The sequence below is a fragment of the Echiichthys vipera genome (genome assembly GCF_963691815.1).
Source record: "Echiichthys vipera genome assembly, chromosome: 20".
NCBI classification, from domain to species: domain Eukaryota; kingdom Metazoa; phylum Chordata; class Actinopteri; order Perciformes; family Trachinidae; genus Echiichthys; species Echiichthys vipera.
Window position 1 is genome coordinate 8,871,585 of NC_139845.1, and position 144,179 is coordinate 9,015,763.

Consider the following 144,179-nt stretch of genomic DNA (forward strand, 5'->3'; position numbering starts at 1 on the left):
ACTTAAATCTCATATGGTAAATGTGACATTCCTGACATTCTAAGGGGCATCATGGGTAAATAAAATTTCTATGTCACAATCATCAAGACTCGATTGTCTGTGATAAAGATATCTATATATCTATATATATCTATATATATCTATATATATGTTATAGTCCATTTCCAGCTATGACACTTCACTATATACAGAGTGAACCTTAGAGGTGATTTTTTTGTGCAGAACATGTGGCACTGCATACCAGATAGACTCATGCGCACAATATATAGTGTCCAATTTGATATATATATATATCAATATTGATTATTATTAAACAATAATCATCATCTGATAGAACTGAGTGAACATTTAAGGAGAGAAAAGATGGGGTCAAAGTGAACAAGGAGATGTTTTTGTCAATAAATTCATGCTTGCTGAGATTTATTTTTTCTCTTGAACTGGAATGCTAGGTAGTGTGCTATAAAATATACTTTGCTTCCTTCCCAGGATAGATTTCTAAGTACTTAAATAATCGAGGAGAAGGCAAATGATAGAACTCTACACTAATATCATAATACAAAAATAAATACGAGGTCTCCGTAGCGGAGTCTTCAATATTTCATTCCCAAAATGCTTTGTAAATCAATAAAACTCTGTGCTCATAATAAAGCAATGAGGAAAATCTTTCATGGATAAAACATCTAAATAAATAAACTAAAATCCACAAGTGTGTCCATTCCCTGTAGAATTAAAATTTCTCTTCTGCATGAATGAGTGTGCAAAGTTGTCTTAAATATGCGTGCATGTGTGTGTGTGTGTGTGTGTGTGTGTGTTGTGAATTAAAGTGTGTAATACCTGGTTGATTCCGTGCTTAACCTCTGAACTCAGCACTTGTGTTCTCCTCATCCGCGGCAACACTACTGCACACTGTACGTCCTGTAAACCTATGTTCATTTCCTGTAAACACATAACTACTTCCTTCCAACTTCCTGCACGACAGAAACCATCATTCAGAACTGCCCTTACGAACCGAAACATCTTCAAAAAACTCTGAGCCCTGAAACGAAGACTGAAGAAAGAGATATTTTGCCCCCTCTCGTACCCAAACCACCCTCTCCCCCACCTAACAAGAGTGGATGAGTGTTACACAAGTTGAACTTAAGCGTCCCCAGATGTCAGAAACCTCTCAGGCTCTTTTTTTTAGATCGGTCTCCTTCTATGAGTGGATCTGGGCGGTGCTGGCGAGCAGCTTGTGCCAGCTCACCACTCGCTTGCGTAGGTCGACTTTGTCGAGCCACACATAGGCCTCCCCAATCAGGGTCTTCTTTAAAAACTTGCCACCGTTGGACACCAGGAACAGCTGGTGTGAGAAGAACAGAAAGCAGTGTGTCATTTAGTTGTTAAGTAAAATATGTGGTTAAGAAATCCTCCTGTTGTGTGTGTTTGGGACTGGAGTAGAATTACCTGTAGAGCGTGTCCAGCTGGGTTCATACAGAAGCGGAAAGTTTCGTTAAAAGATGGCTCGCGGTCATGACGACACACTCTGGTCTTCTTCTTGATGATCCTTTTTTGGGTGGCAATGTTCACCACATAAAGCTTCACATACAGATCTGTGGACAAACACACACAAACACACACACACACACATCAGTATAAAGCTGACATAATACTGAATTTCTTACTGTGATTTTGGCCTGGGTAAAGCCATTTTATAACTGTTAATGTCTTCATTTAAAGTGCCATCCACTCTTATATGGATAATAAATATAACAGTATTGTAGTTTGACACGGTTATTCCATTTTGTGTGTTGTCTATATGCATATTTAAAGCACTGTCAAATCCAAATGTATTCTGTTACTTGTAGGTGCAACCGGCGCCCAAAGATGATTGTTCATTTTCTGGATTAACTCGAACTGTCAGTTTGATTAAAAGTAAAACCCACAGCCTGCTGGAACAAAGACCTCAAAATGCCTTCACCCCCACAACAGGTCACACCCAGGTGTGAATCCTCCAAGGCACCCAAACTGTTCATTGGCTGAATTGACCCCCAGGTGATGACATCATCCGGGCCTATATAAAGTGAAGCACACAATCTCTCGCTCCCTTTTCTACTGACCCTTTCTACTAGATCTTGCTCCCGGATCTTCCTCCCGCTCTCTCTACGCAATCACTCAACTCCAGGAGACCAGCTTCCCGCTGTCCCCTCGGCCCTGGACCTGGCCTATGGTGTGGGATCACCACAAAGGTTAACCAACCGGTTATCCTCAACTGAGCACAGCGCAGAGCGATCCGAATCCTCTTTTGCCTAAGAGCCACAATCAGACAAGAACTACCACAGAGTTTTCTTTCTTCAACCCAGCTGCTGGCATCTAGCAACGCAAAACATCTCCTATCTCATGGACTGGTAACTAATCACCAACTGGGCATTACTACATGTTATAGGACTTTATGAACGGCTAGAAACAATTGTAACTGTCATAGGAACTGAGAGATCAGGCTTCCGGCCTTGTGTAACAAAGAGAATGTTCACACCTTCTTCGAGCCCCCACCTCTTCTCTTTGTCTCTCTCTCTCTCACACACACACACACACACGCACACACACACACACATACACACAAACATACGTTTGTTGTTAGCTTTAGTTAGTTTATTGTGTTTTGTTTGTTGCATTTATTAATTTGTTAATAAATGTTTATGTTTACCATATGTCTGATTATTTAATATTACACAAAGATGAATGAGCCAGCTTCTACTAAGAAAAGAACTTCTTAAATCCTTCAACTAATTAAACTATTATATTTATCGGTGTTTAACCCTTAATTAGTAGTTTAATTTATTTTATGAGACTTTAATATTAGTTATCACTCCGTCTATGACGGTGGTGCCCCGAGGAACTCTGGTTTGACTAGAGTCATTTTTATTATTATCTTTGATAATTATTGGTGATAACTAATATTTCCTTGATTAACGGTAAGTTTATTGAGAATACTCAATCTCATAATCTGAACGTGAGTCAAGGCACTATATTTGATTGGTTCTCCGTGTGACGTTTTTAATAAATTGAAGTTATTAATTTTTAGTAATTTTTCTTTATTAATTTTCCTTATCAAATATTTCATTTGATAGTCACTATTGATCCAATTAAACCCAAAGTACCTACATACTATTATTCATCATGTTTATGGTGTTTAAAGGCTCAGTAGGCAGCTTATTTTTGGCAGTATTAGGCAAAATCTTCCATATTAACCTTGGGGAGTGAAGAGTGAAGATCAGACCTCTGCGTCTCTCCCAGGCTCTGTTTTCAGTCTGCAAAGAATCGACCCTACTCCTCTACCAGAGCTGAGGAGATGAGACCTGTGTAGACTAACAATCACCATTTTCTAGGCTTCCTGCCTACTGAGCCTACTGAACCCAAACCAAACTCTTCTTATATTGAATTATGCAAATACAGGACCTAAACCCAGGCACTAGTCTCGCATTGTCAGACCACACTACCTACCCAGGAACTAATGTTCCCCCACATTTATTATAAAAACAGTTAAACATATTAACCATGGAGAGAAGCACTAGCGACCTATTTTCAAGTGTGTATATACAGCAATGTGGAAGAGTGAATATACGTATGATTACATTTTCTTACCTACTTTAAAACAGGTTTTGGTAAAAACTAAATATTTTTTTGCTTGTGTAAAAAGTCAAGGCCCCAAAATGTAGAGAAGAAACTCTCCATTCAAGCTTTAGAAATAGACACGTATGCACATAGCCAACAATAATGTTTAATGTAAGTCTCTGCTATACATGCTGCACTTTCTACATACTGTCAATGGAAATAATCCTGTGTGCAGATCCCATCTGGAAGTGAAATCAAACAAGTGACAGGCAGCTTGGGTATAGAGATGTAAATATTTCAAGGGGAGGTGAGGTGGGAGGGAAGCTGCGCTCTAGTAAGGGAAGAGAAGTCTGATGTTGCTGTGTACACCAGATACATCTCTGTCCAGTGTTCATAGGGTTTTAATGTAATCTAAATAATGTCATATATACTATCATTTTTGACTGTAAAATAGTGATAAATTATATAATTATTATAAATTAATACAACTACAATTCAATACAGTAACTGATAACATTTTTTGGAAAAACAAAAATAAACCTTGAACAGCGGAAATTATTTTTTCACATTTGTATTAAAATTTGAGTTAACACATTTAGACTGGGAAAATTTAACAAGGAGATATCGTCTTTTACTTTCTAATATTTTGCTTCTTTTTACCAAATATCCCCTCCTCTGCTGGACCTGCACATTAACTTCTACTTAATATGCACAGCAATGACATCATCATACCTGATTAACCTCAGAGGGAGGACAGAGGACTGATACTGACTGATGTCTGTGTTCTTCATTCTTTCTAAACTCACTCAGTATTGTGGTGTCAGGAATGTGATTTATGGTACTGATATTTAAGATCAGTTTCCAGTGAGGTATTATTGAGTTTATACGGCACTAGCCAATATTTAGTTATATTTAAAATATTAAATTCTAATCATGTTCTAAATGTATACGTTTTTTAAATATTATTAAAAAAAACATTTATTTAGTGATGAATTATGATTGAAAATGAGTGTTGTGTCATGTGTAATGAGAATAACGGCTCATGGAAAATGTCCGGCCCTGGGTCATTAGCTTTACGGAAATGTGCCCTCCTTTACAATATAATGGAATAGCCCTGCAGTATATTATTGCAGACTAGTTTAAGTATAGGCCTCATGCCGCTTTCTAAGGGGACATTGGAAGGAAAACACTGTCACAACACCTGTGGCTTGCATCTAGAAAAATTGGCAGGGCTTTTATGGCATCTCAGATGCTAGTCCTTCTAAAACAGTGTGGGCTGTGTGGGCCTCCCAGCTGTCAAATATTGAAATGATGAAAATGATATGTATCACATATAATTGTCTTTGAATTCTCTGAAGAGACTTTGACAGAATTGATGAACATAAATGAAAACAATGAGTCAGAGGGTAGTAAATAAAAAAAAACTATTGATTTAATGAAAATTGAGACCTTGTAAAAGTTTTTGTTTTCTTGCTGCATGAATGTTAGCAATGGTATGGTGTGTGTATTGCTGTTTTACATTACCTGGCAGGTGGTCTGGAGACTTGAACTTGTAGGTGATGTTACGACATTGAAGAATCTCAAGGACCAGTTGCTCACCCTCTGTCTTAACCTCCTTCTTCAGAGCAATCTTTATCTCCCCCATTACCTGGGACTTGCCTGAATACACACAGATAGAATTAGCTAGACACAGTGAAATATGTACTACTCTGTTCTCTCACTCCCTCTTTGAAATGAGGCCTCTTCTGCATGTGACTGCCCTCTGCTGGACACTGGGTGTACTCTCATGATGAGTAATATCAGGCATGACATGCAGGCAATCTCATTTATTTGTTTAACTGGGTTGGCTAGAAGTTATGAGGAGATCTGCCTGTCTTCTGGTTGCCTTGGAAACTGAATAGAAATGACGGCTTTGAAAGCTGGGTCAACAAGACCGTGTGTGTGTATGTGTGTGAGTGTGTGTGTGTGCGCGCGTACGTGCATGTGTGTTTGTGTGTTTATGACCAGAAGAGAGAGCAGGTTGACACAAAAAGGCTGAGGGAACAGAGAGCCGATCACAAAGAAATGCAGGAACCATGTAAATACGAATGAATGTGTTAATGTGCTCATCCGTATTTGTATGTAATAATATGTAAGTGTATGTAAGTTTTAAATACAAAAATACCTCGTTCTAGCTCTTTAAGGTCATCTTGAAGCCTTTGCATTAATAATAATTACTTGATTCAAAACGTCACAGGCAGGAAGGAGAAATAAGGAAAAGCAGCAAGGATGATTAATGAAAAATAACCTGCAGATGAATTAGTCAATAGGTCTACATAAGATGTGAATGATGCATATACATTCCATTTTTCTGCTTATTTTCAGGTCATACTTGTATTTTGGGTTTCTTCTGGAACACGTTTACATGTGTTGATGTCACACTGTCTGTCTGAACATACAGTACCTGTATTCACCCTCTGTCTGAAAAGCTCTGTTTTAGCACTTGTCTCTTTACCCTCCTTCAACCCTCCTAAAAAAGCCCTGCTCTGATCAGCTTATCCAGGTTTACCACATCTGCGCTCTCAGCATCTCAGCTTCTCTGCACTGACAATGCAGCTGGGGAATGACTGTAAAAGCACTGTAACAGCACTGTAGCACCTCTACATCAGTATAGTTGTGACATCACTGTACAGAAGTCCCGACATTGCATTTCTCTGTGGATTGAGCGTATTTATATAGCATATCAACATGCTTTATAATAAAAATCACACTTTTTACGATATGGTAGCTTTAAAATAAATAAGAAAAGAGAAAATAGGGGACAGTACTGTATGCCTAACCTTCAGTGTCACCATGTCCCATTGATGATTTCATCACGTCTGTGCCATTTGGGATCTTTCCACTAAAGAGAGGGGTAACAATGTCAGAAATGACAAAACTCCACAACAGTTTCATGTACTGTGTTAAGTTTAACATTATATAAACATTTAAAACACCTCCAAAAGGTGAAACTGAAGTTTGTAGGATAAAAGTATTGAAGATGACTCACAGTCGGGGAACCTGGAAGATGGCACTGTCCACCTCGTTTGTCTCTCCTTCTTCGTCCAATAGGCTGTAAGCGCTGCCACTCAGGCCGCTGTCCAGTGAGGCTGCTGTGACCGGGGCATCACCTGATCTGTAGCTCGACCGAGCTGTGCAAAGATATGACCACACCCATCACGACAAAGAGACAGGAAGAAAAATTGCACCTCTGCCGGATCCAAGATTGTAAAAACTAAGGCCAAGACGCATTAGTTAAAATCTTCAGCCGGTAAAATCCATCATAATAAACTTAAAACTTAAAATTTATGTTGCCGTCAAAAGGGTTCAAAGCACAGAAGACTAATGAATAGCACACAAACACTGTGGACTCGCAAGAAGCATATGAACAAACAGTACTAAGAATCTTTCGCTCAGACAAAGACAACAGTAATAACTCACATATAAAGCTTTAACATGACACGGACAAATAAATTCAGAAAAACATCACATGTTTATGCAAAGGTAGACCAAACAAGAGGCACTTAGACCCTACTGACATTGTTAGTCATCTGCTGTATATGAGCTATTCATAATCATCTAAAATCTCAATCATAGTATTAGTTTAGTTTAAAAATCAAATTAGATTTTTAGGAAGTTTATGAACGCACTTTTTGTTACAAATTTACAAAAAAAACATATCATAGATGTTATTCTTTAAGAAATAAATGTTAAGATGTCAACATTTTATAGTCAAACTGATCAGGCAGTGAGATAGAGTATGAATGATGTGAGATGCGTGGATGTGGTGCAGAACAGAATCCATGCCGACACATCTGTTCTTTCAAGCCACTCAACACGTTTTCATTGGGGCATTGTCAAAGCTCACTAATACCAGTTCAATGAAGCAATGGGGGAGTCGTGACGCATCAGACCTGGCAGTGGCACAGAGATACATTCATTTCTTGGTATTAGTGAACTGTGTTGGAGGCCGTTAAGAAAGCGCGTCTAGCTGCATGGATCTCTGGTGATGTGGCTGAGTGCAACTTTTTCTCTGTCTTCCTGGCTCTCTTATTAGCTTGTATGACTCCCCTCTCTCTTTCTGCAGGTGTGCGTTAGTAGTATCGCAAGCTCTCTTTCACTCTCTCTTTCTCTCCTTGCTCCATCTGTGCTTCAGTCACACGACAGAGGGGAGACTCTTGGGCAAACGCTCACCTCCTGTGCTCCGCGGCCTCTCTTCTGACACGGCCTTCCTTAGAGTCAGGTGTCGACCGTCTGTTCTGCTCCCTTTGGCCGACACAATGGATGGCAGGGCAGGCAGCCAATCAGACTGGGCTCTCTGTATGGTGAGAACACCCACTACGCTGTGTCTCTGGTGCCTCAGTGAGAGGCGGCCTCTTTGGCCTGGATGTGTTTGTTTCCGCAGGTCAGGTGTCAGGGGGTCAACGCCAGGGAACAAAAGTCATAGGGTCGCAGTTTAAGATGGAAGGAGGGAGGAGCGAGATGAAGATTCAGAGAGTGGTTTATCTTCACCATGGCAACCAGCTTGACTTGTCAGTCACATGCAGCCACAGTGTGCAGTGCACATTCGCCCCTCCTGCATGTCACTAGGAGGGGTGTGCAGCATCGACTGAGGTGCATCGTGAGTCCGATAGTTGTTCAAACAAAAAAGGGGGGTTAGTGGACTTCATGCACAGCCATCTGAGTGAAGGAGCTTCAGAAAAGCTGGTCGTTGTTTGTTAACAAAAAGGAAATTAAAAAAAATAACTCGAAAAATAATTAAAACCACCAAAAGAGGTTCATGATATTTTGGGGAGGGGGTGGGATTGCAACTTTCTTCTGTTTTACTGCTTAGACCAATAAATCCAAAATATTCAACTGCTAGCTAGTGAACAGAAACCTCTTTTGGGAGCAGAAACTTTTTCCCAGTAAACTCTGCTCCATAAACTGAACTTGTAAAGTACCTCATTTGCTTTTCTTGTCATTTGGGAGAGCCGGAGATGTTGCTGTTCTCTGACAGTAATTAACAGATTTTGCTGATTTGTTACTTCAGAGTGTGTCCTACAACTCGGCTGTTTCCTTTTCAGACTCTGGGTACTGTCATACTCACCCTGAGTAAGGTTAATGGCTTTACATTTCTATTCAAAACAGCAAAACCTAACTTCAACCTAGATACATGTATACATACAGTATTTATGTTTAACTTTATATCAAAGAGAATACGATTTAGCATAAAGCCTGTTTACTTTTTTAATGTTTAAAGTAGTTAGAACTGGCCTGTGATAATTACGCCTCTTTGGGTTAATTAAAAATGGGTCAAACTTAGGAAGGTCAAAGACAGTGTGCTACAGTACAGGTGAGGTGCTGGATCTACACACTTGTGAGTACATACAGAAGAGAAGCGGTGATTGGCTGACACACTGTGAATACAACGGGGAAGAGGACCAGAGGGTGTAAAGGTTGAGGGGAAAACCAAGAATAGAAAAGGAAAACTAAAGGAATAGAAAAAAATTAACAGAAGGTAGAACATATGAGTGCGAGGAGGCCATGCTGCGTAGGCTTTTATTTGCGTCTTGGTTTACTTGGTTGGAGGCGTTGCGGTGGCTGCTGCTGTGACTGCTGTGGGGCATCGCCCGTTGCTACGGCAGTGCCTCCGCCACTTCCAGTGCCGCTGTCCTGATGGTGTTGCCGCGCGGCACTTTTGCAGGAGCGTGAAGCGCCGTGCGAGCGAGAGTGTTGGCTTTGTCCGTGGCTGTGGCTTTGGCTCTGGCCCTCGGACGGGGAAGGCTTCGATGTGCCAGGGCTACTGTGAGATTTCTCGATAGTGGGCACCTGCGTGTCTAAAACAACCAGATTCACCAAATTACCAAAAAAGATATTCCCTTAACTTTAGTGAACTTATATGTTACCTTTCGTGGGGATTAAGTAGCTGACTAGGGAGAAACTTAATTTAGCCAGCACGGTAACTGCCTTATTTAAGTCTATGATTTTCATGTTTCAGGTTGTATTATTTTCCTAAATTTGGGGATAATTCAAAGCCTTCCACGGCCATGTTGCCCTCTGTGTTAGAAGAAAGACAGAGGGAAGCTAAGGCTAGGCCTCTGGGCTGGGTGACATCATGGCAACCAAGAAAACAGACCATGAGAAAGCAAAAAGCATGAAGCTGCTATGACGAGTGTGCAAAAATGGGCATAAGAAGGTGCTGGTAGAAAGAAAAGACTGGGAGAGAAACAGGTAGACATCGAGATAGTGAGTAGAAACAGACGACAGAAGCAGTGACAGGAAGAGCGCGAAGTAAGAGAAGTGTGAAGAAGAAAGAACTCCAAGAAGAGGAAAGGGAAACAGAAATAGCAGAGGCAGCAAAGTACAGACACTTGTTAGGGGATGACAGTGATAAAGTCAAGCAGCTGAGGGAATTTCATCGTGTCCTACCCTTGGCTGGATCTGGAAAGATCCCGTGGCTTCGGCTCTTGATGACGGATGATTTTGGGGAATCCTGATTGTCATGTGTGGAGCCAGTGGTTTTAGGGGAGGAGTGCTGCGAGGAGGGTTTAGATGAACTGTGTCGGCCCTGGCCTGAGTGGGAGCGCCGGTGGTGGTCCCCCTCGCTTTGCTCCTTCAGGAGGAGCCACCGTGGAACGTTGTCTAACTGGGCTGTGTTGGACAGGTCAATAAGGACCTGAGAACAAACACATCAATTTAATGCGCAAATGCATAAAAACGTCTAGGTACAAAACTAAACTGAACGTAATGTCAAAGATGTTTACCTCTCCTAGGAAATCATTAGAGGAGCACTTGTCATAGTCCCACACGCTCACCTCCAGGGTCTTCTTTCTCAGCTGACACACATACACACAGATATAAGTTAATGTATCTTCATAGTGACTAACTATCTTATTTAAGTGCATAATAAAATGGCAAATTAAACCTTAAAGAAAAAACATATGATCAGGGCTTAAAGTGGGAGCAGAAATTCAGCAGCTTAAAAGATGCGGACAACAGAAGTCCACATATTTGCTATGATTAATATGGGTTCAATTAAACTAAAATGGGATCTAAAATGATATAATTAAATCCCAACGGCATATCCATCTGCTCTACTAAAACCAATGGCCACTATGCTAGTCAGCATGCCAGCAGAGAAAAGGCAATATCATCATTTAGAAGAAGAAGAATTACTTTATTTTTATCCCACACTCTTATTATGATACATGTTACAAACACAGGCCCGAAATACACACATGCACAACCAGGACCTATACATGCAATTAAGGAGAGATGTTAGAGCGCGGGGGCTGCCAGTGACCAGCGCCCCGAGGAATTGGGGGTTCAGTGCCTTGCTCAACAGCACCTCGGCAGTGCCCAGGAGATGAACCTGCACCTCTCCAGCTACCAGTCCATGCTCCACACAGGGACTTGAACCAGCGACACTACGGTTCCCAGCCAAGTCACCTATGGACTGAGCTACTGCCGCCCCCAAAAGCCACTCCTTCGAGCCGGATTTGAACCAGCGACCTAAGGATGCCTGATGTAACCACTACAGTCCTCCGCTCTACCAACTGAGCTATCGAAGGGCATAGAATGTCTCTTGTTTGTGCGTTACATGCATTGATTATTGTAGGGTTCTAGAAAGTACACTACCCAAAATCAGCATCTTTCTGTCACGTTTTTAATACATATTATTTGAATAACACTGTCAAACATTTAAGATAATATGACCCGGGTCTGCGACTCTGAATGTGTGCAGCTATTCCTGTGAGAAATGTGATGACATACTTGCTCCAGGTGGATGTTTTTATAGATGACAGTCTGGTTCCACTCAGGGTTGAGACTCTTGCCTGCGTGTTTGGACCTCCTCTTGTTTTCAGCACTGGGGGAACACATCACAACAAGATACTCTTGCTCACAAACATGCAAAAGCCCTGCAGGATAGTGGGCCACCACAATGCAGTGAGCACAATATATTTGGCACAATAATGTAGACAGTAGAAGGGAGAGAATGAATGTGATGCACATTGTTTGGACGGTAACAATGTATGGGCCTACGTGCATGGACGGCAGGGTGCAATGTCAGGGTGTGCTGCAAAAAAGTCCATTTGGATGTCTATCAAATCAATTAATCTTGTAAATTTTTGATGCCTTAAAACAAGTGAAAACGTATGCCAGTTTGGAAAAAGAGGTTGACTTATTTGGGATAAAATTCTTGTTTTGGTACTTGCCAATCACTCACTCCTGTAAATAAAAGTGTCGATGGCTGAATACAAAAAGAAAAAAAAAACCCTTAGAGGTCCCATATTCACATATTTACTTAGGTTCTTAGTTGTATTTTGGGTTTTGTACTACAACGTAGCATGTTTACATGCTTTTATTTTCAAAAACCAAATTATTTTTCTTTTACTGTCTGTCTGAATATACATGTAACCGCTCCATTTAACTGCTCCTGTCTGCAACCGCTCTGTTTTAGGCCCCCCTCCTGAAAAATCCCAGTCTGCTCTGATTGGACAGCGACTCTTAGTCTTCCACATCTGCGCTTTCTGCATCTCTGAACTGTCATTGCAGTCGGGGGATGACTGTAACTGCACTGTAGCAGCACTTTCTACCTAAACAGTATATAGTATAGCTGTGATGACTTGTTTAAAGGCACGGTTTCTGAATAAGGACTGTGTGCCTGTGTGGATTGAGTGATTGTGATTTCCCAGTATTTACGTGTCGTCTCAACCTACTTTTTAACCAAAAAAAGATCGTATCTCACTTTTTACAATATGGTACCTTAAAAGAAGTCAACTTGAATAAGAGACAATTGCATAATCTGACTTCCTGACTAATTATTTCACCTGTTTTGAGGAAAGAACATTTTACATCATCACAGACTTACTAGAATAGAATAAATTACTTGGATGGATGTTTTTTGCAGTGTGTAGGGTTTCATTTGAGCTTGTAGGATATGAGTAAGTCTGTAAGAGTTAGTTTGGTAAAGACAAGGACAATCTACTGTATATTGGAAAATGATGGGATGGATAAGGACTGCAGAGCAAAATAATGGGAGTGTGTTTTGAATGTGGCGAGGCATCAAGGGTACAGTACGATGTCAGGGCAGGATGTAGGACATTACTGAGGGAATTTAATCACAAAACAGTGACAAACTAAAGGGTGTCAGGTTCAAGGTTAGGATTTCAAATTATAATGGTTAAGAACAAAAACAGACCATCTACCAGGAACACACAACACTTAGCTGGGAAAACAATTGTCAGTTAAGGGGAAAGTAAGTTTGTTAATGTTGAAGAGATGGGAAGATGTTAATATTTAGGGTTTCAACTCCTTGAAATTGTAATACTAAGCATCATGAGAATATGGGGGCCGGGGAAAATGCACAATTTAAGAGAGTTAGTGGAACTGAACAAACGGATTTGTATCAACAAGCTTCCGATCATTTAGAAAACAATTTGGACGTTTGTTACCTTCATCAAACTGACAACCAAAACAGAACCAAAGTACCAAAGTGGTCAAGTCACATACCTGGCGTTCTGGACAACCATGACCTGACTGAGAGGGTCCAGCATGCATTAAATATAGAGAACAACATACAGAAACAATAGTCAGAGGGAGGGTGGGGGGTCAAAGAGTGTCTGTGGACTGTGAGTGTGTATGTGGGAAGGGGAAATCACTGTAGATTTACGTTTAGTGTGCAATTTCTTAAGTGTGTGTTTAGGAAAGGGGCACGAGTGGTGGACTGTGGTGTGCAGCAGCAGCGGTGGCTTGAATTTGTGCTTTAGTGTCTCATGAACTGTGTTGAGAGGGCTTTCAGGTCATGTAACGCATCCATTGGCAACCGTAGTGGAGATCTGCTGCCCATGGAACAGCTGTGAACAGCTGATTGCATTTATAAACCTTTGTCTCTTGAATAGAGTCCTTGGCATTAGGACTGGTGCCGCATCTGTTGTATGTAAATCCAAAATCAAACTTAAGATGTGTAACATGATTTTTTTAGCTAGCAAATGATGAGAGTTGAAAGTGGTATTCTTCAAAATGGGAAAACCATAAGGATTATCAATTTATCTTGGCTGAAACCCTAGAAGTTATAGTGTGACAACCCAGATTTGGACACAAATGTACAGTCATTTATCAAAACTTTTCACTTTCAAAGTCAGCTGGAGTTATGTTCCTGCAGAGATACATGTAAACATCTTTGCAAAACTATGCAGATAAGGATATTATGGGTAACTGTGATACGTTTGTCCATGGCAGTGGGAGGTGTCAAGAAATGCATCCCCTCTCTGTAATGGACAATCTGTGCACCACCACCAAGTGGTTTATTTTGAATCTATTTCTATACTGCCACCTAAGGTATGCCCTCTTTATAATGCACAGATGATGCCCTACCTTCAAGTGGTTTATTTTATATATACAGTACTTCAGATCATAACTTATAACCTTGGTGACTATGTACAAGTTACTTTGTTGCTAGGAAAATTCCTATTGGGATAAGTATTTGATCATGTTGACAGGTAAGGAAGACACCTATGCAAATATGTCTGAAAGAGACCCATGTACATTCACTTCCATGCAGCCTTGAGAAGCATAATTCCAGCTTTATATGTAAATATACATTACTTTTTACCAAATTCTGTCTTTCCTGGTTGCTTTGTATTCAACTTTATAACCACACGTTTTACTACAGCCGCTCCACACGGTTGCCAGGAGACCTGTGATGCAACTGAAAAGCCTCTGTATGGATTGCAGTTGGTGCTCTGATAGCTATGAGCATGTCCATGTGTACACACATGTAGCATATACACAAGTATTTGCACACACGTGCTGAAGTGTGCATGTTTCCGTAACCACTTTCAGAAGGATTTCTGCAGGGCTTGTGGGTGCCACTTTCCCAATCCATACGCATAACCCTAACCCTGTCTGAAACCCACAGTGGTGTTTGCATCTTCATGTGTCAAACTGAAGGCCTGTGAGAGTGGCGGCTGCAAATCCCACAGCCATGTAGTAGTGCTTTTATCTGAAACGATCCTGGAATAAAAACTATCTCTCAAGGGACCTCATGGATAAGGTGGGAGAGTCAATTACATTACTGTGTAATCACAGTGAGAAAGACAGGCCTGGCCTTATGAGAGTGTGTGGATCCCATTACAAGTAAATATGAGAGCTATTGATTTTGACTGCACTCACACCTACAGTAGAACGCCCGTCAACAACATAAACACAAACAATTTCAGAACTTTAATATAATCTTTATGTCTTTCTGATTCAGCAGTGATAAGGGGCTGCTGATATATCCCATAAAAAGGAGTTCATATCACGCTACTGGAGCTACATTATAAAACATTTCATCTGATGGACCTGATGTGCAGTGTATAGGAATGGAATTGATACCAAAGAAAGGGCATGTTCTGCACACTGAAAGATGTCATGGTAAGCCAAAATCAATTGTAAATCGATTTTAAAATGAATGGAAATAAGGTTTGAGCTTAACCTTTGTAGCCTGGATGTCAATGGGTATAACGCTCAAATTCATTTTATAACAGTGCAAAAGAATAAAACTATGAGAACAGTCACATCTTACACACTTCTATCTCTCTCAATCTTTTAACCAAATTTGAACAGTTAGGACATTTTTCTCATTTTTGAATCATTTATCCTAAATTGACATCCTTCCTGAACTACTTAAGGTGTGCTTGCGGGTTCCCAACCCTTGACTCACCCTCTCCCTGGAAGGAGATACACTTTAACAAACGGGTCAGAATAGCCATTGTTGTCACCCGGGGCAAGGTTTCTGGCCTGCAGGACATGAACGATTAAGTTGCCAAGCTGCTTGTCGTAGTGGATTTGAAGCTGCAAAAAGAAGCACATTAAATTGTAACAGTGATTTTGAAATGCTGAAATAGATAGTCCATTTAACAGTGATCACACCCTCTATTCTTGTATTTAAACTTTTATTACAGAGCTAAATCTTATGTTACACAGACCTGTATCTCTCCTGAGACGGGATGGGACTGGGTCTTCATTCCCTCTGCAGTCTGTAAGAAATAAAGCAACATCATGAGATACGGCAAGCAAAAATCTGTAGGTGGATACGATGCGTTTTCTGTGGGTGTACTGTACATACTGTGCATGTACTCTTTGTACTGTACTGAAGTGCTTGAGGCTGAACAAGTTCAATTCTTGAAATTGATGCCGGTGTTTTAATATTCTTTTTATATAAGTTACAGGGTTTTGTTTTACTGAAAAAAAAGAAGAGCTGTGGTGAATTTTAATAAACTAAGTGTAAATTTAATATGTTTATCAAAATTTTATGTTCAAGCAGGGAAGACTGGATAATATAAATATGCCTCTAGAAATGCTCTTTAAAACTGATAATACCTGCCAAAAGCAACCTGGGAAGTTAACAATGTTGTAAAAACCAAAATAAAAACTGCAGTTATATGAAGCAGAAAGCCATTTGTCCAGCAGTTTATAATGACAGTACACTTTAGGGATGTACTTTGATGTGTGACCAACGTATTCTTTAAGATTAAAAAGTAAATCTATTGTAAGCTTCATATGACAAACAAACGCTCCCAAGGCTAACCTTGCTGCTGTGGCGTTTCTTGCTGATGGAGGGGGAGCCCGGCTGACCAGGGCTGGAGGTCGCTGAGGTGGTGGGGGGCAAGCCGGAGGAAGAGGTGGAGGTGGGAGCCTGCTGCTGGGACACCTTTTGCAGCTCAGCCGCCAGCTGTTTGGGGTCAACACCTGGAGACCTGGGAGGTCTATCACCTAGAGGGGTTCACACCAGACATACAAGAAAGAGTGCGACAGAAATCATGAAAAGAACGTCTTCAAGTTAGGTTTAAAGGCAGTGTGAGAGCTATTTTGAGAACAATCTAATGATCCCACTGTGATGCAGTCAGAAATACCAAGTAAGCCACAAGTAATGCATGGCTGAGAAAAGAGAGAATTGTAGATGAAAGCGATATGACAAGAGAGTCTAAGAACTGTGAGAGACAAAGTTAATTGGGAAACACTGAGAAGACGGGGACAGTGGTGGGGAAAAGTGAGAAGCAGCAATTGCATGTTGGGGTTGAAGTTAAAGAAATGCTTTAGCTCACCTTTGCTGTGCTCATGGAAATCCAGATGCTCAGAACCATCAGACTCAGCCAGCATGTTGAGATCACTGAGGGACAGGGATATAATGTCAAACGGTATACTTTTGGAAATTTAAGCTCAAGCAGAAAGGAGAAGAAAGAGAAGAAGGAAAATGAAAACTGAAGAACCATAGACACCGTAAACAAATAAAAATAAAATTGGACTGATTACTGACTCATAACTCATGACTTACTTTGAAGGGGGCATATTCTGCTCATTTTCAGGTCCATACTTTTTAATACTATTTTAGGTTTCTGCTATTACATGTTTATATGCTTTCATGTTAAACAATATTAATAATTTTAAAGCACTCTGTTTTAGCGCCTGTCTCTTTAAGACCATCTCGTGAAATTTGTTTTTGCTCGTGTTTCCAGATCTTCCGCATCTGCTCTCTCTGCATCTCTGCACCGTGTTTGCATCCGAGCTATAACTGTAATGGCACTGTAGCAGCACTTTATACCTATATCATAGTTGTGACATCACAACTGTACAAAATCCAGGTGACTCACAGGTTTTTATAGCATATCGACATGCTTTATAATCAAAAGAGACATGGGAATCTAACTTTTTACAGTATATGAGCTTTAAAATATTGTATGGGAAATCCGGTTATATTTTAAAGGTGGATATTTCATAGAATTCAATGTGTAATTTGGACAGAAATTGATCTTTTTGAAGTCGTGACCATGTCTGGAAAAAAGAAAAAGAGTACTAGAGGGGAAAATCAGGGAAATGAAGAGGCAGCAAATTTAAAAGGAGAAATTATTGGAATAAGAAGATGATGGATCAAAGTGACAATTCAAAAATGAGGTAGAAAATGAAGAAATAACGTGAGTGTGGCATACTTAAAATAGAATACGGTAAAGAAGGATAGTAAGTGACAAAGGGTATACTCACAGTCTGACACACACTTCTGCTTCATTGCATTGCTGCCCGACGAGCCCTTGTACCTCTTCATAGGTTTTCCCCGTCAGAGGAAGACCATTCCACTCCAGGACTTGCATTCCTATACACAATTACACATTTACACACAGCCAAACACAAGAACACACAAGAAAACAATTAAAAAATATATATTGTCTGTAAATATAATGTTAAAACTCTCTCATACTGTCAGTCTGACTGTCTGAAAATTAGGGACCAGATCACGGTCTAACATCAATCCTTTGATAAAATTCACAGAAAGAAGAGCTTTCATTCTTGCTCTCAAACAACGTGTGCATCGAACTCCGAGCCAAAACTGGAGAGACAAAAGCTGTTGGCCCAGACTGCAGCTGTGTGACAAAGCTGCCCGTGGAGAACTCGAGCACAGAACTGGGTTAAAATTAACTTGGAAATGGCCTCATGTTATTTCAGGCATAAAACTATAATTTGCAAGACAACACTCCAAAAACGAAGAAATACTACCTGGAAAAACACCAAATCCAGCATCGACAAATGTTTCACAGTGGAAACTGAGCATTTATTTCTATTTCATGCAGCAGTGAAAGCTCATATAAATCCACACAGCATAGCAAACCCACTGCATCCACCAAAAACACACCCTGCACACTGGCAGGACTTACACGGTTTGAAACAGCTCATCAAGAGGGTCCGCTTGCGACGATACTCTGGAGCTGCATGTGTGAGTGACCGTAATATTATTGATCCAATTGTTCACACTATATGGCTTGCGTGTGTGTTGCAGTTTGCACCTTCGAAGAATCTTGAATTCCAGTAATCAGACAAACAAACTTGCATTTGTACACTCTGTGACACTAAGCCTTTATGCCTGTTGAATCTAACAACATTCCTTCGTATTCACACCAACGAGGACGAGACGCCGTGTTCCCACTGGCAGAACCAAAGTATTTTGCAGCCATTCTGCTCAGTGTTAATGACAGGGTTACAGCTGTTATCATGGTTGAGTTGTCCTTGTGGTTAACGACACCTCAAATGCATCTTCACTCTTGGATCGAAACAATCATCAACAGCTCTTTGCCATTGACTCCTTTCTGTACATAGAGTGGTAATGCATGAGACTTGTATAGAAAGGTCTGGGTAATGATGGCTGGGAGAGAGAAAGATTACAGTATTAGGTATAAGGATTATAGTAAAAAGAAGGGCAGGGATACATCTAAAACACTACTGAGCATAATGTTTCCTTAAGGTATGAATTTATTGGTAGGAAGCAGTTGAAAGAAACATTATGAAACGATAACATAGTACAGTATGTACAGTGTTAGGGAAATTACCCAGCTTGCTGAATCATTCGCCCTTGGACTTTTCAGATCCTTAAAATAATAAAATGAAGCAGTAAAATAGAAAACTAAGGCTCTTGCTTCATGACAAAGAAAATACACAACATTCTGTTGTTACTATACAGAAGAAAGACGGCTGTGGGTATTGATTGTATTTCAAATTCAACCTTGACCAAGTGATTAATCCTCACTTAGTAATATAAAGCTAAAATCTTCTTTTTGTTTTCTGTCTGTTTTAGACACACTAGCAGTGTGACTCTGGGGATGGCAATGTTGAACAGGTGTGGATTGCTGTGAAATCGCTACATATTGCTGTGAAAGTTGCTCCAGCTATTCAGGGCCCTAGAGAACAAATTTGGGGATCCTCAGATTGTTCATCTAGCACCATTATCATGTCAAAATTTGAATTTGCAGTACCTGCAAAACTAACAAAACTCCTGTCAGCCTCAGCTAAATTATAATTGTGTTTAGTGCTAATTAGCAAATGGCAAATGTTAATGTGCCAACATGCTCAACTCAGGGGATGAACATGGTGAACAATACACCTGCTAAACATCTGCATGTTAGCACTGTCATTGTGAGCACTTCAGTATGTGGATTTAGCTCAAGGTGCAGCCTGCTGTGCTTAATTAGCGCCTCACAGAGTTGCTAGCATTAGGGATCTGGTAATTCCCACTAAGAAGAGAGAAAAACACAGAAGAGAAACGGCAAAAATGACTTTACAAAGGAAACGGAAGGAGACACAAACAAGAACAGAACGTGCTAAAAGATTTACCCACACTCAAACACACACATCCACAGAGCGTAGACTGGTGGATAGCACACTACACAGGTCCAACAGAGTTTATCTCTCTCCCTCTCTCACCATCCATAGATCACCAATATGGCAGCTTCAAAAAGGACCTGAGCACAGCTTTACCAAATGTCCGAAAACCTTCAATGTAGCTTAAAACTGAGATTAAGGGGGACTATGAGCAAACAGATGGACTGGGAGGATGAGAATGTTAACAGCTCCTTGACTCCCCCATGTGAAATCAAGACCACCTCATAAACCTGTTCCTGTTATTACTGTATGCCTATACTGACTGCTTCCTGTCTTTATGCTAAGCTAAGCTAAGCTAACTGGCTGTAGATTCATATTTAGCCACCATATACACAGCAGAGAGGCATTCTTATCTCTCTTTAAGCAAAAAAGAATATTCCCCCCTAAAAACTACATCTTCAGAATATCATTTGATGTAGTTTCTTTTTACCTATGAAGTTGATTGTTTTGCACGTATAGAAGTTTAAACTGGAGTTTACCTTCAAGAATCTTTCCTGTTTGTTCTGCAGCTCCACCAGGTAGGACTTTGGCAACATAGGCTCCAATGTCTCCATTACTACCTGGGACCTCCTTCCCTCCAACCACACGGATACCCAGACCATTTCCTATTTAGGACCAAAAACAAAGACTGGTGAGAAGCAGTATTAATTAGGCCATAGTGTAATTGGCTTTTAAGTTTCAGTTTCAGTAAAACCAATTTGCCCATTTGTTTGTGATGTTGATGCTTTAGTAGATTTTTTCACCCCACAGTCAAAAATTTTCATTTGTTTTGCCATAGTCATTAAAACAAAGGATGCGCATGTGAGTAAATTCACCAACTCACATGCAGCATTGTTTATTTTCTTAAAATATGGAACACATTTTGCAACAACAACATACATGCCAACCCCTTTGCTGATTATCCACAGATCACATATACTGTAAATTTTTCACACATAAAATGCTTTCATCTACACAGAAGCAGACCCTCCTTCATTTTACAGTATTTCACATTGTTATGGACGCCAGAACAAAATGACTCAGTTCATCACTGGGTCCTCATAAACAAAATGCTTCCTTTGTGAGCTGTCTGTTAATTGCACAAGATAATCCTGAGTGTGAGGGATACGCCATTTTGAGCGTGGCAATGACTGATGAGCGTGGAAAAGAGCCAAATCAAAAGGGAATCCAGGAAATGAAATGTCTTCTTGCTTTGAGCCTGAAGGAATGGTGTGATGGAACGAAACGGCAGGGGAAGTAATTTGCTAGTTTCTCGAGATCTGGCATGAATATCAAGTAAATAGAATGCATGAAGCACATGCTCTGTACACCTAATGGGATGATATGATACTATCTTTATTCTTTTTTAAATAAGTGTGAATTTTTGTTATAATCATTCAAATTCAATAAAGGGAAAACAATGTGTATGCCGTAAACGGTGTATATTCGATGGAGTCAGTAAGCAATGGGGTCAATAAAAACTGATGTATGCATCACAGTCAATAACACATTAGCTTGCAATGCATGCCTCTTGCATAATATTGCATAGTTTGCATAATGTTATTGAATTAAATGTAGAAAAGTGTGTTACTTTACCTGAGACACTGCGGTCTTTGGGATCCCTCTGCAGTTTGACCCTGAGGTGAGGGAAGGGGTAGTATGGGCCTTTTCCCTGTGACCCATACACAATGGTGAGATGTTAAGTATGTACAAGGTAAATGAGAACAGTTAAGTATAGAAGTAGAAATATATGTATACTGCAGCGTAGATATATATGGAGGATTTAAATGCCTTGCATTAACGTGACAGTACATACAACGTATAGACACCCAGTTGATATTATGTGGGTCCATGCATTTCAATACCATTTGGACTTGGTGTGTATAGTTCATATGAGAACTTTACTACAGTGTCTGCAGTATGTGTGTGTTTTTTCCTGTTTCACCTGTCTTTTCTCTTGCCCGTTCTCTAACCGCCCGTCTCTAGGTTTCTCAAACCAGTCCGTCTCCTCTCGTCTAAGGTGGTAGGCTTCAGGAATAAAAACAAGCACCACTTCAGAACCAATCTGAGAATTTGGACATTGTCATCCAATTATATGGGATGGGCTTCTTCAGTTCATATAAAGGTAATTACATGCCATCAAGCAAAATTAATTTCAAGAAAAGTCTATACTAATTAGAGATTGGAAGAAAAGAAAAAGAAGAAAACAAGGGCCAGAGAAAGTTAATTTTCAACTCCTTGTGAAATGGGGAATGTCAAGCAACACATTTAGGGTAAGGTAAAATAAGCAGAAAGAATGTAGTTTAAGAGTGAATAAAACAGTATAAGTACAGTATGTATAGTTGCAATATAAACCTATAGTGCAGTAATATTTTATGAATATAAATGTTGGGTATGTAAATATTTTTGAATTATTCATTACTCCAATTGTTAGAAAAGTGAACGTGTTTCTAATATTTGTTTGAAGAATTGTAAATTAAAGTGGTATTCATTTTCCATTTTACAAGTGTATTTAGCCTGCCCAACATTTGGTCATCATTTCATGGTGATGTGCATTTGACTTGTGGTGTAGGTTAATATGTTAATAGCTAATGGATAACTAGAGAACTGAACTAATACTCTACCATTGGTTGCATCGTCTCTGTTCAAAGCCATCAGGGAATCACTTAGGGCTGGAATCAAGGCAAATGGGTTTACATTGCAAAATGATGGGATCCATATGAATTTATTCACAAAATGTTATTCTGTATTCAAGACAACTCAGAACTAGGATTTTTAAATGTTCAAACCAGAAAGATAAACAATGGTACCTCTATAAGAAGCTGAACTAAAACTGTCACATGTTGCATCCCTTTCCATGAAAACCCTGTCTGCAGCTTGTAAGTTGCGTGGGACTCCATAAAATATACAAATTATTGCGATAAAAATGGTTGACACCATGACTGGAAGAGAATCATCTGCAATGTATTGCTTTTATTATTGAGCAGTAAACTGTTACTGTTACTGAGTTACCCCAAATGTTATATCCTTGCCTGAAAAAAACCCTTTCCTTTCCTTCCATTTTTTTAAAACTATGTCTTAGAGATGACAGCTCAGAAAACAGTATGCTTTCAGTAAATAAAATAAATAAATAATGAAACAGAATGTTTGCTCAGCAAATGTTAATTTAAACAGTATTCTTGTGTGGTTGTCTTTTTTTTATCAGATTGTTTCCTGTTTAAAATAAAAACATATTTAAAAAGCAGTGAAACCTTTAGAAAATAAAATAGAGAAACTGGACAGAAAGGTAAATAGGCATAAATGTATTCCATGCGACATAAAACCCCTATGTATCAAACACATACAAGCAAATATTCACGACAAGACATGCAAGTCAAAGTTATATTTATTACATACATATGTATAAGTGTGTTGAAAAATATCAATAATGCTTTAAATTATAATAATGTTATTTTCTAGGAAGGTCATAATATTATTTGATCTTGCCTTTAGTTTGATATCATAATTGAACCCACAAATATATTAATAAACATATGATGGGATAAACCAAAATTATCCACTATCCACATTACACATCAACTATTGGAGAATCCAAAAATATAATTCATGTACTATTAGATATGCTATTACAATATGTGCTGTTTTGAAGCATAACTGTAAAAGAACTGGTTCATCCGACAGAATTATGTATCAATATGTATGTCTGCTAGTGGGGGAGGCACTTCATCAGTGTATAATTTGCACTACATTTTCTACAAAATAATAAAAATTCAGACTTCCACAAGTGATTAGTTGCTTTTTGAAGAAGGAAACCTTGCACATAGTGTGTAAGAGAAAGTTAGACTGTACAGTGGCATGCAGTTAACTACTATGGGAAAATGGAATGCAGACACAGCGCATGCATAAGATACATTCAAGCACATTATAAGACATCGAGCAAAATGCACGAAGGCATGCATGCACACCAGATCCCAGCTGATTGAACAAAGTACTGACACCAAAAAACAAACAGAAGATACATTCACCAAGTTAAGGTTAATACAGCTAAATAGTATACACACAAATAGACAAGACAAACCATCACCAGACACATTAAGTAGGAAAAGAGTGACAATTTGACAAGTCTGTTTTTTACCTTCACTATCTGACATGGTGCCCTGAAGGTCATCCAGCAGCACATAACCCCTACCCCTGGTTGGCTCTTCCCTTATATGTTGTTGCTGCTGCTGGGAGTCCTGCAAGGATAGGCAGGAACCAAACTGATCCCTTGAATCAGCTGAGATGGGCGGAAGAGGTCCCGCTGATGCACGGGCCATGCCCATAGGCTGTCCAACAGGACTCAATGGACTCTCTTCCTCAGAGTTCTGGGCCACTATGGGTATTCGTCCACGGCCACTTTGCACAATTGGAAGGCTGGTGGGTTTGGTGCGACCAGAGGGGGTTTGATAGCTTGGTACATCTCCAGATGTTTCACCATCCCCTTTAAGCCTCAGTGAAGAGCTCGAAGGGTCTCTTTTGATAGACAAGTCGAGGCCATAGCAAGATGTGGGCCTGGATGAGGGTCTTGAGCGACTACCACTAGGATAAGCAGAATCCAAACCTAAGCTCTGGCCCAAGTTTAGTGACCCAGCAAGGTTGGCACCCAAAGTGGACCCCAGGTATTTTTGTTGCTCTGCAATATTCTTACGAAGGCCAAATGTAATCTCATCTTGCGAGAGCCGGCTGGATCTTACTGATGCGCTGGTAGACCCAAGGTAGCTGTTATAGTCTGTCTCCAAACCTCTGTTGTCTGTAATAGAGGAATACTTGGAGGAGATCTTAGGATCTAATAACGGAGTCTTGTGTTTTTGGTACAACATCGAGGCTGGGAGTTGTTTAGCTGCCTGCTTCTCTAGAGTAAGTCGGCTGATGCTGTACTTGTCTGTCTTTGGATAGTGTCTTTGGGAGTAACTAGAAATGCTAGAGGTCGGGGTGTAGTAGTGCTGGGAGAGGCCTGTCAGTTGTTCAAGATTTTCTGTTCCACCTGTACTTCTCCTAAACTCTTGCTTGAGTTGCTGCTTCAGGAGTTTCAGTTCATAAGGTTCCTCCATTGTATCTTCTTCATCAGGGGTCTTTCCAAAAGTATGGAGTCTAGAGGTGGATCCCAGATAGTCAGTAGACCCCAGATCTGCAGCACTCCTACGCAGCAGCTTCTCTGCCTTGGCCAGCTCCCTCTCAGCCAGACTGTAAGATGAAGACAGACCTGTGGAGCCCTTTGCCAGTTCTGCAGCATCTTCCAGCAGCATGTAACTCCGAGGTGTATGGTGATCTACATCTGTATAATAGGAATCAGAGACAGCTGACATGGGGCTTCGTGCTATACTTCCCACCTCCAAGGCTCTGAGGTCAAGGTGGTTGCCATATTTGTCATACTTGACTCCCAAGTAAGCTGATGATGTGGGATCAGGCTGGCGGCTAATGACATCATATTTAGTTGCATCCAGCTCTGACAAGAGGGCTGCTTGTCTGGCAGCTTTCTGCTGCAAAAGGAGCATCTGGTGGTAACTCTGCTGCTGGGAGCTAGTAAGCGAGGGGACAGAGGAGTAGAGAGAATGAGATTGGTAGGTTTGGGGAGTTTGGTAGAGAGGCTGCTGGTATTGGCTTTGATTGTATTGGTACTGGGAGTATTTTCCATACTCATGCTTGGTTTGAGGTGGAACAAAGTCATCCAATTCTGACTGGGGAGCTGTCCTGGGACGTTCAAGACCATGACCTTCAATCTCCTCATCTTCACCACTTCCACGCCCACCTCTCGTCTCTCGGATGTTACTAACCTCACTGTCTGACATGTAGTCTCTGTCCTCTGCAACACTCTGTAAATAGGCCCTTTCCCTCTTCTCTCTCTCCTTTAGTAGCACATCTTTTCTACGATTAATGCCCATCTCTAAATACCTAAGCTTGGCATCAATCTCTTTCTCCTCCTCATCTAACTCTGCTTGTCTTTTGCGGAGCTTGGAAGACTCACGCTCCACCAGATCTAGCTCACGATCAATGTCTTGCAGGATCTTGGCACGTGCCATGTTGGAATTGCGGCACATTCGTCGGCGAGCCGAACCAGTGCTGTATGCTGTCTGCCCGCTCGTTGTTGATTCTTCCTCTGACGGTGGATTGGGGAGAGTCCTCTTCACCTTCTTTTGAGTGCCGGTTGGTGTACCACCTGAGCCTTTCCCCTAAAGGGACAGTAAACAAAAACTGATTAGGACTGTAGGAATTCAGAACAGTCAAAAACAGTTTTCTTAATCTCCAAAATAAATGAGTCAGGTGCTTATGTAGCCTCCCTTATGTAGCCATTTGAAAAATTATTTCCTCTTAACCACATAACTCTGAAACTCAAAATGAATCTGAGATAATTGCTAAATTTCGCAAGATTTCAGTTATAAAATGAAAAGAGTAGAAGTAGCAGGTCACCGATTCTAGACTCTCTATAGTGTTAATATAAAGTCATGACTATAAATTATATATAACATAGTATATTTGAGTGTATGAAAGGTTATTAAAAAACACACCTTTTGTGCCTCCCAGTAAGATATCTGTCCCTGCTCATAAATGTTACCTACTACTCACTGAATTGCATATGCGTAAATTTCGTTTCAAAAGAAGTCATTTATTCACATTAAGCCTCTATGGATCTCTGAGCATTCAGTATTTTCCTGCAAGCTCAGCTCATTTTCCATCATTTTATGTATGTATGAGATTCTCAGCAGTGAATCGCCCAGGCAGAAAACTGAAGACTTCCATGCCCCACGAGTGCCGAGGAGGGGTATGGAAGAGGAGCAACATACTGTAGGATGTCTGAATGGATATGAGTAACCTCTTCAGTTGTTTTTTTTACCACCCTTTGTGTATATGTTTCCCTGTGTATATCCACAAACCTAAAATACATTACAGCATGTTTGTTTTCATAACACACAATACAGTATTATGGTAGGAATGCATGACATAATTCTTAATGTTAAATAAAGCTTAATTTAAGCTTTTACATATAGTACATCTTGGTATAAACAGGTAAGTCTGCATTGCGTAACTTTGCTCTCTATAGTCAGAAATTGGTTTGGTTCATCCCCTGGGTTAAGGTCACACCAATGTACAGGATAGGAACAACAGCATGGTACAACATTAAGTTCAATGAATGGAGAACCAGGCTGAGATACTCTATGACTACACCAAGATCTCTTGGTGATGAAGAAAAATGGCAGCAGTATTTCCAGTACCAAACATGCATGTCATACAGCTTAGTGTGCAAGCTTACTCATGCAAACATTAAGAGAACATGCAAACTCTTGCTGTGGGGCAGGATAGCAAAACACTGATCCATCATGTCACAAATGATTGTGTTGGTGATGCAAGACACTTCTTGTATGTACTTAACATACTAAATATTAATTCATATGTGAGTAAAACAGTCAGATTATGGTAGCTGGAGCTTCTACAAGGCTATTTAATGAAAGAATAGGCTAAAGTCGGACATACCTCGTCAGAAAGATCGAACATTATTAATCTAATGTTTACAAAAACAAATAACATTCTTAGCCAGTGCCTATGTTCTCTCTTAAATCCACATCAGTTAATGTAATACATATACTACTCACAGTATAGCTATCACCATACTGGGTGCCAGATGTTGCCCTTTCTTCTCCTGTTGGACTCATGGGCTTAGGGTCAGACATGGATCTCTGCATGGCTTTTGGTCCCCTGGGACTTGCTGGAGAGGCATTTGATGGATCCGGACTTCCTCTTAACTTTTGTGGGCTTGTGTCACCCAGTGATTTCTCATAGGACACAAACTCAAGGGATTTACTAGGGGATATACAGGGGGATATAGGGGAATATAGTACGTTGGGAGATTTAGGAGGGGCTTGAAGCGTAGAGGAATCAACTTTGAGGTTAGGAGATTGGCCTACTTCTAAGGGGGTAGGTCGTTTCTTTGGTGAGATTCTTTCAGAGTCAGACAGCTCCATCCTGGTGTCCATTCTAATGTTCCCCTCTGTATCTGTTTGTATTGAAATCTCAGTATGGGCTTTAAGGGACATCTCTGACTGCCCACCCCTATCACCCCTGGCAGTGCGTGGCCGGCTTTGCCGGTTTCTGGTCTGAGCCTCCCATTCTTCTTGATCCTCATCGTCAGTCTGCACACAACTATCAACACTCTTTTTAGCAGTTCTCTTTTTTCTCCCTGCTGTATAAGCTTTGCTGACTGTTTCATCCTCTTCATCTGTCTGGCACCCACTATCTGTGATCTTTCGCGAGAGCACTGTGCCATCAGGTCCTAAGACAACGGCCTCCTGCACTCCATGCCCTGGTATGTCCCCACCTGGGTACATCTGACGAAGTTTTTGCTCTTCCAGTTGCATGCGCAGTTGCTCTTGGAGTCTCTGAATCTGTTCAAGCTGCTGCTGTTGCTGGGCATAAGTTTCTTTCTGCATCATAAGGTGAGCCTGTCTTTCCTCTTCTTGTTGGTTCAGAATCTGCTGCTTCATGGCCTGTAGCTCCTCCAGTTCCTTCTGTACTAAAAACTGTTCATGCTCTCTGAACCGCTGAATTTCCTGGCGCTCCCACTCTAATTCCTCAGCCAAGCGCTGTTGCTTGAGTTTCTCCATCTCTAGCCTCTCACGCTCTGCCTGATACTGGCCGTCCCCAGGAACCATCGGTGAAGACAGAGCCTCCAGTGAAGCAGCTATGGCCTCCAGGGATGCATCAGTGTAGGTATCAAGGGATAAAGAGGTTGTTGCTGTGGCGATACCAGCAGTGCTACCTCCTCTAGAGATCTCAAGATTGAGTGGGGTATCTCCTTGTTCTTCTGTTGCAGTTGTGGAGATGGTGGAAAGGAAACTGTGGGACCGTGTAAGTGGCAAGTTCTGGAGGTTGGACAGGGAAGGCATGGTGTCGCTGGTATGCATACCTGATAGAGTGTTGTATGATGTACTAAAGATGGACCCAGGTTGGGTAGTAATGGCATAAGTAGATGGAATTGGTGCTGCAACAGAGGAATAAACCACCCCATTCGATGACCTCAAGACACTGCTTGTACCAAAGAGTGTACCAACAGCACTTGTGACTCTGGCTTGGGAATAGGGTGGGATTGTCATTCCTGCGTAAGTACCTTTCTTGGAGTAGTCAACAGCTTCACCTGTCAAAAGTCAAAAATATCAGTTGAGTCCAAATAATACAGACTTTTTCAATATTGAAGCAAGCCATGCCTGATTCAACTAATGAAAAAAGGTGGAAAAGGGAAAAAAACTCATGTTGAGAAGTGCAACAAGTATAAATAAGATTTGCAGTACAGTAACAGCATGCAGGCACATGCAAAAATATTACGGTGAAAGGGCAAAAAAAGAAACAAAAAAAAGAATTGTCCATGCAAAAGAAAAAGAAAAGCAAAAACAAACAAAAAATGCCATGTTAGCCATGAATGAGTCGAGGCAGTTCAAAGTGACATTTTAGTGATAGGTCTGCAATGTCACTGCACTGACCTGCATCTGAAATCTTTGCTGAGGTAAGATCTACTGCACCCTCTGTGGTATCACTGAAATTATAGCTGTTCTTACTCTTGTAAAAGAACAGGCCAGCTTCTGCTAAGTTAGTGTCTGACATTGACGGTTTAATTCCACCAAACCCTCTCATGCCGTAAGGTGTTCGGTCATACTGGTAATGGTCATCACGATATCCAAAACGATCTTCAGGCAAGGGAGTGGTAGGTTGCTGAGTAGTGCAGCTTCCTGCAAATGGGAGCTTGTACACAACATCACAGCATACAACTCTTTTCCCTGCAGTCAGATCCACTGGTTTTCCATCATCGTCCGTGATTACAGCTGTGACCACTTCTGTAGAAGCAGAATCCACTGACACCATAGTGTTAAATGGTTTTGTTGTGCTAAGGTCAACAGCTCCTGCCACAGTGGTTGTACCTGTTAATCCATTGGCAACACAACTTGCAATACAAGTGGGTGCAATAGTGACAGGGGTTGCCTGGAAAGTTCCTCCACCCGTGCTTGATCCAACTGAGAGGTTGATAGGGATCTCTGTACCAGCATGAGTGGAGGGCTGAAAATCAATTGGTCGATATATAATTTGAGAAACAGGCTCAAATGCTTTGTTTTTTGTTAGCTGAAGGGGCAATGAAGATACTTGAGAGGTGTCTACATTGTCACATTGCTGTATTGTGGCTGCACAGGTGACAATGGTGATACTATCAGTCATTATAGAAACTGTGGATGATTCAGCACTTAGGTTGACCACAGGTGACTGCACTGCACTGTTTTGACGATTGACATCAGTTGCAAATGACTGACGTCTTGAGTCTGTGCCAGCGGACAGGTCCACACCATTCATGTCTGATCCTGGGTCCAACTTCATAGTCCTAAGATCTACCACCTCAGTAGGTAAGATGGTCTGTCCATTCTGTGCTGGCAACTGGGGCTTAGGTTTCTCCATCGAGATTGGGACACCATTTGCCCTGGGAGCAGGCACCGGTGGTGGTGTCCTTTCATGAACAACAGAGACAGTGGTCCTCTGGACTTCGGTGGTGACCACTTGAGAGATTAGGTTAGGCATAACCACAGGTGGCTGTGCCGAGGCAGATATCGCCTCAATTATGTGACAAGAACTAGATACATGTTTTTCTGGGCCACAAATCTCTTGACTTTCAATGGATTCTGTGACTCGTGTGTATGCCAAAGGTACCCTGGTTGTTTGAGGAGGGGTTGGTTGTGGACTCTGCTGTGGATAAGATTGAGACTGAAGCTGGGGTTGGTAATAATTTTGGGGCCGAGCTTGGCGTGAAGGAGATGCTGGGCCAGGGCTTGAAGGAGCTTGAGTTGAGACACTGTCTACAGGAGAGCTGGGCTGAGATGGCAATGTGATGACTACATATGTATCACGAAGATTGCTGGCATATCTTGGAGAAGAAGGCGAAGATTGAAATGGCTTGCTCTCTGAAGAAGGACTTAGATTCAGGGCTATGTCAGTAGGACCAGTGGGAAGTACAGTGGGTCTTGTTGGATGTGGGGCATGGGCCGGTGAAGAAGGCTGTGAGCCAGGCTTTGGTGCAATTGGTGGTTTGACACCATGCCCTGGTCGGTGGCTATCTCCAGTCCCTGAATGGGAGGATGGCTTTGGGGCAACAGGAGGGGGAACATGAGGCTTGTACATTGGTGTAACTGCTTGTCTTGTGGGCGGTCCTTGGGCTGCAGTCATTACCACTATCTCTGGCCTGATTGGAGTTGCTGAAGCCTGAGGTGGAAGTGGAACTGGAGCTTTTCTGGGAAAAACAGTAGGTTTTGGTGGGGTCGGTGGAGGCAGTGGTGGTGCAACAGGTACTTCTGCTTTTTCCTGAGAATTAGCTCTACGCAGGACGCTTGGCTTGGGGGGTATAGGGGGGGCAGTTGACACTACGCTGGGAATACTGGGTGTGTACTGAGGGACTGTGGGCAAGGGTGATACACTGGCAATTACAGGGGCTGATGTTCTTGGAAGTGCACTAGATAAATCAACAACATCAGGCTGGGATTCTGCGATTGTGGTGTGAGGTTGTTGAACTGATGTGGAAGATGGAGGTGACTCGGAAAACACTGTTTGAAGCTCAGTTTCCATAGTTGTTTCTGATACCACAATTATATCCCCTTCCTTTTTGATAATACTCTCATCATCAGAAGACAACTCTCCTGAGGAGCACTGTGTCACCTTTAAGTCTGGAATGGGGTAGAGTGCCTTTATAGATGCTTTGGCTTCCACTTCTGGCTCCTGCTGAGTTGGACTTGTTCCAGGAGTCAGCACTCTTTTAATTAGCTCTTCATATGCAGTTTCAGCATCCAACAATGGCTTCCCATCTTTGCCTAATGTTACTGTGCTGCTTTTAGAGAAGGTATTCTCAGCAGGTTGTAACACAATTTCTGGGGTAGTGCTTTGTTTTTGTGGCTGCATATTTTGATATTCCTGCTCCAGCTGCATGAATTCCTTTCTCTTCTTTATCATGTCTTCATAAACTTCATCAGGTGATCTCAGTGTTTTGGGCTGACTAGGAACCACAATCTTCTCTGGCTCCCCCAGATCAGCTGTTGAATTGTCAATAAGAGATGCATAGGCATAGTCTTCAATAAGCATGCCTCCATAAAGGGACTCTTTTCCCGGTTGGATCTCGCCCTTGTCAAGTGTTGGAGACTTAGCCCTCAGCAGTATTTCTTCATAAGCCTCATCAGCAGATTTGAGAGTTTTTTTCTGTGGTTTATTAGTATTTTGATCATCTGTTGGGGAGTGAAGAGATACTGACATGGGCAGTTGATAGGTTTTCTGAACTGCTGCGATCTTTGCGGCATTGATTTCAAAACCTTCAGAATCAGATTCAATACTGGGGGAGAAATCAGAGCAGGATGATCGTCTGATTTCCTCCATCTCAGCTTCTTGCCTCAGTTCCTCTGTTGGTGAGGCATCTTCAATGGGGGAAAGATTGCTTGATGGTGTCTTTGGACGCTCTCGCCTCCTCTGGGCTCGAATCTCTTCTTTGTCTTTCTTGGATTTTTTCCCAGAGCCCTTTTGTTTTTCTTGCTCCCTTAGCAGTTCCTCTTCTTCCCGTAACTCCTCTTCCTCAGAAGAGTCTTCAATGGTTGGCAGCATTTGACCAGGTTGTCTGTGTTTTGCCTTTCTGTGTTGTTTACCTTCACCAGAACGGATATGGCTGGGACTACTACTGTCACTATCTTCATCCAGTGATGAAAGGGATGTTGGTGATGTCCCAGGAGTGAAGCTGGATGCATGTAGACTGGATGAACCCTCACCTCTAGACCGATCATCTGGAGAGTCAGTAAGGCTTTCCATTCCATCATCATTAGGTGTACGCATAGGGCTGGTGGTTGAATTTAGCTCCATAGTTTGGAATTTGCGAACTCCAGTGCCACTCTGACGCTCCTCTCCTTTTGGTTCTTGCTTCTCCTCTTGGTCTATATCAGGTTTATCCACTGAGCCACAGAATTGCTTATCTTCTTCATCATCTGGACTTATAGTGCTTTTCTTGGTAAGTCGCCTGGCTTTTCCTAATGTACTTCTCTCTACAGCCTCTGCTGTCTTTTGTTCAGTTTGTTTCTTCTCATTTTCTCGGATCTTGCGCCGGATTAGGTTTTCCTCATCAGACGGGGAAGCATCTTCATTCTCACTCATTTCCATTATCTGTTTTCGGATAAATTCCTCATCGTCCCCAGACATTGGGCTTTCTTTACCAAAGCTTTCACTGCTATCATCCAGGGAATCTGCCCTGACATCCATGGGCACAAGGAGCTTTTTCTTTGTGGTACCTTTGGTATTCTTCTCAGAAAGTTCTCTGTCGTCCTCTGAGCTTGGTGAATCAGGTGAGAGGGGAAGCAGCTCTAATTTACGTTTGGTCTTTAGAGTGTCTGTTCTTTTCCCATCATCCTCTGGTTGTGTGCTTGCCTGGGCCTCAAGAATGGGAAGGACTGTGCTTTCCAGCTTGGCTAGGTCTGACGGGCTGGTGGGACTGCTGTCCTTGGCAGTTATTTCTTTCTCTCCAGGCTCTTTCAAGGTCTCCACAGTTTTAACCTGTTGATTTGAAATAAGACACAATTATTTTATTTTTTTAACCACAGAGGTTGCAATTAAAAAATTAAAATATTCAAACTTTAAATTTTCTAGGTTGTTAGATGTGAACAATGTGTAGGTGCATTAAATAGTTGTAAAAAAAAAAAAGCATTTTTCTGATTCATGACATAAAATGTAATGGCAGCAAAACCCGGTCATTAAAGTATATTCTCAATATCTGTTTGTACTAACTTTAAGTGCAAGCTTTAAGTTGACAGAGTGTACAGAATAACATTTAAATCATTATTCAACTACAGACATTTCCTGGCATCCACATGTAACTTAATACATTTGTTAAATATAGCAGAAATAAAGCAAATGATGTAATCATATCATCAACTACTACTTGTGCTAAATACTATAGTCACCTCAGCGACGGCATCTTCATCACTGGGTTTTCCCAAAGGCTGAGTTACAGTCTCTTTTTTTCCCTCCATGTTAGTTTTCTCATCCTTTGGGCCCTTGTCCTGCTCACTAACTACAGACACTGGGATTTCAGGTTCTGCTACAGGGACTGAAGCTACTGAGACAGACACACCTCCATGTTCAAAAGCTGTCTCTGATACTTCATCCTTAGTTGATATGGTTTTATTTCCTACATCAAACTCTGTAGTGTTGTCCTTGTCACAGACTACAGTTGTCTCTGATACTGAAATAAGTTCCTGGATGTCTCCAGCAACAGGTTGTGACTCAACTTCTTTTTTGTCCATTTTCTCTTCCTTCCCTTTGATTGACAGCTTTTGCTCTGCAACTTTCTCAAACAGTTTCTCATCGCTGACTGTCAGAGCCAACGTCTCTCTCTCTACTTTATGTTGATTTTCAGCAATACTGTCTGTATTCTGTGAACCAGCTTCAGGCTCTTCCTGAATGACTTTCTCCTGACAGGCTTTTTCGCTGACTTTTGCCTCACTAATGACAGCTGAGGATGACACCATCTCTATACTTTGTATTGTTTCCTTGTCAGAGATCTCACCTTGCTCTTTAGAATCTGGAGTTGGGGGAACAGAAGCTTTCTCAGATTTATCATCTGCTTTTAACATTGAATCCATAGATGTTTGATTTTCCTCTTCCTGTTCTCCTCTCTCTGCATCGGCCACAGGCTTTTCTTTCTCCTCTAACTTCTCTGGCGCTGATATTGTCTCAACACAGCTTTTCTCAGCAGGTGATGGCTCAAACTTTGTTTCTGGTTCTATTTCTTTATGTGTCTGTATCTCTGGTTTGGGGATTTCTTCAGTGACAGTCACAACTGGCTCTTTTGCTGTTTCTGATTCTTTCTTCTCTATTAAAGTACAAACATCATCTGTTTCAATAATTGAGGATGCTGGACTTGATTCAGCTTTACCAACATTCTCCTCCAGAGGTTTCTGGTCATTTGCCTTCTCCACTGCCTCTTCAAAATCTTTCCCTTCAATAGCTTTAACCTCAGTAGACTTCTCTGCAGCTGCATTCTCCTGAACTCTCTCCTCTTCAAAGGCTTTGTCATTACATGATTTATTCTCAATTCCTGCCTTCCCAAAAGCTCTCTCCTCTACAGTTTCTTTTTCTATATCTTTTTCCTTAATATTTATTTCTTCAGCAGGTTCCTTCACTGTTTTCATCTTAAGTGATAATTCCTCATCAGGCATTTTCTGCTTTTCCGTATCCTCTTCAATAATAACTTTTTCAAAAACTATATTCTCAACAGTATTCTCTTCTATTGCTTCCTCCGGAACTTTGGTTTCTCCTTCAACCAGAGCAACAGGGTGTGACATATCTGCTGCGTCAAGTAGAGTAGGCTCCTCCTCTTTTTCTATGGGTTTATTTTCCACTTCATTCACCTGACTTTTCTCCTCTGAAGCTGAGACAGGATGTTGATTCTCTACAACTGAAGAAATATTAGATTCTGTACATTTTTCTGGCTCCGGTTTTAATTCTTGCTGGGTCTCAACAGGTTTAGGGAGCACAACATTGTCAACAGGAGCTATATGTTCTGGAACCTCAGCTGCAGGAGGAGGAGCACCTTCTCTGAATACTGGCTTCTCTATTGTAGGTTCTGGTTCTACCTTTATTTCTGTACTAACTTCATTCATGACATCAGGTGCTACACTGGCAGCCTCAGGCTTTTTAGTGATGTCCGTTTGCTCCACTTTAACAGCTGTATCTATTGTATCTGATGCAATAACTTCATCTATCTGGGCTTGTGCAGATATTTCATGCGGCATATTTAACAGAGAAACTGGGTTTGAATGTGCATTTTGTGTTTTTATGATTGTATAACTTTCCTCCTCTGAAGCTGAGACAGGATGTTGATTCTCTACAACTGAAGAACTATTAGATTCTGTACATTTTTCTGGCTCCGGTTTTAATTCTTGCTGGGTCTCAACAGGTTTAGGGAGCACAACATTGTCAACAGGAGCTATATGTTCTGGAACCTCAGCTGCAGGAGGAGGAGCACCTCCTCCGAATACTGGCTTCTCTATTATAGGTTCTGGTTGTACCTTTATTTCTGAAGTAACTTCATTCATGACATCAGGTGCTACACTGGCAGCCACAGGCTTTTTAGTGATGTCCGTTTGCTCCACTTTAAAAGCCGTATCTATTGTATCTGATGCAATAACTTCATCTATCTGGGTTTGTGCAGATATTTCATGCGGCATATTTGACAGAGAAACTGGGTTTGAATGTGCATTTTGTGTTTTTATGATTGTATAACTTTCCTCCTCTGAAGCTGAGACAGGATGTTGATTCTCTACAACTGAAGACTTTTCAGATTCTGTACATTCAGATTCAGGCTTTTTAGTGATGTCTGTTTGCTCCACTTTAACAGCTGTATCTATTGTATCTGATGCAATAACTTCGTCTATCTGGGGTCTCCCACCTGGCTTAGCAACTTCTACCTCTGTTATAGTGTCTTCTTTTTCATTTACAGCTGGTTTTGGATCAAGCTGAACAGGAACTTTGTGTGGGACTGCTTGTGGGATCAAGGCAGGTTCTGGCTCAACTGAATTAGTTGTCACTTCTGGAAGCTTTTCTGGAGTTGGCTCTACTTTCTCATTAACTGTCAGGGGAGCTGCAGCCTCGCTCTGAGTTATCTTGGGATTTGGCTCTGTTTCTACCTCAGCCGGGACGGTTGTCTTGTCTAAACCTGTATTAGTCAATAGATTCTGTGTCTCTCTTTCCACATGGGGAGCAAGGTCCTCTGTCGCATTCTCAGAGCTACTCTGTTGTTGACCTGCTGAGATTTCACTGACAGATGCACTCTGTGCTTGTTGAGCATCACTAGATGGCCCTGTTTCAAAGTGAGTGCGGTCCTCTGCTGCTCTCTCAGAGCTACTCTGCTGTTGCTCAACGGCACGGATTTCACTGACAGTTGCACTTTGTTGATCAGCATCAGATGGCTCTGTCTCAGGGTTAGGGCAGTCCTCTGCTATTTTCTCAGAGCTGTTCTGCTGTTGCTCAACTGCTGGGATTTCAGGTACACTCTCAGCTACACTCTCTGAAATTGAAACTTGTTGTTCAGGGTGAATTATAGGCTCAGACACTGGTTCAGCTGTTAGTGGTTGTTCTTCCCTTGACTGTAGTGTTTCCTGAGGGGTGCTATCAGGAGGAGGGGTAATATCAGAATGAGAGGAATCATCATGAGGTGAAATGAATGCATCAGGTGTGGGAATGGTTTTGGACACTACCTTGGTATCAGGAGCGGGTGGGGTTAGGTCTGCTGCTTCTACTAAAGGTTTGCTATCTACAGCAGCAGGGGCAGGGGTGGAGGAGGGAGCGGGAGCAGGTGGTTGCTTCTTTGGGGAAGCCTTGGCTGGAGCTGGCATGTCTCCCAGCTGGCCAGACATGGCTCGTTGGGTCTGACAGTTGAGGCAAAGCCATTCTTTCTGTAAGACAAAGATAAGAACAAATACATATTATTTAGTTTGCTGTGATATGCTTTCTGCCGCAAAATTAGAGAATAAATAACTGCCATTAATCTTTCATACAGCATACTGAATTGCCTGGTTTCAATTGCACAAAATTACTTGACACTTCTGATAAATCCCCACAAATAATTATTATTGGAAATGTCTTCTTTTAATGTTAACAGTTATGTGAAGCTAAATCTTTCTATGTACTAAAAAAGGCCACTGGGACAAGGAAACAATGTAACTTCTTCTATTTCAAGGGAATGTTTTACATTCATGGGACTTAAGAGACAGGCCTATGCATAATGCATGACAATGGGACAGGGGTTTACCAAGGCATGGCAGAAAGGGTTGGGTGGCTTGTACAGATATTTCATGTAGCAGACTTAACAGAGTTTAAATGTGCATTTTGTGTTTTTATGGTTGTATAATGTGGTACGCATGCTTTGAGCTGGAAATTAAATTCCTTACAAACATTCAACACTGAAAAAAAATTACTTATCTCCATGGCTTTTGTACAAATCAGTGAACTGCAACTTTTTTTCCCAAGACTCTGTGCTCTCTGACCTTATTTAGTTTCAGTTACACCTCAATTCAAACGCTGAGGCATGCACAGGTCAAGTAAAATAATTTGACAGTGCTGTTTATTCTTTAAGTACCATCATTTTATCCTTGAAATCACCTGGGATATATAGTTCTTATCCAAATCTTAACAATAAACAAAAACATTGCTGAAACAGCTGCTCTAATCCGTCACCTCAGAGCTCTGCTAAATCTGTTCTGTCGTGGCAATCTCCTTATTGTTGTATATTCCCAGGTACTTACTTAAACACTGGGCTCTAGAGGAACATACCAACACCAAAGGCCCTTCTCAGGGCTATATCTCAAGAGCTGCAGCTATTATTGTAGTTTAAAATCCAGTATATCTTTGCTTTAGGTGGTAATTAAAGTGTTTATAAACAATCAACATGTTGGGATTTGAGGAAAAAAATACCATAGCTAAGAACAGTGAAAACACACATACACACATACTATTTAATGTGGGGACACTAGACCAGAACATGTATTATGGGGACCACAGACACAAACACTAATCTGTCTCACACACCACTTGCAAGCACACACACACACACACACACACACACACACACACACACACACACACACACACACACACACACACACACACACACACACACACACACACACACACACACACACACACACACACACACACACAGTATTCTCAAGTCAGTATGTTTTCAACAGTCCTACTCTGACGTAGACACACATTTCGCCGAGTGATCTAACATTCCTTTGTGACCTTACCCCCACCCCCCACTCTTATGAATGCCTTCACCAGGCTTAACAGCGGGGTTTATGCTATATTCATGTTAAGCCATGCAGCAGACAAGCCACCCCTCTCCAAGTACAGAAAGAAAAAGAGAGACAGGAGGATGGAAGAAGAAGACTGAGGGGAATGTCGCAGCAGGAAAGTCAGGCATGAGCAGTAATATTGCAGTCCATGCCTACGCTGTAGTGATGACAATGACAGACCTGCACACATCTCTGTGGTATATACCCAAACATAAAATAAGGTTGAATTGCGACTCACACAATCAAAGAAGTAGTAACAAAAGATATGATTTTAATATTTGGAAGGAGGGAAAGAAATATAGACACATGGAAGGTGGCCAGTGAAAGAGAAAAACAACATACAGAAAAGCCAGTGCTAAGGTTTGCTGACATCAGTGAGTTACAGCCCCTACTCGATCGAAATCCAGTTAATCCTCAGACATGAAGATGGACACAGCACAGATGCGAATGCTTCTGTGCGTGTGTTTATGTGTCCTATCAACATCCGTCGCTGCTGGAAGGACTTGAGATGGGAGTTTCTTCAGTTTGATGGCTCTATCAGTTAAACCAGAGACCAGGCACTGTGAGCTGGAGAGATGGTGGCCAGATAAGAAAAGATGAAAACCTTCAGTCAGACAGTTGGTCAGCCTCAGCCACTTCAGCGCCAGTCATCACCAACGTTATCAACACATCATTACAGGAACACTTAAAGCTTTTACTCCCCCTTCAAAGACACTTCAGTGTGTTTCTTATAGCTACCTTGCAAAACTAAATCACCCCTTTTTAAGTCATTTGGAATAACCTTTCTGTTAAAGCAGATATGTTACTTTAAATCACTACTGCTAAGTGGCCATGTCCAATGTATTTCCTACTGAAATGTCGTACAGCCATTATCCAAGGCCATCTGGTAATTTATAGTTTTCCTAGCTTAATTTAAAGTTACACAAGGTAAATTTGGCAGCTCTGACTTCAACACCCAGAAACCAATATCATTTCAGGTCTGTTCACAAAGTGAGCCTTTGTTTACCTTTCTATTTAGCTTGGATCACTCTATTACAAATATACAGAGGGATGGGAAAAGCCCATAATGCCATGCCAGTTTTACTACATGCTCTCTCTGTCGCTGCTAATTAGGAGTTTTTCAAATAGTACTTTAATAATTAATTTTATCAGTACATTAGTACATTTTTTTTTCAAGGACAGTGTCACTTTGAGCTAAATGCTAAAATGTCGAGCTTTAGCAGAAAATACTGACCAGTTTTACCATTTAAGTTTACTGTGTCAGAATACCACCAACATGTGCTAATTATCACTAAACACAAACTACAGCTGTGGCTGAGGGGGATGTAATTAGTTCTACATGTACTGGGCAAGCAACAACCTGCGTGGCTGAAAAATTAGACCCATGGAAGTGCTAAAAATTGCAGTTCCTGGAAGGACACCTACCCTTAATGCATGATTAAGGAGTGACAGGAAGGTGATGTCCTTCAGCAGCCAGGATTCATTCTGCCCGCCCTAGCCTCCAACCATGCTCCACCTCTTTGCCCATTTTTGGATGGCTTCAAAATAGTCCTTTAGAAACCTATGGGTAATGTCATAGACACACCATTCATGTCGATAGTCTTTGGTCATATTGAGTATCAGAAATTTTACTTGATGATGGCACCCGATGAAACATAAGGGGATCAGCAAATTCATGAAATTTCATCCTCTAGGTAAATGAATGTCTGTAGCAGATTTCATGACAAGCTATCCACTAAAACACTAGTGAGGAAGCACTTGTTGGATTATTGGATCCATTATAAATGATAGGGGGGATCTACAGGGTCTAAATTAACGGGGATGATACGCTTTCCCTCTTGCAGCCTTGCCTTGTAATTAACACTAACGAGGCAGGTGTATTTTTATACAACAATCTTTCCTGCTGAAAAGCTTTCAAATAGACATACCGGCATGCATTTCTGTTTATCTGTTGTGATGAGTTCTGCAAACAGCAGCATGGATGATTCATAAAAGCACTTTCTCACATCAACATCTTACAAGGATGTTTTCTAGCTTCACATGTTCACAGACACCAAAACATTTTGACAAACACCACCACGCACAGAGATGAGTTTGTGACGGCATTGGTGTCATACATATTCTCAGCTGAAAGGCACGAAATACCTCGGAAGGAAATGACAACTCTCTCTCTTCCCACATGATGTATCTCAAACAAATACAAGCGAATATGTGAACGAATAAGGACAGATTCGATGCAAGTGTTTTCATCATTCTTTCCTCTCTAACTTTCCCTCCTCCTCAAACTTCCTCCAAGGGCACAGAGTAGACAAACTGAAAACCGCAGACAGCAACCAAATACTGAGACTAGATGGGCTGTAGCCTTGCCCATGTTCAGTTATTGTATCTAACTGGGAATTGGAATTGTTTTGAAGGTCGGTGCAGCTCTTTGATTAAGACTAGGGATCCTACAAGGGTATTACTAATCTAAATTTAGACAGAGCCTGGCACTGACAGTGGGTAGAAGTAGAGGATCTAGAGGAGGATGGGAAAGATGGATAAAAACAGATGACATGATGGTGAAGGAGAGCAGTAGAGGAAATGTGAGGGCAAAAAAAGTGTGATAATGGTGTGTGTGAAAGGCTAAAGAAAATCAGAAGGATAAGGGAAGGGAGGAGAGAGAGCAAGATGAACCAAATGGAAGAAGGAAGAAGCAAACATTATTAGCAAACAGGATGAAACAAAAGTCATTTGGAGAAAGGGTGCGTGAGGGTATAGAGTGATGCAGTAGAAACAAAGGCGCTTAATGGCCATTGGAGGTTACTCAACACCAGCTCCTGCCAACAAGCTTAACATTATCACCATGTAAATCTGCTAATCAATTGCCAGGAAGTCAGATAAAAGCTGCAGCTCATGATGATTGCCAAGAATAAAATGTTAAAATTGGCAGTACCTGCTTTCAGGTAACTTCTCCTCGGCTAGCTTTAACTGCTCAGTGTTATTTCTCAGAGTTTCTTTAATCATTCTGTCTGAACAGCTTAAATAAATAGTTCACCATTTGAGAAATATGTTTATTTGCTACCTTGCTGATAGTTTTGTTTACTACATATTAGGCTACAGCTATGCTAGTGAGCTTAGTTTAGCATACAGACTGAAAAGATGGGGAAACAGCCAGCCTGGCTCAGACAAAATTTAACTGTTAGCATCTTGAGTTTATTCCATTTAAACAGTAAAGTGGTGTTTTCAATCCATCTTCCAAGATACAATGGTATCTCTACCAACTACTGCACAGGTAAATAAATACTGCACACCAATATTTTAACCAAGATAAAAGGCAGCTCATTTTGTTATAACCCTTATTAAATTAATAAAAATTAGGCTGTTGAAGTGTCCTTTGTGCAGCTTAAGTCACCTTGCAGTACCAGAGATCTTTCTAAAAGTTAAGTCTAGAAGTTGTTTTGCCCTTTTCGCATTGATGAGTGTTTCCGAGTAGCCAACTTACAGTAATTGTAATGCACAAGCAGAACAGCACAGCATCAGCTCCTTTACCAGCCAAAAAAGATCTCTGTCCTAATACATTTCCCATAGTTATAAATGTTCCCATCTTGGGAAGAGAGAGCCATCAATGTGCTGTATGCACCCTTTTCACGTGATCCAATGCTCATGTGTTGATGTCATTCTCGTTTGAATCATGAAACTAAATGTTATGTGAGCGGTGATAGCCTCAAGGCTTGAGAACTGGACTCTTGACCAGAATATTGTTGGCTTTAATCACAAAATAAGCAGCAAAAGGGAAGTTGAACAAATTGAATGCTGCTGTCAGAAAGCCTCAGAGAAAAGTACTTTTAACCCTCAGCTGCTTAGTAACAAGCACTGGAGGACCGTGGTTGTACTGGTCAGATCCTTCATGAGAATAAGCAAACCGAATATGAGTGAAGCAAAGTGCTGCAGGAAACCACAGCAAGCCATCTGAGCAAACTATTGCAAATTATTCAATGCTATATAGAAATATTCTATTTGACTCAAAGCTGACAGGTGGCAAATAAGAGCCTGAATGTTCTCCCTTGACAGCAGTGTCAGGCTATGTTGTTACATTGTGGATTGATATGATAATGGCAGGTGAGTGAAAAAAAAGAAAAAGGGTGTGTTTGTGTGTAGAAGTATGTTTTTTAAAGCGGCTCCAACACTAAGCAAGTAAGTGTGACAGTGCCTATATATACTCTGAGCCTAGGGATTAAGGATTTTAGTATATTTTTGGTTGTTGGTGGATGGTTGTTGGTTGTTGTTTCTTCAACCTGCTTTAGAATCTGTCTGCATGTGTCAGCATCTGAAAGAGAATACGTTAAGGTTTGCCTAAGTCACTGTCATATGTATAACAATGGGGAGTTTAATCCAAAAAAGTATACAGCAAAATGTTTCAATGTAATGTATTCATATTAAGTTTGTGTTAACACAATGAGAAACCTCAAATCCCTGTTATCCTTCCTGCTTAGAGCTCCATTCATCAATATTTGTTTTGACATTAAATCACATTCTGAAATGGGTAGCCCAAATCAAGCAAGCTTGTGGACCCCAGGAAGACAAGCAACCACTTTTTGGAAGCTAATGGAGATCCAAATAAAGAATAAAGCAATCTGACTGGTTCACAGTTGTGGTATAATAACCACGTACAACAGCTATGACGTCTAATTCCTTTGCACAATTTGATCAATTTTAGCTTTAGAAAGTTAGCTTATGTTAGGTAAAACCCACTTCAAAATGCAAACATTTAAGATGAGCTTATACCAACTAGGTGTCCTCACTACGAAGGAGTGGAGTGAGCAGTGCCCATCTCCTAATAAAAGTTTACACTATATTTAGAATTGTTTTCATTCCCTTACCTTTCCATCAGACAGCCTTTTCAGACATGGAACTGAAGCCGTTATCTATTCACTCTTCAAAGATACCAATTTTACTTTACAGAACACAGTATTTGCTGGTCTACCGCTGCATCGTTCAGTTAGTTAGTTAGTTAGTTTGTGTTATCGTTTGACTTTGGTAAATCCAAATGACCACTTTAAGCAAAATAAATAGTCTATGCTAGTTCCTAGTGTAGGCTACGTTCCACAGTAACCTTATGTCAACAGCCAGCAGAGGAGGGCCTATTTTCTATGGGGAACATTACTATATGTTAATGAAAATAGAGTTAAAATGGAATGTGTCACATCAGGACAAATACTAGCCGTTAGCTATGATATAATCACAGAATACCATGGCCTGAAATGAGCTATTGCTTTTATTTAACAGTTTTCAAGTATGGCAATATGAAAGTTATAGGCACATTCCAATTTGAATATATTGTTTTAAATTAATAAAATCGTTGCTTGTCATGAGCTACAGCCATATGATGGTCATTTTGCTCTGTATGTGTCAGTTGTTTGCTAACGCTTCCAAAAAGGCGATAATACGCCTTACTTATATTAAACATTATAGTGTGTAAGGAGCAGTTACTTCATACATCAATTTGCATCAGCCTCATCATAAGCTGGTAAATGTGTTTGTTTTCCATGCAAAGTTTTTCCGCTACTGAGCTCATCGGTGCATGTGGACAAGGGAATTGTGCCAGAAGAGTGGAAGGACGGGGAGGGGGTGGGAGTAAGATTTCCACCTCCCTTCTCCATCCCATCTAAAGGTTACGCCTAATGAGCTGTGGGCGTTGGTTAACAAAAAACATTTGGAAGCTTACTGTTGTTCAACGGAGATATGGAGTTAAGAGGTTCAGGCACACGTTGAGAGAAAAGGAACTGTGTTTTGATTGAACTGTAATTCGCCTGTAATGCTAATAACTGTGCATGTATATTCAGCAGTGTATAAGTGAATCATCTATAAAAAATATATACTGTATATTTGAACATGAAGCCATATACAGTACCATATGGTCCATGTTTTGTATGAGAACATTTTGTATTTCATGTTTGTTTTGTGTATGATATTTACTGCATATTAACATGGAATATATGCATGATTTATGCATCTATCATCAATGCTTTACAGTACTTTACTGTACAATTATAATGTATGAGTGCAATTGTTCTCACATTAATTCAGTATAAAAATGTGCAATAATTTTAAAAAACATTGACAAATATTAAGTGTTCATGTATAGTACAAAGTAGTCTCCATAATTTTAGTACGTGTGATTTTAATATAGTTTCATATGGAAAATACTGTACTTCGTTTCAAGCATGTAATATTATTGACCCACTTGGGAAAGCTTTTCCCTGGATAGCTACAGTACATGACAAAGCATATATTTAATCTACAACAAACACTTATGCTCTTGTCCTTAACCGGCATTTTGTACCAGAACTGGCCAACTGCGCTGTTATCAATCATTTTTGAATGCCAGGACATATTTGTATCCTACATATTTGTATAAGAGCATAACTGGTCAGTATTTCTATAGGAAATTAGCCAAGTTTACCTAGAAGTTGGTGTGGGAAAAGGCATAGGAGGTCCTAAACAACAAGTAACTACATTATACAGTATGTATTTGTTTCACTATAATTGTATTACAAAGACACAGGTCAGGGGCTTAATTTATAGAAAATATTCACAATTGAAAAGGAGCTAGTAAAACTAACAAACGCACTAACAGATTGAGGCAGCGGTAGAGCAACTCCTGTGTTCTGTGAGGTAAAAAGGACTGTTTTTGTCTTCAGTTCCCCCTAAAAATGACAGGGCAGTCCCACGACAAGGTAAAGCAGTGAAATTATTGTAAATATATTACACTTACACTGATAATGATACATTTTTTTTTAGGTGGGCCTTTATTTAGGTAGCTAAAATACATTCAGCGGCTGTCCCCAGCAGTACATTTCTTAGTTTACGAGCCTTCGGAAAATCAGAACTATCCTTTTAAATCTAGTAGCAACAGAGAGCCTTTTCCACATGCATAGCAGAGATACAATTCAGCCTCACAGACTTTGTTTAAATCAACACAGCCACACAGAACCACGGCTATGTTGTTGAATTCAAGGCAATTTGAGTGTCGGCCGCTTCCTATATCCCCCCAACTATTGTGTGATGTTACAATTCATGCTTTGTCAGATGTTTCTGACTGACAGTAAATTCTGCCTATAGGTGTTGCTAATGTGACTCAGAGGCTTGAGTCACAAGTGCTACGACAAACCACAATAGTCACATTGTCATGGTCTGACTGCTAAGAGCAGCATTGGCTGGCGCCCATACCCTTTGTGACAACCCCCATCTTCTCCAGTCCCCTGTTCGACTCCTGTTTCTGTCTTTCTGAGTATTCTCTCTTCTCTCCTCTGTTTTGGGCTTTTCCTTCCTCCATTATAATTGTAATATGTCTGTGTTTGTTACTCATTTCACGTTTCATTTTCTGTTGCTGTTGATATTTTTCAGCCTGGACACGTATGTATGTGTACATTTCACACCTGATTTAATTGTAACTGAATAAAAAAACGGAGAGTTTGTGCCTAGGATCTTGTCTGTGTGTCTCAATCTGTCAATCCGACAAGTGCCTTACATCTTCACTCCCTTCCTCTATTTTCTAATCCACTTTCCTTTCAGATATTTTAATGCGTGGAAATTATTTCCGGAGGTGAAGCCATTTCGTAATCCACGCTCTGTTGTTGGCAGCACCTACTGATAATCAATTTTGAGTGAGTCAGACATAAAGCCAACTCACCTTTCCACACAAATCAGAAGCTCTCCTGTCACTCTTGTACCCTGTTTTCAAGGGGAGCAGCAGCCAGGATGTAAATACAACAGTTCGTGCTAACTCGATGAAGCCGTTTGCAGTGCCTGAAATCAGTTCATTCAATGGTAAACCACTTGTCACAACTTGAACAAAGTCCAGGACTTGGTAAATAGGGGAAACGGCATATTATATTCTAATTCATGTAACAACACTCACACTGCCAAATTATCCAAATAGTTCCCCAGCAGACATCAAAGCATTGCACCCCCATCCCGACACATACACACAAACACCTTAATGTGTAAAGACACTATCCATTTCAATCCTTTCAAGGTGGCTGTGTGTGAGTGAATCTGTGGGTTGCCTTTTGCAACAGAAAGACCCCTTTAAAGGAGGAAACGTGAAAGAGGGAGCACACAGCAGAGAGAGAGACACACATAGAGAGAAAGAGAGAGAGAGAGAGAGAGAGAGAGAGAGAGAGAGAGAGAGAGAGAGAGAGAGAGAGAGAGAGAGAGAGAGAGCGCTGCCCTGCAGTAGCTTGTGTTCTCTCCCTCTGTGGCTCTTTTGTGGCTGTGACTTGTTTTGTACACTTCTGCCTCCTGGGCAAGTGGGTTCAAAGCTGTGAGGCAACTGGATGGTATGGGCCAGATAAAAACTAACCTGGAATACACAAAGACTGAAATCAAACTACAGTAACCAACAGATTCATATCAGGGATGTGATAGATCAGGTAAAGAGGAGAACAAACAACACCAGGCTAAGGTTTTGAGAGGGTCTTGACTGTATCTGTTCATGACCATGGAGCATGCATTTATCTGCCAGTGCAGACTCAGGAGGGTTCAGACTGTGGGAGGGTATTGTTATGCTGTGGGCATCACCAAAGAATAACAATGAGGGAGGAAGACACAGGAAACACCACGTAGTGAGTGAGTGAGTGGGTCGGCGGATATCGAGCCTCACAGACGTGAGGATGCATAAGGCATGGGCCTACCAACAAAAACATGCAGGCACTGATGAACTAAGGCTGTCAAAAGTATTGTTACTTTCATATTTTTTCAATGCCACGTTTCAAAATGATACGGTCCACATTCAATAGCATTGAAAGTATCAAAGCATTTACTTTTTCTGTAACAGCACTGTGTGCAGGGTGTTCATGAAAAAATTATATAAATTTGGGTGCCCAGAACTTGTTTTTTTTCCATGGTATCCAAAGAGGTAGCGAGTATTGTTATTTTATAACTTGTATAGTATTTATAATTTGTATAGTATCGTACAACTGTATACAATTGTTTCAAATTCTGGTATCTTGACAACACTTTTTTATTATAAACAATAATTATTCATTGGAGAACACTCTTAAACAAAACTAGCACAGTTGACCCGAGACATATCTAAACTGGTAATTCCAAAAACAAGCTCTAAAATAAGCTGCTAGCTTTTTGGTATTTAGCATTGAGATAAAGTGTTTAGCCTAGCTTAGCATGGAGAAAATGCAAGTCTTTCACCATGGCGTTTGAAAAATATACATTCAGCACATCCGAAGCTGCCTTATTTACACACACAGTTCTGTATATCAAAACAAAGTTCAGTAAGAATGATGGTGATGACTACATTTGTTAGCTACAGATATAGTGCTGTATTTGCATGTCCTTTCTTTATGCAAAGCTAAGCTAAAAGGCTAAAATAGCCTTTGGTGCACTTTGAGTTTTCACTTTGAGTGGAGCCTAATTAATTCTTACATGACAGCAGAGTACTTGCATTATTCCTTTGCAGCATTCAGCAGCTAGGATCATCCCTTTTCCACAGCCTCTCAATGTTTAATAATTAGGACCAGGGAGGCCATTTCATTTATTACAGCAGGGCAAATACTTGTTGTTTGCCTGTAGTAATGTAGTGGTCAATTTTAAATGCTATGAAAAGAATAGTACATATTTGGTAGTTAATATTTATTAGACTTGCACAGGTGTATTCACCCTTAACTACGCCACTGTATCTATGACTGGATCCTAAACTGCAGGAACCGTAGACCGTGGTTCAGCTTCTGAATGGGAAAAAATCAGCGGTGATTTCCACAGAGCTTGGTAAGAAGAATGTTCAAATTTAGTTAGTTCTCCTGGTGATACAGGGTGTAGCTTGCAGGCTTCTCTCTGAGCTTGGATCCTTTCATTCATGCTTGTTAGCAAAGTGGTGCCTCTCCCATTTTAAGCAAGATTTCTCAGGCGAGCACATCATTACTGATAAGGGCAACATGACATGGAGCCTGAGCTACAGAAACATCGCTGAGCAGCACTAGACACACATCTTCACACTTTCTCTACATCAAAGGAAGCGACAGTGGGAAAGGCAAAGGGATAGCCCCACTAAGGGAGAGTCTGACACAGAGAAAACACGGTATTTAAGAGCAGGATAAGAACCAAAAACCACTGGTATTAAGAGTGTCTCCTCTCGGCCTTATAAAGATTAAAGGCTACAAAGAAAGAAGACATAGCAGAGTCAAATGATATAAAATTCTAAGAAAATGTTACAGAAAAAAATAATCAAAAGGGTAAAAGACAGTCAGGGGGATGTGATGGAAATTAATAAAGAAATGAAGAGAAGCGAGGGTGGGGTGCCTATTTTCACGACTCGATATAAGCGCAGACACTTGAGTTTAGGATCAAGCCTCGATAGAAATAACAGGCTTCCTGTTGCCCTTTAAATCCTTTTAAGAAAGGAGATTACGCCTACACACGCAAACGTGTTGACACATACCATATGCATGCAACCTTCAGTATTTCAATGGACTTTAAGGCCTTATTGTCACACACATATTGTGATGAAAAGTCATTCAAACAAGCAGCACACCTACAGTGTGCAGTGTGTGTGTCTCAGTCACACCCAGTCACGAATAAAACATACAGTTCAGTCGCTCACTTCTCACCCCACCCCCTCCCCAGACTCATACACTGCATGTACACGCACTGTGACCCATTCACATGCGTCAGCAAGTAAGAAAACCCATACTGACAGCCGACATTATAACAGCGAATGACACAGAAGCGAGGCACCGTACGTAGGAAGTAGATGACTCAAACAAGGTGTTGTATATGTGTTTGTTTCCTAAAGCCTTAGTCCACAAGGCAGTAATGCTAATTTGTAATTTGGATTTCTACTAGAACATGTGTTAATGCTTTGATGTAAAGAAAAAGAAATTTTTCTCATACTGTATGTGTGAAAAAAGCTAGATCCACTCTCCGTCTGAAACGCTTCATTTTAGCGCCTGTCTCTTTAAGCCCCCCCTCCCGAAAAAGCCCGGTCTGCTCTGACTGGTGTGCCTTTCCAGGTCTTTTGCATCTGTGCTCTTGGCATCTCTGCACCGTCATTGCATCCAGAATGACAGTAACTGTAGCACGACTTTCTGCCTTTATACATGTATATTATAGTTGTGACATCACAACCATGCAGAAGTCCTGACGGCTTGTTTAAAGGCACAGTTTCTGAATATGGGCTGTGTGAGTTTCTCTGCTGGATTTAGTTTTGGTACTTTCACAGTATTTATATAGCGCCTTGACCTGTTCCATAATGAAGAATAGATGGGAATTTTACTTTAACAATATGGGACCTTTCAGATTTAACTTGTTTTATTTGAGTTCAACTGAATCCTTGAACTATTAAATTGTATTTAGTCCTAGAAGAGTCAAAAATGATTCATCCTCTTCCTTGTACCAATTTGTAGCAACGCAATTCTTACACAAACAAAACTAAGTTGATGGTTCTGGCTTTAAGACAAGATGGAGTTGAAAGGACTAATCTATATCTAATTACAACATCAGTGGCTTGGATGCCCATCTTTTCAGCATAATTACATTTTTCCTCACGCGTGGGTTCTATTAAGTGATTGTGCAGTTCAGCTCCTCATTATCCCAGCAAATGTGTGCAATTCAGAGCTGCAGAAAAGGTCAAGAATCTGAAATGTTACAAGAACTTGATTCTTTCAAAGCGCTGTCACGACTGTAAACAAATGACAGCCATCTTGTTTTGGAATAAAACCAGAGGGCAAAGTGAAATGCTCAGAAAACCACGCCCACTTAAGGGTAAAACAAAACAATATGCAACTGGAGCTAGGTAAAACATAACATTTTAGCATGCCATGGGTTTATTTTAGAACCATGTATATCAGAGAGAATGTGAGCTCTTTGTAATCTAATGTTAGCCATGTATTAGCACCATATCTTTCTGGTTTATCCAGATGCCACTATAACATAAGTTGCATACTGACAAAATGCTTTAGCTCAACTTACAGAAATATAGTTAGCCTAACGCCACTACTCTCATGCATGGTTAAATATGAAGCGACAACAGCTGGTTGGCTAAGCTTAGCACAAAAACTTGCAAGAGCGGGAAACAGCAAGCCTGGCCCAGTCAGAAGACAACAAAATCTGCCTACCAGCATCTATAAAGCTCACTAATTAACATGTCATGTTTAAGTACAAAAATCTTAGTGTAAAAACAACAGTTTGCCAGAAAGTTAGGGCTCCATCTTCCTCTATTTCCAGTCTTTATGCTAAGCTAACTATTTGCTTGTTGTAGCATTATGTTAAATGGAAAAAAATGGGAGTGGTATCAATCTTCTCATCTAACTGGTGGGAAAAGTAATATGTTTATTTCCTAAAGTCAATATTATTTTATAATATTTCTTTACAAAGTCAAAGTTAGAACTTAAAATTTCCTCTACCTCTTAACAATGGATTATGTTCAAATATGAGTTCCACTTGTTGGTGCAAAAGGCTCTTTAGAGAGCCAGAAATACATGAAATAGATTAATAAAGACACGCTTAGTAAAGTAAGTAAAGTGGTTAACACGTGAAGCCAGAATAGATGGTTGAAAAACACACGATTGAGCCCAGAGTCACATAACCATGTCAAGACTCAAGAGGATATAATCAAATATCCAACTGTTATTGGTCAGTGGCTTCAGTTAATTTAACCATGCATGGCTTATAGTTTTCTATGAATGAGTACATCATGATTTGCATATCGAGGGGTTTTAGCATATGTGAATATGTTTAGCCTGCATGCTGAGAAACCACTCAACCGAAAGCACTTTTTGGCCTCTATTCCCAAAATATACTGATCCTACAACACAGAGTACCATCTGCTCGGTGGAACTCAACACAGTCTTGTGATGATGCTTCCGATGAGACAAAACACCATGGTAACAACCAGCAAACCAGTCCCTACACGTCAAGGGACAAACAGGCCAAAGGTGTTTGGTTTCCACCTCATTATTAGGCAAACTAAGACAGTGGACACTGTCATTTACACAAATACGCAGAAGGGAACATACAAGCAACATACAAATCATACAGGCACACAATTGATTTCACAATGAAAGAATAGTCAATGATAAGAAATGTGTGCATTCTGTACACACAGCCAAATATGAATACAAACAAGTAGTAAGATCACACAAACATACCATACACACACTTGCGGAGTATTCAGTTTCAGAGTCAAGTGTCAATTGTTTGAAGTGCTCTTTGATGATTTAAACAACCTAATTTATCTCTCTGGCCAACCCCTCCACTAAAGAAAGCCTGATAATAATGTGACTGCCATTTTAAAATGCAGTATAACTGACCACATCCTTTAATTCAGTGGTCAAACTAGTACAGATGTCATTACAGTTTATTTGGAGTAAACTAATGTACTCAGCGCAAGTAATAAAATAGCGTCCTCCTTTCAGAGTGCTTTGAGAGATGCTACTGGGAAAATGCAGAGATGAAAACTCCTGATGGTATCTTTACAGTGACCTATTTCAATGAAACATCTAGAGGATGTTTGTGGACTATTTATACTCAACAGATTGCATAAATTATTGGTAGGTACAGTGTGTTGAAAGCACAGAACACTATGAGGCTTAAGAAAACTTGTTCTTACCTCTCCTAAATGGGGAGTAGGGTTAAATCCACAAAGGTTGCAAACTGTCTTCTTGCACTCGGTGCAGAAGCTGTAGTTGGGCGTGTCTGCTAAGCCCACATTCAGCTCCACCTTACAGAGAGGGCAGCTTTCCTTGGCTGTTGAGGCCGGGGCAGGTGCAGGTTTGGCTGCTGGCTCCTTCTCTTCCCGCTCTGCAGAAAAGGTTCTGGGGGGTCTCTTGAACTTAGCAGGTGGAGTGTCAGGAGCAGAGTCAGAATCAGGAGGAGACCCAGGAGGAGAGAAGGGGGAGTCAGGTGGTGAGCCAGGGCCAGAATCCGGAGGGGAACCTGGTCCAGAGTCTGCTGGGGACCCAGGTGGAGAACCAGCTGCCTTCTCCTCCTCTCCAGAGACAAGATTGGTGGCTGAATTCAAGAGTGAAGATCCAAAGCTGAACATCTGTGACGCCGCAGCGGGAGGTTTTGCTGATTCTGTCAACCCTCCAAAACCTCCAAAAAACTTCCCAGCCGCTGACTCCTCCTGCTTTGGCGCAGCTTGAGCTTGAGGCTTCGACGATTCCATCAAACCGCCAAACCCGCCAAACAGTTTCCCTGTGACGGACTCTGCAGCTTGTGAAGCAGCAGCAGGAGGTTTGGCTGCGTCTGTCAAGCTCCCCAGACTGATACCTCCCAACCCCCCAAAAAAGCTGGACTCCTGTTTGGCTTTAGCTGGAGACTGCTGAGGACTGGACTTTGGTTGAATTGGGCGGCCTGTCTTGGGGTCAATCTTTGGGGATCCTCCCAATGAGGATCCAGGGGAAAGCGGCCCAGGAGAGGTAGCACCTGGGGATTTCTGCCTCGGTGTGGTTGGCGGCGTTAACCCTTGGTCGGTGGTACTCTGCTGCTTTATCAGCAGCTTGCCCGGTTTTCCAGTTGCCTGTCTCTGGGGCGAAGGTGGGGCAGAGCCTTGTCTGGGCTTTGTCATGCCAGGGGGATCCATACCACCCATCGCTCGCTGCATCTGGCAGTTCAGACACAGCCACTCTTTACCCTGTGCGTGAAACAAAACATGGGTTGTTTATGACTGGAACAAATGTTCACAGTTATGAGTACAGACATCAATGGCATGAGTAATTACAGTATATACACAGGCAAACATAACCAAATAAACCCCTAAAATATCTACTTACTTATTGTTTAGCGTAAAAAAAATAAAGACACATTTAGCGACACCACTAATTAGTGTTTCAAATGATGCTGAATGCTGTTTTCCCAAACCAATTGCTTCTTACAACATGAGAGAATTCAAATCTGTCAACAATTACATAAATGCTACCAAGTAAAAAAAACACAGTTATATTAAATGTTTATTTCTAATTAAATTAAAAAAAACTGTTATTTATACACACAAACACAGACAGACAGACAGACAGACAGACACACACACACACACACACACACACACACACACACACACAAACACAGCATCTGAATAGCCAAAGGTTTTCAATGGACTGTTAGGAGAAAGGCAAATAGTATTGATGTATCCATGCTGTTTATATTGTCATTTATCCTAGGTACTGTAAATACTAGCCCATTATGAACTGTTGCATTTCATTGTCGCTGTTCTGACGATACAGGATATCTCAACACCAGTTCCCAAAAAAGCCTGGCTACACCACAGTACTCTCAGTTTTGTGTACAGGGTATCTCGGTTTCCACTGTGTGCAAACCACAGTGTTTAAAAAGGCCAATGTTGACAATTTGATCACTAACTAGAACAAAACAATGTGTGTATGTCTGTCTGCGATGGTAATTATTGCATACAATGCATACAGAGATGAGGTCAATTCGACCAACCTAAAAAGCATGCAGTTTGTATAATGTAGCAACATTTTATTTTATTTTATTTGTGGAGATGTTATTCAGAATTGAAAGTAAAAGAAAATCCACTCCCTACTGATCTATCTGCTGAAGAAATGATGCCATCTTGGATCTGCATAATGATAAATCACAAGAATAGGCTCAAGCAGAAGGAACCAGTCATTCCGCTGTGCTGTAATCATGGCCCATCAGCATTTGCAATTCAAGTGTGACCGAGTGTCCTCTCTGGCTGGCACAGGATCTTCCTGTGGCCATGACATGAGTCACCTTGGTCAACAATTCCTGGGTCCATATGGTCCCTCTGTTCCTTGAATCATGGGCCACTCTTATGAGACGCGCTCCCTTCGCCAGGCTCAGAGCACAGCAATATACTGCTCACAGGCTAGTGTTGGATTTAATAATACAGTGAAATGATTGGTTTTATTATTTGGTCTTATTTTTGAAATCTTATTGTCAATTGCTCTTTAGTAAACTTTATTGAAACACATTCCCCTCTCTACTTCCGGTCCGTCCCCTATATGTTACACTCTTAAATCCATACACACATCAATGATCCTATTACACTTCAGCCCTTACTATAAGCCTGACACAAGCTGGAAGTTCACGATTTCTGATTACAAGTGAATACAGCATAACTGTACGCAATGAAGACTTAGGCTGGCAGACCAACCGCTGTCAGTAGTGTAACTAACATGGCGGCGTATTTACATCTGGCTCCGGAATGTCGCCACAGACAGGGATATTGTAATATTCGGCAAAAAGGCAAGTAGAAGTGCTTTCATTAGTGGGTCGTATTATCCGTCACAATTGTTTTAAATCACTTTTTGATAGATAGTCACTTAAAAGACAATTAAATAGATGAATATCATACAGAGGGCATCTTTAAAACGCAAATCATCAATAATTTCCATTTGTCCAATTCAGCTCATGATGTTGATTAAACTCTTAGTTTTTGTAAGAATAAATACGTTTGTAGGATTATATTTTTAAGGGCAATGTGGATTGAACAAATTTAATGGATACTTATATATTTTACCCATGGAAAACTGAATAACGTGTGACCTTTTCCAGCCCCTGGCATCAATGACATGGACTGTCTTGTATTGTTGGATAAATGCCAGTATACCCAGCAGTCGACTTGGATTTTGTTTGATCAATGGATATTTACAATTTGGAAAACTGACAGCTACACATACAAAATGTGTACATCAATGTAAGTCATGACAGGAACTTAATGAGGAAGATAAACATAGTTTTAAAGTGATGAGATAAAAAAAGACAACTTAAGAACAAAAGAAAGTAATCTCTGTCTTACCGCTGAGTCTGGGGGGCTGAATCCACAGAGACTGCAGACCTGGTTCTTACACTCAGTGCAGTTACTGTAATTAGGTGGGTCCTTAGATCCAGTGTTCAGCTGGGTGGTCTTACACAGTGGACAGAGCCCACCTTCAGGCTTTCCAGCCCCCTGCTGACCAGGAGGCCCTCCGCTTTTAGTAGGCTGTCCAGGATGAGCCCCAGGGCCTGGTGGCCCTTGCTGCTTGGGTCCAGGTATCCCAGGTCCTTGTTGAGGGGGTCCACCTTTTTGCTGAGGAGGCCCACCCTGTTTTGCACCTGGACCTGGTGGTCCTTGACCTGGCTTAGAGGCCTGTTGCCCTGGGGGTGCTTGGCCTGGTGGACCCTGACCTTGCCTGGGGGCCTGCCCAGGGGGTCCTTGGCCAGTAGGACCCTGGCCAGATTTGGGCCCCTGGCCTGGTGGTCCCTGTCCTTGCCTGGGTCCCTGCACATGGGGTCCTTGGCCAGGAGGACCTTGGCCTGATTTAGGTCCCTGGCCTGGTGGTCCCTGACCTTGCCTTGGTCCCTGACCAGGGGATGCTTGTCCTGGCTTTGGCCCCTGTCCCGGAGGGCCCTGACCCTGTTTCTGAGGTCCTCCCTGTTGTGGTCCCCTTGGACCTGCCCCTTGCTGAGGGCCCTTGCCCGGTGGCTTTCCTCCCTGCTTGGGCTCAGGTGTTGCAGATGCATCTCCCTCCTCCTCATCCCCAAATAGTCCAAACTTGGGCATGTTGACAGTATCTCCCATGGAGGATATGGAGGAGGAGACAGAAGAGGTCATAGATGACACAGCACTGAGGGGGTTGGCCCCGCTGAGGAAGCTGGAGCCAAACATGCCGGATGACTTGGTCTCTGGGTCTTTTGGCTCCTGCCGGAATCTGGATTCAAAAAGGCTGAGGGACGAGGGGCTGCGGCCCGGTGTGGGTTTACCAGGTGGACCCTGGTTGAAGGCGTCTACAGTGCGACTCTTACTGAGACCTGTAGGGCCCCTGGAGGCCCCTATTTGCTGGGAACGCTGATGGGTATCAGATTCGGACGGTCTGGAAAATATAAAAAACAGCGATTATTGTAAGCACTGCTTCTATCGCTATTGTTGATTTTTTTACTTTAGCAATGTGAGAAACTCTTAAGCCATGTCCACACCAAAGCACAGCTGACCCAGGGTCCAAATAGAAACCAGGCCAGATGGTTCTGCAATATACTCTAGCTCCATACCAACCCAGCCCTTAATGTGTCACAGTAATTTGTTTGGTGATGATCAGCTAACATTAAAACCATGAAAACTAAAACCTTAACAGCTCTCTCTGCTGAATTATTCACACAATCGGAAAACTCAAAACAATCACAAACACTCACACTGTCTGAAATAATACTAACATTAACAAAGTATCAGTAGGCCTGTATGTAGTATTTCCATGCATATGCAATTTTTCCATCTCAAACATTATTTAGCACAATATTGCTTGAAAAGTTTACCAACTGCTCTGCCTTTACTGTAGCTCTATTGTGCTAAATTAAGGCCATAGAACTAGCTCTTTGTTAATCTGGGACCCTTTCAACACATCAGTGCACACAGAATGTGTAGCTAGCAGCCCTGGGGTAAAGCTGACAGGAAAGTGAATACCGCTGAATGACACGGAGTGTAGATCATTGAGATAGAAAGGGAAATGCTCGACTCCGTGGGGGTAAGCTGAGACATCTTTGTTAGCTCAGGCTGAGAGGCGAAATACACATCCTACTCTTAAGAACGAGCAAGGAAGTCAATCTTTAGAGAAATGCAATAATGGACTAATGGGTTAATGTTTTGTTATTGTATGGTGATGTGTGTATACCACATACAGACCAAGTGGTGTTTTAGGCTGCTGTTTGAAAGTGCCTGGTGCTTCTGCCCTTGTGTCAGAAATAAATAGCATTACCAGGCATTAAAGCTTAAAGTCATAATGAATACAGCATTTTATTTTTTTATTTTTTACAGTGAGCACTGAGTAATACATGACTTTGAATGGTAAGAGCCCAACAAACACTGTAAGTAGTGGTGTTGCAATGCCCACTGCAGCGTGTTTTTCAGCACCACGGACAGCGACCAGGCTCCACGACTGATGCCTCAACAACAGAACGTAAAATCCGACTTTTACATGTTAAAAAAATAATAATAATAGTCAGAAAGCAGCAGGAGGGAAGCCTATGAGTGATGACATTAACGCTGCTGTTCTATTTATAGTCATATTAATATTGATGCACCCCTCCCCCCGTCTACAGCTCAGATATAAATAACAATTCTCCCCCCAATTAGAGTCAATTAGCAGAAGCACACATGATGTAATGTTTTTTTAACCGATATCGAGGAACATTTCACTATTATACGAGACACGTTTAAATCGGACACATTATGGAAGTGGCAGCATATTGTTTTCATTGGCTGCTGTCCTCCTCTCCCTCCATAACACTGCATATTTCCAACACAACCGATTAGGATCCTATTTACGTGAAATTCTAATTGGCTGATAAAAAAGGTAGGGTATTTGTTTATCTGGGTGTTAAAGCGTCGTTCAGATGGGGACAAAAAACACTGGGCACGACAGATTTTCTTTCCCAGCAGGCATTTCGGAAATTTCGTACAAATATTGGAGGTGTGTCTCTCTGATCTCACACAGAGAGACAAAACGCGGAAACCGATTCCCCGATTAAGACTAATTTCACACATTTAGTCTTAGAAAAGCGTCTGTGGGTGAGCAGGTAAAACGAGGCTTGTGCATCCTCTAAAAACAGCAGCCCAGGCCCACACAACGCGTATCAGATGAACGTGCCCGGCCAATATTGGTGCTGAATTAGTGTTTTTTTCCTGCCATTCAGATGCTCAGATGTTAATGATAATCCGTAACAGTGAGCTCTAAGAATAGAATCATTTCTTGGTGCGGCTGGGAGGATCAAAATGGGCGTGAACGAGCTGTCTGCGTCTTCCCAAATGATGCTTCACACAACCACAACACATCCGCTCGCTCCTCTCTCACGCATCACAGTGTGGCTATTTTAAGTATGTAAATATATATGTATATGTATATCGAAAATGCTGGTTAAAAAGCCCTGCCTTCGTGCAGCTGCTGCGCCTCCGGGCTGCCTGCCTTGCGCCCTTGACATCGCCGCGGCGAGCTGCCTCCTCTGCTCCTCGCTGAGTTCACTCAGGTTGACCGGAGTCCCATCGGGGACCCGGACGAAGCCACCCTTCCCGTCAGGTGCCAGCCCCTCTGGTAGCCCAGACAGCGGCCCTCCTTCGCCTCCTTCCAGACTCGCTTCGTTCCCCATGATCGACCCCTCCCGTGCCCCTGTATTCGGATCAATGTACGATCCGAGCCCTCTGCGCGTTTTTATGGCCAAAATGCGCAGCGAACACGGTGTTCCTCGGTGTCTCGGAGCATCTCAGGTGGTTTCTTCTCACTGGTTACTTTCCTTTCCTGCGCTGTCTTTCCATTTCCCTCTTTTTTGCTCCTTGTTTTTCTGTGTCGCGCATCTCTGCAGCCTATACACCACAGTTACCACAGTTTTCCGTGAGGGGGTCTCCGTCTTACTACTGCTCACAGTCACAGAAGGCGGTTTCCGGTAGATTTTACAAAATAAAATCGTTATTAATTGGCATTAATGTAGGCTAATTATGCCGTTTTATTACACTGAAAAATGTGCTTCACAGAAATATTAAATTTCAAATTTTAAATAGACACCCTTTATCCTATACCACACCACGAATAGCATGTAGTCTACAAAATGAGTGGGATGTCTAATTCTAAGTTTCTTAAAAAATCTGGACGCGATTTCTTGTTTTGCTCCGCCACCCTTCACGGAACGTTATTCATACATTAATTGTTACCTCCAATAGAATATTTGAAGGCTTTTATTTTGAAACCAAACTTGTATCACGTCAGTTCTTTTCTATGTAACTCTAGTTCTCTTTAGGCAGATCCTCCAGCAGCCTCCTCTTCACACCGCGCATGTTCCGCCTGTGACAGGTGATCAGAAGACATCAGCGGAGGAAAATGTCTTTTAAAGGGGACTCGCTCAGCTGAATAAGTGTCTGGGTTGTTTTAAAGAATCCTGGCTGAGCGGAACACAAAGGACAGGTGGGGTGATGCTTTTCTTTCAGCTCAATTATTACCATTTTATAGTAAAATGACTCAACGAAGAGAGTTATAAATATTGATTGTGGGTCAAGTATCTGGGGCTACAGCGAAAAACTCGTGGAAGTTCCTACAACCCATACACACACCACCTCTCCACACACAAAGTATTTCAGTATTGTGATAGTATGAGACGCATGCCTTTACAGGCAAACCCGGTGTGAATCCATCCTGGACTAGCCATCCAGTCATTCTGCCATATGCCATATGTATATATATATATATATATATATATATATATATATATATATATATATATGTATATATAATTTCAGGGGAAATTGCTATAAAATATTCAAAAGTACAGATGAAACATCTTCGAAGGTCTTCAGAAGACTCATACCATGAATAATATCTCATATGCTTTGTTCTGTTTTCTCCAGTTGTCCGCTGTAAGATGTCTCATTTTATATCTAAAGCCTTTATATTCTCAAATATGTTAATGTGCTACTGAAGGCTGGGCAGAAGCATGTAAGGAATAATACAGTCTTCATCTCCTCTCCTCTTGTGAACATCTCTGATGGTGTCGAACCCTGCATGTGATCGAATGACTTTAAAATGATAAAGCGCACTAATAAAAAGACATCTTGGAGAATGCAGCGGAGTGTTGCATTGCCAATATGTGAACCTGAATGCAAAATGAAACAATTCCATTACATCAGCCCACGAGCTGAGCCCCCGCAGAACAGACCCACAGTATATTTAACTCAATCGTACTGAGAATATGCACAGCCAGTCACCAGATCCAGCGAGAAGGATATTAAAATATGACTGCTCTGCTCTACATCAAATTGATGTGTTGCAATATGACAGCGAGTGCTCATTTGCTGTGTTGACTGTGGAGCTCTGGGGCAGATGTGTCCTCTGCGCACCCTGCTCACAGCCCCTCAGTACCTGGGCTGGGGTGACGAGGGAGACCGGGTGACGAGTCTGTATCAAGGGGGAACACAGCCAACATTTATGTGTTTCCATTCTTTTTTCCCCTTGCTACATGGGGCAGGTCCTGGATAAAAGCATTAAGGACCATGTGACATCATCATTTAAACCAAATATTAGATGCGATGACAGCTCTTGTGAGTGTTATACCACTGTATCCTCCATGTGCTTTTGTATGTTTTAAGTCCGACAATAGCAAAGTTGGAAGCATTAGGGTGATTCACAATAATTGAATATGTGTGTTTTGTAAAGTTTTACGTTCTGGGAAATATGCTTATGTGACATGAACATCAATCATGTTAAAAAACATGACTGTGTAACACAGAGAATATGAAGCTACATGCAGGAGATGGTTAGCATAGCTTAGTGTAAAGACTGGAAGCAGGGGCAAACAGCTAGCCTGGCTCTGTCCAAAGGTGCACAATCTCCCTGCTAATGTAGCACCTATAAAGCTCACTAATTAACATCCTGTTTGTTTGAAACTTACAAAACAAGTGTAAAACAGACAGTTTGTGGTTTAACAAGGACTTTGGGCTGGACTTCTTAGCAACCAATCAGTTCATTTCCAATCTCTAAGGAACTTTATCAACCGTACAGAGCTAAACGCTTCTTGGATGCAGTTGGATAGATCTACAACCAATCACACAACGGAACAGCGGTGCTTGGGCAGCGGATAACAATGGCACCCGGGCCACAGTCTTTATCACATTACAGCTTAACAGTACACTGAAATGTGTTTCTGAAACCATTTTAATATCAGCGATGTTTATGTATTTGTTGAATCATTTGATCTGATTTCTGTGAGCCTGAAAAACTGCACTGAATGGAGCTGCAGACTGGACGGTGCCGCCAGAAGAAATGAAACATGAGTGTTGCAGATTCATCATGTTTCCTGGCTAAGTTAGGCTATCGTATTTGGAAAGTAGAGAGGATTAGGGTTTTACATGCAGGCAGTTACTGCACCCGGCAACGAAACAGTGCTGCACAAAACCTGCGGTGAACCTTAACATGTAGGATTACACAAACTAAATATAACATGTTAAACAGTAAGTGTAATTTATTTTTCACATGTTTGAAATAAAGCATTCATTCATTCATTCATTCATTCATTCAAAACAGTTAGCCTGGCGAAGCACTAGTCATTAAAAACCCTATGTATGTTTGAAAAGGAGCAGGAAGAAGCATTAGCTTATTAATTCCTACCCCTTCTCCACTTAGGATCTAGTACCATAGGTTTTCTTACTTCCTGTGTACCCTGTTTTTTTATTTATTTATTTATTTTAATACGCTCAACAAAACAAACAATAACCAACAAACAACACAATAACCGCTTGTGTAAAAATAAAAAAATGACAAGTATAGCAAAATGTGAGAACCCACATTTCCCTCTTCTTCCGGTCTTTATGCTAAGCTAATCTAATAATTTCCTGGCTCTGCAGTCAATTCACGTGTAGCTTACATACATGTTCTTATCTGACTCTCAGCAAAAAGAAAAAAAGGATATTTATCAAAGTTTCAAGTGAGGGAAATAGTCATATGCGAACATGCCACTGACCTTTGTGGCCTTGTTGTTCCTATATATATGCCTCATTTTTTATAGTTGTCTCCCTCTTCCCTTTCAGTCCTCCTCCTCCTCCTCCTCCTCCTCACCATAGTGCATGTGTAGGCAGAGGTGAGTTTTGGTTTCTGTCTCCAGTGATAAACGATGGTAGCGTAGTGATTGTTCTGCTCCTCCCCTTCTTCCCACTGGGTCGCTCAAGCGTGGCCAGATTGTCTCTACGCTTTGAGGCAGAAGCAGCCCTTACATGCTCTCTCTCTCCCCCCCCCCCCCCCTCTCTCTCTCTCTCTCTCTCTCTCCTCTCTCTCTCTCTCTCTCCCACACATTCACATAAACACACTGACTGAAGCACCCAGTCATGCAAAGCAAACACATTCACCCAGACAGACAGACGGACGGAAGACACACATACACGCACACACAGGTGTAAACACACAACATCAAACACAGGCCTGGGGACAAGCACTCTTTGAGGCATGTGCAAACCCAGCAGTTTGACACACACACACACACACACACACACACTCAGGCACCTACAGTGAACACAGGGTAGACCCACTCGCACAATATGTATCACTGCCGTTTTAGCTTATTTCTTTTTAAGGGTAAACAAGGATGCAGTCAAATCCCTACTTAAGTAAATGTACAGGAGTATGATCAGTATGAAAGTGTGAGAAGTACTGTTAATGACATATTAATATATATGACATTATTAGATTTTTAAAGACATCGGCGTGTAGGGGTTCACAAGCCAAAAATATGGGAAGCACTTGGTATCTTTTCAATTTGGCACCCCTACAGTTCCGGGGTGGTACACCACTGTCGTACAGATGTGCGGACAGATGTGCATGTGGTGACAAGTTTAAGGATCTGGAACCGGTAAATACGATAAACCTAAACCTGTCGATATGGGCTGACATATGATCAAGAACTAGCAAGCCAGCTAATATTACTTAGAAATCCAACAGCAAGAAGGCCAGCTAGATATCTGTCTTGCAGACTTTGATTTTGAGAGTCTGAGATTTACTTTTGCTCGGTCACTAAATGCTTCCTCCTTCAATGTCCTCTTCTTCGCATCTACCGTGATGTCTTTACCCTTCCATATTATGAAAGCTTTGACGGCTGCGTTCCCAAGGAAACCAGCTACAGTAGCTGAGAAAAAGGTGAAATGAGGGCACTGAATTTGATGAATTTACTGTTTTTCAGACCACAGACCCGCTGGATTTGAGTTTCTGCAGCCACTGTCTCGGGGTCCGTCCTGGCTCTCCTCCTGGCGAAGCAGGGAGGTGAGGAGGAGGGACGACAGGGTGCACTTGCTTACTAAAACATACATGATTTCATCTTAAGTAGGTTGGAAAACAACAAACGCTACCCATACTTCTTATAGCTTCTAGTCTAACTTATTGCCTTGAAGCCTTATGCATGTACCCGCTCACCAAAATAAAAATCTACCAGCATTCAGATAAATGTAGTGAAATTAAAAGTTAATTTCCTTCTGAAATGATGTATAGTAAAGTACAAGGACCCTAAAACTGCACTTAAGTACATGTATATGTGTTGTGTAGCCTGGCCAGCGTAACTTGAGTCTGGTAACCAGATAACACACACAGCACTGTGTTCATTAAATTTGAATACTCAGTTGGGGTATGAGGCAGAGACACTAACAAAGGCCGTTTTTGCTGCAGAGGTCAGTGGCAGTTGAACTACAACACAAAGCTTTAAGGTACTAACAATATCTTCCTAAACACAAGTTGCATGTTTACAATTTACCAAAGACACAGCTATAGACCTTTTAGAGAACAATGGCTCTTTCCTCTCTGTGATAAGGTTGACTTCTTGTCTCAAACCTTCCCCTGACAGTTTAAACTCCATAATCCCTTCTTCTATCAAGAAACAAGCTGTTTTTTTCTGCAAAAGCCCAGCAAAAAAAGAGTTACATACCTTTACTTCAGTGTGTTAATGTCTAGAAGTATGCTTCCTCGTAGTCACCGTGTGATGAGGTGAGGCAGCTCCTGGGTGAAGCCGTACATGCACGTGACGTTTCACTTCTGGTACATTAGGACTGAGCCTTTCTCATCCCTATTAGAAACCTGGCACACGCCTAACACCGCTCTTCAACGCCAACTTCTCCTGTCCGGCAAGACACTGTGGACTAAAAATACCTTTGAGTCAGAGGCTCCCTTCCCTCTCTCTCTATCTTACTATCTACATGCCTGCGCACGGGCACGCGGGTAGGCGTGCACGGGCGCACCTGCTGCCAACGCGCACACACTGATGCAAACACAAGCTCTGACACAAAGACACACTCGTGCACATAAGAGGTCCCTCTAATCCTCTTTTCTTCTGAGAGATAGGCCAATCACACACTGCTCTGCACTGTAAGCTGTTTTCTTGTACACACAGTGCATGGAGTCCTGCTGAAACTCAACTGAGCAATCAACTGAAACAACAAAACAAATAAGCAGAAAAAGGCTCCCGAATCATTTATTCATCATTGAAAAAAAAAACATTTTACCTTCAGAATACTTTCCGTCACAGCAGCCACAAAAGCTGCACTGAGAAGACTTAACACCACCATCTGGTGAGCCCAGTAAACACAAACAAGGGAAGTGGATGGCATGACTGCAATATTACAAGATACATATATTATTTCTCTCCAGTATTTGAGAAATAGGCCACATTTCTTTCTCATGGCATGCAGAGGCAGTTTCCTTTCAGCTATATTCTCTGTGAATAATTAAGACGCACAAAGGCGCCACAGTGCCGGAGTTATACAAGTCCCTTTTGTTTCATACAAACACAGCAGCACAAATACAAAAAGGCACCAGCATGCAGAGGCAATAAGACATATGTGTGAATTGAACTGACAAAAAGGCTTGAATTAACGTTTGTCTCTGAGATTTTATGACACGAAAGGGGTGAAATGTCACTAACGTGCTGAAAACTAAATCACACATTACATGCTTCAGCTGTGTGGGTGTTTAAGAGTCCGTCGCACATCGCCTCATCAGCCTCTTCTCATCATGAGTGAGGAAATAAAAAAAAGTGTGTGGAGTCATGAAGGGATCAAAGTGTTCACCTTGTGATTCTCCTTTCAGTCTAAATCACTGCCAGTAAGGTCTCAAATTTGATGGTAAAGATTGTGATTTTTTTGGGACGGTGAGACGGATCAAAAATCAACGCCTGTAAGATCAATTCAAGGGACGTTGTTATGGTGCTCGTGTGAAGGGCGCGGGAAGGAGACTTTAACTGGGAACAGGACAGTTAATCGGATTTACTGGTCACAGTCTGGAAGCCAACCTCCAAAGCCACACGTCCAGTGGCTGATTGATGTAACAGCAGCATGATCTCCTTGCCAAGGAAAAGTGCATGGGTAACAGTGAGGTGAGACTGTATTTTCACTTTGCGCTTAGTCTGTGCTTGAGACTCTCTTCCTCACTGAGATAACTCAGGTAGTGTGACAGTTCTCTGATGTCTTGTTCCTGGGAAGTTTCAATTCCTGGGAGTATACCAGTCATTTTCTTTGTCTCTTCAATGGAGGCTGTGGATGCTAACGAACACGGTTTTCTACTGTATATCCCTAACAAGCTCCTGCTGGAAATGGAAACATCACAGGAGAGAGACTCATTTAAAACCGTGGCTTAAAACAGCAGAAAGCTCAACTTAAAAGGAATAGAGGGAGGCTAACCATTTCCTGGCTCTAGAACCATAGTTGACATACAGGCATGAGCATCATGACAGGCGCAATTTGTATTGCTATTGTAGGTTGATTTTTTTGGCAACATTTTACATCTACATGTGACGTACCAGGCTTTCAGCTGACTCCAAAAATGTAAAATTCTAGACGTTAATATTACACATTGGGAGCAAGTGCCCCAGAAGTCAGGTGATGTATGACAAGCCTAAAACACACACACCGGACCTATACGCACCACTTATTAGAACCCAGACCACAATCTTTTCCTAAACCTAATTAACGTTGATTGTTTTTTGTTTGAATTCACAACATTAATCACATGTTTACATCTTTGACCATGGAGCATCAAAGGGTGTTGCTATGTAAAGGGTAGGAAATCAGAACGGATTTCACACTGACATTGAAATTCATAAACGTGCAATGCCAACATTTGATTCTGGTTACTGGGTTGACATGAGAGGCGGCATCAATCTTCTCTGGGCTCAAAATGTTGAGCTATTCCTTTTACTTTTGAATTGATGAAAATGTTCTTTAAAAAGGTCCCATAAAGTAAAAAGAGAGATTTCAATGTCTTTTTAAAAAATATATAATTATATAAAATTGAGGCGCTATATAAATACTATGAAAGTATCAAAATGCTCAATCCATAGACTGCGTGGATGTAGCCTCTCCGTCGAGGTCCGTTCTCTCAACTTGATCCAATCGCACTCGCCTACGGGAGTCGCCATCTTGTCAGACTTTAACTCCGCCTCATTTCCTCTTACCAAAAAAGGGCATGATGTGACATTGGGTGAAGGAAGATACTTCCACATGCCTGACTTATACCTCTGAGGAGAAGTGAGGGCCAGCAGCTAGCTGTCACTCCCTAATTATTCATAAACTTTAACCTCCAATAAAATAAAAACTAACCTGGTACAAAAAAGTTCACCCCCCTCAGTGTTGTCATGGAGATATGATCTAAACATACAGACTAGAATGTTTTTTTGTAGCAGGCCTTAAATAGGTTTAATGATGCTGTGAACGCAGCCTATTTAACATGGGGGTCAATGAAACCTGCCCCTAGTGGCCACAGGGTCAACTGCAATTTTTGGCACTTCTTCATTGGACCAACCAGGAAGTCGCTGTGCAGCAAAAACTAGGAAAAGTGCAGATGCAAAATCAGATCAGAGCAGACTGGGCTTTATCAGGAGGAGGGCTTAAAGACACGAACACTGACACGGAGCATTTCAGACAGAGGGCAAATACAGGTATATTCAGACGGACGGTGATAAAAATAATGACAATTATGAAGCTGAAAAGGAGCAAAATATGGGACCTTTAATCAAGCAATACAGTTTAACAGAATAATGCTGTTGCTTATCAAAACATATGCGCTTCTGGGGATATCTAATTGCTATTAATATCTAAACTTACTTGTGTTTGGTGGTGAATCAAAATGTTATAGCTCACATCTGACTCATACCTTGCATTTCTTTTACATGTGATTTGTTTTTCTTCGGAGAAATTGGGTATTTGAGAAAAACCTTCAAAAGTATAATGGATGTGTTTGCTCCTCCTCTGCTTATCAGCCTCTCTCGCTCCACATTCCACTTCTCTTTTTCTCGGTGAATCGACAGCAGCTTATAGCTAACTGATGCTGCTCTGAGGTCAAATGGGCTGATTCATCTGAGGTGGAGGCAGAACAGGAGTAGTCCTTTAGAGAGAAAAGAAAAGGCTCTTTTTTTGAAGAGAGTGATGTGGATTCGGTTGACAATCAAGTCACAAACACCCCCGCTGCTCATGAATCATTAACAACACACCTGTTGTAAAGGGAGTGCGTCACAGCCACTGGCGTCATCACTTGCAACAAGAGGGTAAATCCCTTGAGTCAAGATAAACTTAACAAAGATGAGTCACACTGACGGAAAATCTGTGCACTTGTGCGGAAATACACAAGCGCATCACATTATGAAGCTAATGAAGGAGTTACATAAACTACCAACTGGCTCTATAGAGCTTGCTGGCTCAGCTTGAATAAAATCTTTTTTGTACTAAGGTGATGTTTGGACAGGAAAGCTTTGGCAGTCCTTGATCATTTACCAAGTCCTTGAACGTAATGCTGCGCCATCAGTATTTTCTCCAGAGATAGGCAGGAATAGGTCATTGATCACTTCATCAATCCCAAGCGACCAGTGAACGAAAGGTCAAACTGGTGTGAGTCAGTTGATCTCTCTCGCTGCACACGCGCCGCCGTTTAAAAGGTGGCCTCTTTTTATAACTCCCAACCTTGTAGCTCTGTGTTGAAGAGGCAGGATCACAACCATAAATCACAGCTTCTTACAAACATGGAAACAGCACTTTCAGAGGGCGCTGTATGTACAGTGAAACCCCAGGGAATATGTGTGCAGAGAGACAAAGAGCTTGGTTATGAAATTAGTAGTACTAGAGGTAAACATGGCTGCGGAGTTTTACTTTTTACTCCAAATTGTAGCAGAGATGATGTTATTTTAAAGGGACTGTATGGAAATTACCACAGCATCAATAGTACTACAACAGTGTAATAGGGTCATTGTAGGTAAATAAACAAAACAATCATTACGGAGCCGGGTAGAGGGGGGTTCATTTCTTTAATGAGAAAATATTTCCGTGCCGTCTGTGGGTTATTTCTCATAAACTTGTGACTTTAATCTCAGAACGTTCAATTTCTTTTCCTCCTGCAAATTTATGATCTGATATGATATGAAATTAATCTCAGGGTTTTATGTATCTCCCTCCCCAGGCTCAGTTTTTCACATTTTATGAGGAAAGGGCTTCAACTAACAATCATTTTCATTATTGAATTGGTTAATCCGTGGGTCTATAAAATGTAAGAAATATGTTACCACTATACTGTACATCAAGCGCACGTATACAATTTTAACCAATCCGGTGAAGGCATCAGTGAAGGCGGGTAAGCAGGGGAAAGTTGCATCAGGCGCTCACCGTTGTGGCTCAGTGGGGTTCGCTCTTGGTGGAAAATGTCAACCATCATCAAGAATAGCTGCTCTGTATCACACTCCTCCCCAGTTGCCATGGTTTCTGCAGGCAGCTGCCACTCACCTGCTGGGTCCCTAATTATGGGATCACATGAAGATTAGTGCAACACACATTACAGTTCCTTGTAGTACAGTGCCGCACATCTACAGCTGTAAGCCTCCACGTGCTGTATGTGTGTATGTGAACATTACGTGTGGATGCTTTTCACAGTGTACTCAGTTAAACTGCAGGGGGGGGGGGGGGGGGGGGGTAAATTAAATTTAGTTTTACATTTGTTTTGACAGCAGCTCCACGGAGAGAGATGAGCAAGAGGAAAACACGGAGAGTGATGAGAAACACGGGAAGATAAGCAGGAAAAAGAGATAGAAATTGAAAGTAGAATTTTAAAAAAGTGAAATGCTTCATAGAGAATGAAGAAAAGAGTTGGAGGAAGCCAAACATTATATTATGTGTATTTAATATGCTTTATAGTGGCGGTGGTGGGGACTAGCAGTGTGTTCAGCTGCCTGATGGGTTGTCCTGCCGTTGGCCTAAATCTCCTCCTCTATGCTTGCCCACAAACTTGATTTCCCACAATCCCTTGGGCTAGCTACTGGGCAAGAAGGAGTGAGTCAGAGCTACTGAAAAGAGCTTACTTTCAAGAGTCGTGAGGAGCCTTGGACACACACACACACACACACGCGCGCACACGCACACGCACACACACACACATAATGTGTATCCGGCAGCAACTGGAAGATATGTTGGATATCAATTCCCCTCTTTTCTCTCCACTGTCATATCTCCCACACACACACACACACACACACACACACACACACACACACAGACACACACACACACACACACACACGCACGCACGCACGCACGCACACACACACACGCACACACACAAAACACTGGTGTCCTCTGATCAGGATGCTATGATGATGTTTGCTGCCCACTGGTTTTGAGGAAAGGATTTCTTCTCATTTCTGAAAACCAGCCTGACGTTCCTGCCATTAAATGTGAACTGGCATTTCCATCTAATTTCAATTAAATTCACATAAAATATTGATCGAATTTAAATGCAAAAGACTGGTAAAACATCATCCATCAAACTGAAAATGTATTAAATTTTAATTATACATTGAGGAATAAGTCATAATATTAAGAAATACGTTTTTATTCTCTTTCTCATGACGTTATTTTATCATTTTATCTATTTTCCCTTATAAGAATCGGCAGGGAAAAGGGAAACATACATCTGATTTAGAATTAATTTCATAATTTTGATACTGCTTGCTATTAGTATACTCCTTTAAAAATGTGTAATGTGCATGTTTCCTGTGGCAGCTTATGTTAGGAGTTGACTGTTGTGAAGAGTCTGCTATTAAAAACAACTAAATGTTGTTGCACACAGAAATGTAGCGCCGATGGTCAGAGAGGACACATGAAGAAGAGAGCACTAAAGACAGTGAAGAAGCTCCCCTAAAGCAAAGGACGCAGGAGTAAAACCCTGCGACATCAAGACAACTCTTTCCTAAAGCTGAAAATGTGTACTCTTCAGAGCCAGACCGACACACATATGCACACAGACACACAGGACATTCAAGGATAATCACCATGGTAACAGGACCGGCGAATTCATAACACGTGTGAAACTTGAGGGCAGTGGACATGATTGCAGCACTCAGCTGACATGTTCATGCACGTGCACACAGTTTCTAAGAAAGGATAATTGGGTCTGACTGTGAAAGGAAGATATGTCTGTATAAATATGAAACATGATTAGATGCTTCAGCTTCCACTTTGACAGCAAGACTCTGATGGGCTTTGATAAGCACACTCTACAGGCAGTCGGACAACAGTGACCTCTGGTGGTTGTGAATGAGAATCATCATATTCTAAGCACATTCCCCTTTATGGTTTGAGTTCACAGGCTCTTTACATGGAAGAAAAAGCACAGGTTTAAATAATATGAGTTATTCTGCATTTCCATTTAGCTGATTCACTTTCAGGGAGCTGGTATTGTGGAGGCTGGATCCCTGTCACGGCTCACTGGAAGACTTACTATAGAAGAGGGCCATTGTTAAAGTTCCCATATTGTTTCAATGTTTTACTGTAAAGCAGGTCGAGATGCTTTAGAAATACTGGGAATGTACAAAAATGCTTAATCCACATAGAAATGTGCACAGCAGTATTCAGAAACTGTGCCTTTAAACGAGCCGTCAGCACTTCTATACGGTTGTGTTGTCACAACTATGCTCTATATAAAGAAATGCCGCCACAGTGCTGTACAGTACATTCAAGGCTGCAATTAAGGTGCAGGAACGCAAAGAGCGTGGATGCAGAAGACCTGAAAACACTGACCAATAAGAGCAAATTAGACGAGGGGGTCTTGAAGAGACAGACACTAAAATGGAGCGTTTCAGACAGAGATTGAATACAGATATATTCAGACAGATAGTATGGAAAAAAAACAGGTTTTGTTTTTTAACATTAAAGCATGTACTAGTTGAAACCTGAATTTCTAGTATGAAGCTGAAAATGTGCTCAACATTGGACCTTTAATTATATTTAATGGGCTTTTCCTACAAAGTGAAAAGATCAGTTGTGAAAAGCTGAATTACCTTAAGTATTCATTTGGTTATCGATTGAGCAGCTGAGTGCACCAAGTGTTCTTAAACAGTTCCGTGTTAGTTGAGCTTGATGGTTTTCTTTGTTAGCTGTACAAGAATTGTTCACCTAAATAACAAACACCAACAAATCTCACTTACCTCCTTTTAGTTTCATTTTGCTCAACTTTAGTGTTCCTTCCTCCATCAGTGAAAGGATATTTACTCTTGCAGAATCAGAGGGATTACATTTTACAGACTTAACACTCCAGCTTTCCAGGATTTTGTTTTAGGCGGACATTTCGACTCGTCACAGCAGGAAAAGCACAGGTGAAGCTGAATTTGTTAACGATGGCTCAGATCCATCAAACGTCGCAGTAGTCCATGCCAGTGAGCCAGCGTGGACAATACCAGGATCTGAAACAAGCTGATGTTCAGTGAATGGCAGCGGCAAATCAAAATTTTCACTGATCCATTAGAATATCTAATATCTTTATGGATACTTTGATCGAACCAAAGAAAAATGACTGACATTCCTATGACCCTCAGTTGTAACATAACTTTGTGTTTATTGCTACACACTAAAGTAAGATGGTGAACATACATGGTAAACATTATACCTGCGATACATTAGAATGTCTCGCTGTTTTAGTAAAAGTAGTTGTGGATAGTAGCCTACTCTTTTTGGTAGGCTATCACCTTGCTTGAGTTGCATGGACACAGGACATCTTGCACAAACCAAAAAGGTTAAATAGCAAAGCTTCCGTGATTTCTTGAAGTAACTTGGCCTTGATTTTTAAAAAGTTCAACCGCAAAGTTGAGGCATTTGTATGCTCATATTAGCATTTAGCATTAGCTCAAAGTCCAGTGTCAGAGAGCAGACTTGTTTTGTTTTTATTTAAGTGCAATAACCCTTCAGTTTTATAACATCTGCACTAACTTATGTTCATCCATTGATCCATGAATACATTTGTTCCAGAAAGAGGATTTCTTTCTTGCACATAAAATACCACGTGCAGGAGGTTTTTGACCAAAATGAGAACAAAGGGACTTTTTTTGTAACGGAGATGTTTATTTAGACAACTGAATGCATGCCAGAAAGAACTGTGGTATAGCAGTGGTAACTCTCAGCTCTCTCACTTTTGCAACTCTGAGGGAGAGACCCGAATCAGGGACACGCCAAACTTTGGAGGTTTGGAGAACACTATCTGCTCTAATTTATTGCATTGACACATTACTCTTGTCATTTATTAGGGGACAAGGGAGACAGGGGGTACCACTGTTGAATCGAAGTTTGAGGAGCTTGGATCTTCAACAGCTTTGGCCAGAGTATCATGAGTTGTTAATATCACTGTTTTGGCAAAAGGACAAAAGTAATTCACACCTTGCTTTTAGGGGAACTTTACCTGTCACACAAAACACGCAAAGAGACAATAAAAAAGATGCACTTACTGTAGGTAGCATTCACATGCAGTAGGCTATAACGTGTCTTCTCCTTCAGACTAGATTTAACATTTTTCTCCACTATTTCTTACAGAGATTCACAGCTAATGTTTTTCAGTTTGGGGAATTATCTTACACAGAATGGATACTGGATGAACAAAGACGTGTGCATGGATTTGGGAGAAAGAAAAAAACGTAAAGAAATCATCCTTTATGGAAGTCAAAAAGAGACAAAATTGTGCTTATCGTTAGTGGGGTCTCTGTCAAAAATGTAGCATTGACACAATCCCCTGTACTGTACTCGCGCTCCTGAAGTCATGTTCAACCCTTTAATCCCCAAAAATGGATTCCTTTACACAATTTCAACCAGTTGGTCCATCGAAGTTTTCTAAGTCGCTGTTGCCGTGGTTTCTCCAATATATTGATGAGCCAAAAATACCATAATATCAAAAATAAATGCAACCCTTTCACAAAACAATGAGCAATAAATAATAATCAAGTGGTGTTCTTGTACTGTACTGTATATGTACTGTATATACACAGAGGGTTTAGTTTGTTGTATATATGTACACGAAACAACTGTCAGTCTATTTCAGACTGGCTTTTTAGCATAGTCTACAACTGGAATTCGTGCCCAGATTCTATAAATCCCAGAAAAAGCAACAACATAATAACTTACACAGAATCCCCAAGCGCAGAAGGGATAATGCACAATGGGACTACTGTGTTGCTTGTAATTTTTGCCCCCCCCCCAATAGAAGCACTGGTCTGGAAAGGAAATATAAAAGGAAAATGTAACTTTTTTTTTTAGGTAGGGTGTAAAAAAAAAAAAAAAAAAAGCCTCTAGAATTCCATAAAATAACTAGCTTATTAAAACATTGATCGACAACAACATGCACAATGCTTTCCCAGCCTCGGGTCGAGAAGGTTATGGTGAAGCTCTTTCTCTGCACCGCGGCATGACTTTGCAGTTTTTGCATGTAATAATGCTTCTATTTGCTTTTGAGGGCCCCCTGGTGCGACCCTTCCCTTTCCTCCTTTAAGGGTGCTGTTGTCCCGTCTTCACCCGAAAGACTACACGGAAGGTTCGTTATTCCTCAAACAGTTCTTCAAAATAAGAGTTTTTGATCCATTCCATATACACTATCTTGGAGTTCACATGCTCGGGTCGAAGAGGGCAGCAGGTTGCAGTGGATTCATAATTCCTGCTTCCATAAATGTCTGTGTGTCTATTAATGTCCCCCACAACTGTCCTCTCGGCATATAAAGTCCATCTGCTTATCAACAAACACCTCACTAAACATGTCTGCCCCAGTCTTATTTTAGTAGCTTATGTACAGGAGGTTTAAGTGTCTGCCAGGCAGTATCCCAGGCAACCAGCCGTATCCTCACACATTTACAGTATGCATTCCAGTTTTTCAGTCCTCTATTCATTTTTGTCCTCTTCACAGGTTATGTGCATTTGTGTATGTGTCTTTGAATGAGAGCTTAATTGGTGTTGCAGCTCATGTATTTATACCTAGGAGAGTATGTGCTGCTGTTTTTCTTTTATTGGTTTTTGTTCTCATGTTATGGTGAGGTCACTGAATCATACATTGGACACACAATCTATAGAATGTGTTGGTGCGTTTATGTGTGGATGCATGGGTTTGTGCTTGCGTGTGTAGATCTGGTTGCATGTGTGCATCTCTGTGCTTTTTCCTCAAACGCTACGTGGGGGTCTTTGAAGCTCATGGGTCCTCCTGTTGCGTCCCTTCTTATTTTCCTGCATCCGTCTCCACTTGGCCGCGTGCTGGCTGCTTGCCCGGGCCCCCCCTGCAGCAGCCTGAGAGCCAGTCAGGCTGCCCTGCCCTTTCTGGCCGTTTTGCGTCTTCTGATTGTTCTTAGGTGCCTGGCCACTCGACGTACCCAGATTTGATTGACTTTTCTGGGCAGTCTGGCTCCGTGCTGGCTCTTCGACGGTCGGAGCTCCAGCCTGGGGCCAGGCCCTGCTCTGTGGTGGACTGGCTTGCTGCTTCTGGGCGTTGGGAGCCAAAGCTTTAGGCCGTAATGCAGGATTGGAAACGGCGGTGCTGTCAGGTCTACCCTGACTGTTGCTGTTGGGCGTCTTCACCCTCTTCTGTTTGCGCTCTTTCTTCCAAACTCGATCACAAAACTCCTCCACACTGTTGAGGTCTGGGTGGTCCAGAAGAGACAGGAAATCTCTATACCACAGCCTTTGCTTCGGGGAGTGACCTACCCCGCCTCCTGCACTGGAAAGGCCGGGTAGTATATCACCCAGTTTTTGGGCGGGAATGACCTGGAGGTTGAGGCGCAGTAGTGGCTGGATAAAGCCGTGTTCGACAGCCTGGCAGTGGTAGATGCCTGTGTCTGACTGGGTCAGACTGCGTATGAGCAGGCCCTGGTCTGTACGGAGCACTCTGTCATCTAGCTTGATCTGAAAAAAGACAGAGGGAAAGATGAAGAAATGAATATAGAGAAACACATTAGAAACAGGGTAGAAGACAAACAGAGTTAAAGGTCCCGTATTCTGCTCAGTTTTAGGTTCATACTTGTATTTTGGGTTTCTACAAGAACATGTTTACATTATTTATTGCAAAAAAACAACACATCTTCCACATACTGTCTGTCTGAATATACCTGTATTCACTCTCTGTCCCTCATTTTCTCACTTGTCTCTTTAAGAGACATAAGCTTCAAAATTCATGGATCTGTTACTTAAGTTGAACTTTTTATTCATACCACCAGGACCTAAAACTACACGCCCTGAACGCCCGGTCAGACAAATACAGCCACAGTAGAAAGTCAGGCAAAAGTAATTGGTTACATCATAGGGGTCAAAAGTCAGTCTAAATATCCACACCCCTAGGTTACCACCCTTTAGGTCACTGGGGTTAAAAGGTCAAAAGGGTCAAAAGTCATTACATGATAACACAGAGAAAGAAAGATGTTGTCTTTGGCAGAGCAATGATGTTTGCAGCAACTGAATTGGCGTGAAATTTAGCTATAGTCCATATTGGGATGTGTGGGTTTTACAATAATCCAGCTGCAATTTTTCACATTTTCTGTTGCCTGCTTTAAAGAGAAGAAACATACACACCTCGTGCTTGCGGTCATCGTTGTGCTTCTGCAGCTGCCAGTAAATGAGCGCTCTCTGGGATTTGGGGCTGCACTCTAGAAACATACTGCTGTTCTCAACGCCGTACACACTCCTGTCCTCTACGCTGCCTCCTATGCCGTCCGTGTCTTCTGCTCAGGCAAAAACAAACACAATAAGTGTGTGGCAAGAAAAGGAGAGAATGTATGTGTTTGTGTATAGTCAATTAGGTACCATGATGCTGAAGATCTGAGCACTGGGAGAGAGGGTCTCCGTTTCTGATGTCCTGTCGCCTGGTTCGCCTGGGAAGAAACCCCAATGAAAGTTAATGGCAGTAGTGGGTTTACTGGTAGTTTAAGCAACACATGCTCTTATTACTTTTTTGTTCTCTGTACTGTTCAATTTCAACCACTAGGGGGCAATGTTACACAATACTAATTCTCATGCTTAGAGAGGTTTATTAAACCCTCACTCTGTTAAATCTCATGAGTGAAAAAAACTAAAACCTGGCAGAATGCAAGAAACATAAACCTGCCGAGCAATGAAACAGCGTGCTTCATTGCCTTCTGATGAGCCGTTATTATGAAACACATACAGCATTGTTTTGCCCTTGAAATTTCTTGTAAAAAAAAATCAGCCCCGCTTTCTGTCCTGTTGATATGAAAGTCAACTATGTCGTTCAGCAAGGCGTTTTCATAGCCTGGCGAATAAGTGTGAATGTGTCGCCGCTGTTCCTAGTTGTCATGGTCGCATTTAAAATCTCTAACTGGCGCTGTAAAAATCAAAGCGGAGAAGAGCTGGGGTAAGCCAAAGGTGAGGCGTGGTTGGATAGAAGGAAATAAAGCAGATAGAGGAAAACATCGAACAGTCAGATGTAAAAAAGAAACAGATGGAGTGAAATGGTCAGTATGTGCGTATGTCCATTCTGCACACAAAATATGGCGGCTAACATGCCTCCTTCTTTACTTCTGTGTGCCATACATATTTGGACAATTTCTGTGTCTTTCTCACACATGTCCCTCCCGAATGTTTCCTGGGCTAACATTCCTGTCTTTTTTGGCCGTCTGAGCACGTGCAGGGCCGGGTGTCTGGTTCTCATTCTGGGAGGGAAAATATTTTAGCATTGAGGAGAGCAAAGACAAGTCGGTCTTGGCCTTAACCACGGGGTGTGCCACCTTTTCTGTAACCCTGCCAAGACGGAGTATACCCACTGGCCTACTTGTGCTGGTGTGAGAAGTTTTGCATGAATGAGATGCAAGGGTGTAGTGCTATGTGTGTGTGTGTGTGTGTGAGGGCTGTGGTGGTCAGCCTAATCCCGCTGGATACAGCAGAGGGTAATTTGAGGGTGTGTATGTTCATACCTCCTGGCAGCAGGGTGAAGCGGTCAGACAGCTCCTGTTGGCTATAATTTAGTGTGTGTGTGCTTGTGTAGATGTATATACATGTGTGTCTTTTTATGACTGTGTGTGTGTGCATCTTTGCTTTAGGGCAACGGGATCACAACTCAGAACAACTGCTGCTGGCAGAAGTTATAACCCAGGTTGCTGGATCGTACCTCTTGGAATGCATACTTGGCCTGTGTGTATTTAATGACTGTATTTTGTGCCCGTGTAATATTCTGACAGATTACTTCCATGCTTAGATGTTTTTGGCATGTACCGTGTAACTGTGTACTTTTTTTTTTGGATTCACAGCACTTGCTAATAGGCCGGTCGAGGTCTGAGGTTACAGAAACAAGGTTGAGTATTGAGATGCCCTTGAGCAAAGCATTTAAAGCCAATTGCAAGAGCGGACTGCAGGTGCACTGATAACTCCCAGGTGTAACTGTGTATGACGGCATTAAAACAAAGGCAGGATGTTGCTGAAAAGAAGCATGCAGGCTCAGCAAAACCCTCTGAGGATAAATAAAGGTCAAAGATGTGTTTTGGTGCGTGCATGCTCCTACCTCTTGGCGGTAGGAAAGTATCTCGAGCACTCGCTGCCGTCCCAGGCGCAGTAAGGGTCTCTGGCCAGGCAGCACTCAGCGCAAGCTTTCCCATACACCTCACAACGGTGTAAAGACATCTGCGATACACCAAGGCCAGAGCCAAGGTACAGCTGTTGCTGTAGGAGCAAAAGAAAGTGCAAGGATGTAAAAATTGAGTACTCCTGTGAGGCTCAGTTGTAAAAAGAAGGTGGTTGTGGGTTTGGCTCTCAGTAGGCACATTAGATAGCCTTGTTTTAAAATATCAGTGTTTGCTTAAAGGCCCAGAAGTTCTCACTTTTTCTGTTTCGCTTCTAGCCCTGTCAACAACTTCTGGATAAGTGATTATGTGCGAAAATAAGTCTTTACCTGCTTGGTGGACAGCTCCATAGCAGTAATGGGAGTCGGCTCCTGTACAAAACAAATACAGGACAGCTGCGTTAACTACCACATCTATGGACATCGTGTGTATATTTATAGGTATCGGCTGCATAAATTGTTCGTGACATTTTCAGTGTCATACCCGAAATACAGTCATCTCTTCAAGCACCACCTCTTCAAGGTCGTGCCAGCTCTCTCTGGGGATTGTCACCACCTTCAGTACTGTGCCCATGTCTGAAAGAAAATAGCCATTCAGATACAGTGTATATTTATACATGTGTTTTGCTCATGTATGAATCGTCTTTGCTTACTAGTAAATAATGAATAAATCACAGATTAAAGCCTCAATCTGTGGCTGCCACTGTGTTGGATATATACAGCCCTCTTGCAAACCAAGTATCTTTCATAATAATAATAATAAAGTTGAATATGGGTTCTACTGCACTATATGATTAAATTTCAATATGTATCATAAATATACTTCCAAGAACAAAAAAAGCAGCTTTTGTTTTGGACCGGTTGTGTACCTGTCCCAATGAACATGACGTCATACTGTCCGTCTTCTGCCTCCACTCTGTCCACCACCAGCTGGGAGAACTGGTAGTCCACGTCTGTCCGCACCATGATGGGACGCCCGCCTATCGGGTGCACTGGGTTGTACATGGCTGGGTGACCCCTGGCGAAGGTGATAACATCATCAGGGAGGTCTTTGGTGGAGTCAAATCCTCCAAATGTCTTGCTGGGGCACTGAGAATCAGACCAAAATAGCAGGCAGGTAAGTAGATGATTGACAGTGTACGATTAATGTTTCTTGTATCTCATGAATGTATATCTATGTCATTCCTGTGTGCTTATTTGACTGTATTTCTTGTCATTTCACTGCATGTTTGGACAATTTTTCATGTGGAGACTCACAGTGCCAGGGCGGGGGTAGGGCACCCTCCCTTGGAAAGGCACCCACTGGTAGGTGGGTCCATCTCTGTGGGCGTAAGGACCCAGGAAAACCCTCCTGATGTCGGCCATGTTGTACATGCACACTGCTGAGCCTTTAAAGATGTTACTGTGGAGCAAGAGAGAGAGAAACTTAGACTTAGAAGGGGTGAGAGACTAAAATAAACTAGACTTATTTGCCTCGGCCAACCAGTCAAGTTACAGTTTACATCCAAACTGCCCAGGTTTTACATAATACATATAGTGAAGTATTAAGTGTATTTTTTTGGGCGACACGTGAATGCTTCACACACATCTTCAACCTTGCAGCACAGAAGAACTTTACAGTCACCACAGTTTCAAGATTAGTGTCACCAATTCAGTATCTGACCAAGTGTTTGTCCTTTCTCTTCTGTGAGATATGGTGTTAAATGGACATATGGACATAAACATGATGATGTCACAGCAAACTTGACCTTTTGGATATAAAAATATCGTTACCTCATCATTATTGTCCAATTAGACATTTGTGTGAGATGCTGTCAAAATTAGCATAGGAATTATGGACTTGAGTTATGAAAAACAAAACGTTTTTGTGAGGTCACAGTAACCTTGACCTCCAAAATCTAATCAGCTCATCCTTGAGTCCCAGTAAAAGTTTGTGCCATTTCGTGCATATTTGAAGACATGTCTTCAAGGGGTTCCTAAGATATTGTGTTCACAAGAATGGGAGACAGACAGACAACCCAAAAACAGAATGCCTTCGGCCATGGCTGTCGCTGGCGCAGAGGCATATAAAAAGATTTTCAGGATGACGAGAGGAAGGGAGTGAGAGGGCGGTGAAAGAAAGAAAGATGACAGAGACAAACAAAAGGGATTCATAAACGATCGGTCACAAGACAGGGATTAGGAGCTTGTGAAATACTGAAGAAAGACAACAAAATGACCCTTCATCGCACAAAGACAGAGGGGAGAAAGGTTGTCATTACCTAAGTATAGGAATGACAGATTGGAACTTCTCTCTGATTGCTTCCAGCCACTTGAGAACAGACAGGAATTTGGGCACGCCACCAAAAAAACAAGAGACCTGGTTCAGAGCATATTTGAAATCCCCTCCAATATTTTGCGAGCACTCGCTCGAGCCAGATGGGTGGATTTTTGCTTTCACTCGCCAGACAAGGTCCAAAGCAGGCAAGGTCAATCAATCAGGGAAAGTTTGTGGATTTTATTTCAATTCATGCTCTATCCTGGGTCATCCAGAAGACAGTAACTTGAGCCGTGACTCACTGAAGTGGAACATTCGGGAGTTTCACCGGAATATTCCAAGATATATATTACAAAAGAGTTAATAAAATATTCCTGCAGAGATTGTGACAAAGTGAGCTGGCTGTTTAAATCTCTGTGCACCATGGAGTCTATTAAACTCTATATGGGGGATTTGTTTCACAATTTTATAGACTTGTAATTATGTGCGTGTAGGTTAGATGTTCAAAAATCCTCACTCGTCAGCTTTTTTACAGATGGCAGATTTTAATTTGGACAGCCAGTCTCTTGCATTTGCAGGCGCCAAATGCTTCAATAAGATTCACTGACGTGCTTTGTCTTGCTGACTGCAATGGGAAGTCGTATCAGACTAATTAGGGATGTGGCTGGCATTCACACAGCCGACAGTACCCACCAAAGCAAGGAAGATGAATGGATTAGCATTTGAAAATGTTAATTACAGAGAAATTCAATTAACTCCGGGGGCAAAAAAAAGACACTCAATATCTATGCTTAAGAGGAAGGGCAGAACATGTGTTTGTGCAGATACACACAGCCTGAGAGAGAGGCACACAAATTCAGTTAATGCACACACACACACACACACACACAAACAGCAGCACAATCAAACATTGATCTGTCAGTGGCAGCTTCTTTGTGCCTCATTAAGCAGTGATATTAAAAGCTGGTCCCTCTGAATCTCTGCTCTATTCATCTCTGAAAACCGGCCACTTAGAAAACCAATTAAACCACTCTAATTCCTCAATGCCCCATAATTGAATTTTAAAATGTGCATGTGTGTGTGTGTGTGTGTGTGTGTGTGTGAGAGAGAGAGTGCAGGCACACATGAGGGTACGTAGGTGTATTCCCACCACCGCGCAGCGACCTCTTGCTTTGAATACATTTCCAGAAAGCGGAAAAAGCCACACGGGCCTAATGATGCAAGGCGCCTGTCGGTATGCGTTAGCTTGTGCCGCCGTTCTATTCAGCCTGTCTTATCATTAGCAGTGATTGATGGTGAAGTGTTTGTCCTCCTTTCAAAGAGGTTCAGAGACACTATCGGACACAAAATACCCACCCCCCTCCTCCTTCCCAAATGCAAATTCATCATCATCATGATAAGTGCCACCATCTGTGCCATTTCAACTCACTTATCTGCCTTGCCCCATGCCTTCACCTCTCCGCATGCTTCAATAAAACCCCGCCCTGCCTTCTGAAAAAAAACCCTATTCAAGGCCCGGGGCGGCGGCCAGGGGAGAGATGCACGTTACTGCTGAGTGAATATCGTGTTTCTCTCGCTCCCTCCTGCTCCATAATCTGATTTCCCTACAAAGCCTCTGCCAAGGTTTCAGTGGAAAAAAGGGGGACAGGTAGCAGGAAACGGGGAATCGGCTAAAAAGTAATCTCCATTCAGAGACGTGGGGAGGGGTACTCTGTGAGAGGAAAGCAACCATAAGACACCTGTAAGTGGATTACAGGACGGGGAGCGCTGTCTGGGAATTTGACGGGGGCACGCTTGGTCGCTCGCATCCTGCCGTGTCATTTAGGAAATTACGGATAAAGGGATGGAATAAAGAACGTGAAAGGGAAGAATTTTTGAAAGGAAATATGGAGTGTGCGTTTTTCAAATGCAGAGGAAATAACTTGTGCAGGATGGTTGCCTGTTCAATTTCTATCAGCTCATCTGATCTCCTAGCAACAAATCAACAAAACAAATATGATACTACCAGCGTCTGTCAAGCTGTTTGAGAATGTGGGCCTCTGCACGCACATTTTTGGAGGTCATATGAAAAGATCTGGATGGGTTTTGTACCTGGATGTGGTGAATACAGCGTAGATAAGTGGATTCTTTGGGTCCTTGGAGCTCATGAGAAACACGTCCTCTGAAAAAAACAAAGCAAGATGGGGTGAAGGTGAGGTTTTTTCAACAGCATATGAAAGAGAATTTGTCAGGGTCATGTTTTTTTCAAGTACAAATAGAGAATACACACTTACGTAGCTCATCAAAGTGTGTATCAATGCCATTGACCCCGGGAACTGAACACATTAGCCGAGCCTTGAGGAAAGTGGTCCACTTGTTCACCAGACTCCTGTGACCTCCCATGTCATTCTGTGTTACAAACACAAAAATACATCTGCAAACTCTGACATAAACATGTAGGTATCGCTCTAAGACCATGCAGGTATGTAAGAAATCACTGCTTCGGAGTAAACTGTGATAAGGATTTTGTATGTGTGTGTTGTTACCTTACACAGTTGTCCTATCCTGGCGATCGTAGCCTTGCCAGTGTGCTCTCCGTCCATGGCGTTCTCTTTGAAAAACAGGAAGATCTTGTCGTCTTCAGGGTTGTCACTTTCTGGGATCAAGTGAACACCTACGAACCTGGGGTCTGGAGGGAGGGGAAAAAGGAAATTAATGAAGCACAGAAAACACATTGGACGTAGTAAAATATCAGTCATTTTACGATCCAACCTGTGTCCCAATGACAATGCTTTCACCCCTATTTTACACCTCCGAAACCAAATCCCCTGTGATATTCTCCAGTCACGGCTCAGTTATAACAGCCATTCACTTTACACCCTGGTGTTACAGTATCTGACTTTACCCCAAGTGAGCGCTCCAAGTCCAAATCCCACATAACCCCCTTCTCCAGGCCACATCCTCGCAAACACACATGGCTCTGATTGTCCCCGGTAACACTTGAATAAATGTATCTTAAGCGCGGGGGGAAATCAAAGCTAAATGCGCCAGCCGAGGCCTTAGGGGCTGGGATATCTCTTGACTTGAAGGGGGCACGGGGACTGAAGAAAAGTGGCCGCAGTCACTGAGGCGTCGTCACAAGTAAAACGAGCCCGTGTCTAAAAGCTTCGGGGGTTAGCTGGAGAGAAACATGCAGTGCCATGTTACGCCTCCATGGCCGTTTAGGATATAGAGTAGCTGTGAAAAAGATGAGTGTGGCCAAAGTGGGAAGCAGATTTATAAGCCTTGTAAGGGGTGCGAGACCCCTGGGAATGAATCATGTGTACCCCACACACAACTCATAGGTCTATTGTGAATATGTGCCATTAAAGCAACACATTCATAAATCTAACATCGCGGGCCCTCGCATACAAAAACAGGCTTCTGCCGGTGTCGCCAACGGTCGAGGTCATACAATTCATTACACTTTATTCCCTGCATTCAGTCGAGGTTTAATCCAACTTCAATGTTGAGTGAGAGGACATTAAAGGGTGAAGATGTGTAAATAAATTGTGTGAATAAAGACCAGCAAAGCCAAAGCTACCGTTTAAATCCTTTTTTTTTTTTTTTTTTACAATCAAATGCTATTAAGGATTCATTCCCAAGTTTCTTTCTTGTTCCATTTGAGTACCATGTAACCTTGTTGATAAAGGCTCAATGGAATATCCCCATCCCAGTAATCCATGCAATTACAAGCCCCTCTTTGTTGAGAAGGAGTTGGATTTTGCCGGGGACCAACGGATACAATCCTTGGCGCATTTGTTTGAACAAGGTGAAAGATCGATGGGGATTAAGGCTGTAACAATGGCTTCTCCATTTTGAATCACTCTTTATTAACATGTCATAGCAATCAGCGCTGCAGAGAACATTGTTTGTGATTTTTGTGCCGGGGCTGGGGGGTGGGGGTGGTTGAGAGGAACTGGGAGGAATTTGACTCCACTACGGGAAAACAGCTGAGAGCGGATTAGTTCTGTGGGAAAGAGGGGGAAAAAGGGATGGCACAGCTTGAGGGAAAGGTTCAAACTGACCTTTTGTGGCTCCCTAAGTCCTCCGCGGTGCCGAAAGATAGCCAGACAGACTGAACAGTCAATAACCCTCACTGCTGTGCTAATCTTACTAGCACAGGCAAATCCAGTGACTTTGTGAATGGGCTCTCATATCTGATGTCTGCACATGAATGGAAATGATTGGAGACTTGAGGCTTGTGAGAGAATTCAATGCTGCAAAGTCCACTGAAAGGTATTCTTTCTCCAAAACTGGCCAATGACAAGGGTTTACTTCCACCTGATACTGGAAAGTGGAGGTTTAAGTGGGCCGTGAGTGTACCATTTTATTTTAATAATTAAGTTTAGTTGGATTTTTTGAGGTTTGACAATAAATGTTATCCATTTTTTTGCAATCTAGGGAATATTAGCTTCCGCTGTAATCTTGTAGATAGAAATGGCCTCTTAAAAAAAAGGGTAAACAAATTCGAGTGGACTACAGTCCACAGTCCAATGTCAAATTATTTCACAATGTTTTTCATGAAGAAAAAATAGATCGTACAAAACATACATCCAATTTTTTTCAGGAATAGCATTTCACCAGGGCGAAAAGTCAGATTTTTTGGAATGTTGATTATTTTTTCACCTGTCAATCACAGGCGCAGTTTGCATTGGTGGACGTAGGCAAAAATGCTTGTAGGGATTTAAATATTAGTTACGGTAAAGCCTTCCTCTATAATAATGAATACAAAGGGTAAACTAATTGTGTGATTGGGACTATTTCCATGAAACATTGGCTCTGGTCTAAATCTGTATGGTGGCCTGCATGCTATTCCCTGTGGCATCGGGGTGCCCAGCGGTCTTCCAGAGACCCGATCTGCCTCACTCTTGGGGGGAGGACTGAGAAGCAGAGAACACACGTTGTCCTCTGGGACAAAGTCCTTCGACTGCGACCTCATATCAGACAGGAGAACCGGCTGAATTTAAGTTGTTACTCAGATGAAAAGAAACTAACTAGGATTCCCTCAGTGGTTGCAAACAGTGGTGATTGAGGAAATGGGAGACAGCTTGCCTGGTGTTGCTCGTCATTCTGATCGAGGTTCAGCCTGTGGATGCTGTGAGGCCTATAAGGAGCCTGTTGGGTCCCATCTTCTTGCAATTTTTGCAATATTCACTCACTCATTCTGGATATTAGTTGGGATATGACAATGCACCTGCCGCTATCTTGATTATTCATTTTCGTGTCAACAGTGTCCCGATCATTTTATTTACCATTCAGCCATCTTGAATCATGCTGCTCTGTTCTGATTGGATGATGATCTCCCAGGGTACGGAAAATAGCGAAGTCCCTTCCCATGAAATCAGCAGATGTTCCAGAGTACAGCTCTCCATCTGCCAGAGAGAAAAAGTGTAGTTAGGAATAAACAATCAGTTCTGGAGTGAATGTGTACTTCCTGGAACTAATCAGGAGGGAGATCAAACTCACCGATCAGAAGCGAGGCTGAGAGCATTTTGGGGTCATAGGGGCTTTTCCCGCGGCCGTTCTCGAAATGCGAGGCCAGTCGAAAGATGTTGTCCTGTGGTGGAAAGGGTCAAAGTTCAACAAGAGGCTAGTGAAAGCCACATTAAGCCCGGTTAAAAGTACATTTATAGCCTGTGTTTCAAATTACACCAAATTCTCATTTTAGCATGCTGCTTTTGGGATGGTATGCCTCAGCCAGGCATGGGCAAATTTACACCACTGACTTGTTTTGCTTCACTGACAGATTAACAATTATATATGCGACAAAAAGGAATGATAGGGAATAAAGTAGGGCCGTGCAGCAAATACACAGCTTACCCCAGAATCTATGAATATATCAAGAAAAGTCAAAAAAGAGAGACCCATCTTACCCAGTTCTCTTTAAATTAATTACTGACAACACTACTTTAAACTCAGCAGATCTCATGCAGGGTCTTCTATACTCGAAACCTGCATGGTGCAAACAGTCATTCCCCTCCCTATTGTCTGACTGAAGAACCCATGCTGGTACATTGATTAACCTATAAACTTTCATCAAGATGACTGATTTAACTTTTATCTATGGTGAGAGGTTGTTCAATTTCCGAACGGCTGAAGTCGAACCGTGTAGTGACCACAGTTTTTTTCACTTGGTCGCACAAAAGAAAACATTGATGAGAAGATAATTAATGAAGGGAATGGTCATGGTGAGAGAGAGGAGAGGGAGAGGGAGAGAGAGAGAGAGAGAGGGAGAGAGAGAGAGAGAGAGAGAGAGAGAGAGAGAGAGAGAGAGAGAGAGAGAGAGAGCTGTTACACTTTCTGCACACAAATTATTACTCTAGCACTAGTGTCACATTTCATGACTCATCAATGAACGCTCTATTGAAATCTAGATGAACATTTGCATATATATAACTGATTAAACATGCAGAAAGAAAAAGAAGCATCAACATAAATGCACCCAATGTATTACCTCTGCCCTCTTGCCCATTTCCAGAAAGGAACAGATGGGGTGGAAGGCTCCTGTGCCACAGACATACAGGTGGGTCTGGTTGTAGGGTTGGAGGACCCGGATGAAGTTAGAACACTCTTTCTGGAAAGGAAATGAGAAATGGAACATCAAAAACCAGAACAAATGTATACTTTCAAACAGTGAAAATTACATCTGCCAAAGAGATTTTGTGTTTGTAATACCTGTCTCTGTTTATGTAGTAATCTTACCAGCTTAGGATATTATATTGCCCTGCAAAGCATGTGAAACTTTGGGGATTTTTTTAGGAAAGAGATTGCATATGTTCCTGAGAAAAGCCTCCTCCATAGCATAAAGTTTAAATTAAGTTTTATCCTTTATGAAAACAGCGTTGACACTTTTAATAGAAAAAGGCGCCGCTGTGATTCAGTTGAAAATAGAGACTAATAGGAAGCAGAGAATAATGGAGAATAGAGGAAAGCTCAGATGGAATTCCCTTTAAAGCGGGGACTTTCCAGTTGGATTGGAAACTGAGTCTCCTTCAAGGAAATCCCACCTGTACGTCAAATCAGGCCAATCTGCCTCAGATCTTTAATGATCCATGTGTTTGAATTTACTGAGGGTGTTTGGGTTGGCTCTCCAGCACATGTTGATAGTCCCAGTGGTGTGAGACTGTTTATTAGAGTGCTAATCAACAGGATTGGTTAATGTAGGAGGGTTATTAGAAGCCCCGAGGAGTTGATTTGGGCACATGTGTTTAAGAGATTAGGTTGGGGTTTGGCTTATTATAAATACATGCTGAATATCCACGTAACAAATAAGTAGATATTTGCTTGGGGATTTGGAAAAGGCAGCGCACACATCACATGTGGGCAAATTACCCTTCTTTTTTCCTCCCTTTAACACATGCATAGCTCCAGGCTTCTTAACATCGCTGACATTTCAGTTTGATGATTTGATGATGTCCCTCATACGGGACACAAATGGATTTGAAGCATCACTGATTTCAGGTTGTGAGTGATGACATTTCCACGTTGACTCTGGGATCACACTGTAAATGTTTTGCAAAAAAAGTAAAAAAGAGAAAAAATACCTTCTTGCTATTATTCAGAAAGGCAGAAACTCATGTTTAAGCTCTGACTCTTTCGCCTTCTCAGTAATCTGCTTAAAAGGATAGTTTGGATCTTTTGAAGTGGGGTTGTATGAGGTACTTACATAGTCATTACCTGCAGTAGATGGTGGATAACTCTTCAATAAATGTATTTCCAAACAAATGTCCTCATAACTATTTCTTTAATATGAAATCTGATTTGAATTTAATATGGAAACATTAACTTGTTGTAATACAAACTGCAGCATGCTAGTAGTTTCTAACTGACCAGGTTTAACTGTGTGTGTTATCATTAACCCACTGTCCCAACAACGTTTACACATTTCAGCCACAGGACTATTGCTGAGTTCGCAGAGGACTAGACTAAACTCGAATGATTTCTCGTGGCTGACCTCAATCCGGAACGACTCTGTGTCTATTTGACTGTGTAACCTAATGACTTTACCCTCTGTGTTTTCTACTGTTGAGCAATGGGAGCATGTGTCCCCCCACATCATTCTCACAACCTTATTATATGCGTTTCACCAACTCCTATAATCCCCTCCAATGTCAGCTCTGTTTAGGATTTTACATGGCTGTCGTCGAGTTAGACTCATTAGCTACGTGGTAGGTAGAATGCACATAAACACTGAAGGATGTCAGTTACGCGAGTCACTCAAACATGCGGCTGTCTTGCCCCCAGGTGAAAAATGGTTTCCCTGATCACAAACCATGTCATTATGTGAAAACCAAAACACCCGCAGAGGATAAATGAGTAATTATAGGATCAAACTAATGACTCTCTTTGGACTTGGTATTGATGATGACTTTCCATGGGAGAAATGGATGGACGGATTTGTATTTGGCTTTGTATATGTTTGGATAAATTGAGTGAATTTTGAGATTATGCTGAGGTTTCTGATTGAATAAGGAAAATGTAGCTTTTGGGGAAGGGATAGGTTTAACACACTTCATTCTCGTCACAAGGAATTGTAAGCCTGCCTGATGCTCTCCGCGTATGGCTTTGGCTTTACTGGAGCACACGGCCGCGAGGTAAAAAACCTTTTCATTATTAAAGTTTCGACGCCAGGTGTGTCTTCATCAGTCAAACAGTGCAGAGACTTAATATGCCCTATTAAACAAAGAATGGCTCGACACAAGACTACTGTACAAACTTAAAATTCGGACTATGCAATCGCACGTCATTACATTCAATGTAATCGCAGCTCTCCTGCGTCTCTTAAAAAAAAAAATCACATTTTATTGAACTTATTATTGAACCATCAGGACTTAACAAGGAGCCAGGCCTGATTTGTTTTTTTATAGCCTTAAGCCAAGCCTTTCTTCTTGTTAGTATAGGCGCTTTAATATAATGTGGTGTGATGTGATGTCGTAATATTTATATATGTCCTTTTTTAATCAATTAAACTAGAACCCTATCAAGTGAACATGCAGCCCATTCTTCCAGTGTATGATGTAGGAGAGCTATTTAAGATATTGAATAGGCTAATTATATTGCTTTTTTACAAGTAATGTATTATTATTATGATATATTTTAAATGGATGCAGTTGCTGATGTAATGTCTTAAATAGTTACTTATGTATTTACCTTTCTTTTTCTCTTTTCGATTATTGTATCACTGTAAACCCTGCCTACATGCAGCTTATCGTCCCCTCCCTATTTTTCTAGCCATTATAGAATAAGTTCCTAATTATAAGAGGTTATTTAAGAGAAAGTGGATCTCTGTACTGACTCTACTAAAGAGGCACATGGCATCGAAATGTTAGTCCTTTAATAAAGTGTGTTGCCTCCAGTATACTTTGGACCAAATCTCTTAAGTCTCCCCCGATGTAGGAAAACTTTTCCTTTATTTAATTTTTCCTTTAATATCTGTAATAGCTGGAAAAATAATCAGGACTGACGTCAGGCAGTTCTACGATATCTGAACCCCTTGTTGCTGAATCAAATGCAACAACCTGGGCCATGTTACACACTCATCCTGCCAAAGAGAATGATACAGCCATCAGGCATTTTGGAGGGGGGCAGCTGTTACATTTGTTCTGCGGCTGTAAATTGTGGTTTGGAGAAATGCATCTCTTTGGGAGCTCTGAATGCTTTAGTAATGTCCTAATCAAGACCTCTCCATGCTGCGCTCCATCTCTGCTCTCACCGCCTCATTTTCAAGGGTAAACATTTTCACAGCACGCAAATACCTCATCACTGTGTTTTCTGTGATTTTGTGCAGCCAGAAATACTCACTTTCCACCGTGTGAGGTAGCGACGGTGTATTGTTGCTTGTGTGGTTCGACTTTGTGTTTGTGTAGGAATCCAAGAGAGCTGGCGGTGAGTTAGACCCCAGTAAAAACCTTGGTGATTTAAAATGAGTACGTAATTCTGGATAATCCTAAAACCCTGCATCCGCTGCACTCCAGACTCATCCAGCCATGAAATTAAGATCAGATACAACGCAGTGAGGGCCTATACAAACAGCAACACAGATAACACACACTAACACCATCGTGCACACAAACAGAGCTGGTGGCATATACTGTAGTTAGTATTCTGCAAACTTGTGCACACGTGAGCCAACACACCGCGCCAGATAACGAGAACTCAAACAATACACTCCCACATAAATATGCACGCATGCACACACTCTGAGGCACAAAAATAAACATACTCCCGACATTAAACTGTACATCACAGCAGCATATAACCACTGAGGTAATGCGTTGTTGTCCTTGTGCCACTGGGACACTGTGTACACCTTAGTGTGACCGAACATCTGTCGTACAGCGTGTTTAGTTGTGTCCGTGGGGGATGGCCTATAGAGACCACAGTGTTCCGGGGTGATATGGAACATGGCTACAGTATGATCACTTTTTATGCGATCTAATTTATTTCCTCTACAGTGCACTTGTATTTGTGCGAGTGCTGGATCCAGGAGACTTCTGCTATGCCGTATTGCTGTGGCCAAAACACACACAGCAAAGAAATCTTGAAGAATTACGGTACATAGATGCAGGACAGATATATAATTTGTGTAACAATAAAAGCCAAAGTTGCAGGGAAGAACTCAAGTGATGATGCATCATGAATGTGGACTTACCCCAAGGTCTTTTCCTGCCCACTTGCATTCATCCCTCTTTGAGGGGGTGGCAGGCCATGCAATCTGTGCAAACGAGAGAAAGACAAAGTCATACTATGCTGGAGGTGGAGAGCAGAGATTTACATGTTGTTTCATGGAACAGGGAAGGCAGTGAGTCAATGCAGTGAACCAAAGGAAATCAAGATTTTTGAAATTCCAGCAGAATGACTTTAGGTTTGTCATTATGTATTTGAACAATTCCTAGATTACTCACTTCCTTATTTCCTTATATATCCCTGGTCATTTCATGAGTGTTGCCTGTACATGACACATAAGGGACGACCTTTTTAACAGTATAATGAGAGCGGAGAAGAAAAGGGGTTTATGACTTGTAAATGAAAATGAGAAAATTAAACAACAAAAAGTAGATTTTTGTGAAATTAGATAAGATACAGTATGTAGGAACACATAGGAATATTACTTTCTACCCTACGCTGTGTCGATATCGAGCTGCAACCTTTGGGGCTGAGAAATGAGGCCAACGCGTAAGTACCAAAAGCTGCAGTCGCTCGAATGGCCACTTGAGGCTAGATCCAAAATCCCAATAGGTTTGTTTACAGCCACAACGATGACCTACAGCGGTCGAAACATGTTGGCTTTTTCAATGATTTAGGCTGTTTAATGTTTCCTAACTTGTGTCATTTTGTAGTGTCTGAATAGCCTTCCTGTTTAGACCTTTCATATTGTCTAAAGACGAGTTCTGGTTCAAATTAGGACATTTAAAAGGTTCTCCTTTCTACAGTTCAAATCCTGAGCATGTGGTTGCACTTTTCACTTCGAATATGAAGAGGGAGCAGGCTTTTGCTACTTTGTACTGGAAAAGATAGGACTCATTGTGTAATAAATAATAGCTTTGTTCTGTCCTTAAGGCAATTCTATCTGTGGCCCTGGTGTCAAATTAATTGAAAACACATATGGTGCGTACATGTGTACAAGTACACAAGTGCATGTGAAAGGGAATAATTATAGTCAAAAATTGGGTGCGATTGAGCACACTTTTTTGCTGGTGGTCACACTGATTTGAATAGACAAAGGAAATGGATGCACAAGCATGTACTATACATTCATTATTATGTTCATACAATGCACACACATTCCTCATTTTATTCCTTGACGTTATCTCCTCTCTAGATCAGCTGAGTATCCCCCTCTTGGGAACCTGCACCGAACATTTCGGGGTAATTACATTAGATTTGCTTAATCACTGTTTTTTGGCCTTTATCTGATAATGATACAAAGATCAGAACAAAGGAGCGAAAAAGGGAAAAAAATAAATTACACATCCGAGCCAAGGGCAAAAAGAATTCAGAGACACACTCTCCCTCCCTGCATTGACTATGTATTTTTCAGCACTTTCATTCCCCTGCTCAGCTCTCTGCAGCCTTCGGGCAAGTCTGCATCAGTCCTGTGTGTCTATGAGAGCAGCCCGAATCTGATAAAAAGACTGTTAACCTAGTCCAGGTGGAGTAATGGAATTATGGACAGCCCTGTCTGGACCAAGACAAGGGGGAGGGGGAGTGGGTGTAATGGACTCCAGAGGGAGCAGCAGGAAGAGAAGAGAAGAGAAGAGAAGAGAAGAGAAGAGAAGAGAAGAGAAGAGAAGAGAAGAGAAAAGACGAGAAGAGAAGAACTCAGATAACACCTTGCAACCTGGACCAAAAGAACACAACTGCATTCAATTCTCGCACAAACCTATGAAATATACCTGAAACTGTAACCAAAATAAAGTGGAGTACATTTGAATTTTTACCTGTTTGTGGTCTCTGTTGATGTTGACGAGGTCGAATGAGAAGATGTGGTCCTCGGCTCCGACCAGCAGTCTCCCTCGCTCCTCGTCCAATAGGAAAGCGTCGTAGCTCGAGCTGTTGGCCAAGCCGTTGAAGGTGACGAGGTTACTTGACTCTAACATCTCTGGAAAAGAAAGATGAGAAAGAGTTTGTGATGATCATATATGAGACGATGCATAGGCATGGCTAAAAACAGAATAAAAAGATCAATAAATGAACAGCTTGGAAATGTATCCATTTATACACATGTATACAGTATAAAAAATCCCAGCTGGTAAAAAAAGTTGGTAAACTGTGATGCAGTGGTGCAGAAAACACATTTACAGCGAAATTGGAAACTTTGAATTTAAATATTCTATCAGCACAATTACTAATACTTAAAATATCAGTCGGTTGTTGAGTATGTCATTTTTCACTCATGTTCCTTTCTCTTTAATGATAGGCATGTGCTAGCTTTAAAGGGATTTGTACTGGGAAAAAAAAACAATTTTGGATAAGTGCTCAAAACTTGTGTTTGTCTTAGCCTCAAAGAAAAACAAACAAATTAGAGTTTCAAGAGCTATCTGGATGCCCCCATTGAAATCAGTCACTTTTTCTTAATGCTTCCTTAATTGCTTTTACACACACACATTTGCACACACTTACATACAGACAAATGTCAGTCATGTATAGCGTGAGAGACATTTGAAGCGAACACAGCATGCTCCAATCAGGGACACAGTTCAGACTGTTCAGCCGTGTGATTGGTTGAATAATTCATATGGAGCCAGGGTCAGGGGAGACACTGTGTGTAAGTAAGTATGTGTGGGTGTAGCTGTAAATCCGCTATTATGTAAATCAAGACTGACGAGTGTGTGACTGCACATGGATCTCTGCAGAGTGTTCCATTCATGTGTACAAAGTATTAAATTACATACAAACAACATGCGGCCAAGCTGAATGGAAACAAGCATAATAATTTACGTATGGGCCGAAGTCTAGCCCGACATCTGACAGTCAGGACATTTTTATCCACCAAAGGTGAGTTCCATCAACTGTGATATTACATTAACAAAGAACCACACTCCCTTCCTGAGAGCAAGTTAACCCCGTGATTGAATTTGGTTTCAGTGAACCTCATGTGCTGAATACTTTTATTTGATTTGTCAATTACAAATCTGAAGCGCTGCTAAGAAGCACAGACCATTGCTGGTCATTATTGCAAATTAAAGCCCAGGGTTTAATTTGCAATAATGAACTGCTCTCTCTAAACTTATTTAGTTTGTATTAATAATAAAGCTCAAACAATTAGTCGATTATATGATAATTTGATTGACAAAAAATGAATTGGCAACAATTTAAATTATCGATTAATCACTTTAGTTGATATCAAATAAAAATACCAAACATTCTCAATTTCCATCTCAAAAGTAAAACTAAAAAGTGAGGATTTACTGTTGTTTAGCACTGAAAATATTTATTCAATATATTTATCAATCGAAAATAATTTATATTTATTTGGTACCTTAGGATCTGGAAAGTCGCTTTTCACTATTTTCCAACATTTGAAGACTGAGCTAGTAATTGAAAAAATCAACCATTTCCTCAACCATTATTAAATTATTAAAATCACCACCATTTATACTACTGTAAAAAAAGGCTTTTTATTGGATCCTTTTCCTTCCCTTCACATCAACTAATTACTACATATTTATATTGTGGAGAGCCCAAGATGAACAAATGTCAATAAAAAACATCTTTCTTTAATTCTAATTAGGTAGAAAATAATGTGAGCTAAATGAAAAGCAGCGCAAACAATTATTGTGCAATTTCTCAATTAAGAGTAGCCCTTTTTTGCTCATACAGTGCAGGTTTCTTCAAAATATCATTATAATAACAGTAATATTTGGTTTACAATGAAATTGAATGAATATAAATTGAATTAAGCCCCTTAAGCATATACCTCTGGTTGGTCCACTGGGCACATAACATGTGCTTTATATTTTCACAACAGGTACAGTTTTCTAATACATCAGCCCCACTAACACACTACATCATCCATCATCATCAGTGTCACCATATAGCATGGACACACGCAGGCACACAATATAGAAACCAGCCTACATATGCACACAAACACGTATATACTGTATATATATATATATGTGTGTGTGCGTGTGTGTGTGTGTGTGTGTGTACACCAGACATGCACAAACACAGTCCGATGGATTGTGATCTCCCTGCTCTCCCCACATAGCTCTGATTGACGGGCTGCTATAGGAGCCATCTGTGCCCACTCACAGTGTGTAAGATCTTGGACATCTGTGTCTACATAAAAGAAGGGACTGATGGAAGGGGAGATGGAGGAAGTGGTGTGTCAAGCATGTATGTGCGTCGAGTACCAGAGGGGTGGATGAGGACTTTGGGAGGGAGTGGTCGTCACCTAATAAAGATGGTTGCAGCTCATCTGCGTCAGTTGGATTTCAGTTTGAGGCTAAGAAAATGGAGTGGGTGGGTGTGGGCATGAATGGAGGTCTGTGGATGTGTGTGAGAATTTGTAGTGTACCACAGATGGGTTGAGCGTATGTGTGTGGGTTTCAGTGTGTGTGTGTGTGTGTGTGTGTGTGTGAGTAGGTATTTTTTTTTTCTACACTGCTCATTCTATGCACACTAACATCATGGATTCGTATGCCTGCTACCACAGGAAAGAACCGCTACAATACTCAAATTATGATGACAAGACATTAAATACTGTCGTCAGAGACAGTTCGTTATCATGCGGTAGCCAATCAGAAAGCCCTATATTCTCAGTTTACCAATCAGACATGAAATCACAGGATCAGGAAATGAGTTAGAGGAGGGAAATGTGATTTCCAGTCGACAGCACACCAGAGGAGGTCCTCTTATGTTTCAACTATGAAGTAACGGAAAAATAAATGGATGTGGCAGAAAGCCAAGGTAGGCATAAAAATATAAAAATAAATAGTTTCAGGCTATACACGGCATAATGGCAGATATTGAGACACAAGGACAAACAGTTAATATTAAATCAACAAACCAGAGGATAAATAATACCCTTTTCCGCCCCAAATCAGCCTGTTTATGTGTGTTTTTAGACACAGGAAAAAATGGTAAAAATAGGCGATAGACACTTTTCCCATTACCAATACATAAGTATGCTTTGTCACGTCTGATGTAACAAATCTACTGGAAAACCAGGGTTGGTAAACAAGAAATCAGCATTGAAACAAGTGAGAATGTTATGGTGCTTTTTTCAGTCTGTCTTTCAAACTTGGTGCTGAATAATTCGGAACGAGGTCTGAGCACTGTTTGAGACGGACAGAATTTGTGGCTGAAAACTAAAGAAGTTACCGACGTGCAAAAGGGACAAAAATGACCGTGTCACTGCTGATTGGAGCTGGAGCTGATAAAGAACCTACAGAGTACAGTAGAGTAACTTGTATGAATGCCAATGTAACCTTATCTACTAAGGACAAAAGCCAGATGATAGTGTGTGTTAGTATTTTTTTTTTTTGTCTGTTTGACTTGAAAATAGCCTTAGGAACTCCTCTTCACTGCCAACTTGGATGAATATGTGACAACCTGTATCATCTGAAAGAGTCAGAGGCTGGAGCTGAACCCAGGAGCTGGGAATGTGGGGCGAAACGGCCCGTCACGAAAGGTTTCCCCCAGATGGGCCACAGAAGAAAAAAAAACACATTTCAACACGTGGCGACCCCTGGAAAAGACACGGTGGCCTGCGTACACAAACACACACAGAGAGGCTTTATCTGAGCTGGGATCTGCTGTGGTTTGGAGAATTGGAGGAACAGGGCGTGAGCAGCGAAGGACCTCTAACCTAAACACAGACACGCTCGTTTGGAAATGTGAGCACGGGCAGATACAGAGCACAGGGCTCATACAAAATACAGTAACCAAGCAAAAGACAAGTGTAGAATAAAACACACTCACACACACACACACAGGCAAAGTAGGTTTAACATGAATTTACTGCGCTCTGCTTTTAAAAATGCAGGTACACACCCTTAAAGTGACATGCATATATTAATATTGACCTAAATGTTTACACCGCATCAATTCTCCCTGAACACACTCACTCACTCACACACACACACACACAAATGCACACACACGTACTTTCCAGACTAAGTTGTAATCCAATCAGTATTTCTGCTTATGCAGCATGGACTAGTCGAACAGTGAGCGCACTCAGCAGCTTCCAGCTCTAACACACTCCCTGGTCCCGGACCCCCCTAACACACACGTACACACACAGACACATTAAAACACACCTCATCTCATGTGCGGACACACACACACACACACACACACACGACATATATGTATACTGATGCATGCATATGCCTTACACTCACTTTACAAACGCATTCACATCATATCTACACACACTCTGTTCAGTCCACTTCCATCGCACATTCTCTTGTTACACACATCCTCTGTCTGCCCTTTTTCACTCACACATTCTATCATTTACACATTAAAGAACACACATCAAGGCACAGTGGCCATTGAAAACAGACAAAGATGTTCCTGCAAACACGCACACATACAGATGCAAATGCGTGGACAGACCTGCGTGCATCCACGGACACTGCCAAATCCTAACTACTGAAAGTAATGGACTGTAATTCGTATGTAATCCATGTAATTATTACTGGAGAACTTACATCCGGAGCAAAGAACGATATGGGAAGACTTTTCTTTCTTTTCTTTTCAGGAGGAGGGCTTAAAGACACAGGCGCTAAAACAGAGTATTTCAGACATAGGGTGAATACAGGTATATTCAGACAGTGAGAGAAAAATAATGTGATTTTTGAACATTAAAGCATGTAAACATGTTCTTGTAGAAACCCAAAAAACAAGTATTAACCTGAAAATGAGCAGAATATGGGACCTTTAAGATATGGTTCAAAGATGGAAATTTCATCATATGTATATGCTAATCTACATACTGTATATGTACTAAGTAAATTGAGGTTATGTGTCTTCATTTTCATATTCTATTCACTCCATGCACAAAAACATGCTATATACTGAAGAACACCCCTTGAAATGGGCAAACACGAGCAATTCATTCAAATAAATTATAATTTTTCCCTCTGTCATACTCCATTATGGAAAATAACCTGGCTCTTGTCTTAAAAAGCCCCAGGAAAAAAAATAGAGCTACATTCAAAATTCAAGTGCAATTGTCTGTGGAGTACTCTTCACTCCCCCATTCTCCAAACAGGCAGGCGCTTTAGACGCCTACATGCCACGCAATAGCGGAATAATGAAACCGCATGAAAGAAAGGCGACAGGGCATTAAATTATGTTTATCTGAATGTGTGTACGTGCCGCTGTGTGAGTGTGTGTTTGAGTGACATTAAACATAAAAGCCTGACGGCGGAAAACACTTGACTGAGATTCAACAGATGGATAATACTCCATTAAACTAATGCAACAGTGTTCATGTGTTTCTCTTGTGCATATATACAGTGAAGGCTCAACAAGAGGAGAGGGCTTTTCATAATAAGTAAAAAAGTGTTGTGAATTTGAATGACACGTTTTATTTCCTGTTCAACACAGCTTTCTTTTACTTCTGTTGTTGGCAAAAAGGTGCGTGACTTAGACCTAGAGTCTGCGTCTGTGTATTATTAAAAAGCTACTCCATTGACAGGCAGGAGAGAAAAAAAAAGACAGTTCAAAAAGAAAATGGCAGCTCAAAAGGAACTGGCGCAGAGAATTACACATGTTTATCTTTCAAATACAAGGCTAGCTTCAGAAAAGCAAAGGCACACAGTACTGTAATATCTCCAGTGGTTTGGTTTGGCATGTCAGTCTCTCTGTCTTTCCCAACCTTGCCTCCGAATGCTTTCTTTTTTCTCTGTGTGTGGTGCGGCGTACGTTTCCCCCGCTCTCGTGATGGCCTCTGCCACAAAACACAGGTGTCAGAAAAAAAGAAAGCACGAGACAGCCGCGCCATGGAAATTTGCTGAGAGCTTTGCTTAACAAAGTGTTCAAATATTATTCTAAGCTCAAGGATATCCACACATGCCTCAAAAGTTCACCTCCCCGATCGTACTCTCTCCCTCCCTTTCTCTCTCTTTCTAAGCACAGAAGCAGGTGTGGGTTGGTTTCCATGGTGACCGTCTGTATAACCTGGGCCGTTTGGATTTCTCATTCAGGTGCAGCTGAGTGACAGCTCCGACAGGAAATGTGTTACCTTACACACAGTGCCGTGCCCTCTATGATATTGAGCTTGTGTTTTAATCCAAAAGAACAGAAAATATGCGCATGAACAAAGTGTCTGTTGATTGATTATTCATTGCAAGCTCACTAAATATGTGAGAAGTTTACTGTTGAAGCCATGCTGAAATTACTTTTCAGAATGAGTGTGTTTTCTTTGATTCCAGCTCTGTTAAACGCTGTTTCAGTTGAAACAGTAACTTAATTTTCTAGTATTCAACCAAGTTGTCTCATAGCCATAATTCATAGTCAAGTACTGTATCTCATGGGATATTTTTAATACTATAATTTGTCATGTGAATATGACTCAAGAGTATTTTCAACCATAGGATATGTATCAGAGAGACTAACAAGGAAAGTGTGACCACATCCCAAACCACAAGAATCTAGTAGTCTAAGTATGTGTTCAATTTCACCATAGAGCACTATTCATCTCTCAACCAAAACGCTAGACCTCCTCATCAGCGAGAGTACATACTGAGCACAAGAGCAGGAGAGTGGACATGACAAGAAAATCAGAGAAAGCACAGTATAATTGATACAATAGAGACATAAAAAATTAGGATAATGAAACCAAACTAAGGCAGAAATCTGAGCGCAGAATGAAAAAAAAACATACTCCCATATAAAAGAAGCGGTTGAATATGGAACCATTTCATTAGTTTGTGTCTCCTACTGTCATTGGACGGCTGGACCATAAAGAGCGGTTTTCCACCAGCGCTGTGACCACAGACGGCTAGAGGCCTGGCCATGCCTACCACAGAAAGCCCACTCACACACCACTAAATGCTCACTGTAACCAAGCTGCTCAGCCTCTCTGGTTCGTGTTTCAGGAAAAACACACAGACACACTTGCAAATATACACACACTGTATGAAAAATACATACATCGACACAAACTTATAATATACAAACAGGCACACAAAACAAAAAACAGGCCATGTGTATCCACACACACAAATAACAATATCACTCCTCTGCATAGCTGTGGGAGCGAGAGGGAGAAAGTGCTATAGTGAGGCAGTTTGATGGATGGACTTTGAGAGGAACCAGGCTGTGGTTAGCGTGGTCATGTCTGGAGCCACTGCCTGTTAGTGCAGCCTGTCAGCTGTACCGTGTAGCTGAATGTCAGCTCTGGCATTTTATTAGAAATTAATGAGCCAATCGCTACAGACCTGAATGTGTCCAAGGCAAACTGTGACAGCAAACACGTTGAAGTGACAGAGACAGTCGGAGAAGAAATCCACAGGCACAGATGCACATTTCAGCTCTGCACACCATTATTTTAAACTGGGACAAAATGAGGTGTCATGTACAGTGTCTGCATTTCATGAAATGCATTGCACTGGAAAATTACGATCACCAAATCCTAACTACTAAAATTATATAAAGTCAAGATTTATGTTTGTGATTTCCCAATGCGGTAATTATGGCTCATGCTGCTTCTGGTATTTATGATGAGAGAGAGAACTAACAAGTCTAAGGGTAAGAAAAAACAAATTACTCCACATTGAGATTTTTTATTTCAAGTTGATTTTGGATTTTGATTTTAAGAATAATTTATGTGGAAGAGTTTAATTTAAATTGCCAACGGTTGCTTTAATATGAAAAATCAGTGCACATCCTCATTAATCCTGTACAAAAAGGCATTACACACTCTCTCTCTCTACTTATTTAAAGGTCCTATATTGTAAAAATATATATTTTTTCACTATTTAGCGGATCAAGGTGCTATATAAATACCGTAAAAGTATCAAAACACTCAATCCACAGAGAAATGTACAGAGCCTGTATTCAGAAACTGTGCCTTTTAAACGATCCGCCAGGACTTCTGTACCGTTGTGATGTCATAACTATACTATACATGCTGCTACAGGACTGCTCCCAGTGTGCACTGGTGGTGCAGAGAAACTGAGAGTAAACATGCAGAAGACCAAGAAACGCTGACCAATCAGAGTAGACACAGTGCTAAATTGGAGCATTTTAGACAGAGAGTAAAGAAAGTTAAACTCAAGAGACACAGTATGAGAGACAAAAAAAATGTTTCTTTTTTTTTTACGTTAAAGCATCTAAACATGCTCTAGTAGGAACCCAAATACACGTATGAACCTGAAATAAGCATTATATGGGACCTTTCATATTTCTGTTTCCCTGCCACATCCCTTCCTTCATCTGCGTGTCCGTCTGTTGTGTATCACTCCTTCATTCTGTCTTTCTGCAGAGATGTCCCCCTCATTTGTAACACGACTCTGTTGAGATTGAATGGTTCACCCTTTCTCCATCTGACTGACAAGACTTAGCAGGTGGCGGGACCCATTCATACCCACGGTTCAGCAATCTGCACCACGCTGTAACCCAAGCCTACATCCCAAACACAGATGCAAAGGCGCAGGGCATTTTTCCTGTGTGCATGTCCATACAGTGCTAATGTACACAGAGACGAAAATGTACACTGAACACACACAATTGCTGCGTGCACACTCATTAATCTTTTAGTAAACACGCACCGCACTGACCCGACATCCTACTGTGGCCTATAAGCACACATCCAGATTGTTTTTGATAATCATTTTCGGTGTGGATAAAAGTCTCTCAAGAAAAAAAAGCACTGCAATTAGGAAACATTTATAAATACTGGGGAAATTCACAAAATTCCAACACACAAACTAACTTGGAAAGAAAACTACAGACAATACAAAAGGGAATAAATCTCACAGGTTATAGCAGCCTAGTTTGCACCATGGGGTAAAGATAACACACTTGAATCACTCCTCCTGCCTATCTTAAATTACACAATAATATAAATTAGATACAGTGTGATAAAATCTATGAAAATGAACAATATTAGTACAGTATCTCCCTGTACTAGTTCGCAAACTGTAATTAAAACAAATGACATAGCTTTCTGTGACTTGATAAATGGCTTTTTGTTTTGCAAATGCGTTGCGTCATCGCGCAATTATTTGTGGGGCAATGAGTGTTGACACATATACACACTTACACACACTTAATTACACCATCTTTCAACTTGTGGTCAGGTACAGTATGTGAGTCAGTCTAAGGAAATGAAATGCATTTGGATGCAACAAAGGGGCATAACTGAAAAGCAAGCCACAGCAAAACATTGGTTTACGTTATTGGAATGTGGGAGCAAAGCTGAGGGTAGTTCAGTGTGTGTGTGTGTGTGTGTGTGTGTGTGTGTGTGTGTATGTGTGTGTGAAGAATAACCAAAAGATATGTATCAACTGGGCTGCAATCAAAGAGACAGAAAAAGGAGACCAGTACAAGAAAATTACAAACATACACGCACACACACACTGCACAGTCAAAGATTGTACTTAGGGTCTGCGGTGTTGTGGTTCTTTGAGAAGCGACCGAGCCGCAGGAGAGGGAAGAGGGGGTAGGAGGAAAAGAACGATGAGAAAGAGAGAGAAAGAGAGAGAGATGGATGGAGTCAGACATCTACAAAGTTGGCGTGTTGGGAGAACACCTTATAATTATCTACATCCGCTCTGTCAGCCCCAGCCCGCAGAATGGACAGATACAACAGAGAGAAACAGAGAGCAAGAGAGAGAGAGAGACTCATTCACATATAAAAGAATGAACAGGCAAGATTCACTGATAAACCTACACACATGCAAACACCCACAATCCATATTTTTATAGACAGGCACGCCCACACACAAACAACACACACACACACACACACACACACACACACACACACACACACACACACACACACACACACACACACACACACACACACACACACACACACACACACACAGACACAGACACACACACACACACACACAGATAGGCTTATTATGGGGCTGAGTCCAGACCGCGTTGAGTGCGGTTCCACACCAAGTGTCTATTTTGAAGGGTTGTAAGCCAATTCCAGATTCCCTGTCTCTTTCTCAGTCTGTCTTTTCTCCTCAGTTCCTCCCACCCAGACGGCGTGGGGCGGCTGTGATGGCATTAAGAGGTCATGCAGTAGGGCTCCGTAATTACCCACGCCAAGGGTAATTATTAGGTTGTTTGACGAGGCCTTTTAAGTGATAAAGTCCTGCTCGCCGGCTCCTTTTTAGGGATCATGATAAGGTCAGGTTTTCCAGTTTCATGGATCTCCATCCATACTATGTGTGTATTCATTGTGTGCTGTATGTGCATCGATTGACCTTTAGGGGTCAGTGTTCCTCCTGACGGCTTCTTACAGTATGAGAGGGGGTTGTAGATGGATTGTGTTGAGGAATGTGTGTGCGGGTATGCATTGATCCATGGGAGTGCGTCGCTGTTTTATCCTTGAAATCCATATGGTTGCTGTATTGCAGAAGTGCAGCAGCAGCAGCAGCACTGGACAGTCTTGGTTGTGCAACATTAAAGCACAGTGATTTCAATATGTCGATAGTTATGAGGACTCAACTTTTGTATCAGGTTGCTATTTAAGTATTTCAACACAACACTGGTTTTTATCAGTTGTTTGAATTTAGTCAGCTTTTATTGAAACCGATCTGCGTAAAATCTTTGCCAAGCACACTTGTTTAAACTTGGACTTGAGTTTCACCTGATGTCTCCCTCTCCTTATGTTCCGAGTCAAGACAGGGAAAGTTAAAGCTATTCTAGTCTCAAGGAGAAGGGAAAATCATTAACTTTTGTGATCATAGTTCCGTCCCCATGAAGCCATATCCCTTTGAGCTGAGCGAGATGTCTAACTGACCCCACTGGGAAATCATTTACTCTGCACTTGCTGCGCCAGCCGTCCCCCGAGAGGTAATTTTATCTACCTGCCTCCATTTCTCAGGCGTTCTACCTCTCCAAACTGCTCACTCTGCAGTCATTCGCCTGTCCTTTCCAGCAGGAGACTATCGGTCCCTGGAGGCGTGTCATCAGCACTCATTTGAGAATGATTTCACGGGACTCTGCTCGCATGCTCAATGTTTATTTCACTGCCCCCAAAATTAGGCTAGTTCTCATTCTTGTGACTGACTGGGCCTCAGTGTCTCTTTCATTCTCCGCTCGTGTGATCGTCGCGCTCAAGGGCCCTGCGTACACTTTTGCTCGGCGCTTGTTTGACTGTCCTTCCCAGGAGGATTCCTCCTCATTGTTTACCTGACTTAATTACTATGCCGGCCGCGTGGAGGGAGAGGGGACGTGTGACACTTCGCTTAACGACCAGACTCCCTTTCGTATGCGTCGTCTACTGTATGTCTTCCAGCTTTTCCTTCATTAAAAGCAAATCTCCTCCCCCCTCCCTCCATCGTCAACCCCACTATGCTTCCCTCTCTTCCTCTCTCCACCTGCCACAGTGTGGGTGTTAACTGAGAACCGTCCCCTGACAGGTATCAAGAGAGCCATCAAGCACCTGTGGTCCTGCGCGTCGACACTGGCGAGCGGTGACACTGGCGAGCGGTGACACACGAAGACAGTGGCACGCGATGCGCTCTGATGCCTTAATACCCTATGTTCACTCACATAATGACATGCACACACACACACACACACACACACACACTCACACAACAGAAGTTTGCAATCACACATAATTACAGAAACAATGGTTCAATGGCACAATAAAACACCGATTTGTGAGCTCATGCATACACGCACAGGCACACGCACAAACCCAGGTGTCTAATTATATGGCCGCAAGCCAGACCTGACACATTTTTGCCTCGCTAAAAAAACCACACGTACACACACACACACACACACACACACACACACACACACACACACACTCAGAGACACCACTTACAGTCTAAGGGGAGGGAATCACAGGAGAGGGTGTTGAGTCCTCACACCAAGATGTGGCAAGAACATTCACACACACATTTAAATGCAAATGCAAACACACAAACACACACTCTCAAACAACAAGGCTTTGATGTACATTAAGCAAAAATAACTGTACATCCACTGAAGTTCATCTTTCACGACAGGCTACTCTTTCCCTGCAGACCTGATACACATCCATCACTCGTACAGTAAGTCGATGCAGACTTTGATGCTCGATGACATATCTCTTGTCTAGTATTGCTGCCAGTGACATGTTCACTTGTCAGATTGAACAGTGAAGAGGATCACAAAAGGGGGCAGGAGGGAACTTTATTGGCATTCTTTAAACAGATGGCTGTGTAAAGAAGGGATGACATTCTCCCATCATGCCTCGAGGCTTGGGTTTTGTGTGAACTGACATGATGGAGCCCAGGGGATACACGACTTGTAGCAGGTAAGTTCAACTATGATGATTCTTTCCAGATGTGTTTAAATATTGTCGCAAAGGCATGTCATCACCCTTTAAAATCCTTTATCGTGATATAACGCCGACCACACCAAACCTGTGGTGCCGCAAGCTTATTAAATGTTAAAATACAAAAGATTTAAAACGCAGACAATTGCCACACACTCTTGGAAGTTGAAAGGGTGATGAAGGGAAATATTCCACACCAAAATTACAACTTGCACTCCATCCAAAGAATAAAGCATGTCATATAGCAGGCCTCTAAACACAAGTTATACCAAACGTCTTGGCTAAAGATAGAAAATGAACCCGGGTGACAAATGTGACATTCGCCCCCCTTATATGACTGAAATTTTTCCTCAACACAGATTGAAATTATCCGAGGAGCCAAAGCTTTGGGTGACACACAAGGGGATGCTGCTAAACAACGGCAAATCAGCATGTTCATACACTTTCAGAGGACATGTTTTATGAGAGAAACAGGACTAAAATAAAGAATCGAGAGACCACACTCCCAGCCATATACTTTCGGTCATGTTTTAGGACAAAGAACCACAATTTAGCCTCCCTCACTGACATTAAAAAGCAAAAAAACCTTCCCAAAATATGCAAAAATGTTGCCAGTTATTTCCAGCTGAGATGAAAAGTCTGCTATTACAAAAAGCCTGATTTAGTGTAGGGTGTGAGAGAGGAGACGAGACAGAGGGAGAGAGAGAGAAAGAGAGAGAGAGAGAGAGAGGGGCGGAGAGGAAGGACCGGCGCTCCGCAGTCTCCCCTCAAAATAACACAGAACGAGAGAGAATAACATGTTTGCTGTATACGTCAAAAACTTACACGTGAACGATATAAAAAGACACACACGACTCCTTCTCTAGCGATACATCCTGCTGCAAATAGATTAGTCAATGCATACACACATTAAATCAACGTGCATATATAGTTTTCCATTTAAACTAAACTCTATAACTGTTGGATCCATTTAGGACAAAGTAATGAGAAGTTGGGAAACCTGCATGGCCCCTGAAAGAAAGGCTCTGTGTCATGACCGATGCAGAGTTTTTGGGACAGAAGCCATTAAAACAGAGGCTCCACTGCCTGTTCAGAGCACTTAACAGGGCTGTACAGTACTGGCAGAAGGGGACAGCACAAGGGGAAATTTGGTACAGGGGCCAATATATACATTTAACTCCAGGCAAGTGCCTTTCCTCCGCATATGGAACTAATCTGACTTTCTGAAAGAAGAATAGTGAATTCTGAGAGACTGGCAGAGAGAGAGTGAGAAGGAAGGAGTGAGTTAATGGGAAAGAGGAATACAGGAGGTTAAGCAGAGAGTTAGATGCTGTGTACTGACCAAGAGTGAATGAGAGAGACACACAGAGGCAGAAATAGATTCACAGAAATACAAGAGAAAAAAGGGATACTCAACATAAGAAAGAATGGATGAAAGGAAGAGGATGAAAGAGTACCCACAGGCAAGAAAAATAGACATACAAGCTACGTTAAAAGCAGTCGCCGCCGCCGCCGTCCCATATATCCCGGAGTCAGGGGGAGAACAGAGAATGGGCTTACCCTTGTATGACAGCTTTAGCCTGGGTACGTTGTGCTTGGGCTCTACACCTCTACCCGGCTGCACCGCCCCGCACAGCAGCACTACAATCCCAAACAGGTAATCCATGGTGCTGGAGTGCTGCTGGCTGGCCTCCAGACCAGGGGGGCACTCACACCCCCGACCAGTACCCAGAGGTGAGTGTCTCCTGCTGGGGTACGCAGAGCCTGGAGAGTCCCCTTCACACGACACCTGAAAGTGGAGGTTCCAGGGGAGGGGAGAAAAAAAATCCTAGTTGTGCTTCCCAAGCTCCGAGAGCAGACTGTGGGGGGACTTCTGTAGTGTGTGGAGGAGTGCCCGCTCACATGGCTCCCTGTGTGGAGGTCCAGGCAATATAGTCCCTTGGTTTATCTGTTCTCCTCCAGGTGAAGGCTCAGCAGAGCTTCAGCTTTGGCGTGAGATGAGAGGAAGAGCCTGTGTAAAGGTAAATCAGATCACTTATCCATAATAGTAAGGCTATCCTTTTCTGGAGATTCTTTTCTCTCTCTTTCTGTCTTCTGGCTTCTTCTCTTTGAGCAGACACTCACAGCGACCCTCTAATCCTTGTGTGCGTCTCCACCAGACTGCGAGAGAGAGAGAGAGAGAGAGAGAGAGAGAGACAGAGTGAGAGAGAGAGAGAAAGAGAGAGAGAGCTACACCATCCACAGGAAGAGCGGGGAGGGGAGGGAGAGCAGCTGAGAGAGAAGGGGAGTGCTGGTGAGAGAGAGAGAGAGAGGGGGGCGGGATGACTTGAGAGCAGATGAAACCAGTATACTGGATAGGAAGTATAGTTGATGGTCAGGTTTTTATAGTGTTGTCTCTTCTACACTTTTATTAGTCATCAATTCTCCATTTCCTTTATGCTACTATCTGTTACACCCACACTTAGAAAAGCCTTAAAAAAGGCGTTAGCTGGTTTATTGCCCCGGTCAGTTGATTTGCAGGTCACCTGCATGTCCTGAAGCAAAAGTCAGACAAAGGAATGACACACTGAACTGAGAGCACCCAATAAATCTAATTTAATGAAGCAAGGCTTCAACCTCTCAGAGATCTGATTTGGCCAGAGCCCTGCCTTCAGTGTGTTTTTTTGAGTCAGCATCTGTAAACAGTTTGGGATTGATGCAAACGACACTCTTCAGGTCGATGACCTTGGCTAAAATCCAGAGAGGCAAAGTTGACAACTTTCCTCCATCCAATAAAACGTTTATGCGTGGAAAGTGTGTTCACCTTGTTAATATTTTTTTTACAGCAGAGGTACTCCCCTTTACATGATCCAGGGATCCCCTTGTGTTTGTCCCTGGGAATAATTTGATTTAGCTGTTTTTTTTTTTACACTTCTACGGTCTTAGTTATCTGAAACAACTCAAGAGAAATGTATTATCTCAACACAGAATACCCATAAAACAATGCAACTGACATCAATTCAATTAGCGGCAAGTAACACTGGGCCTAAACAAAATATCAAAGGAAAATCCAGGGAAAATGGCTGTTTTCGAATATAGATAATATACAATATTAGATTAGATTTAAAATATATATAATTGGTTGAACTATGAAAAAATAGTATATATATATATATATATATATATATATATATATATATAATGATCATTTAATGAATCTGAAAACTTTTTACGGACCCCCTGGCAGATTGCAACGGTCACCTGGTGGTCCCCGGACCCTACTTTGAGAATCACTGTTTTAGAGAGCCAAGATTAGTAAAATATCCTCCCATATTTTTGTTGTGCCCCTCTGCTTGTTATCATGTCCATGAAGTTATAGGAGCCATTGTTTGCAGGAAGTGTTACACAGATAGAACTACAGACTTTAAACTTGTAATTATTTTGAGCACTTCATGTTGGATTAAATGTTGAGACAGATTTGTTTTATTTTGTTTGGGGAAAAAACATTAGCGGCTGACATTATGGTATGTAAGAACAAGCTAAATTTTTACATTGCAACTTCAGGATTTTCAACAGGAAGAGAATTTGAGGGGAATTTGCATGTTACAGCTTTTTATCATATGACCTTCACTTTCTTTATAGAAAATAGACCTTTTTCACATACAGAAGCTCAGCACTGGTGAGAAGGGCCAATAAAGGATTGTCCACTTGATTTCTTTGAATTATAAATGCATTGCAGATCATATTTAAGACCTTTTCCAGGATCTTTGGTTCGAAATTTGTAATTGATGTAGGTTTGGGAGTTAGTAATAATCAGACTGGAAGTAATGGTTGAAGGAAAACATTCACGGTCCTGAGAAAAGTTGAAAGAAATAAATCAGGGCCAGACAAGACAGAACAAGAGTGTCTCATTTCTCTAATAGCCATAGCATGTACACTCCAAGCCCCTATTCAACAAAGTAGATTATCAGGAATATTTCTTTAAAATGCCTTTCTGTCTTTTTTGAGTTCAGAATTTACATATTTTAATGAGTTATGAGGGTATTATAAATTACAACTCGCAATTCTCCCACGGATAGTATAGCCTTTAAATGTGTTTTGTACTTATCCAGATGAAATCTGCCGGTTGAGAGGAACACATGCTGGTAGTTAACCTGTGTAGTCTGAGACGGATCCTGTATCTGGTTAAGTCATTCACATCAGCGGTGCAGGTCAACAACACCCCCCCATATCACCCCACCTCCACCCCCGCTAGCCCCCTGCAGGTGTGTGTGTGTGCGTGTGTGTGTGTGTGTGTGTGTGTGTGAGTGTGTGTGTGTGTGTGCGTGTGTGTGTGTGTGTGTGTGTGTGTGCGTGCGTGTGTGTGAGAGAGAGAGAGGGGCACCTCCTGCTTCCTCTCAGGGGGTGACATAGCAGTGGTGAGGTGATAAAAGCTTTGATAAACAGGAGTGCTGATGTGTCAACTCACACACCTCAAGACACCAAAAGAAAACAACCTGAGAAGTGGGCTGGTATAAGGGTACCCTCACATTTCTTGATACTGGTGCTTTGTGTTTTGAAACTATTGTTGATGCATTGTGAAGCACATCTGATCCCGGATTTTGTGTGTTTGTTTATCCCATAAAATCGCAGCATGATTTTCATTTTATACGGGGCCCTTGAAAAAATATGTACAGTATAGTTAACGGCAAGAGACAATTCATTTGTTGATTCGGTTTGAAATGTACCATGAATTACACGTATTTCAATTAATATTAAAAGATAGTTTCGTAAATAACAATATACTTAATACTTTTACAAGTGGATAAAGTGTTTCGTACCGGGATCTAACCTTAGAGCGTGATCACACTATCCTTTTGGCCGCGGCCAAAACCGGTTTTTCAGCTAAAGTCTAGTACCTTTAAGTAGTGTGAGCGCACCCGCTCCGCGCTCAACTGGGGCCAGCTGGGCCGCCACGGCCCGCTTGAAATAGGTGGGCTTTAGCGGAGCCGTTTGCACATGTACGAGCACGAGCGTGCGCACGTGCACGCGCACGAGCCCTACGGCAGTAGCGTTATGTCCGCCTGTTCGGACATGTAAATAGAAGGACGGACCATGCGCGGACATTTAACAACAACAACAATGGCGGTGAAAGGTTCACGTTGGTGTGGTGCGGAGGTGGAGTGTTTACTGCAGATTTGGTCGGATGAAAATATTCAAAAACAGTCGACAAGACGCACAAAAACTCCGAGGTCTATGGAAAGATTTGTAAACAAAGCCACACACGCGATCAATGCGTGTGACGTGTTACGGCTTGAAGGCGTGTGGACAGCAAGAAGCATTGGCCGAGGCCCTGGTAGTGTGAGTACAAACGGGGCTGGGGCGCGGGGGGGAGAGGGAGGGGGGACAAGTACCCTAAAGTCCGGGTCTCGGTCCGGGAGGATAGTGTGAGCGCGCCCTTAGAGCGTGATCACACTATCCTTTTGGCCGCGGCCAAAACCGGTTTTTCAGCTAAAGTCTAGTACCTTTAAGCAGTGTGAGCACACCCGCTCCGCGCTCAACTGGGGCCAGCTGGGCCGCCACGGCCCGCTTGAAAGAGGTGGGCTTTAGCGGAGCCGTTTGCACATGTACGAGCACGAGCGTGCGCACGTGTACGCGCACGAGCACGAGCCCTACGGCAGTAGCGTTATGTCCGCCTGTTCGGACATATAAATAGAAGGACGGACCATGCGCGGACATTTAACAACAACAACAATGGCGGTGAAAGGTTCATGTTGGTGTGGTGCGGAGGTGGAGTGTTTACTGCAGATTTGGTCGGATGAAAATATTCAAAAACAGTCCACAAGACGCACAAAAACTCCGAGGTCTATGGAAAGATTTGTAAACAAAGCCACACACACGCGATCAATGCGTGTGACGTGTTACGGCGTGAAGGCGTATGGACAGCAAGAAGCATTGGCCGAGGCCCAGGTAGTGTGAGTACAAACGGGGCTGGGGCGCGGGGGGGAAAGGGAGGGGGGACAAGTACCCTAAAGTCCGGGTCGTGGTCCGGGAGGACAGTGTGAGTCCGCCCTTACTCACACGAGCAACAGGTCTTGCTCTTTGTTTTGCTTCCCAGCTGATAAAAAGATGCTGGATAAAAGAGGTAAGATAGAATTAGATTTGCACGTAACATAGCTAAGTTAGCTAGCTAACTAGCAAGCAAGGTGACGAATTTTGTGTGAGAGATGTCGTTCACTGGTTCAATTGTTAAACGCAAAACTAAAAGGTACAAAGACAAACTGTGACTTTCTAGACATGCACAATTCTTTTTTTAATATAAAGAATATCCATCACAGTTTATAGGTCGATTTCCCTAAAGATTTACTGTACTGTATTTACTGTCGTTGTCGGAATCCAGTTTTTCTGGTTAATGAGGGATCATACTAACATTTCAGGTGCATTTTCATTTGGGTTTACCTCCTTACCATTGTCTTAATGCCACGTGTCTTGCCTTTTTGACCATGTCACCATGTTGCCAGATCTCAGCAACTGACTTAGTGAATGCTGTCATAATCAAAAGAAACTATGAGTAACTCTATGAAAATAACACCCAATGTGAAATATGCAGAATCTTTCCTTTACGTCATGTTGACCTCATCTGTTTAGGTTGTTGAATGAATCTTGATGTGTGCCTACATGCATCCACATCTTCCATTGTGCATTCACTTCCACAGCCACGGCGCCCACGTCCTCATCTTTCATCAACCCTTAAGTCTAAACAGCCTTTTTAGCTGTTTACCCAAAACAAAAAGATGTGCGGACAGACACGTGAAAGTACTCTCTTCTCGCACTCAGCCTTTCTCCATCGACCTCTGCCTCTCTCCTCTGCCCTGATCAGCCACCTTTCTCTCATCTATCTGCATTAGCCAAACTAATGGCAGCCTAGCTACCTGCATCGATCTTCACCGGTGGAGTGAGATGTGCTAGAACACGCCTTTATGGCTTGCCCTTTAGAGAGTGCAGCAACAGTCTGACCTATCCTTGCCGATCTATTTGCGACAGCCCCCCCGGCACCCCGGCACCTGGAGCGGCCCTGAGTAATGACGACTTAATAAATGGTGACACGCCGTTGGCAGTGGAATGAGATGCCCATTGACAAGAGGCTTTCAGCGCCTGTCGGTAAAAATAGAAGAGGACACGAGACACCCTGCTTATGAGGACACGGCGGATAGCAGATAGGCGTCAAACAGGTCTGTGTGTGTGGCGAGTGTCAATGTGCTGTTACTGATATGATGGTGTGTCTTCATCCGGTGGTATTGGAGGCGATGTTAATGTTCTGTGTGTGTGTTAGAGAAAATGATTATGGTAACGTGACCCCACATGTCTGTTTTACAGAGAACATCGGAAATATCCCACCCTGTACACACACTGCCCTTCGATCTTTCGCCTTCTTTAGCACACGCCTACAAACTTGCTCACATCCTTACTGACCCAGTGTCCCTGAGGCCATTGCCACAGCTAGCACAGGATAAGTAATTGCTGTTTCGATAAATGACATACGAAGTTCAAGGCACGAACTGCCATCACTTCCTTCCTTTATGCAACAGGAGTTCCTCTTCCTATTCAACACCACCTCCTACTCCATGTTACAGGAGGTCACACAGTAACTCCTGACTCAGCAAATGACACGTCCAGGAAACATGGATGAGGAAGCGGTGAAAGATAGTCAGGAAAGATGGGTGGAGGGACGTTGGAAGAACAGTAGCAAGTACTGGGTATTATTATGAAAGAAAAGCAATTCTGTTTATGAGGTGGTGAACTGCTAACAAAGGCCTTAAAGGGATAGTTCAGCTTCCTTTTTGTTTTTTTTAGTGGGGTTGTCTGAGGTACTTATCTGTAAAAATCAAATTCAGTTTAATTTTCATAGCTTTACCTTACCATCTATCAGCCCTGTTTAAGTTAACGTAGGGTGAAAAGTAGGCAATATCCACAGTATGCTCTCGTCAAAGCCACCAGACACCTTTGACAAAAACAAGGGGGTTGCTCGTCTACCACTGCCTGGATCAGTTACTTTGTTAGTTTTGTAAGTTTCTAACAATAAATCTAACTACTTAACCAATCGATGCAGCGGTACACCACCAACTCCCGTATTCTGCAAGGTAAAATTACTGTTTTTGCCAATGGAGTCTGGTTACTTTGACGAGAAAATATAGACTTCGACTTGAATTCCCCCCCGATTAACTTAAACAGGGCTGTCTGACAGCTAGGTAGAGTGGTGAAAATATTCTAAATTTAGAGCACACTTAAACAGATATTGGTTATGTTTCTTTAAGCTTCTGCCTCCATCCACAGCAGGACATTGCTTAGCTTCCATGCCTGTCTTCCTGTCTGTTTCTTCAAACTGGGGACATGGTGGCCAACACCATATGTAGGTAATACATGGATCAGGATAAGTATGTCACACAAACCCCCTTAAAACAATCCGAACAATCCCTTTAAAGCAGCTAAACAGGTTAAGGCAAAGAGACTAGAGTGAGTATTTGTGTGCAAAGCTATGCACGGAGGGGAGCACCATAAAAGAAACAGTAACATGACAAGTGAGGAAAGTTAAACTGTAAAATGTGAGCACATGGGTGAGTTATATTGACAACCTTTATTGCAAAAGGGAGGACAAGAAGAGGCAAATAAGTTAAGGCGTTAACTGTGCAACTCTGGACTTTTTCATCACACACATTTGGCTGTAAAAAGGAAGATCACCTAATATATCACCAGTTACACGAGCGGTACGTCACAATTAAACATTTACCTACATGGGAAGGAATGGGAACGGAACAAGGAAAAAACACATCTGTGTAGGCAATCATTATTGTAACTCTGTAAACCTGTCTGTCTCTGCGAGAGCTATACAGTGAGCTATATATCACACTATATGATTCCTAAAATACGTCTCCCTTTGCATGTGAAAGTGTCAATTCAGGGTTTCTAACAATTCTAAAATCCAGACAAAGAGATAATTTTAACAGAAAAGACACCTGGAGTGTGATAGAAAGAAGGTCTGGCAGTTACGTGACTGAAGACACACACTTCTAAGTGAAGTTTTAACAACTAAGAAAAATATAAAATCCTCCCTTTGTTTCAGTACTGACACCTGTTTCTGCTCTTGCATGCTCTTTTTGCCCTACTCTTACTCTTCAAACAAAGTGGCGGTTTCATTAAAAGTCCATTCTAGAGCTCATTAACAATGCTTCCTCTAGACCAGCCTCCAAGAGCCTCCAAACCCTGGCGGAGGGAAATGGGAGGTTTCCCTCCATTTCATCGCTTCTCAAAAGGTCAAAGGTCGGCCTCCAGGTTTACAATGGGGTCACGCAACCCCATCTTGTGCATGACGGAGCTTGGGTAATCTCTTTTAGCGGGGCCTTCCACCTACACATGCCTACACACATTTCCATGCGTGCACATCCAGTTTCCGCATCCACTCAAGACAAGTACGGGAATGAGAGGATAAATAAACAAAAGTGAAACCACATTGCACCATGGGAGAGAAAACACTACCGAGCTGTAACATCTGTTGCAATGAGGGAGGGAAGAAGGGAAGTTGTTGGGCGTATTTACTCATTGCTGATACATTTCCATCCATCTTCTGGTGACGGAAGTCTCCTGTGGAGCTTTGCCTCACACAGATGTGTCCGCTCCACTCATACTATGACGGTGGCGCAAGGCAGATCAGGAACCGTTTACAGGAAGCGAGGAAATGCGTCTGAAACGTAACACTGATTCACAAAATCTGATATTTTCCTGATGACGTTCACGTGGGGGAGGAGGACGGAGGAGTCGTTTTACCTGACATCAGCTGGTGTGCACTTGTTGAGCAACAATCGTTCCTGGGCAGAGATGTAATCTCTTCTTCTGAGATAAATTATAATAATAGACACCACATTTAAAACACTAGGCTTTTTAAATCAGAGCGGCTAAAAAATATATGATGTTACGAATGAGAAATCTAAGATGAAAGACTTCTAAATAGTTTGAGTCCAAAGGAAGCTCATCATGAGGCACCACTGATGCGGAAAGGGCCAATAGAAATCTTGAAGTGAGGGGGGCGTGAACTAATCCAAGAACTGAGGGATTCCTTTAAACCGTATGTATATGTAAATGCAAAACACACCATTTGTGAATGGAGGCTTGTTGGGGGAGGACTTAAGTCCGGGGTTGTGCAGAGACAACAGTGGAGAAGCTCATTATTCCTTCTATATGGCCAAAATCAGAGAGCTTATAGACCTCAGAGAAATCTGCTTTCCATCACCCCTGCCTCCCATCTACACCCACAGTCCAAGTGAACAGAGCTTCTCACAGATCTCTCAAAGAGCATTAGCTTTTCTGTGAAGTCGCTAAAATTAAAGTTTAACCTATTTCGTATTTCGGGGAGTAATGATGGGACTTAAAGCCGCCTTGTTGATTTGGTGTCCACACTAATTCAGATGAGGTTAGACAATTTTGTTCAAGTATTTTCTGAGTCGCTGTGACTGAAATAGCAACAAATATTTCTTCTTACTCCAATTTCAGTCTGATGACAATTCATAATTACTCAGTTAATGAGTGTGGATGGATGAATAAAGGCTTTTACTCACGTAGACTGCATCACGGTTGATGAAGTCTACATGGTTTTCAGACTAACACACAGTCTCCCAACTCTCATTGTAACTTGTAAACTTTTATTTAAGAATACAGGTATTGGCATTGTCATAGCTTTCTGTGTGTTTTCTATGTCTGAAATCAAAGATGTTCTCTTTCTCTGAGGAAATAATCTCTGTTAACAGCTGGCCATAACGCAATACACTTTTTATACTTGTCCAGCCCCCTGGAAACAGTCACTCAAAATAAAACACCAACATAAACTGTTAACACATAAAACAAACTAAAACAATAAAAAAAAGGCAGACTCCTCCGTCACGAAACAAAACCTGCATTTAACAATTTACCAACTCTAGAGCTACAACTAACGATTCTTTTCAATAAAGATGAATCTCCTAATTATATACTAGATTATTCAATCAATTACTTGGGCCATAAAATGTCAGAAAATAGTAAAATATGCCTTTCCCAATTTCACAAGTTTACATATTGACAATTTAAAACTCAAATATGTTCCGTATAATACAAAAAAATTAAGAAATTTTAATATTTTACATCTACATTTACGAAGGCAGTTCCTGTAAAAACACTCGGCTCGTCCGCTGGACGATTCAAAGCTGAGTATCTAAAATGAGATTGAAATGTGTACAAGACCTGTATGTTTAAAAAATAGGAATGGAAAATGCTACAAGACCAAAAAAAACACAATTTCACAAGTTAACATATTGACAGTTTAAAACTCAAATATGTTCTGTATAATATAAAAAAATTAAGAAATTATAAATATTTTACATCTACATTTTCGAAGGCAGTTCCTGTAAAAACACTCGGCTCGTCAGCTGGACGGTCAAAGCTGAGTATCTAAAATGAGATTGAGATGTGTACAAGACCTGTATGTTTAAAAAATAGGAATGGAAAATGCTACGAGACCAAAAAAATGCATCTGAGCTCCCACCGGCCTTTTTGTAAACATACAGCACACAGCAACAAAGCCCCAAACAACATCCCAGGTTTGGAATGCTGTTCCAACATGTTTCATACATATCAAGTTAGCTATCAACATCTATACCAACTAACATCTTCTGCAACCATAAACAGCTTGTATATCCATGTCTGTCACACGATCCAAGAATCCCGACTGCAACGAAATAAGAATAAGACGTGTGTATGAATCTTCTAGCTTCTCCATAAATTTCTCCTGTCAGGGAGAAATTCCCCCAGTATATCTCTCTCTACGTCTGTGCGGCTGACAGGGCAGGAACAGTGACACAGCACTCCGTCGCGCTCTTCTATTAAATATTTACACGCTTGTGAAACATATAAAACTAACCGCCAGCGCTCGCATTACTGCTCCGGCAGAGGAGTCAGATTTAATATGGCTCACATTCACTTCCAAGAATATGCATGTTAAATAAGGAGAGGTAGAGAGACAGACAGACAGACAGACAGACAGAGAGACAGACAAATGGGTCCAACTGCATTCACATTGCTGAGCAAGTTTGTGTTTTTTGTCTGTGTTTTGTTTCATTTTTTGGGTCCCATGCTTTGCTTGTTTTCAGGTTCATAGTTGTATTTTGAGTTTCTACTAGAACTTGTTTACATGCGTGTTATACTCTCTGTCTGAATATACCTGTATTTGCCTGCTGTCTAAAACACTCCGTTTTAGCGCCTTTAACAGCTTGTTTTATGGCACAGTTTCTGGATATGGACTTCTGTGCATTTCTCTGCTGATTGACCATTTCGATATATTCCCAGTATTTATATAACACCTCAACCTGCTTTATAATTATTTAAAAAAACTTTAAAATATTACTTTTACAATGTGGGAAATATTTAATAGCTTGTGCAGCAACATTAGCAGAGGGATTATGGCTGCCCCTGTGTTTCGATTGCTTCTTTAACTGCTTCTTTAATTGTCAATTAACGAATAACTTCTCAGTGTTGAGCAACATGACAAATTTATATTTCATTCCCAGTAATTATATATCAAAGTCTAATATAGTAAAGTTAGTCATGTTAGGTATCATACTCTTTTTGCAATCATGTTTTTTCATTAATTTTTTCATAACATATAACGATCAAAAAACAAGTAATTCTCAAAACGAGTTACAACAATGCACATATTCAGTATCCAAAATGTTAAGTATCATCCTTAACATAAGTGGATGAATATGGAAAGTGAAGTGAGCAATGCAATGCATTCTGGGATTAGCAGACATGGAACCACGGTGGAGACTGACAAGTAGAGTGGCGTGATGGCAAATAAAAATTGACATCAACCGAGTCAAAATTCTCAATTTTCATCTGTCCATGGCAAAAAACATTTTTTCAGCAGATGACTTAGTTAAAACACAAGTGAGGTAGCAAAGCAGTTATTGTGTTGATATGTGTGGTATTGCTTTAGTTTAAAATAGCCCCTGATTGCTACAAAGCTAACTCACGTTAGCTCGCTCACTCAACAAGGTTAATGCTGTTAGCATGGTGGCTAACCATCCTACTCCGTGTCAGCTGTGCATTCAAACATGCTGTCAGTGTGCTAACCAAGCACTCTTTATAACAGAGCCACTTGACTGAACTCGCTAAATAATGTTTCATTACTACTGTTTGCTCGTTGTAGCTGTGTGCAGATAATTAACGGGTTAACAAAGCATTAAAGCGTTAAGCGTTAAAACTATTTTTTATTTCTGAATGTTTAAAGGGAAAAGAAGGACAGGTAGCTGATTGGTCATTATTTCTATTAGTGTTACAAGAAGCAATTACAAAAAAATACAAAAAAAGTACAGTAAATCACTGCTTCAAAGGAGTAATAAGTCAACTGATAATATTCCTTCTGAAATGATGAATGAGAACAAAATATTTTTTTCAGCCCAACATGAATCTCTACCATATGATCTCAGTGAAAACTATCTGAAAGTAAGATTATGTCGTTTAGCTTGGTTGGTGAATGTCTCCTTTTAATATAGTAGATGTGTTGTGGCATGTGGGTGACTCAGCCGTCACATATTTCTCCTCTGTGATTTGCCCCAGCTGTGTGAACAGGCTAACACTACCACGCCGAGGGAAAACATTTCTGTGTTTTATCAGGAGAAGAAAACTCATCGCAGATACGCGGCTCGACTGGCACCAAACCTCATCACCTCTCGTTATTTAACCCTGTTTTTCCTCCAGATAAAGACCTTACTCCTGAACAGTTGCCGCCCCAATATTTAACAACGTAATTACCTTCTTTTATTTATTGCCCTAGCCCTCTCCCATATCCATTAACACAATATTATCAGTTTGAATTTATCAGGGCTCATAATGCAACCTTGGGGAACTTCAGACAACCTTTGTGCCCCAGTCTGTCTGGGGGAAGTGGTTCATGTCTGTCGCCCTTTACTTTTTATGAGACCCTGTGTCATGTAACCCTGAGAACAAAACTTTCATGTACTCTCTATTCATTACTCTGCGCAGACTAAGTCCTCGTATTCTGCTGGCTGTATAGCATTCATATAGGGCCCCGGGTGAATACAAACCATCTGTGCAAACACAGACTTCTGACAAGCCGGTATGGTGAGCGATGAGTCCCACCTGTACAAAAGCACAATACCTCAGAAAAAGTCTCCTCCTTCTGAAGTGGTTATGTACCTTTTCATACAAGTCACACAAGCTCATGCAGACTTTCACTGTATACCTGGGAGAGGTCGTTCCTCGTGAGAGTAATGACTGAAATGACTCACTCCAATTCGACAAGGGATAATTGAAGGACATTCTGCCATGTTAATGAATGATATATCCTGCAGTCGCCTCTCTCTCTAGTGCAATCACCCACTCACAAATTAATGCTTCACTTTCGCTGTCCCTCAGACACCTTGTAAATCAAGCATAATTGACAGTCAGAAGTGATGAAATGCAAAGCGGTGCAACTAAATGACTTCATCAAAGCAGCTCCATTAAAACCTCCTAGGAGACCAATTATCTTTCACACTTGCTTGGAAAACACAGGCAAGTGCGTACTAAACGGCAAACTTTTGCCTGCACACTATGGACAAGTTATATGTACCGTAGGTATAAGTTCTGTTCATAAAAGAAGAGATAATTACACAGCTAATTATTAAATGCACACTGAACTTAAATTAATTCTTCACCACCAAAATGAGCATTTGTATATAATTTACTCGTGCTGTGTTTTCATGAATTTTCAAAGAAAAATTGTTTTTTCTTTTGTGTTTTCTCGCTGAACAAATAATTGCATGCTACCCATCTAGTAGCACACCTGCACAATTGTGAGACTGTTTATCTGCAGGTGTTTTTAAATCAATTTTTGGGCAAGTACTGAGCATATGCAGCCTGGCATCACCAGACTAAGCAGAAGTGTGTATTACTGTGGGCACTCAGTTCATTTTCCAATTACAAGGGTCATTATCATTAACGGTGCAGAGCAAAATCAAAATTGATGCAATTGGATAGACCTACATCAAAGACCAATCACAGCAACAAAACGGCGATGCATGGTCAGTATAAAACAATTGCAAACAGGTCACAAATTACAGCTAAAGAGTACACTAAAATTTTATTTTTGAAAACATTTTATGCAAGAAATAGGTAATACGTTAACTAAATATACAGTCAAATTAAAGTTTTGGTGTTGTTAAACACGGCCCTCTATTTCAAATCACCATGAATTTTCAGAAAAAGTTTTCTTCAAGAAGGTGGTGAGTAACACATTATTATTTTGGGGGTGAAGTTTTCTTTCAATCTGCACATGAAATATGTGATTCTAGAAGCGAGGTGTCATACGGCTATATATAAACTCATGTAACTAGCCTAACCGCTTGCTAGGGGGAACATGAAAATGCTAGTTGTCATTATAACTTGCTAAGTGTGTTAGTTCACCTGCTAATGAGACAACAAGTTCAAACAGTTTCTTAAAACGTCTTTCTCTTTTGTGAAGCAGCACACAACAGAGGAGGGTTAAAAATAAAAGTGAATGGTGCAACACGGCTAACAAGGCTCCAGCTCTCCATTCCCTCAAAGGTCAGCCCTGTCAAGATGGCTTGCCATCGGTCAAAGTTCACACACGTTACATTACCCCCACTAGTGAATCAGCCGATCTTGGTGGCTCCATTGGAATGAATCAATTTTGCCATAAAATGTCTTAAAAAAAAATGTCAGGCCTTAAAACTATACACTGGACTGCGGTTTGCAATACAGTACAACTACATTAAAATGAATAGTTTCATTTCCTCCAAACAAATCCTACTGAGAATTACCTTTCAGGATTCACAGAGCATCTGTCAGAATCTTCTCCCAAGGGGGAAACAAAGTTGGACTTCAAACTACTCATTTCATCATCATCCACACACTTCAATCCTTTAAGATGTAAAGAAATCCCTTCCTATAACTGCTTTCTCTGACAGCCTGCAGACCCGAGAGTCGTTCTGTTCCAAGGCTCAACTTGGACTATTAAACCACTGGACAGATGGATTCAAAGCACTGTCTACAGGGTGATTAGGTTTCATTATGGCAAATGAAACACCCCATTACGCTTTACTGTCTTATAATAAATGTCTTTAAAGAATGTCATGAGTTAGAAAAAAGACCAGAGATTGGGAAGATTGACCATGATGCTGACTTTTATGAACTCTTCTTTTGACCAGAAAAAATGAGAGAGGCTGGGAGGATGAGAGAAAAAGAAAGGAATATAAATGTCAGCAGAATGTCTGCACAACAAGCCTTGTTAAAATAAATAAGTCAGTGTGTCATGTGCATGTTCTGTTCAACCGGCACAACACAGTCCATCTGGAGGCTGAGAGAAAATATCTGGAGTTCAAGCCTAATGATCCAGATTCAACAGCCTTGCATCTGCCAATTTCAAAGACAAGATAGAAACACGATTCATTTACGGGACAAATATCGAGCTGTGGTTTGTCCCACTACTCAAAGACTAACAGACTTTTTTTCCCTGTTAACATGCTGACTAAGCAGCTGTACCTGATTTTGTGTCCAAAACACAACACTCAGCGTGCATTGCAAAACAGGGCAGTCTGTTTAGACAATTCCCCGGAAATTCTGTTATCAGTGCACGTCCAGAAATAAATGCGGGGAGGGTGGACAGTGGGTGGACATTGGAGGGTTTGCGGGGGCGGGGACTTGTTGCAAAAGTCAATTGGATGGCGGACCCAAGCTGAGGCTGTCTGGCAAAGGATCAGTCTCATTCCTCTCCAGTCAGAGGCTCCTTTTCTCTGACCCGTCAATCCTGACATCCCAGAGAACTGACGCAAGAAATGCAGCTATAAAAACAGCCTCTTGTCCTGCTGGTGAGAACTGGGCAAGGCTCACCACACACACACACGCACACGCACACACAAACACACACAAGCCCACACAGACACACACACACACACACACACACAGATCATGCAATGATATACAGATTCACTGTACTGTACACTGTACTCCAGCCATCTTGCATTTCAATAGGGGGCTCCAACAAGATACTGCACATTAGCGTGAGGGCTGTGCATGTGTGTTGTGGGGTGTTGTTTGATGATAAAAGAAAAGATTAAGGTGATACTGATGTATTAAATGTCTCAAACAGCTGTATTGCATATGTTCTGGAATGGAATCACACCTTTGAACTAAAGCTTTTGTGATGAGTGTAAAATAAGATGTACTGACAGTGGAAGAAACCACATCAGTCACCTGGGCAGTGACTAGTGCATAATGGTGCATTGTTCAAATGAGCACGATTTTTTTTTCAGCCACACTGAACTCAAAAAAAAATGCCCTGAAGCCTGGAGTCTATTCAAAGCTTCATATCAATGCTCATCTCATTCATAAAGCTGCGCTTGGGCCGACTTTTCTAACACAAGTTCTGCTTCCAAATAAAAAAAAAAGAAGTTCTCTTTTTATACTTTTGTTTGATTGCAGCCACTATTTGCTACAGTATGCCACATAATACAAGGCTGGTGGCCCGGCGGTTCACCAGTCACCTCAGGCATGGAAACTCATCACATCGTATTGTCCCTGTGCCAGCAAGGTTGGACAATAGCGGCACATCTTGTCCCTGTGTTTTTCTTCAGGGTGGATTCTTGTTGGATGATGGATGAAGCAGTGTCCTCCTGTTTCCCTCTGATGTTTGGGCTCTGGATTATCCCCCAGCTCAGTGTGGTTGTTTTTGGTGGATTCTGCTCTAATCTCATGTGCTTCTGTCACACTGCGATGAGAGACAGCCTGTTGGTATTGGCTCAATAATGACGCTGACTCACAGGCACAGGTGCACCATGACAGAGGTCACACTACTAGCTGAGTCTGACAGTACATTTAAATATTGAAAATGATCGTAAGAAATTAAACAAATAAGCTGACTAAAAGGGATTTTAACACCTTATTCACACTCAAGCAGTAAATTCATACTGTTTGAACTTGTAGAACCTGATTTTGCAGTGACTAACCTGACAATTTACAGAATTCTACTATTTTTTAACCCCTAATCCTTTGAAAAGGGTGGAGTTTTTTTTAAACAAACCACTCGTTGTGTTCTTTGTTGCAGGATTTTTCAGACCTGACAAGTTTAGCCTCTGCAGTCTTGTCCTCATCTTCTATATGCAGGATTACTTTAAAAAAACAGTTGTCAAAAGAAAAATGTAGGGAAAACCTACATCACAAAACAAGACATGTCCTCTGACAAAATACCTTTTGAATCATCTATTACTATCTACATCAACCATGTGTGATCCTACTGTATACACACTACACGAAGAGCATGTCTGCGGACACCTGCATGCCACAGGTGGGTTTGAATGCTTCTGAGAGTCAGCATCATTAAGTCTTTTAGTACATTCATAAATGAGACTCATTTTGATTGAAGGTCAACGTGCTTGTGCAGATGAAGTCTAAAAAACAAAAACAGTCAGCTTTGTCATTAATATATTACTTTTAAATCAGTGCTCAGGGACTGTTTTCTGGATTTCAGGTTTTTATTTAGATGTGCTAATTGATGTTTTCTTGCCAATATCATTTTTTTCTGTTAGGATTATGGAGATATGCATCTGGTTGATTATAAAAAATAATCTCATTGTACTAACAAACAAAATCCCAATGGACAAGGTTTCACAACCTGCTGCTACACAGTGTGAAGCATCTAATCCTGCCAGACAACTCCTATATTTTACGCTTGGCCAGAGAAAAACATGTCTTGATAACAGTCATTTAACATGAACCTTTAGATGATTACTTCATGTCAGGGCGGGGGAGTCTTCTTTGGCCTTCTACCTGCTGGGGTGTGATGGGCAAACAGTGGCTCTGATGGTGGTTGGTGGTCTACAGCGTTCAGTGGTTTAGTAGGGATCCGCTCCTCTGGGGAGCTGTCCCGAGGAGGAGGGGATTACCTCAATCCTCTCTGCCGGCTTCACCCCTTCCAACTCGACACTTCAGATTCAAACAAAAGCTCGGGGACTGTGGGCCTCAGGCCCCTGGCGGGCTGCTAATCCCATTCCAGCTGGACAACAATCTGTCTGGCCGGTGGCCCCTGCAGGGCTGTAAGCCCCCGGTAAGAGGCTTGGAGGAGAAGTCAGACAGCTCATCAAGGATGAGGACTTAATTAGCCTTGCAAAGTCAACCTGGCTAATTGAAAAGATTCAACCTGAGTGCCGCCAAAGAAGCAGAAGAGAGCATTGTTTTTAATGTTTTTTTCTGCATTGTTCAAGGTGTTCTGTTGCCAGGCAAAGAAAAATGCCAGGGATGAGGTACCCCTGCTGCTTCAGAGTTGGCAATGTGAAAAAGGGCCTGCTTGTAAGGTTAATTGGGCTGGACACAGTGCCAAGATAAAGTATGGGGGAACATGTCTTGAAGTGTTTTGCTGGATCTGAGCTTAATCTTTCATGACAGGCTTTATCGGCGGGGTCAGGAGTGTAGTTCTGGGAGTGATTCTACATGCTTTATTGGATGCCTCAAGTTTAAAAAAGCAAGACACACTGGGTGTGCATGTCAATTTGTGACTTTATTCACATATGCTTCCGTGTCTATCTGCATGTATGTTTGTCAGTCCATGTGTGTGCCAATAAACCCTCAAGTGTGCTTTCGGTGAGACGAATCACTCTGGTTCGTTTGTGTACCCAGGTTGAGCTGATGTCAAAACTCAGTCAGCACTCAATGGGCAGACAAAGCACACACACCTCAGCGAAATAAAACAGAAACTCTCTTGACCCCCTCTCTCTCTCCGCTCTCCATCAACACTCTGTTTAAGCATGCCATTGCCGGTCCAGCATAATGTGTTTAGAAATGTTGCACTCCCTCAACCTTTCCGACTCCGTAATGCATTTTGCTACACAACCCCCAGCTCTCCTATCCATGTGTTTGAATACGCCACTTCACCCTAAACACGGTGTGTTTAAAGAATGCCACACTTTACCTCTCAAGCTCAATCACTGTAACATGTTGGAGAGCACAGGCTACCTCTCTCTACGTGTAATTTGTTTGACGAAGCTAGCCTTTCCGACGCCACTTACACCTAATGTGTTTGAGCATACACAGAATTGCATTAAACTCCCCCACACAGAGAAAACATTTTCACTATGAGCATACAACTGATTACGCTGAATGCAAAGAAAATAATTCCTGCTACCATGAAGTTCACATATGACATTCCCATCATCATCAGCTGTACTTTGTGTTTGGCGCTAATTAGCGGACAGTGGCATGCTAACACACAAAACAAAGATAGTGAACATGATAAGCATTATACCTGCCAAACATCGACATGCTAGCATTATCATTGTGAGCATGTTGCTAGCTTTAGCATTTAGCAAAAATCATTGACGATGATAAAGTCAACTCTAAAGCTGTGTCCCGAATCAAGTGCTTCCGTACCTACATTTGTTATTTTGAGGGCATGAGTGCATTCACACTGAGAATTACAACAAAATGCCATGTGCTACGAGTGCTGGAAGTTGCTCTCATAATGGTCAAAAAGTTGAGAGTGGATCGCAGGACACTACTTACCCTCAATGCTTGCCATCTTTGCTAGGAAGCGGAAGCTAAAATGCCACCAACGTAATTTCTAACTGCTACAGATAGCCACAAAACAAGCTGGTAGATTTTTTTGCAGGTGACAATGGGGAGCAGTAACGCCCCCAGTTTCCCCAACAAAAATAAGAAGCGGTCAAATGTAGCAATCATGATTTGCGTTATGTGCACAATGGCCATGTGTGATTTGAGACACCATTATATATACTATACAGTACATAGTGTACAGTGTACTTTATGTAAGTTTACTCATGGAAGTATCCCAATTGAGATGCAGCTTAAATCTTGATACGTCAACTTTATTTATCATAATATTAATTTCACAAACTGTTGAAACTTTCTGTTGTGTTTGGATTTCAGGTTGTTTGGTACTTTGTCTTTCAAAGTGAGATTAGTTCATCTACTGGTTTTCAAATGTTAGCCTACCGCCAGGTTGCTTTTAATGTTTAATTTGGTCATTCAGAAATGGTTTTGTAAAATGCAACAATAAAGCCTAAATTACATGACAATAGATTTGAGTGTATTATGGAATGCAATGAATAAAGGAAATGGAAGAGCTACTCACAGCTGCAAAAAGTTCATAAACAACCAAAGAAGTGCACTCTTAAAATAAGTATGTGATGTTTTTATAATAAGTTTTCTTTCGGTACTGATTAATTGGGGTGCAGCACAGGAGATTTCAGTGATCAGCATCTTAAATCAGAGAGGAGATACTAATTGGTGAGTTAGGGACGTTCTGCAGGTTGGTCTTTCTTTCACAACACTCTTCCGCTTTGTCGAGTCAAATGTATCCTTTAGTTAATCCCCCTCTGTCCGTCTCCTCTAAAAATCCTCACTTTGATCCACATCATTCTTTCTTCCGGGCAACCTCAAAGTAAACCCAGCGCTGACCCTGAGCTGTAGAAATCTATCACCCACAGCTATGATGCTAATGGTCTTCATGGGGTGAGGATACTGCTTGCAATGTGGTCATAAGGGATTAGCACAACTCTCTGCACATGGACCCATCAGTCATTGGCGAGGACAGCTGAGAGTTAAGGCTGATTCAACTGAAAATGATTTGACAACTTTGAAGCTGCTTTAAATCCTCAGTGTCTCTATATTTCTAATTACTGTACCATGGCTGCCAATTGTAAAACAAGACTAAACTGGAGGCTTAGCTTTATTTTTTGTGTTTTTTCTTTTAAACTTATCTTCATAGTGTACCCTAAGAATTAGAGCATATCCATTTTGCATATAGAAATACACAGTTTGTTATCATTACAATGATCTCTTGTCTCTTTAATATCTAATGTAATGCTTCTGGAATCAGCTGAAATAACACCGCTGGTGTTCCAAGCAATTAACCTTTTCCCGCATGTAAATGGCTCGAGGGGGGCGGGGGGTGGTGGTCTGGAATGAATATCAGCCTGTGCGCTTCATCCACTCTGGGAGAATACATGGCACGTTTCAGGGAGGCCCCAACTGAGTAGGGCAGGAACCCTGCACTGTGTGCGTGCGTGCGTGTGTGTGTGTGTGTGTGTGTGTGTGTGTGTGTGTCTTGACAAATGCAAAAGAAATCAGTGTGGTCTCCTCTAAAGCACCGTTTGGAGAACATATAATGGGGGAAGGGGAGAGATGTGTGTTGAAGGTGATGGTAGTGGGGGAGAGAACGGAGGTAAGACATTAATAAAAATCAAATCAGTCAGGCTTGACATAAACAGCCCTTTGTTCTTTGATGTGATGGCAGCAGCCACACAGTCAGCAACGTGATACATCATGAATAGGACCGCTCAAACCCCCCACTCCCATCCCCTCTCTATTGCTTCATGAAGACTACATATACTCATGTTCTCTCTGGCCCCGTCTCCAACTCTCTCTCTCTCTCTCTCTCTCAACCACACACACAAACACACACCCACACACACTTTGAGGCTTAATATCCCCTCCACCTCCATCCCCTACCTAGGAGCCTTATATCCAGGGCTTGATAATAGAGCGCTGTGTCTGATTTGTGTCTGCAGGAAGGAGCCATGAAATTACCTTCCTATGCATCAAGGGCTATAGCATAAAGCCGCACCTCAATCACCAAGAGAATAAGGCCTATTGTTACAAGCCAGAGCTTTTACGAAAGTAAGCGATCCGACTTAGAAAAAAGGAGAAGATGATAAGACTTGATATCCCTGAATAGTACTACTGTCGCCTGGAGTTGGAGCTTTACAGAAATCCAGGTCAAGCCTCCTCTGTGTCTGTGAGATCTAGGAAGAAACTCTTGAGTGTGTGATTATATATTAACCCCAAGTGCAGGAAAAGCGCTGTCCTAATGTTCAGAGAAGTTTTCAAATGTTTTCAGTCAGGGATATCATGCTTTTTGTCTTCTTGAAAGCTGGAATTGGAAGTTGTGTTGAGGCAATGAAACTTGGCAAGAGCAGACTGCCATTATCCTCTTTTGAAATGACATAATGGCATGTTGCAGTGAAACAGTGGCGTTCAATGACCCTGAGCCCCACAGGTAAAAAGGGTCACGGTTTTCTTTTAGCTTGAAAGGTCTCTAATGGCCAGAGGTCAGCAAGTCATGTTTGTCCTGCCTGGAGTGAATAACAATAGAGGCGGGTGGCGATGGACAGAGGCAGGCAGGTAGACAGATAATTAGATGGATGAGTGGACACAGGGTTGAATCTTATCAGCAAGGAACAACAGGGAAGTAGACAATACTGGATCGCCATGTCCTAGTCTCTTTGTTGGATCCACAGAGGCTCATTAAAAGTTTTGTCCTACATTCACACTGTGTCAAAACACAGACTACACTTAATCCAATGCTATAAAAACTGCAAAACAATTGTGTTTAATGAGTACAAAATGTGTTTTGGATTGTTATAGATGTGCGTCATAGGAGGGTTTTTACCAAAGTCAAAAATTGCTTCAGTTGCAGATATTTCTTCATTGTGCTCTCCGTGTGACTGAAGGAACAAGAGGCCAGAGGCAACCTCCAATACTGAAAAATGAAGACAGCTTGGAAGTGTCAAACACTGCAGTTTCTCGAATGCAAGTCAATCCCCATAGAAACCCATGTTAAAATGTCCAACTTTACAGCAGAAACATGTTTACAGCCTGGTACCAGGTCAGTTTTGGTCTTCATAGCTAATTACCCAGTGCATGAAAACTTTAATTTTTAGGAATTTAAATTATATTCAGGCTTAAAGTTCTGCCTAACTAAGGGCATGGCTGCTTTGATTCACAGGTGGGTGTTAATTCGAACTGCCTTGGCTCAATCCATGCTCCACCTCATTGCCTATTTTTGGATTAGCCAGCAAAAGATGTTGATGGCCGGAGCTCTTTAGAAACCTATGAGTAATGTCACAGAGACTACGTCCATATTTATAGTCTATGTAAATAAAACATTATATGCACCAAACAAAAACTAAATAATTTAAGGCGCCTTTGATGATTATTTACGGATTTAAGGATGGAAGGATGAATCACAGAATTGATTCTATGTGGTATTTTTCTTAGCTCCTTTTAGGCCAGCTGATTCTAAGAGAACATGATTTAGTCCAGCGAGGGTCGAGATGATTTTTTGATAAGATGAAATTCATTAACAGGGACGAGCCATCATTTATTTAATTTAAAGGACTTGGATGAATGAACCAAGGGGAGGATTCAGGTCTTCCCAGCAGAAGCTATTCTTGTCTCTCGAAACTTTGGTGTCAAAAAAACTGCGGGAGAACAACTCATTTTCATGAACAATAACCAGGCCAGAACTCAGCAGTAAACATTTGTCTTATTGATGAAATGTGCGATGATTTCTTTTTAATCTCAAGTGTTATTTAAAGGGGAATATGGTTTACAGACTTTGAGCGGTGGCGGTAAAATGAGTAATTTAAAATGTATGAATCACAGTCATGCAACATGAATTCATTGAAGATTGTTATGACAGAAATAAAGATGTAAATAGGCTTAATCCAAGCAGGAAAGTATTACTATACACAACATTGTTAGTTGTTAGTCTGTCTGCAGTTTGAGTAATTTATCTGTTTGTCTCAATTAAGTCACACATAATTATGTGAAACTGTAAAAGATGTTTTTCAGCCTTTGTGCTGAATGTGTTTAACGATGGTAAAAGCTAGAAGGAAAGATTAATGATGAGAATAAAGGCCGAGATGTTCATCCTTGGACTCGAGCAGAGACAGAAGCTTGGATAAATGTTTACTTAATTACCAGAGCGAGAACAATAACTCCATCAATGGTCAATGACTTTAGCTGGGTTGATGAGTTTTGTTGTTGTGAAAGCATTGTGCAATGGGATCGATCAGGGACTTTCATTAACACTGAGTGACAGGCAGGTCGATCCCGAACCGGGACTGACATTGACCCAGTTCCCTCCATGCACGGCTCCTGTGTCTACCCAAGTCCATCATCACTGTCGTCAATAGCCAAAGCACCCGGGGGCAAAATGTGTGTGAATTGATTGTGGAGAGCACATGCAGAGTATTACTTGTGGAGGCACTGGACCTCATCCAAAAACCAACATCCATCACTATGTTTCTTCTCTTATCAATTCTCCATTATGGTTAAATTAAAGCTCAGCAGATTCCCACTCAGACAATTCGCCTCATTAGTTATGCGGTTGTTTTGTGGTTGGAGTGAATACATTCTTGGATTTTGTCTCACATGAAAGTAGAAATTGATTGAAAGAAGAGTGGAAGTGTTTGTTGGGTTGTGAGGAACAGTAAACAAAAGGCTCTGAGCATACTTAAGAGCACATTCTTCACCCTGTGCCATTTGCTTTTTGGCCTTGCCAATTCTGTCTCCTTGGAATTGTGTTTATGCTCTACTAATTTGCAACAGCAAATATATTTAGGGGAAAATACAAAGTTGCCAGGATTATGTTTAAAGGAAATCTTCAAAAAACATCAGAAAATGTTCTCTGACAATGTATTTTCCTACAATGTCTGCTCTTGCAATACATTATCCATTTGTAGCAACTAAGGCGCAATCCGTCTTTTTTATGGTTGGGTTTAGGTAGTCGCAGCACTTTGTAAAGCTTGGAGAAAGATAGCCACGTTGATTAATATTTGAAAAAGTCAACAGTAACTTGAAGCAGAAAATAGGACATGTCCTCATCCAAAGTGTTTTGTTGCCTAAAGCTAACCACACGTGGGACTCAGGTCTCCAGTATCTAAAGTGCTGGACTTTTTAAACCCACCATATAAGTTCTGTACAGTACAAGAATATAACACTTCCTTCACTCAAAATACAGCATATTGCCAGTGAAACATAATCCAGATGACAACGTAATCACAAGTTAGTAGTACATAAAATACATTTCTAAGAGACAGAGTTAGCCTTGCTGTGTAAAAGTCCATACATTCAGACTATGTCCACGCTGAGCCGGCTAATTCGGAAAATGTTACCTCTTCTCTTTTTTTTCTGACTAAGCCAGCTGGGAAGTTTTCCAAAAATGCTCTCCATGTTCCACCGCTTAACAACAGACGCTTATGTGAATGGGAATAAATAAAATGTGGGTATACAATATTGAAACACAGTGTATGTGCCAATGGAGAGCTACAGGGGACAGAACAGAGGTAAGCCTGGACATTTCCGTCAGTTTTACCTTACTCATTCATTACTCAATTTTTCTTTCTATTTTTACTCGTAAACCCATCATACCATCTCACGCAATTTCTAGTTCATCCTGTGTAGAGTTTACCTTCTCTCTCTCTGTTTGTCTCAGCAACAGCCCCCGTCACCTCTCCCTCCTCCCAAGGGAGTCACTCCAACAGACAGGACCAATTTTCTGCTAATTGGGCCTCAGGAAATTGCTCCTCGTTTTAATTTACTGTTGGACAGCCATGACGACATGTGATCTACCACTGCTTTTCTCTCTCCCTCTCTCCTTTTTTTCTCAGTGATTGCAGGTGTGAGGATGAGAGAGGGACACCTTCTCCTGGACTTAACTGGACTTAGACTTGAGCCAGGTTTAAGGGTTACAGTGGCACCCAGATGCACTGAATATCACAATCTGTAGGTCAAATGTAGGTGTAGGTGTTCAAAGTTTTCTAAGACAAAAGTGGGCTTGAAGAGAAAAATAATTAGTGTGGAGTGTGTGCTATGGAGGAGAAAAATCAGGTCCAGTCCAGGCTTTTTTCACCAACACAGACTGTCACAATATTATCCAAATGTTGTACACACTATCCAAACAGGAACTGTTTTCAATGGAAACTATTAACCTTTGCTATCGGGCGATGACAGGTCGGACTATGAGATCACCGGGATCAAATGGCAATATCTGACAGAGGTGCGTCTAGAGGATTGTCTAGATAAGATTAATTGCCATTTTGTGACAAAACTAACATAATAACCGTAACATTAGTAACAAAGATTACTCTGTTAGTAATTACTGAACAAATATTGGAGAAAATCTACACCACACTCAAGATTTTCAGGCCTTGATAGTGATGGACGGGTGAGGCAGGTGTTCCCTCCTTCATGGCCATTGTAGGACTGGAGAACTACATTCAAAACAGTTCAAACTTGTTATTTGAAATTCATTAATAATGTATACAATTCAACACTGGAAAACACATTTTAGTATTGAAAGAGATATGAGGTTGTTTCACAAGATCCACAAATCAAAGAAAGATTTACTTTTGTGTACGATTTATCATTTGTAAGGTTCAAAATGCATGTATTTTCCATTTCACGAGTGTATAACAACCAATTTGACATATTTAAAGTCAATTTTCCCTTGTTTTTTTTTTTGTTTTTTACAGAATTACAAATAAATGTAACCCAGCTTGAGAAAATGGCAGTTTTCTACATTTACTGTAAATGCATACATATTTAATGTTAAATGTGTTTGTACTGTATATGGATCACCTCATATTGCTTGAATGACATTTCTTTGTGGAGTTTTGAGACTCTTTTCACAGCCACCAATCAACAAATGCATGTTGCGTTTTTAGAGATGGTAGAATACTTGGATGTCCGCCCTTCCACCAAATTTATGTTGAATTTCAAAGTGGATAAAGATAATAGCTCATCAGCTTTTCAGCAGATGGCATCCAATAAGTTGTAATGTATGTGGGGATTATTTACACATTTCCGTACACATTTTTAAATCTTGTTTTTATTTGTGACATGCAATTGTCACCAGGATAAAGACTAATTTATCTCCACACTGTAATGTATTTGAGAGTGCTGAATTGTATACATAATGGATTTATTGAGATTAGTTTGACATTTCCTGCATGCCCTGTAGCAACGAAACATATTTAGCTGGAACATGTCTTTTGTTGCGAAAGGACATTTGACTATTTATATTACCAAAATGAAACTGTCAACCTTACTTCTGACAGGAGGCATTCCCATTTCAACCTGAAGTGCTCATGAATCAGGGAACAATCCAAGCTGTCTGCAGAAGTCAAGGAGAAATGCCTTTACTCTCTACAGCACTTAATGGAAAATTCCTCTCTGGTCTTGACCCCCCTGTCCTATTTAGTTTCAGCATCTATCATTTCAGCTCCATCTAATGTTTGCTTTTGCCAATATAGGATACATTTTGATGCTTACCACTTTACTGACAATCTATAAATTGTGAGAATAATGTCACTTTATCTGGATTTTAGTTATTTCATTTAAATCACATTTAAATTACAGTTACACAACAATCTCGCTGCAAATCCATCTTGGTATGGCTGTATGCCATAGAACTCATACTCAACTTATACAGTAGTACCAAAATTGGTACAAGAAGTTTTAGGAAAAAAGTCAATTTTGTGCTCAAAGCAGAAACGCTCAGTTATGAAGAGGCAAACCCTGACCCTGATGTTTATGCTGAGTGTCAACACACATCTATTGGGCGGTGCTACACGCACGCGCACACGTACACACACACGCACACACGCACACACGCTCCACAGTCCTTCCTAAACACACGTGTTGCAGAATGACTAGATCCAACCTTGGTTGACATTCATACCGACACATCCATGGCCCAGGGGGCTTGCTCTGACCCTCGCACTGGGTTCATCTGCATCAAACAATCAATACTCGCGCATGTTTTAGCACAGAAACCCTCCATCGCTGCCTATCAATAATGACATGTTATGCAGGCCAGACATCCATCAGACAGCTTGACATGTTTTTTGAGCCAAGCACCACCATCCATCAGTGCTGGACTTTTATAAACCAAACGACCTAATATGAATCAATAAGTCATGTTTTCAAACATTCTCTGGAGTCGATATGCAAAGCTGCACTCCAACACCAGCAGTGACCTCCATTGAAGGAGCTCAAAAACAATCACAACAAAGATCAGCCGCTACAGAAAGATGGCTTTTCTGGTATTGACGTACTATGCAGCAGGCCAATATAAACAAGCAGGAAATGATTAGCATGACTTATATTAGGGTTCGTTTATCCTGTTTTAGCAGGGAGCTAACAAAGCCCATTTAAAAGTAGTGTTTGGTAAGCTATTTTGTTCTCTTCTTATTAAAATAGGTGTCAGACTGACCTGCGTGACCATCTGTATGGCTGTGTTTCCATCCATCCGAATTTCGAGAAAATCGTCAAAAAGAAAATGCAAATGAATGCTTGTTTCCATCCACTACCCTTGTGCTATTATTGAAAGCAGTAGGTGGTGCCAATTCTCCAGTCAGAAAACATTACAACATTGCAGAAGAAGAGGGCGCAACAAGATGCAATAGCTAAAAGAGTGCCAGTCAAACCTCTAACCGTAGAAAAACGAGTAGAAAATTCATCCCCCTTGCTGCAGTCTTATTCTTTCTGTTCACTAGACCGAATATTAGGACAAGAATTTGCTAGCTGGAGCACCTCACAGTTTTCCCTGCCGCTATACCGCGGGTAGAACTCTGGAGTACTACCAGAGACCTTGCCGTCTGTGGGCCCTCAAATTGAGTACATATCCCAGCCTTGGGTTCAAAGAAGGGTCTAACCAGCAACAGATCCGGGAGTGAGTTGGGCTGGTCCGGGATCAGTTCCCCAATGCTGGGGTTTGTTCTGGTTTGGTTCAAGAAGCTACAACAGCTAGTGTCTGTGCCCCAAAGCTACATTCACCTACCTTTTTCACTTTTTTAAAGCGTAAAAAAAACATTTTCATGACATTTTCGTTACTGCAATGTTTCCATTCAGTTATTTTTTGTACGCAAATTGAAAATGTGCACAAAAACAATTGAATGGAAACGCACCTTATGTGTGTTTATGTGTGTAAAGGATACAGCAGGGAAGAGGAATGGAGAAAAGTCAAAAAATAACAACCCCTCTGTAAGACACATATCCAAGCACACTCAACACACAATCAAAAAATACCCCTTTCTTTCTCACACTTGTTCATACACACACACACACACTCACATACACACTGAGCTCATTACATTCACCCTGCTGCCTGATGGCTGGTTGACAACTTAGCACCTTCAACTTACTTTCACACTTTTGAAACTTCCTAACTGCTCGGCCTCTGTGCACAGTGGAGCTCATTCACTCAAATCCCCAGCGGATGGAGAGGAAACAAATAACCCTGCAAAACCTGTCTCCTCCAAATCTTTAATATCTTATCTGCTTGAACTTCTGACTTTCCACTTGCACTTTAATTGTTCACACACTTTCCAAAGAGTGCTATTCAAAAATACTCAATAAAAGTGATAAAGTTTTTCCCCCAAAGCGAACAGGGGTTCTTTTGCGACTAAAATCTCCATCCATCATGCAGATAGGTATGTGTCCCTCGAGGGGACTCCGGCTCTCTCTGGCTGTTGTAATAAAGTGGACCTATCAGTCAGCATGGAGGAGACTTATTACTGTCTGTGTGGCCTCCTAATGCTTTACACACTCAGTAAACCTCCTGCTGCTCCTGCTCACTGTGCAATAACACCATTGCTTTAAACATGGATTTAGAAACAGTGGGAGGCAAACCCCCAGGTTACAGTGCAAAGCAGGGGTAAAACATATTTATGGCTTACGAATTATGATGCTGACAAATTCAATATTGCACTCAACAAAAAAAAAAAATTGAGAAAAATTCTCAAAATCCCATTTAATATTCATAGAGTAATTTATAATAATGAGTTTCACAAAGAGAGGCTTTTAACTGAGGCTCCCTGCTTTTGGTCACAATGTTTCACTTTGTTCTCATTTTGTTTTTATGTCAGAGGAGCAATTAACTGGAAGGACAATGGCCAAACACAACCGAAAGAAAATGAAACAATGTGCTGCACTGCGGCCACCACAGAAAGAGTGTGGCTGCAGCAACAAAACAAGGACACTTAACAAGGATGCAGCAGCACTGCAAAGGCGACTGGGACTTCTTTTGTTCTCCCGCAAACCACCACTACCACCACCAAAAACTGTGGTCTCAGCACACCACAAACCCTTACATCCAAACTCCTGTACAGTGAGACAGTTCAAATTAGCCCTGTTTCCTGCTCTAGATCCATCTACTGTATGTTCCAAGTATTTTGCAAGTGAGTCAAAGGTTAAGTCTTGGCAAATAACTGATTGACTGAATGACACAGTTGACACCCCAAAAGCCATATGCATCAGGAGCAGGCCTGAGTAAATCATAGCTTGCACTTTCACACAGTGCACCTGAACGTTTAATGGTGTGGCAGGTCATCTGCACTATGTTCAAACACCCTTGGGGCAAAAGGAGAGTGAGAGCACTCGTTTCAAGACCCCCAATATGTACAGCTGTATATTCCACCTGGGTGGTAAGTAGTAAAGATACAGTGGGAAGGGATGTTATGGATTTCTGCATGTAAGGTATCACCTGTCAAAAAGCGGTGAAGATATACAGGCAGATATCAATAATGAAGAGGCCAGGGCTTGTGAATGAGGTGTCCAAGTGTGTGGGTTATGGCTCCTTTTTTTTCCACTTTGTCACACCTGTTTTTTCACTCACTCTATCGCTGTCTTTGTTTTCTTGGGTCTTTAGAGGTGAGATCTTTCTATGAACTCTATGACTCTGAGTTCACATAAACACATTTTAGATACCCAATAATCTATAATGTTTATATGTCTTGGTACATGTCTGGAGGCAAATTTTAATATCACATCAATTCTACTACTTCTACTCCTGTTTTCTCATACATATATTAGGTGTATATTTCATGTCTTTATGTCCTGGAAGAAGATTCCTTCCTCTGTTGATGTTGCTGAGTTCTTTTGCCTGATCTGAATTTACCATTCCCTAAGCTCCTCCCCTGAACAGTGATTGCCCAATCATAGCTTAACAACCATATTTAGGCACAGCAGGCCTGTCAAGTTTTGGATTTCATAACTATACCAAAATATGGTTGAGGTTAACAATGGCATTGGATGTAAAGAAAAAGTAATCTGGTGTTCGCAGAATTTTGCACAATCAAAATTGTTATCTGGTGACACAGTCCCATTTTTATATATTCAAATATCTCTCTCTAGTCCATTAAAGGAAGAGGAGAGTCTGTGATTAGGCTGTAAGAGCTGTGGTAAGCCATAATACCTCTCCAGTTCAGGCAGGGAATATGCTATAATGCCCAACCCCAGCCAGAAGCAACTATTTAAGTCATCTTTCCAGACCCTTACCCCTTGCATCATCAACTACAGGCTCTTCCTTAGCTGAGAGATTTGGGGGAACAGAGGTGCAGGGGTCAAAAAAACGCTACAGCTCCATCTTGATACCCATCACCTGTCACTATGTGACCCAGGTAATGCACTTAGGTTGGCCTGCGGAGCCTTGAGGGTATTTCTTCTGTTTTAAGTATCCACAATCAAAACTCCTTAAAATATCACCGAGTACCCCTGAGGCTCAGTGCACCGGCAACCTCTGACCTAAAAGGTCAGTTAACTAATTAGCCAACACCTCTGCAGAGCTGTGGAATGCTCTGTGCTGAGGGCGGGTAAAACAGAAGTGGGATCTGTCAATTCCCTTCACTGGGGATATAAACACTTGCAAGAAGATACTTGGAAGCCGATTATTATGTGTGTACAGTCACTCCTCGTGTGTGCAAAACAGCAAGTGCCAAGTGGAAAATTATAGACCAGAAAGAGGAGATGGTTTGGGAAGGAGAGCTTGTTGTGGGTGTGTTGACAGGAATTTTTGGTGCAAACATCACCGGCAAAAGTAAAAGCTTATATGTGTTTGTCTCCCTCCTGGCTTGCCTGTTTGTGATGTCATTTGCAAACTAAAACCGTAATTTACCAAAAAGAATCCCTTTGTTCCAAAAGAGTCGTTGTAGTTGCTAAAGGGATACAGTATCATTTAATGTGTTTAGATGAAGGGTATGAGCTGTGTTCTAATGACATATAATGGTCTGTGTCCTACAGCAGTTTATTGGCTTTTCAAGGGCGTAATGATATTCAATGGCCATGCATTACATTTCAGACCATGGCCCCCATTAGGTCCAATAGGATGTTTCATCTTCTACGTTTCTGCCTGTAGCCAATAGAGGATCCTATGTCATTGTCAAAACGCTGTCCCCATGGAACAGGAATCAACTCCAGGCCACCTTGACACAGAATTCAACATGATTGATGGTAATTGCCTTTTGTGAAATGCCACAGCTGCTGAAGACTCTTTATTTTTCCTCCCTGCCTTTCATAAAGAGCAAGTAAAATATACCTGATCTATATGAGGAAATGGTCGTATTTATGAAATGTATGACACATTCAGCTCTCTGCACTAAATGGCTTAATTATGCTGATGACATGTTGCGATTCATTGGTCTATTTGGACGCGGTGACTGTGGTCGAGCAGGGCCACATTTAGATGGGATAAAAAGACTATTGTGTGTGTGAGGATGAACGAGCAAAATATATAAGGAAAGGCATTTGAAACTGAAACCAGATGTGTGCGTGAGTGTGTTTCTGTGTGTGCGCAACTGTAGTGCTTGTTTCAAAACTGCCAACCGTGTCGTTTCTTGGCCAGTCTTTTTTTTTTTTTCCAAGTTTGTGGTTTTTAAAGAATGTTTGGCACAATTAAAAAGAAGGAATAAAATGAGTAACACGGTAGGGTATGAGAATCGAAAGAAACTGTTTGAGGTTTTGAAGTGATTTGGGAACAGGGAAAAGAAACAATAGGAACAGAATATATCCTAAAAATGTTTTTTTGATTCAGCAAAACACATCACATCGGAGGAAGAGAATATGTCAAAACCTGACATACTGGATTCACATCACTGTAACAGAGGATGGGCACAGAATCTCACCCAGGGAGGACTTGTCGAAAACAGTTGTCTTACATAATTGACTGTCGCAAAAAAAAAGAGAAGGAGCTGCCTATCCGGAACTGTTCACCCTGTCAGTGTAACAACCAAACAGTTTGGGGAAGTAATGAAAAAAGTCCTCTGGCATTGCTTGGGACAATATAAGCCAAGAGACTCATTCCAACACGGCTCCACAAATGTCCCCTTTCCTTGCACCTTGAATATTTCCAGCCGCGCCAAATAAAATTGTTCCAGGTGCACCAATGAAAAGGACGGGCCCGATTTCCTTAAAGTGGGGCCAAGGGCTGTTAAACAGGGAGGCGTGAATTCAGCCAGGCTTTGTAATAGCTTAAAGTGCTGGCCAGTGGCCCCTGAGAAGGCTGAGTGCCCTCTCTCACAATACCAAGTGGTGTTATACTGACAGGTGTCTGCTAACAATTATAACACATGGCAGATTAATTCAGTCTCAGAACATATGAAAGAAATAGAGATACATAGCCAAGGATGGATTATTATAAAGACAATGTTCCAATGTACAAAAAAAAATAATTGAATGATATCTGGTTGTAACAAGAACTATAGTAATCCCGCAGAGAATGACAAAAATATACAAAGACAAAATTATACCAGATATAAAAGTAGTAAGATTTATGAGTTTATAGCTTAATCCAATCCCACATTTCAACGTGACCTTCATTTTGAACTCCACTACACACCTGCAAAGTTTCATAACCGCATCTTGTACGGATCGGCACAGGGGTGTAAAGTGAGGGGGCCCAAGCCTCTTCCCTACTTTCTACCGCCCTCCAGATAGACAGAAATAAACACCAAGCTACTGATAACAGGAGCTTTGACGCAAAATCCTTATGAATCAGCTTTGATTATTAAAAAAGGGAAAGTTTCAGTGACGGAGCACATAACGTTATTGTTATGCGCGTGAGAGGCTGTAGAATTTTTTATCTATTTGACAGAAAAAACTCACTGACATTAAACATCTCTTTTTCAGAGACAGACTGCAGCACGACTGACGTTTTCTGACAAAAAAAATTAGCAGCCAATATAAAATACATGACTATCATACAATTCAAATTTATCAAATAACAAGTAAAAAATCAAATATACATCGAAATCGAGCCTTATCATGAATATCATGCAGAATATCTACAGCCAGATGTGTCTGCCTCCAAGTTATAAATGTCTTAAAATCCTCCAATGAGAGCAGGAGCTGGAGTTTCAGGTGTGTCTGTAATTAGTTCCAGGTAATGGGAGTAGCAAACGTTGTTTATTTACACTAGATTATAAGATGTCATTAGTTGGGACTTTGTGTCATCATACAATACGATTGCACTTCAACTCTGTTTTATTATTTATTACAAACCAAAAAAGACTTGATTATGACTTGCTGCTTCCCTCAGAGACTTGAGACTTGACTTGGACAAAAAGTGACTTCTTACCATCTCTGCTGTCCAGTCAGAGCCATATATGGTGTAATCGATTATTTCAGTTGTTATTAATTAAATCCCAGTGAATGGAACACTCACAAGATATCACCAAAATCACACTGTAACACCTGTAAAATCTTTCAGAAAATGATGTGCGTGTATTGAATCGTATCAAATCGAATCGTATTGTTAGCTGAATATCGAGATATATTATATCGTGAGCTGAAAATCGTGTATCGTATTGTGAGATTAGTGTATCGCTACAGCCCTAAACAAAAGGCCATCTTTATGAAATCATATGGAATAAAATTGAATGATCAAGCACACCACTTTGTTTCACCAGGCATTCACTGTGACACTGACACATATCTTGATCTAAAGGGTGTCACAATTTTAATTTTTCTTTTGAAAATCAATCAAAATTATTTCAATAATCGAAATCAAAAGCAGGATGGGCAGTTCCCCAAAGTTATTTAAATTTGAACATATGACCTTGGGGTACAAATAAATATGGCAATCTTATCACACTTGATATAATAATAAATATAATTTTAACAAATAATTCAAAAATTTGAATGACAGTTGTCAGGGTATACAACTAACGATACGTTGATCTTTCTGAATCAAGACTCTATAGTCTGACAATGGCATACCTGTCAGTTTCAATCGAAAATTGAATAGAATGTTGACGTCACTATGAATCAGTCATTTACTGATTAAGTCCATTCGTCTGCATTTAGAAAAAGGAAAAGCTTCTACTCAGCTCTGAATGCAGAAATATCCCAATTAAGTTGATAAGTATACCAACATGACGCATTTAAACTACAACTCTGAGATCTTGACTTTTTCGGGCAGGGGAATATGTACACAGTCAGCTAACACCAAATAGTTTATTGACTGACAGACTCATCACTCTTTCGGCCTTTTTGAACACCAAAAAGACAAAATCCTCAGTAACTTTTTTTTATTAACAGAACAGAGTGGGGTTTGTCCTCTCAAACAATCCATCTATATTTAAATTTAAAATGGGAAGCCTTACAGTTTTGATCCTACCCTTGATTTTATTGGGACATTTGGGCTCAGGTAGGCTGTAGCAACGGGATATTTTATGGGTTTTTTTGTTTTATAAAGTGGGGACTTTGTCGCAAAGGAACGCTTTGGCTCAAATTCTTTTACAAACATAGTAACTGACTACTGTAGTTAGCTGCTGTATGGTTTTGCAGTGTCATGTGAACCATGAAGTAGACTATGCTGTGTGAGAGACTACAAAGAAGTCAGTGAGTGGAGCAGGACAAGACTCATTACAAACCAACAGATTGCAACAACTCTCAACAGCTCCTTCTTCCATCTTGGATTTCTTTCTAAACCCCTAACAAACTCCAGGTCTAAAAGAAGCTGAGCTCTTTGTTCAAGGTTCATCAGTGCCAGTAAACTGAAACCTGAGCAGAGGAAAAAGGGCACCTCGACGTATGGAAAGGTTTAGGTGAATAGTAAACTCCCTCTTACGGAACTGATGAGAAACACCTGCGTGTCTGAGCAACCACGTCAGCCAGACGAATCAAAGCCAGAATAGATGATTGAGAGCGAGGTGGCACAAAGCGAGACCACTGATCACACAGACCGAAAATGTACATGAACGGCTGAACGGCCGGCGCTGGGATGAAACCTGAAACAAGCCATCAAAGACACAACACAAACAAAACATGAATAAGAGAAAAGTGAACACATTAATCAAATACTTCATAGTGAATGTTCAAAAATCAACTCAAAGTATGCATAAATGACCAAGATCCGAGTTCTAATCCACAAAGAGCTTTACATTAGCAAACTTCAAAACCCTCTGAGGCATTTTAAGAGGTCCAAGCACAAACCAATTGCATCATGTAATCTGTGTGTGAGGTTCCAAGTCTCAGTCTCTTCCCCCAATTTCTGTCTCTTGATTGTGCCATGAATGATTAAAATGGGGCACTGGGTTCTCTCTGGCTTTGGCAGCACAATATTTAATTGAAGTCATTAGACAGATGTCTGAGGGAATACAAAAGGGCTGGAACTTGTCTAATACTTGGCCATTACCGCCAAACACTTCTCCCCCGATGTGAAAAGAAGTGTGTTGGATAAAACCAACAAAGTGCCACAGGCAATTTAAGCTAACTGCTGTAAGTTGCGAGCTATTTTGGATAGTGTAACCAGATATCTGTTGATGTATGCTGTCTTCATGAAACCCAATTACACCTCAACGGAGAGTGACCATTCTCGATGTCGTACATCAATTGAAAATAATTATAATCTGGATAATCGCAGGGGTTTGATGTTTCAATTTCCTTGTGGGGAAGACGCGGCCGTTGGCAAATAGGACGTGAACGGAAATGAAACTCAAACATCTCTCACCCTGTGGTCCGGGGTTTGTGATGTGTCAAGGAGGCACCATGTGAAATGTGTCCTTCGCTGCCTACTGGTGATGTGTACTCTTGCATGCCTACTCTCTGAATGTGAGAGTTATGCTTGGAAGACAGATGTAAAAGTTTTTGCTTCTACTTTGTTTTAAAGCATAGGCTTTCCCCAACTGTACTCTATGTTTATACTCTGTGTGTCTGTGCTTGTGTGTTGGCGTCAGTACTAATAGGTCTGTCAGTTGAGATGCTGCTGAGAGCAGTTGTCATAGCCCGATGTCCAAACTGGCAGCATTCACTTTCCACTTCCAGTCCCTGGAGAGGGTTTGACCTGAGTGAAGTTACCACAATGTGCTTTCACACTGCCCAGTCGGTCATTTAACCCTGCATGCTTACACGCACACACGCACACGCACGCACACACACACACACACACACACACACACACACACACACACACACACACACACACACACACACACACACACACACACACACACACACACACACACACACACACACACACACACACACACACACACACACAGTCAAGGCAACTCAGCTGACACACTTAAAGGGTCTGCTACTCAATGCTTGAATTAGACCTTATTCATTATTCAGTGTTACATTGTTCTAATCAGCCATATAAACAATTCATTCTTTAATGATAAATAAATGTTCTACTTAAATACTGTTTATAAGAGAGCCAGATTTTTACAAGAACATGGGCACATTTTCATTGGCATTGCCAGACCTATCTCCTCAGCGATGTGTCAGCACTGATCTGGCTGCACGAGTTAATACTCTGGTATAGTATGAAAAAAACATGTTAGTAAACAACAACAAAAAAATAGATAAAAATAAAACAAACAAATGAAATGAACGATAAACATATACATGAAGTCAATAATACATTTCTCATAAAAGCACCTTAAATCTTACATGTTCGAAATGGAGCAGGAGGACGTATATAATGGTATATTCCTACCCTTTCTCTGCTATTCATATTTCTTTGTTTAAACCAATCACAATTGCCTTGGACAGCTCTAAGCCCAAAAGCCCATAAAAACATTTAAATTAATTTCTAAAAACTGAAGAAAGTTGTTTATTAATAATGTAAGTGAATATAAACAGTGTCATTTAAATGACAGAGGACGATGGATTATCTGAATACAGCATTTTGGTAAAAACAGCCTTGGATTTCTTCCATTTTCCTAGTTTTAGCTGAAACTTTATTTTCCCTGAAAGCAAAGAAAGCGTTCTTCAACTGATTAACTAGTCAACATACTACACCAATACTTAAATCTATTGATTCACTGCTACTTGTGAAATCCTGCAAGGGTAAAAAATACAAATACAATACAATACAAACAGGA

At 41.5% G+C, this 144,179-nt stretch overlaps 2 protein-coding genes across 2 annotated transcripts; both read right to left on the bottom strand.

Moving 5' to 3' along the window:
• Positions 1–1,195: 1,195 nt before the first annotated feature.
• Positions 1,196–58,742, bottom strand: pcloa (piccolo presynaptic cytomatrix protein a; the record flags this gene model as incomplete). The annotated part of the gene is made up of 26 exons (XM_083934940.1): positions 1,196–1,339; positions 1,444–1,589; positions 5,116–5,250; positions 6,411–6,472; positions 6,620–6,761; positions 9,171–9,428; positions 10,021–10,267; positions 10,356–10,427; positions 11,365–11,458; positions 13,105–13,131; positions 15,299–15,429; positions 15,564–15,614; positions 16,166–16,350; positions 16,683–16,747; positions 17,617–17,725; positions 20,262–20,387; positions 21,358–21,433; positions 21,707–21,789; positions 22,386–22,433; positions 23,897–25,970; positions 27,390–28,927; positions 29,271–33,345; positions 37,050–37,247; positions 52,252–53,277; positions 55,426–56,479; positions 58,528–58,742. 26 exons carry the CDS (start codon positions 58,740–58,742, stop codon positions 1,196–1,198), a joined length of 12,381 nt encoding a protein of 4,126 aa, XP_083791066.1.
• Positions 58,743–73,700: 14,958 nt separating this feature from the next.
• sema3aa (sema domain, immunoglobulin domain (Ig), short basic domain, secreted, (semaphorin) 3Aa) lies at positions 73,701–106,879 on the bottom strand (the record flags this gene model as incomplete). The annotated part of the gene is made up of 17 exons (XM_083934713.1): positions 73,701–75,291; positions 75,955–76,103; positions 76,186–76,253; positions 77,897–78,054; positions 78,284–78,325; positions 78,438–78,529; positions 78,823–79,042; positions 79,211–79,355; positions 82,302–82,371; positions 82,484–82,598; positions 82,736–82,878; positions 85,484–85,603; positions 85,698–85,788; positions 86,686–86,805; positions 90,883–90,945; positions 92,672–92,832; positions 106,774–106,879. The coding sequence occupies 17 exons, from the start codon at positions 106,877–106,879 to the stop codon at positions 74,557–74,559; spliced, it is 2,598 nt and encodes an 865-aa protein (XP_083790839.1). The 3' UTR covers positions 73,701–74,556.
• Between the last annotated feature and the right edge of the window lie 37,300 nt (positions 106,880–144,179).